Source organism: Eschscholzia californica, unplaced genomic scaffold (genome assembly GCF_041429995.1).
Source record: "Eschscholzia californica isolate CP2 unplaced genomic scaffold, dmEscCali1.0.p SCAF_5, whole genome shotgun sequence".
NCBI lineage: Eukaryota > Viridiplantae > Streptophyta > Magnoliopsida > Ranunculales > Papaveraceae > Eschscholzia > Eschscholzia californica.
In genome coordinates this window covers 1,849,570-1,971,465 of record NW_028238472.1, presented here as the reverse complement: position 1 = coordinate 1,971,465, position 121,896 = coordinate 1,849,570, and the positions used below count along the sequence as shown (strand labels likewise).

Here is a 121,896-nt window from a genome sequence, read left to right as displayed (position 1 = left end):
TTTTTTTTTTTGAAAAAAAGTATTGAAAGTGGATCTTGTTAGAAAGCTAATGAAAAATTATTTCTAAATATATAATTTTTATAGAAATCCGACATCTCAAACAAAAGTTATATCGATTTAAAGTTTAAAGAAAAATAAAAGAATTTAATTATACAAAATGACAAAAAAGATATTTTAGTATTTGCACACTTTTTGACCTCAAAAAAGAAAATTAGTATAAATACTTCATCACTGCCATTGTAACTAGTCACTTTCCATAAAGAAAATTAGTTTCAGAGGGAGAGGACAGATTCATTAACATGGCGGCACCACCACCACCACCACCACCAATTGCTCGGCTTATTTTTCCTAGTCGGATAGGTTTTTGTCAAACCTCCCCCACTACTAGCCATCGGAGAAGAAAGTGCATAACACCAGAAAATTATGATCGACAATTACCTAATTATAATCCACAAGATGGATGGTTACTTATGATCGGCGGCAACGATGATGACGACGATGATGATGATAGTTGGTCGGACTTAGGGAACTGTTATCTGTGGAATCCGGTTACTTTGGAGAAGATTCAGTTACCTAGTCTTAAATCCTCTTCAGATTTGAGTCAGAAAAAGTTTGGTCTGACTAAGTGTGTTTTGTCTTGTTCATCAGGTAATAATGATAATTCTGTTTCAATGGTTTTCTTACTCTTTAATACTACCATAAATTTTGCTGATGACGACGAAGATGTTGATGATGATCATGAAATAGTCTTTTCTGGTTCTACTCCCTTGCTTTTATTTTGCCGACCTAGAGATAAACATTGGGGAAGAAAGAAACTAGATGGTTATTCTATTGAAACCCTAATTAGTTGTTCCCCACCAAATAAAACAACTAGTATTGAATTATATCTATTGTGTTATGGTTGGAGAATTATAAAGATTGAATTTTTTGATGATGATGATGAGACCTTAGAAGAACATATTATAACCTATTGTGGTAAAAATGTTTTTATTGATCTTTCGTTACATAGTTCGATTACTAATAATCAAAAATTACAATGTGTAAAGTCTGGTGATGAGATATTTAAGGTTATTATATATTACGATCATAGATTCGTCCACGAAAGTGTAGTGGAGATACTGATTTATAAGGTGGATAAATCTTTACTTGTTTGGAGAAGTGTTACAAGTTTGGATGATCATGTGCTCTTTATTAGTGAAAAATCCTTTTTTAGTAAAAATTCCATGACTGCATCTTTCTCGGCTTCTCATCTTGGTCTTAAAAAGGGTTGTGTCTATTATAAAATGACCAATGATAAGAATTTGTATAAATTCGATGTAGAAAATAACAATGTTCTCGTTTCTTTGCCCACCGATGGTTGTATTACGAATGAAAAAGAAGAAAAAGAAGAAGAAGAAGAAGAAGAAGAAGAAGAAGATAGGAATGTTTCGTTAGGAGTGGGAAACATGAGTGGTGTACCAGAGATTGAGAATGTTGATGATGAGGGGCAAACCAATAATGGAGGTGAACAAGAAGGTGTACTTACTTTCGACATTCTTAATGAGGATATCTTGAAATTGATTTTTAGTTATTTAAATCCAATTGATTACTTACATTTTCGTGATGTCTCTAAATCAAATCGATTGGCAATTCCTAAAGTGAATTGGAAAATTTCTTCTCCCGAGACCACATCTTCATATCCGTGGTTGGTTTTGTGTAAGAGGGAATCCCTCATCTACACATTCGTAAACCCATTGCACAATAATGACAAGTATCTCATGAACCTAAGTGAATTTAAATTATCAGGTGCTTCCATCCGCTATTCAAAGGGTGGTTGGCTATTGATGTCTAAAGGAGAGAAAAAAGTGTTCTTCTTTAATCCCTTCACGAAAAGGAAGATCAAGCTTCCGAATGACAGGGGTTCTAAATCCAGTAGGATGTCTTTCTCGTCATCACCGACTTCCTCAGACTGTGTAGTTTTTGCTATCTTTATACATTCTTACCGCAGAATTGAAATTCGCTTCATCCGATGGGGACAAGATTCTTGGTGTTGTCGCACTTTCAATAGTTCCATGTTTACCTCCGAATTGGGGAAGGAATTTGTTACGAATCCTGTTTTTCTCAATGACGCTTTCTACTGCATAGATTTGAACGGAAGTTTAGTCATTTTTCGTTCTAAGAATGCCTCTGGACGATGGGGAACTGTTGAAGGACTTAAAAAATCATCTGCTTCATTTTGTCGTTTTTTTCTGGTGGAGTGTGATGGAAATCTCTTATCAGTATTCACAGGGAATCTAGGAGAGGGGATTAAGATTTTTAGATTGGATTCCGTCAAGAAGCAATGGGTTAAAGTTGAAAGTTTGGGAAAGCATATGTTGTTCATAAGCGATAACTCATGTATCTCTGCTATTGCTTCAAATATTAGCACGGAGGATACTGTCTACTTTTCTAGATTTCATGGTGAAAGGATTTTATTCTATTCTCTTAAAACAGGTATGTATCATTCTGTTGGGGGTCAATATTCTGCTGAGAATTTTTACAACACAAGGAACCAACTACAATGCAGTTGGATTGAACCTAATTGGTCACAGAGTACGGATAAAGAGCTTGACTACTGGTTTTAAGTTTAGTTTTTAATTTATAAGTTCATGTTGGTTTGGATTGACAACATCGCTTTCCTTTATTACTGTAACGAACTTGACCTTGATGTTACTTTTGTTATCCTTCATCATATTCTTGCTTAGTGCCTCACCTAAAACTTTTTCATGCTCTCTCCACCCAAAATTGCCAAAACTTGTGTGCAACACACCAAAATCATCATAATACAAAACTCGCTGAAGTTCTTCATGTATTTCTTTAGTATGTTTTTCATTTTCTTAACAGTAAAGGATGGAAGAGCGAATATTCGGAGTAACGGAGTTAATGATCCATCACATGCGTGTAAGTCGGTAGGTGTTGTGGGTTGAGGAATTGTTCCATCGACGAAACCTAACTTATCCTTGACTTGAAGTGCCATTTTCATCACATATGTTTATGGTGTTTATGGTGGGAGAGAGAGAGAGAGAGAGAGAGAGAGATCTAGTAGTATAAGATAACGAAAAGATAAACATGAAAGTGAACAAAAAGAAGATGTGAAAGACACAAGGATGAGGGACTTACTGTACATAAATCCCTAATTCATAACCTTAGATTCTTTATTGTACGATACAACTTATTTCTTCTTAATTTTATTTGTTGTTACTCATTAGAAATCCGGGTATGCGCATTAAGCTGAATTTGTGTCTGTATTTGCAACCTATAATGCAAGTGATTGTCTATTATATGTTTCTTTGTTTTCCCATGAATGGATATGGGAACCGGTGTTATGTTCCAATAATCTAAACATTTATGTGGATCTCGGTGACAACCTCACCGATGTGCTTTTACTTCCGGTTTCATTTGTTCGAGCGTTATTGGTCTCAAGTTTGTTTTTTACATGGCAACTAACGGATGAAGCCAAAAGTATACTAGCAACGTGTTTTAAGTCCTCTTTTGCGTATGTGTGAGTTGTGTCGTCTATGATTAAATCAAATAACATATATTACATACACTTTAAGATCTGCTGAAATTACGTATTATCATCTTGAACTTGTACATTTCATGTTCATAAGGGTGTCCGGGGGGCTAAATAGTCGGAACTTAGGCGTACAGAGGAATGATATCAGTGACAAAATAGACAACTCAGATTTGCATTAAAGATTTCCGTTTAACTTTCTCCGTATTCTATGTGTTAGTTATCTGCGCAGGCGAGTCATGAGTGTCAGGTTTAATAACATCACTAGTTCGGAACAGGACACGCGGACTTGATTAGATTATAAGTACTTACATTTGTAGGAACATGAGTCTTATGCTTGCCTTTTATTTGTTGGTATCTTATCTCTAGACATAGTGTTACTAGCAGTGAACATGCAGTGTTATAGCATGCATCATAGCTTGGACACTATCTAATGCTTGGCGTATTTTGCTCTTCCCAAAAATGTATGGCTTGGAAGAGAAGCTACAACTTTATGCAGGTGTTTTCACCGTCTGCACCTTGAGATTTAGGTTGCGTTTTTTCCTTTCCATCGAATCAGACAATTCAAATGAGTCCACAAAACAAATAAATCAGTTTATTACCTGCATATTTACTTTAAAATCGAACTCAGAAGATATCTTCCTCAATCTGCAAAACCAGAAGAACCCAAATCTTATTATTAAACATAGAAACAAAAGGAAAATGGGGTAATAGAATCACTCCTCAAAGATCTAACACAATTCATAGTTCTGGGTAATAAAGGTCAAGTTCTTAAAATTAGCTTGAAAAATGGAAAACCCACTTCCCAAAAAGCTTAAACAACTATGGTTGTCACAAAATTGGGGTTGATTAATTGAATGATCTTATGGGAAAATTAGGTATACAGAACAGGAAAAAGAAATTAAAAGATTCGATCCTTTTCTTTTCAGAATTCCCATGAACTTAATCAATATATTATGAAACAAAGTAGAAATCTATGATTCTGTTCATGAAGCTTTGAAGGAGAGACAAACTGAAACTAGGAAAGAGGCAAAAACAAAAGGATTTGAAGAAGAAGAAGAAGAATGAGAAGGAGCATGAACCTTCTTGGAGCAGGTGAAAGGAGAATATCGAACTCCTTCCAGCGCTCAAATTTGAAACGTTTTATACTATTATAGATGGAGTACCTATCAGGACTAGTGATATTGTTTGTTTTGACACATGACTGCTCTTCCAAGCTAGTAGCTCCTATTGATGTGGTGTATTTTTGACACTTCAAGATCTTATAGTTTTAAAAGATCATTGGAAAAGGTGTTTAAACTCTTCCACATGGAAGTAATCCTATTTCCCTGAAACTATGGTTCGGGATGATTGCTTTGGTTTTTCTCATTGTTTGAGTTAAACTAGTCTAAATTTGAACAGTTCAACTAAAATGAACTCAAGTAAGTTATTCAGATAAACCAAACATCACGGCTAGAAAACTCAAATAAATTGTTCAAACGAACAAAATATCACAACTCGAATAAGACATCTTGAGCAGCAAGGGCAGACTATTATATTTACTTAAGTTACCCTTCATTTTGATATTTTACTTTCCTTTCTGTTTTTTTTTTTGTTGAAGATATGGTTAATTCAAAATGATCCAAATAAAAAGAGTTGTGCAAGAAAATAGAGAAAATTTTATCCCAAAATAACTTTTCATTTGATTGACCAACAAATCCCCAAATACATACATAATGAAAAAAACAGAACGTTTCATTAACTCTCTCTTTATTGATCTATTATGACTTATAGATCAGTACAACATATATTTTCGCCAACATAGCTAACTTGCCGAAAATGAGGTTCATCGATAGAACGCCATGTGTCTACTTGATCGGAAAGGAGAGTTATCGAACGGATTAGCCTTCTTAAATTGCGAAACGGGATTAGTGATTTTCTTCTTCTCACCTTTGATTTCAGACCTGAGCCAAGCTTCCACAACAGAAAGTAGATTGGTAGCGGTTTTTAATTCAATGAGATCTGTGAGTTTCTCGGTTCTTTTCAAGTCACCTTCTTGGATATATGCTAAATCCGTTGCCCATGTCTCTAATCCGTCGAATATATGGGTTGCGTAAATAATTGTTGCTCCTCTCTGTCGAACGATGGAAACCGAGAAGTAATTATAGGTTCTTGTTTAAATGAAGGACCGACGGAAATGAAGGTAATATTGTTTATGGAGTTAGAAATAGAAAAAAGGGGCTCACCTCTTCACACTCTTCCTTGAAGAAGTCAAGTAGATCCAACCTCGCGACGACATCTAGGTCAACTGTCACCTCGTCCAGCAACAGTACCTGAATAAGTCATAATAGTCAGGTTGTCAGTATCGAGCGAGATATGATTCGTTCGAGTTGCAAAAGAATTAATATGGTAGCAGAACTAGGTTCAAACGTGATGAGCCCAACAATCGCTCATGTTTCATATCATCAACAAAAAGATTACGTGCTTAAAGAAGGTCACGACTGAAGGGGCACGTGAGTTAGTACCACGTGGACAATGTAACAGACAAGGGAAGATATTACCTGGAAAGGATGAAGAAGACCCATACATATTTGAACTCGACGACGTTGACCATCTGATACTTTATGCATTCGCCAGTTAAGATCGATTTCAAGCAGATCTATGAGCTTCTCTCTCCTAACAGGGTCAACACCTTCAACTACAAAATTCATCCACCACGAAAAAGAAATGAGAAAAGGATGAATATGAAGACAAATTCAAATTGTGGTTTTCGATCAAGCAAATCTGAGGAGTGTCAAATGAAGAAAAGTGAAATGAAAAATCCCAGAAATGTAACCATTTCGAAGAAATTTGATGCTTCTGTAGCACAACCTTCATGGCTCCATCTTATAACAAATTCGATAAGTCTACCAGTATCCTGGTCTTTCTATAACAGTAATGTTGTACCATATTTCAATCTGGTATTAGTGGACCTAAAGTAAACAAATACTAGTTCTAAATTGACAATACGACACTCGATAAATTAGATAAAACAACCCCAAAAAGCAGGATCAGTTAACTTATTCTCTCTATTTGCGAAAAATACTTCACTTCGTAACTACGAGTTTGATTTCAATATGGAAAAATGGGTCAAGACAGATCTTCAACAGGCACCAAACAGTTGAAGCTCTGTAAGTACGAACTCCTTGAAGATGAATAATGCTATCACAGATCATTGGGGAAAATTGTGGCGTTTGCACCTAAAATAGTTTCTGATTTATCAAACATACCTCCAAATATCATGTGTTCAGCAGAAAAATCTCCTTGGAGTGGAATCTCCCCCTGAAATTAAGCAAAAAAAAACAGGTTATTTTAATTAGGTATGATGAGTGTTATTTGGTTATGAACTGTTGAGATGTTTGATGATAACGTTCAGTGCTTTGAAAATATAATAGTCTATGAAGACAATGGAAAGTGCACTGTTTCATTCGAAAAGTTGAAGTCCTTCGGCTCTTTCGAGGAAATGAACAAGAAATTCCACGCAGTGGCAGAGTGACCGATTTCCTTTTGATAGCTTTTGAAAATCTTTTCCGCTTTCAAAATTAATCTATGATACCATGCTAATGTAATGAATACCAGCATCAAATCAATGTAAATGACATTTGATTATTATGTGAACCTATAAAATTCAATTGGTGTACTACTTATTGGGCATCCCTGTCAAAATAGATGGATGAATCAACATAAACAATTCTAAACCAGGTTGAGTATAGGGCGTTTATAGTTCCAATCTTAGGTTAAGCATAGAACTTAATAGGGAATGCTTCTAGAGTTACCAGCTCCCGTGCACATCAGTTTGGATATTTACATCCCAAATGCAGTTTACACGAGAAAAGTTAACAAAAAGTTTAACATGAAAATAACAAATTAGTGACGTCTCAAAATTTAAACACATCCAGAATTAATCAACCATTGCCAAGCAGTTGATATTGCAAATGTAAATGGAAACCAAACTACAGTTTCGTTTCCTAGCGCGGAAACGTCCTTTCTAAGGTATACAGTATTAATGTATATGTATATAAGTAAAAAAATAACTCGTAATATAAGTTTCAACACTTTGAGTGCTCTCTCGGCACAATAATCAATGTATTGCCTCTTTCTATAAAAACTCATAATATAATGGTACGAGATAAAGGAAGCACGAATGAACTCACAGCAGAGCCGACGGTTTTACTCCAAGAGCCTCCCAGGTAGGATAAATTTCCACTACAGACTAGTCGAGTGTCATGAAAAGCAGAAGAATTTAGCACTCGTACCACATCTTTTCCTCCAACCATATGCTTACCCGCTAGAATCTTCAACAAAGTTGTCTTCCCTGTATCAAAGTAAAACATTATTAACATTTCATTCTAAACAGTTGCTAACTTCAAAAACCTCTTCGTATTATCTGCTATGAATATCAAAAATAATTTGAGAAACTAGATCAAAATTTATGGATGACACCAAGATAATGCTCAAATTTAATGCAACTACATAAATGGCGGAAAAAACACAAATTCAGCACCTAGAATTGCTCAAAAGTTCGATTTAACTACTGGAAAAAGCAAATTCGGCCTTGTTTTCAGATCAAGCAACAAAAATTGATGTCTCATAAGGATATGGCGGGAAATACACATGCAATTCATAAAACTGCTCAAAAGTTCAATTAACTACTAGCAAAAGATCAAATTACTCATAATTTTCAGATAACGCAACAAAAACCTAAGTTTCTTATCAAATTAATGGATAATACTATGATCATCAAAGAGATGAGTGTTTTACTATGAAGAAATTTGATAATTATTCAGATCCATTAGCGCCAACAAGAAGACACCAGCAACCAGGAGAGATATTAAGATTGAAACTACTAGAAAAAAAAAAGTGTTTTAGTGAATGACTTAAAAAACACAAATTCAATACCTAAAATTGCTCAAAAGTTACTCGGTTGGACCTAATTTTCAGATCAAGCAACAAAGACCGATGTTTCATGAAGAAATGGCAGTAAGAACACAAATTAATTCCAAAAATTGCTATTACCTACTAGCAAAAGATCAAATTACCCATAACTTTCAAATCAAGTGACAAAAACCTAAGTTTCTAATCAAATCAATCTCTAAGAACTACAATTATCAAGAAATCAGTGTTTTACTACGAAAAAAACTCAAGGAATCAGGTATTACCAGATCCATTAGCGCAACAAAAAGACACGGAAGAACCAAGAGAGACATTAAGATTGAAATTACTAGGAAAAAAACAGTGTTTGAATAACACAGCCAAGAAATGAAATTTCAAACCCCTAGAATTGCTCAAAAGTTCGATTTAACTACTCGAAAAGAGCAGATTTGACCTAATTTTCAGATCAACCAACAAAAATTGATGTCTCATTAAGAAATGGCGGGAAAAAACACAAATCCATTCCATAAATTGCTTATAAGTTAGATTAGACATGAATTTTCAGATCAAGCAACTATGATTATCAAGAAAATCAGTGTTTTACTACTAAAAAGAAAAAAAAAGTGAAGGAATTAGGTATTACCAGATCCGTTAGCGCCAATAAGAAGACATCGAGAACCAGGAGAGATATTGAGACTGAAATTAGTGAAAATTGGAGGTTGACCTTCGTAAGAAAAATTCATAGCAGTAACTTCAATGCTTCTTGTTTCATCTTCTTCTCTTACTTTCCCCATTTTTCGTCTTTCTTCTTCTTCTTCTTCTTTTGTGTGAAAATTGAAAAGTGAAAACTCTCTGGTTTTTCAAGTCTCCTTTTTATATGTTTTTCTGGTCACCTAATTTGATGAAATTTGTTTACTTGGATCATTCTAATCCATACAAATGTCAACTTCTTACACGTCCTACGTATGTTTATATGTCGGGTCGTCCACCATGAGGAGCTAGGGCACAATCATAAAAGAAAAATGGTGCAGCTAAAGGCCTAAAGAGCTGTCATGTGTAATCCGGAGGCCTAAAATATTTTGTTGGGAGTCTTTAGCCACTCCTAATGGAAAATGGTAAAGTCAGAAAAATGGGTGTGACTACAGATCGAATACGGACGTAGCCGACACCTGTTGGAGGCCCCTCGTGAGAGAAAAATGGTATGTTTGTCGTGAGCCGACAATGTCGACGTTCGAGCTCTGACGTGTCTCATTTTTCGTGTGGTTTAGCATTCTTGTTCATGAATTAGAGTTGGTGTATTTCAACTCATAATTTCTTTCTAATTTAGCGAAGATAGAGCTTACCATTTTAATGTTTTCAACAATAGTTGAGATACTCTTGTTTTGACTATGTAAGTTGGTTGAATCATCTCATCAAAAAAAAAAGTTGGTTGAATCGGGACAACTTAGTTGGACGATATATACGTTATCTATGTGGAGACGAACTTCTTCACTCTGGATCTTGTTTATTCAACTCAAATTTTGGTATTTCACTAACTTGAGTTGTCGTTCATAAGTTACATTTTTATTTCAAGGAATCAAAGGTAATCATCAGAGTTTTATAAAGATGTGATAAACACCCCGTTCACGAACCCAATCACCACTTCTTGTTCCTTTCCTCTCCTCCCACCACCGTGATTATCGTCATCATTGCCTCTTACTATCATTTATTATTTTGTTTCTCTTTGAATTTATTCCTCTCTATAAATCGCTTTCTCTCTTCTTTTTTTTTGTAGGATCTACTGAACCTTAGTTTTTGTCGATTGTAAAGAAAAGCAAATGTGAGAGAGAAGAAATCAGTGGTAATGAAGGTAGTTGAATTTTAATGAATTTGTTTAAAAAGTTGATTTTCCACCGATAGTTTGCTGCACAATATTTTTACGGGCCGCTGCGTGCGACCCTTTTCGGACATCGAATCTGAGTGTCAAGAGATTGCTCGGTCAAACTAACCACCCACCGAGTTAGAGATATATGGCTGGGTGCGGATCGCTAGCAGAGAGGGGGGAAGGGGGGGGGTCAAGAGTAACTAAAAGAAAGATGAAGGACTTAAAACGAAATTAAAATTTCTTCTTCCTATTCTCCTGAGTCCTAACATTTCTTCTTCTTCATCTGCTCGTACTCACTTCACCTCTCCAGCTGCTTCACTAAACCAGGTTTCTCTCTCTCTCTAGGTGCTTTGTTTTTGCCCTAATCACTCGATTTTTTCCTGTTACCTCATCCGCATAGATGTTCTTTTTATGTTTCTAATATTTCTTTCATTTCATTTTAATGTCACTTATGTATTGTTGAATCTATATACACTGACTGAATTAGGGTTAACTTTCAATTTTCACCTCCGTCTTTAATCGTTTTGAATTACTGTTATATCTGAATGAATCTAATAGTATAAATTAAACGAAATTAGGGTTAACCTGAAGCAAACTAAATGAATCGAACAGCTGTTGGTGATTCAAGAACCTAGATTAACTCTAGCCCTCGAACTGTTCGATTAAATTCCCAAACGAAATTTGTTTGCGTATACCAGCCTATTCGAAAGTTCTTCACTAGAGATCACATTAGTATCGATCAAATTATGCTACTGATTCAATTATTACAAGCTCTTAGAGCATATACAAATACAAGAACCTCTTATTCGAATTGCGTACGTATAGCCTTGGAGATGGATCATTCAATGCTTCATGTTTTACAGATGCATACCACATAATACCGTTTGGATTATAACAGCAACAATGTTTCTATCTTGGATAAAAGAATTTATTCGTACTTTATCGGGGTTTTTTGTTATTACTTGCTAAGAATAGAGATGATTCTGCTTGCTCAAATTTTGTAGTGACTTGAAGTAACTCATTTGTGGTGCTGCTATGTAAACATAGATTGCAAGTTGTGGTTTTGCCTGCACAAGTGGGTAGCACGCTCAGCATAACTATTTGTGCCCTATGGGTACGGTTACACCTAGTGTGTGTGTGTGTATATATATATGTATATATGATCTTAATCATGTATTCTTGTTGTTTCAGTTAACTTTTGTGAAGAAACTGTGAAGGAATGATGAGAGAGACAAATACTGAAGCAAATTCCTCCCTTATTTTGAAGCAATTAGAGCATATATTAGAACATGATCCTCTCATGTAAGTTCTCTCTTCTACCTCAGTTCCCATAAATTTAGGTAAAGTCATGGAAGTTTCTGAGAATGAGTTAATTGTTCATTGTTAATCTTTCGTTCTTTAAGTTTCGTTTTTGATAAGATAATCAGCATTTAATCAAGGTAAAGAACCACCCACAACTCCTCGAATTTTGTATCGAAACATATATCTATATCCATCTGTAACGTTCCAAGCCTTAACAAATATTGATTAATATTGTCCCCTCTTGACACCTTGGCCAAGCCCAAAGGGTACGGGATTTTGTTCATGGGAAGAAGGTTCCATGAGCCACCTAAAGGCATCTACATTACTAAGCTTGCCCAGGCATTTGACACTCAGGCCCAACTCCAATAGGCACGGGGTTTTGTTCCCAAGGCCTTGACACTTGCTAAGCTTGAGTACAAACCTATAGTAGGCGTGAAACGCTCTCAAAAGTGACGTGGGCCTTTTACTCCATCCATGTGCAGAAGATCAGCCCATTTTTTCTTATAATATATGAGTTTCATTGTTCTGATTTATGTTTTCAAATTTTCTTGTCCATTAATCTTGTTATTTTTTTTGTTTTTGTCAGTGATGAAGTAGGCTTTATACACCCAACCCAATTTGCAACACTGAATGGTGACGTCTCAGATGAATCGAGTCCAGTAGATGAGATCGTCGATCGAAACATGTCAAATGTTAATATTTTGGAAAACACCAATACCATATTTTGGAATAGAGATCATAAGTTGGCTATTTCAACGCAAGTACTTTACCCCTTGTATACTGCTTGTAAAAATGCTTTTATGAGTGCAGATAGGCAATATAAGATGGTAATTAATTCAACAAGAAAGACATATATATTTGGTGATGAAACTGCAAGTAACAGCTCTTCGGATTCCGAGAACTTCCTTGAAAGTGAAGTAATGAAGCATAGCAAGGCTCTTTTGTTGTTAAGCTGCGACTTTGGCACCTCTTGGAATTCGAGGTTCTTATCATCGAACTTGTATTTATTATTCTCTCTGTATCGATTATTGCAAGAGTCATCTTCTAATGTTTGATTGGTTGGAAGTAGTAACTACTTGATAGTTAGATGACGTTTGTGCAGATTATCTATGTCTCATATATTGTTGTTAACTGTTGCTTATTATCTGTTAATGTTTCTTGAACGAATCCATGGTTTAGTTATCGTTGTTAAAAAGTAGTAGCAAACTTGGGAATGTCGTCATTTGGCTTTAAGAAGTCACTAAGCATTTTTGTTTAATATCTTTCACCAGTATGTCATAAATCAACTATTTCCAAGCTTCCAAGAACATGTTTGTGCAAGTAATTTGAAAATTAATTGATTAACAATTGTTGAGTAATCTAAATATTATTAATCATCGTATTTTACATCTTTGTTCATCACGAATTGGTATATGTTGTGACAGGAAGCTTGTCTTATCAAAGAAGCAACAGTTTTCGTTGTTTATGGATGAACTTCTGTTTTCTACCCTGATTCTATCTTATTCGCCAAAAAGTGAACATGCTTGGAGTCATAGGTAATTTATAATTTTAACAAATGCGTAGTTGTTTCAGTTCCACTGGTAAAATGTAGTAATATTTATTGTTTTAAGTTAATCGGCGGCACCTCTAATTATATTATTCCTTTGTGACTATCAAGCTAAGGGTTTGAAACATTCCTTACAAAATGTTAGTTTGTCGCAGGCGGTGGGTTATTAGGACCATTTCCGGGAAGTATCAAAATTTACGAGAGCTAGTGGAAAGAGAATCCAAACACGTGGAGAAATTAGCTGAGGTTTATTTTTCATGAAGGTTTATTAACTCCTCATCTCACGACGCTTAAGTAATCTCCACAGCTTTTAGGTTTTTTATGCTGCTTTTAGGGAAGTGATATTGAGTCATTAACTTCTTCGTCTTTCTCCTGTCACAAAAAAATAAAAGTATAAGTTAGTATAGGAGTGGAATTGACTAAACAATGGTCTTACGACTTCACTTGTTCGAAACTGTTTTCATAGTTGAACACTTAAATATCTCTTTGAGATTCTTCTTCCTTTCATTTTCCGTTCACGTTGGCAATAACCTCGAATGTCCTCTAAAAACAGAAACAAGAGAAAAATGTAGTGGATGATGAAACCTCTTATAATAATTAGGCATTTGTTATTGCACTCTTTGCAGAAATCAAGAATGAATTACCGCGCATGGAATCACCGTTGCTGGCTCATTTCCTACTTGACAAGTAGACAGGTCACTCTACTAGAATGTTGCAGTTATATATATATGTTCTTTCATTCGATATATTCCATTGTCCGTCTTTCGATGGATTACTTGTAGGAAGTTCGTATCTTCTTTTTATATGAAATAAACAAATGAAAATGCATTTATTTAGGTACAAGATGAGTTGAACAAGTCAAGAAAATGGGCCGAGTTGCATGTTGCTGATAATTCCTGTTTCCATTACCGTCAAGTGAGTTTTTATTTCTTGAAGTTTTGGCATAGTTGTGACTGTGATTTTCAACACCACTATATGCGTTTTCCTTTTTCACTTTCTTTTAGCTCATTACCTGAACTCGGATGACATCTTCACGTGCTGTACTATATTTGATAAAATGGATGAGGAATGTTAGTTATAGTTAGTATGTCAAGTACATTTCTTACATCTATGCTGTGCCTAGGACAGAATTACAGAGACATCTATTTGGTCTCTTTCTTTCTCAACCAACTCAGAAAAATAGAGGAAAAATAGAGAAGTAGTTACTAGCTGAGTCCAGCTGATCCCTGACTCATGATCAACTATTTTAGTGACTCACTCAGGAAATCCGTGACCTTGGGGACTGGTTTGGGTACTGCTGAGTCAATCCCAGTCTGATCATGAGTAAAAATTAAAAATCTGCACTTTTATCCGAACTTGGTGAAGGAGTCTGTTTTGCTAATTATATGAGTAAAATTTCCCTTTGAACAAATGAGATGTTTTAAGAACTTACCTTGCACTTGCTGCAGCAACTGTTGCTTCGGATGCTAGATGGTCCAAATATGAGCATATATACTTCGCCCGACCTTTATCGTGTCTGGAAGGTATGTCTCTCTTCATTGATGCATACGAGATGCTTGCTAATTATTTTCTTACACATGATCGTATAATCGAAATCATGTTTTTTTTTTTAATTTATTTATTTTAATAATTATTGTTATAATTCATATTCATTGATATTTTACTAGGAGGAGCTCGATTGGGATCAGACATTGATAACACGATATGTAGGGCGAGAGGTACAATTTTTAAGTTTCCATACTATCAGAATAAAAGCAAAATCACCTTCCAGAGACACTCTAGGAACCCTAGTTTATGATCTCATTAATAACCATGTGCTTTCTTTTTTCTGATGATCTTTTTTAGGCTCTGTGGATTCATCGTCGGTTCCTCTCACAATTTCTGATAAAGCATTTTGCTGTTGTTCAAGTCGATCCCCTCCATTATGAAGGAAATGATCATGTAAAAGATGTGATTGGTTTTTTTATCGATAATGAAATACAATTTGTTAGCTCATGCTTGATTATTCAAGATAATCACTTTGAGGACTGGCAGACACAGGCAGTACTCGCCACTGCTTACATTTTCTGGATATCGAAGGTTAGTTATACGTATTGTTTCTTCTTCTTGGTGCTTACTCTTGTTTAAACTTAAGTAGATGCTTGATGAACAGTCGTAATCAACAAATTTTTGGTAAGCAGCTCCCGTTGCTACAATTTTCCAAACAGCACCAAGCTTTAGCTTCTTGTCCCGGCTTTAGACACTCAAACCAATGCCCTGCGGATACATACATTTGTTCCTGGCGAACGAGTGCGCGGCCCACCCAAATGGCATTGCCACTTACTAAGCTTGAGGAAGCAGCCAAACACCTATAGCCCAGGCTCTGGGATGCTCCCCCAATCATGCTGGACTATTATAATGATCCTTTTGTATCTGCTCCCTCCTTCACCGCATTTTGACTAGTTTTTAAGAATACCCATCTTGAAGCGAAAAATGTTAAAAAAAAAATTCAGTTGTAACTGTAACGACTATGAACTGTTACAGTTTTATTTTACTATTATTTGACCATTTACATTAAGTATGATTCTTTTGCTTGGTTAGAGTTTGATTTACGGTTTTATATTATGTACCAGCAAATCCCTCGTTCGGAAAGGGTAGAGTTGCAGAAGTTGCAGGAGAAGATAAAAGAATTGGGAGATCTTAAGACATTACTCAACAAGTTATGCCCAGAGAAGACATTGCTTTGGGATGGTTTAATTTGATGAAGTTCATTATAGAAGTTATGTTATTTAGTAATTTATAATTATTTCTGATACTCCAAACACGCATAAAAATCTGGTTTTGATTCTATTTCATTATTAGTAATTTATTATCATATTTGGATTTTTATAGTTCGGGTTCTTATATAGACAAGTTTCAGAAAGAAACCATATAAAATACCCAAATTGTTATTGTGACGGTTTTGATTCTATTTCACTAACAATGGTCACAGACAAATTGTTATTGTCGTCGATTTTTTAAAGAAAATTCATGTCTCATGTCTCTCTTTTTCCTTTTTATCCCCACTCTCTCTGCTTCAACTTGGCTAGATCTCTTTCTATATATATATATTTCTCTCCTCTCTTTCTTTTGTTTGTGGGGTGATGAGTTTCTCTCCCCCTTCTTCAAATAGAAAGGAAGAAGAGAGAAGGAAAAAGTAAGAATATGTGGTGGTCGGGCCGGAGGTAGTAGGAAAAGAAGAAGTGGTGTCTTATTTTTCCTCCCAAATAATTTCTTTTTCTTACTCCAAAAGAAAGAGTAAAATTTCGAGACATTTTGATCGAAATATTTCAATTTTCATGTCTACCCAAATTTCCATTGTACTTAACCAAATTTTTATAAACGATATCTTGTCAAATAAATAAATTTCAAATATTTCAGTCGAATTTACCGAAATATTTTCATTTCAATTATGTATGAGAATCTTGACCGAAACTAAAATTTCATTGGTCCAACACAACTAACGGAGGGAACACGGTAAAAATTTGCAACAAAAAAAGGCGGGTGAAGAGATGGCCAAATACAAAAGCGGGTCTATCCAGACGTATGACCCGTATCCATGTTCGAGGTTTAAGAGTTACTACTAGGGTTTTACGCATTTTGAGGATTATTTTTGAGAAAGGGGAAACTCATTCGTTCTTCTTTATTCTGGTAATCCTTTTCATCTTTATGAGTTGGTTTCATTTAATCTCCATTACAGATAGATCAAAACCCTAATTTTCGAAAGTTTTCTTTCTTCTTTTGCAGAGTTTGTTGATTGAGTATCATCATTAAAGATGTATCTTCAGTTCTACATAAACGAAAATGGCGACAAAGTCTACACCACTAAGGTATTATAATAACCTTCTTCATAGACACAATAACATTTGCTGATTGTTTTTATTTCTATTTCTGGTTGTTTTTTGTAATATACGAAGAAATTATTTTAGGGTTCTAATTTTCATTGAAGATATATCTAATCATTTTAGGGTTTTTTGTACTGAAATTTCCATCGAAACCAAAATTTATTTACATTCTCTTAACAATAGCTGATCAAGGAATTAGACTTCAAAAAAAGTTGCGCCGAAATGACCAAAATATTTCCATTGTCACGAAATTTTATTCCTTGCATCTAACTACTTGGGATATTCAAGAGAGCTAACTAATGGCCCCGAGGGAAGAACCAGTGACACTCTTGGTGTTTCTCGACCAACTGAGCTATTTGTGAATGTGTGGGGGATAAGTTTTTTTCACTGCAGCGAGATAATGCAGGGTTTATGTCATGATTTCATCTGCCGATTAGAGTTTGTCCATTATCAGTTGACTGGGTTTTGAGTTTGAAGCTTAACCTCCACAAGCTCTTTTCCTCACACCTGCCTGTCGAGAGACGGGAGGGTACCCTATATTGTTAGGGGCGAAAGGCGTAGCTGGACGTACAAGTCTAAAATTAGGGAGTAGGACATGGAGAGACGAGGAGGGGATTCGCATATTATATACATAAGTAATCATTTTACACATCATTGATAGAGCATTGCTATTTGATATATCAGGATATATATAGAATTAGCTTATTTGACTGACCAATAACCGAAGTTTTGTATCACCACCCAAAAAGGTGCTAAATCCGAAAAGGCGGGTGTGCCAAATATAAGTTAGAGCCTATTTTACCTGTGTTTTTTCGTTCACACTTTACATTCATCTATCTCTTATTAAGTTCGTAACATTTGTACTTGCAGAAAGAATCACCCCTTGGGCGAGCAACCGAATCTGCTCATCCAGGTAATTTTCCTCGATTTATATTTGATCAATCTCAATTTTCCTATACTGTCAAATCTCTGATTTCGTTTTAATTTTCGTAATTTTTAACAAATATACAGCCTTAGGCCTTAACTACATATCTTTGTTTTCTCGTTTTGTATTTGTACCCTCTTGTTTGTTTTATTGTAAAGAGTAAGGTATTTGGTAGTCTATTTCTCTCATTATAATAACTCTTCATTGCTTTTGAACTGCAGCTCGTTTCTCCCCCGATGATAAGTACTCAAGGCAGAGAGTTCTTCTGAAAAAGCGTTTCGGACTGCTACCCACGCAAAAGCCAGCACCAAAATATTGAGAGAATAATACACCATCTTTTGTTTTTCATGTGTTTTTTTATCCGATATATGGGTGGAGTGGAAACCAAGTCTTAATTCTATCAAGTTGGAGCTGTAAAATGATACTGAAACTAGATTATAAACGATCGAATAGCATGGATTGACAAGTAAAGACGATTGGTAGTTACAAATCTTCAGCTTCTGAGTTTACATATAAGATTTGTTTTGTTATTTGTTCAATAATGTTGCAACTTTGGGTATACATTCACACGAGACGAGTTTTTTTAGATTTGGGCTTCATGTTCAATATTTTTGAAGTTTTTGATTTATGTTCAAGGTATATCTAAGGCTTGGCAATCTACGCAAACGGCAAACTTATGTAAAGTACCTTAGCAACCCATGCAAACCTAGTGCAGAATATGAGGGATTTTATGCACAAACCTGTGCAGTATTTTCATGTGAAAAAAACTCTTGAGCAAAAAAAGCTAAGCTAAATGTCACTGTCTTCCAAAACCTAAAGAAAACCAATAGTCTTCATTGTCGGGTTCATTTTTGTCTGAATATGACGTCTGACTCGATTAAATTGTCTGATTATGACGTCTGACTCCATTAAATAGTTGGTTTAAGTTGATTTTGTATCCATCTAATCAAAGAAATTCAGACAATGCAAAAAACTAACCAGCTCAAGAAAACGAACGTGCTTATAAAAACTTCTTTTTTTTTTCTTTCTTTTTACATTGCGGGAATTTTTGGAGGAAGTAGCTCTTCTTTTCACTTTCAGCAGTTGAAGGTTTCTAGTACTCCCTCTTCAATCTCTCCCAAAAAACCCTAGAAAGTTTTTTTTAATCTCATTCACATTTTCAGTCCAATTCTCTCACTATTATACTCTTTCTCTCTATATATATATTTATGCAGGAATGACGAGAATTCATGGATTTCTCTTGTTAATTTTCTCATTTTCCATTTGTCAAGCTTCAATATTCCATCCGATTTCAGATAATCATCGATCTGCTGCTTTACAACTTTTCTCATCTACTGATGGATCTTACGAAAGGTAAGAAAAACTAGTTTGTTAACGAACTAACTTTTGTGGTTGTGATTAGAAAATCTCTTTTATGAATGTTAGATCTTATTGTTATTGAAAAACATGATCTTTGTGTGTTTTATTATTCGAATTGATCAGTTTCTATTTCGCTAGTTGTGAATGTCGAAAACTGCATTGAATTCTATTTGTTGGGTTTGGATGTTTAGAAGATTGAATATTTAGAGTTGGAATAGATTGGACAGAATTCATTTTCTAGTGACAATACTACTTTACACTGTTTAGGGTACTTTGGGCCATGTTTGGCCCGCGGGAAAGGAATGCAATTACGAGGAATAGCGCAGTTCAATTCCGTAATATGACTCATGGTACTTCTGGTCATGTTTTGCATGTAGGAAATGAATCCAATTACGAGGAATAGTGGCCGTAATATGATTCATCGTATTCACGACATCTAACTGTATTATTTGGTTTGACCAGGTATAGGATTGATAGAGATTATTTTTGTCCATAGATTATTTAATTGACGATTCCAATGAAAAGGAGATCGCAAACCCACCCACGCCCTTGGGATCTCCCCTTGAGTGGGAATGTGATTTCTGATGCATTATCGTGCACCAAACACCATTATAGAATGGGACGATTCCTAGTAATCACGAATTCACGATCTGTTCGTGTGCGCGAAACATGACATTAAGGTGCACTGCCAGTAAATGCAAGTTCTCTTAACCTAAATTTGACCAAAATAATGAACGTAATTGGTCTCTTTGTAGTGACTAGTGATCATGTTTTCAGAAAGTGCTTTCTTAACTAATTTCAATTAGTTAGTATCTAGTTATGTTGCAAACTTACTCTCTGATTTTATACTCATCTTTGTGTTTTCTGGGGAAGGTTTTGAATTTAGTTATATTTTCATGAGCCACTGCCAGCTACATGCAACATGTTACTGTTGGTTTCTTCATTTTTATCTCTTTTATTTCTCCAATTGTGTTCGTCATAGTTATGCTTAAACCCTAACTTGTAGCTTTACTTTCTCTCAGATTAGTTATTCTTTGTACATCTACTCGTTTATATAACTATTTGGAATCAACTGATTTTCGGTTTATGTGTCAGCCTAGAACAAACATACGAGGCGTTAAGAACGTTCCAGATTCTTGGTGTAGAAAAAAATGCTGGTTTAAGTTCACGAACATGCCAGCTTATTGTGAAGAACCTTCAATCTTCGTCTTCTAGTCTAAAGGATTTGTTCGATGCCCTTAGAGTTAATAGCATCTTGAAATGTGAAATTGATGGGGGTACTTTCGAGGTATTCTCTTAAGCTATTGTCTCTGGTGAATTTGATAATATTATGGCTTTTCAGTCATATTTTACATATCTATGTATGCATGACCGTCAATTAATATGAGTTCCTTTGCAAGATCTTAATTTCTCCCTTTTTCTTCAAGGGCATTATTTCAAAACTTCAAGCGTCAGTGAATGATGCAAGCTCATTATTCGACTACTACCGCTCAATTGGAAGTTTGGTACTTCTCAAGGTATTATCTTATTGAAGTTACTTCCTCTATTGGATTTTGTCCTTTTTTTTGGAGTTCCCTTTCTTATCATATTGCCCTTGGAATCAAACTGTCTGGTTCACTTTCTTCAGTCGATTCTGATGCAGGACAAGCTTTCTGAGAGTAATGTACTTCTTGCTGAAGCAGATGGCATTTTTCGTTCCATTAAGGTAAAATAATTATCGGACATTAAGTGCTTTGTTAAATAGTTTAATTCCCCTTATCTCTTTCAAATTAACACTTGGAACCTTTTATTGACAAATCTGTAATTGCTGATCTGTTATTTTCAGGCTCTTTGTCAAAGTGATGGGAGATGGCGCCATAGTTCAAATGGTGCGGAATCTAGCATTTATGCTGCTGGTATTGATTCTTATTCCAAGAGACTAGGATACCAGATGTCATTATTTTAATAGGAATTAGTCTTGTGATCTTGTCTATTTATGCACTGTTGGACTGGTTTCTTCGTTTATACGCAGTTGAGGTTGATTTTGGGACCGAGTTTGTATACTTCTAATTTTGCCCCCTTTCCTTGTTCTTGCCCTGTTCTTTTTGAAGTTGGGTTGTGGTCATCTCAAAAATATAATGCTTCTTGCAGGTCTGGCACTTGAAGCTCTTGCTGGAGTTGTTTCATTATCTTCTTCCGGAATTGATCAATCATTAGTAAGCCAATTTATTGACCATTACACAGATCATAGTTCCTTTAGATCTTAAATCCAGAAACTACTGTTTCATATCTCTAATTCAGACAGAGAAGAAAATATTAGCATCTCGGATAGAGTGACAAGACTTGTTATTTAATTTTCTATGGACAAGCCCTGAATGCTTATCATTTTACAGTAGTTCCACTTAACTTTTGTTATTTAATTTTCTATTAGTTCAACAAAAAAAAAACTTAAAAGGGTTGCTTAATTTTGTAGATTGGAACCGTTAAAAATGATATAGTGAAGCTTTTTGACAGTCTTAAACAGTACGGTATGTATAAGTCTCTCTAACTGGAAAGCTATTGTTTGTTGTAATATTTTGCATACTATGCTTTATGTGCAAACTGAAGTATGGGATGATGCTATTTTTATAATTGTAAATTTGTAATTTGTGGTGCCACATATGCGCCTATGCGGTACTTATGCTGATCTAGCAGCTTTAGCACTAACCTGTTGAACATGCTTTCTGAGACCTCCATAACATTTGTGCTATGAATATTGTTGTAACTCGCTTTTGATTGAGTGGACATCAAGGGTCTACCCAAGTGCCCTTATGCTTCCTTCGCTTGATCTCTGGTCCTCATCCTTGCATCCCACTTTCTCAAAGACCTCAAGGTGCTACACAGTTTTCCGACCTTGGTCTTTCTTTTGGTCGAATTGGAGCAATTAGCTTCTCCTATTTAGTCCTATCTGCTATTTGGTCAGCTTAATTGGTGGGTTGAAATTGTCATGTAGATGACAAGAATTAGGTAACTTGCTAGATGCTAGATTCCATAGACTGGGTCAATGGGTGATCTATTGCTTTGGATGCTCTCTAGATCACCTGAACACTTGGTAGAACCGTGACGTCTCCATGCATGGCATTTGTAGTAGGACATCTGAAAATCAAATCGAGATCTCTCATGCATCACCACCTAGTATCTGACAACATCCAATGGATGTACCTGACACCTGAACAATGCTTGCATGTGGAAAGAGTTTCTATTGTAGCAAACACTCTTCATCACATATCTTAGGTTGTGTATGGCTATCTGTGAATAAATTTAGACATTTATAATGCCTCTACATGTTCGTGATTCGTGCTATGTAACAAAAACTAGGTTAAGGAGTATTTAGAACCACCATTCCAGCCCGTATTCTTATTATAAAATGGACTATAATATTCTTCTTTCAGCTATAATAAATTGAACTCATGGTGCATCTTTAATTTACGTTTCCCATTGATACTTGTATGCTCATCTAACATAGCTACTGTTCCATCTCCCTTTGATCTTTTGGTTTTAGATGATGGAGCCTTATATTTTGATGAGAAGCTTGTCGATGCACGTGAAGATCTGGGTCCTCTTTCAAGTTCATCATCAGTAGTTCGTGGGGTGGTGGCTTTCTCAGAAGTTACATCAGGAAAACTTAATGTAAGTGCCACAGCATAGGAATCGACATGGATCATGTCATGTGGCCTTCGAGTGATTGGCTTTCTCATGTTGCATCTGTTTTGGTTTCAAAATTTTCAGCTTCCAGGAGATAAGCTATTGGGTTTGGTTAAATTTTTTCTTGGAATTGGGGTTCCTGTCAGTTCCAAAGACTTGTTCAATCAGATAGACTCACTATATTACTTGGAGAACAATAGGTAAGTACTTTCTTGCATTCTTTTATTCAGTCTTTGCTTAGAGAGTACTTTTGTTTGAACATGGTCTCTTTTTTTTAGCGTAGTCTGAAACGATTCAGCAATAGAAGTAAGCATGGTAGTTTACACAAAAGTATTGTGCTGGCACAGGATTTCCGTTCCACTGATCTTGTCACTTTCAGCAACCGTGCTTTCATTGACCAACAAGGATCAGCTCAAGGTCGGTTATCTGGTTTATATCTTGCAATGTCTTTCTAGGAAGCTGGTTTTTGGATTTCTTTGTTTGATCATGATATAAGACAATGTTTTGAATCAAGTTTATCGATGTCATGTTAAGTGCCATGAAATGCTAACAAGTTAGTAACCTTATTAATGGCGAGGTTATATTTCTATTCGAAAATCTAAATCATTTGAATAACTCGAAGACATGCATAGGATCAACTCTGCACACATCACATTTTCTTTTCTGATTCCGGTAATATGGAACTCCTATTATGATGAAGTCCTTCCGATGGTTCCCAAGATTGTTTTGCCCTCAATTCTTTTACCAATATTCCCATTTTTGTGGAATGTTGCTTACATTACAGTACAAAGTTATTTAGGTTTTATTTTTCTTTTTAAATACTTTCCAGGTTAAGGTGACTACTGCGCTTGGATCAGATGCGCCTCCTGTAACTGTAAAACTTGTACAAGCTTCCTTCTCCAGTTCAAAAGCAACTCCATTAGTTGAAAGTCAGGTACAACATTGTGAAGATATTTCGGCCTTTCTCTTGTTTGTTTTAGAATTCCATGCATTATCAGTTCACACTTAGACCTTTCATATACTCGGTATGGTTGGTTATATTTTTTCGTCAATTTATATTCGTCTTATCTTTGCATTTGTTGTAATTCAGGAACTCAAGTTTATCCCAGAAAGCAGGGACTATTCTTTGGATGTCCTCTCAATGGGTTTTGATGTTGGGAAGTACAATTTCGCTTTTAGGGTAATATTGTTAGTTCTTTATGTCTCTAAAAGGCAGGGTTTCATCTTACCCACTTGTTTGATGTACAACTTTGACTTCTGTAGGTTTTGCCTCATGATCCTGAGCATAAGAAAATCTATGCTACTGGAGGTCAAATCCAAGTTCCAATACTTGTTTCGGGATTCGTCAAAATTGACAATGCTGGAGTTGCTGTTCTGGATAGTGATCTTCAGAGCACAGAAACAAAGCAAACGTAAAGTCTTTATTTCAATATTTAATAGCATGTTTACATTTCAGCAGTTATTCGCTATGATCAAAGTAAAAGATTTTTACATAAAGTTTGAAATAGGGTTCCGTTTAGCTAGCTGAAAGCTATTCTGATTTTTGTTCAGGTTAGATTTATCTGAAGAAACTTCTTTATCACTGTCAGCAACCCATCTTCAGAAGTTGCAACTATCGTTTCAGCTCACCACTGCCCGTGGCGATTCTTTTAAGCCACATCAGGTCGGTGGTTGCCTCTCCTCGATGACACTTATATGATGCTTCTCTGCATGTTCATTCATTGACTCCGAATTTTATTTGCAGGTCTTTCTTAAGTTGACACATGAAACCAAAGTTGAGCATATATTTATCGTGGGAAACTCTGGAAGCCAGTTCGAAATAACCCTGGTAACTATTTTTCTCAATCTTATTATATGTCAAAATGCTTTTGCTGTGAAGCGTGAATCTGATGAACCAAATCATTCTTCTGACCTTGCCAAAAAGTTTGAAGTAATTTCGTACTTCATCTAGATTGACCAGTCGTCTGTGTTGTAGGACTTCCTTCGTTTGGTTGATCAACTTTACTACCTCTCAGGAAGATACGATATTGAACTTACAGTCGGTGATGCTGCTATGGTAACATCATGTCATTACTCACTTTTACGTTTTAAGTCCCCTTTTTATCTACTTATTTAAAATAGGGTTTGAAATTATTTTTCAGGAGAACTCATTCTTGCGGGCTTTAGGTCATATTGAGTTGGATCTACCCGAAGCACCAGAAAAAGCAACAAAACCTCCTCCACAACTTGTTGATCCTAACTCAAGATATGGACCTAAACCCGAGATTTCTCACATCTTTAGATCCCCTGAGAAGCGTCCAGCTCAAGACCTTTCTTTCGGGTTCTTGGTTATTACCATTTTACCATTGTTTGGGTTCTTAATAGGGGTAAGTTATTTGGTTTCTATCATATGCATTGACGAAACAACGGTCTTTACAATGAATATAATATGTTATTAAGTAGTTCAATTAATTGTATATGAAATCTTAACAGCTAATACATCTGGGGGTAAACCTAAAGAACTTCCCTTCCGCATCAGCTCCTGCTACATTCGCCACGCTCTTCCATGCCGGTATTGCAGCTGTTTTATCGCTGTACTTGCTTTTCTGGCTCAAGGTACAGTTTCTGCTCCCATTACTCGATGAATTATTCCCATGTCATGAACCCAAATGCCTCTAAACTTCTCATCATTTAGTGCTTGTTTTCAAATTGTCGAAATCTGACTCCCCCAAGTTCGACTTATCTGGATCTGAGTCGTCCAAGTGCTTGAGTCTGACAAGCTGACTTGTTTTGGGCCTAGAGCACAATAGTCATTTTAGGTTATATCAAACAATCGACTCTAATCGAAACTTAGTTTAGTCTGATTCAAGTCAATTAAAATATCTTACGACTGTCTTTTCTGGTCTGCATTTTGAACAGCTGGATCTATTTACTACATTGAAGATGGTGGGATTCTTGGGAGTCTTCCTGTTGTTTGTGGGGCACAAAACTCTTGCTCATCTGGCCTCAGCTTCAGGCAAGCTTAAATCTGCCTGAGCAAAGGAAAGCTGATCTTTTAACTTACAGTTTATTCTTTTTCGAGTTTTTTTGCCCGATTTTTCTACCCTCAAATAACTTAATTTCTTGATGAATTTTTGTAGAAGCAACAAACAGATATTAGTGAGAGAAAATATAGTATGTCCGGTGATAATGGCATTGGTTGTACGAAAAATTATTAGTAGTTCACACAAGAGGTAAATAGAAAGTTTTAAAAAATGAGGCTATTTGAAGTTACTTCTCAAATTTTGTTTGCTTATTTACTTGTTGGTCTTAATTCATGAAGAGCAAGGACATTACTTTCATGTATTTGAGCTTTAATAAGGGTAGGAATTGTTTGTTTTGTTCTAAGTTCCACTCCGACTTGTTTGAAAGGCCGATCTTAGTTTCAGAATGTTTCTTGTTTGTTCGATTCATGGAATGATCCATTTAAACAGATTTTAGTCTATTTGACTTGTGGAGTCGTAACTTCCGTTGTGTGTAAGTTACATAGTGACATGTTGTTCTTGACCACACATCAATGCTCATTTTTCACTTTATGCTCAGAGGAATCAGTTAGACTCGTACTAGTTAGAGTATGACAAAAAGATCTAGGAAGGTGATTACAAGGTCGCGACCTTGGGGCATCTGAAAAAGTGTAAAGGGAGACTTGGTCAATAAGATATATTTGAGGGGTATTTGGAGTCACTGAACATTGACTTAGGGGGCATATTCTTTTGTTAGCCCTAAATTGACTTGATCAAACATTGTCTCCTAATCAAGGGAGAGAGATGCCGAGTGAGAGAGAAAAAATGCGACCTAGAGAGAGAAATAGTGAGAGATAGAGGGAGATGGAGCAAGAAAATGATAGATGAAGAGAGAAAGAGGGAGGTGAGAGAGAAAAACAGTGTGAGAAGGAGACCGAAAGAAAGGGCAACAATGGGTGAGAGAGGAGAAGAAAGGAGAGAGAAGAGGTGGCAATGGTTGTCGGAATGGTGGTGGTGGTGAGAAATTGTGGTGGTGAAGGTGATGGAGAAGATGAAGATTAGGGGAAATGTTGGACAAACAAAATATGTCCTCCAAAATGTACAAAAAGATCGGCCTATTTTTACCTTTGGTCCAAAAACTTATGAAGTTGTATTTTGCTTCATCTTTATATTCATCTCTCTTTTACCACTATAATTTATTACTACCACCAACACTTCAAACTACTGACCACCACTGCCACTTCTTCTCTCTCCCTGTTAGTTCCCTTTCTCTTTTTCCAACCATTCTTGCTCTCTCTTGCCATTATCTTTCTCTCTGTTAGGCGAAGATTAAGGGGCCTCGAGGAGGGTGTTCAACAAAACCTTCCTAAAGAGTTTAAGACTTTTGTGGACGTTGAGCACGAAATGTTTTGTAGCTAGTCAATCAGGAAAATGTATTGTGGCCAACAAGCCACAAAACCCTCGAGGATGATTTTCAGTCAAAGCCTCCTCGAGGTTTGGTTCCACCACAGAGACCACTTTCTTTCTCCGAAACAGACAGAGAGATATAGCAGGAAAGCATGAGATGTGGAGAGAGAAAGAAAACGAACAAGAGAAAGAGATAACGAGCAGGAGAGAAAGAGGGAACGAGCAGGAGAGAGAAAGTCAGCACGACAGAGAGGGAGATGAAGATTAGGAGGGCAAAAAGTTAAAATAAAAAGATTTGAGACTCAAAACGAACTCGTCCCCTGAATCAAATCTAATTAAACAAACCTTTATTCGTGTGGGACTCTTCAGGATGCCCTAAAGCCCCCGTCTAAGAGGGGTAGTCAATCAAAACATTGATTGACATTCTAAAGTTTGCGAATGACAGTGGCATTCAATCGCTGACATTTCAAAGTCCAAAAATGTCTGGAGCATTCAGTCAAAGACATTTTAAAATCGAATGTCTGAGGCATTCAATCAAGAACATTTCAAAGTACGTGAATGTCAATGGCATTCGCAAATCTATGGACTTTGGTAGATTTGAACTTGGCCGCGGCTTTGGGGAATAAAGAAAAGTCTCTGGGGCGTAGAGACTTAGTGAGTCAAGATTGACTTATGGGACATATTTAGTTTTTAGTCCAAAAATTGACTTAAATGATTTTAGTTCCTAATCTTCACATCCTCTCTCTTTGTTTCTTCGTCTCTCCCACCTGTTGTTCTCTCTCTCTAAGTCGCACTTCCTCTCTCTTGCTCACTCTTTCACGACAATCTAGATAAAATACCTAACATGAATGGAATCTAGGGTAATTTTGCTATCATTCTAAAAAGAAATTTGGAGTTCTATGGAGAACCAATACCATCGATTCGAGATCTTTTAAGTGAAGATTTCGTTTCGCTCTACAATTGTTTTGAATCACTTTTATCCTCACTTTACATCCTACTCTCTTGGATACATACATTGTTTTCATGGAAACCCTATTTTAGGGTTACCCAAATTGATATAGTTAATCAGTTATGAAGTGTCATCTCTCTATACTAGATTCCTGATTATTCTTGACGCAATAAGTTAATAAGTCGATCTTACATGATTTGTAAGGGATTTTTATTGGTTTATATGAGATTATATTTTTCCAAAAACAAGGTAGGTAACTAAGCATGTATCTAAGAATATAATCAGACTATTATTTCATGTGTGAATTATGTTCCCTTTCATGCTATGTCAATTCTCTGAAGTTGGTTTGACTTCAATCTCACCCCGAGAGAGAATACTTTGATGGGGTTCAACTTCTAGCTCAATCTCACACTAATATTTTTTTTCTTATACATACAAACATTTCATTTCTGAGTCAGGAGGATTCCATTGCATTATATTAAAACATATTTGAGCCTTCGAGTCATCCAGGGTTTTACTATTATCCAATGGGTTTGCTAATATCAGGAATGAAAATCACAGAGAATGAAACAATAAGCAACAGAGAGAGAGAGAGAAAATAGGAGAGAGAGAGAGAGAGAGAGAGAAACATAAGAGAGAGGGATAGAGAAGATGAAGATTAGAGAGCAATGTTAGATCAAATCGATTTTTGGGCCAAATAGAGAATATGCCCCCTAAGTCAATGTTTATTGACTAAGTCTTTATGCCCCTGAGATTTTTCTTTATTTCCCCAAAGCCGCGGCATTGAACTTTCATTGACATCTTATGGGCTCTAGTGTAAAAAGAGAGTCAAATTTGTCAACTAAAAAATGAGTGACTTTCATGGACATTTTCATTGAAATTTCAAAAGTACCATGATGTTTTAAATATACATTATCTGCATGCTAACCCGCTTTGTTTACGCCGAAGAAATCCACCATTTATTGACTTGTGTTAGATGGTATAAATAAAACAAAAATAACAATAGACTTTCATGCTCGTAAGATGATTTTAAGGGTCATTATATGACCTTTAAAGCCCAAAATATCTTTAATAATGGTAGTCATGTATTTATTCATAGCCATACTATGTTGAATGTAAAGACTCCTTGAGTCTATGTCAAAAGATAAATAAGAAAAGGAATAATAACATCATTGTTATAGGATGGTGCTTAACCTTTTAAGAGGAGCACCACACTCTTGTCTCCCACCAATGTGGGATTGCTTTACAACACACCTTCCCAAGACCACATCATAGTAGAGCGAATCGTGCTGATAACGTGTTATAGGATGGTGCGGACCAGCCTTCCGGGCTGCTACTGTCTCCCACCAATGTGGGATTGCTTTACAACACACTCTCCCAAGACCACATCATAGTAGAGCGAATCGTGCTGATAACGTGTTATAGGATGGTGCCGACCAGCCTTCTGGGCTGCTACTGTCCCACCAATGTGGGATTGCTTTACAACACACTCTCCCAAGACCACATCATAGTAGAGCGAATCTTGCTGATAACGTGTTATAGGATGGTGCCGACCAGCCTTCCGGGCTGCTAGTGATACTATCCGTTTTGGCACATCTGGGCCTCACGGTTTTAAAAGGCCTCACTAGGGAAGGGTGCTTAACCTCTTAAGAAGAGCACCACACTCCTGTCTCCCACCAATGTGGGATTGCTTTACAACAATCATGTTAATTATTAATCTATTTATCACTATATATTACATTTTCATTTACATCTATACAATGTCAATGAAAATTGTAAATGAGAATCCATAAGGATTAATACAGCGACATTAAAAACGTCATTGAAATGATAATGAGAATGGAGAAAGTTAATGGACTCTCCATTGTCAATGAAAGTGTATATATACATGAAGTCTATGAAGATCAACCAAAGTGATTACATGTCTCCGCCCTCCCTGATTCAATTTTCCAAAGAAGAAAGAGAATCGTGCAATCTAAGGGGATTTTGTTCACCCATTTTTAAGGTAGGTTAAAGTCATCAAACAAAATCAACCTCTTATCCCCTAACATTTTAAATATTATCCCTATCATATTGGAGATTTCATCTTGCAAAATTCCTCCAATTTCTAAGTTCTAAATTCACACACACTTTCTCTCACTCTCTTTCTCACACACACACACACACTATACAGAAAATTATGGCTTACAGTAAGTAGCTAATAAGCACCCAAACCCAACCACCAATGGCAGTTCTTTCAACTGAATTCTTCCCACATTCAATCCCCTTCAATACCCACAAACCATCTTCACCTTATCATCATCAAACCTCCACCATCACTTGTAGAAACCCTAGCTCCTCTGATGACCTAACCTCCAAAAACTCACCCAAGATAAGATTTTTAGCTGAAACAAAACTAACCCATTACCAATCACTTGATTTCAAAGAAACCCATCTCATTAAACTTCTTAACAGATCTTGCAAATCAGGAAAATATAGTGAATCACTTTATTTTCTTGAATGTATGGTGAATAAGGGTTATAGACCAGATGTTATTCTCTGTACAAAACTCATCAAAGGGTTTTTCAATTCAAGAAATGTTGATAAAGCAACTAGGGTTATGGATATTTTAGAATTATATGGTGAGCCTGATGTTTTTGCTTATAATGCTTTGATTAGTGGGTTTTGTAAAGTTAATCAAATTGATTCTGCTACTAGGGTTTTGAATCGAATGCGAAATCGAGATTGTTTACCTGATGTTGTCACTTATAACATACTTATAGGAAGTCTTTGTAGTAGAGGGAAATTAGGGTTAGCTATGAAGGTTTTAGATCAATTGTTAGAAGATAATTGTCATCCTACTGTTATTACTTATACAATTCTTATTGAAGCTACTATAATTGAAGGTGGAATCAATCAAGCAATGAAGCTTTTAGATGAAATGTTATCGAAAGGACTTAAACCGGATATGTATACTTATAATGCTGTTATTAGAGGAATGTGCAGAGAAGGAATGGTCGATCGAGCATTCGAATTTGTTGAAGATCTTCCATTAAAAGGTTGTGAACCAGATGTTATCTCATATAATACATTGTTAAGACCATTGTTGAACCGAGGGAGATGGAATGATGTTGAGAATTTAGTACAAAAAATGATTTCGAGGGGTTGTAATCCGAATCTTGTTACTTATAGTATCTTGATTAGTTCACTCTGTCACGAAGGAAAAGTTGAAGATGCGATCGATGTTTTGAAGGTTATGATGTCTAAAGGAATATCACCAGATACCCATTGCTATGATCCATTGATTTCTGCATTTTGCAAAGATGGAAGATTAGATTTGGCATTTGGGTTCTTAGAATATATGATATCTAATGGATGTTCACCTGATATTGTCAACTATAATACAATCTTAGCAACTCTCTGTAAAAGTGGAAAAGCAAATGAAGCCCTAGAAATTTTCGATAAGCTTGGTAAAACGGGTTGTCCGCCGAACGTCAGTTCATATAACACGATGATAAGTGGATTATGGAATAGTGGCGAGAGAATGAAAGCTTTGGAGATGGTTTCGGAAATGGTAAAGAAAGGAATCGATGCTGACGAAATAACGTATAATTCTTTGATCTCGTGTTTGTGTAGGGAAGCAATGGTTAAAGAAGCGATCGGATTGCTAGTAGATATGGAGAAGAGTGGACTGAAGCCGACGGTTATCAGTTATAATATTGTGTTATTAGGGTTGTGTAAAGTTCATGATATTGATTCTGCCATTGATGTTCTTGCTGTAATGGTTGAGAAAGGTTGTCTGCCAAATGAAACAACTTATGTTTTATTGATTGAAGGAATGGCTTATGCTGGATGGAGAAATGAAGCTATCGGTATAGCGAATTCACTTGTTTCTATTGGCGTTGTTTCGAAAGGATTCTTCAAAAGATTGGTCAAGGCTTTTCCTATGATCAATTTGCACAAAGATCTCACCATTTTAAACACCAAGAGATAAAGTGTATTTCCTTCGATATATATAGTTTCGTCCGCAGAACTACAAGTACATTTGGGTGTTCTTCGTGGTGTTCTATGGAGGACCCGCGTTTAGGGTTTTGGATTTATGGGATAGACGATCGGAGCAACATTGTACTTGGGGAAGATTGAAAGTTAACAAATGGTGTTAAGATTTCCATAAACTTGAATTCTTGTAATTAAACATTATTGAACAGAGTAAATTCTTAAGTTTTGCATTACAGAAACTATCAATAGTAAATTGTGATACAAAAAACAAATTCTCTTGCCCTAAAGCAACAATAATAAAAGACACCGAAAGGATGATCCATCTCCAAGTTTATCGAGAGTTTCCTGATTACAAGAAAAGAATATATATGTCAACTTTAGTGTACAAAAAACTATTGTTATTCTTAAGAACAAAATGAACCAAAAAGTGTAGAAGTATCGGTCGAGGTGGCTTCAAGGAAGTTTTCTAAAGCGGTAGCTAAATCCGGCTTCAAGGAAATTTTCTAAAGACCTAGCTAAATCTGAATTGTCTGTGACTCAAATCGACCCAAAATCAGCCACTCAAACGAGTCAAACAAAAACAAGCATTCTGAATTTGACTCGAGTCAACTCAGTCCTCGAGTCAGATTCATTTTGACTTGCAAAAAAAGAACACTATCGAAACTGGTGTAGCGTGTTCTCATGCTATGATGATTCTTACATGTCAATAAGAAAGGGCCTTACTATTAGCTATCTACGCCAACTTACTAGCCATGTGAAGGCTAATTCGCTTAATTTGATAGCTAGTGGTCTGCAGATTAGATTTCCTAGTAAAAAGATGAAGCGAAAACAAAAAAAGTTAACACGAAAAACCATTAAATCCTCCGGGTTGTTTTGTTTCTGCTAAAATAATATTTTTGATGATTTGGTAACAAGGTTTTAGTGAAGTTAGTACCTTAGTTATGGGGCAAAGTTTGAGTTTATTTGTTGTTGGAGTCTCACTTGTGCAACACACTTTTCTTTGACGGCTTTTGCTTCTTATGAGTGTGGTTCTGCAAATGGTTATGGAACAAAAATCAATTCTAAACAAAAAAAGAACAGCAATGGATTTAGAGAGCAGTTCAGTTCAAAGTTCAGAATCTACCTTTTGCTTTTGCAAAGCCTCCATATCTGTCCTCTCCTTCCAGCTACTCTTCCGCAGTTTTATTGGACGGTTTCCAACATATTTACCTGTAAATTCAGGTCAAATTATTTTTTAATTTGTGCAATCAAATGGTGGCATACTTCAAATTTACGCATATAAAGGCGGTATGATTATTTTCTTTTGTAAGAATTAGTATACGCCTGTCACTCATCGAGGCATGCGCCTCAAGGCGGCACTTCGTTTTCTCGGAGCAAACTGGCGAACCGCCTTGAGGCAGAAAAACGTTTCTTTAAACATAGAGTGGCATAGTGCAGTACAAATTCATACTGACTCACACATTCTGGTCGACCAATGAGCTTATACATGTTGACGAAAATGATAAAACAAAGTAAACAGAAAGAGTCGAATGCATTGAAATCCCAAAATGATAATAAAAAAAAGAAATGCACAAGTGAAGTAATTTTATTCACCGTTCATTTCTTTAAGGGCAGCAGCAAGGTCTAAAAGGTTGGCGAAACTGACAAATCCAAAGCCCCGGGTTTTTCCAGTCCTCTTATCTCTCACAACCTGAGACATGAGACAATAAAATGTTAGAAAAAGATCTACTCAGTGTTCTGAAAAAATGATAGAAAAGCTGTTCTACCTTAGACAGACAAGGATGTCGACTCAACAAACTATTTAACATACTGAATTTGATATTTGGTACCAGTATTTGTATCTATTGTCGGTAAGATGCATCAGGTACACCGATACAATTAGTGGAAACATGCAGTACGGGATAGGACTGCATGTTTATACTATCTTGTCTTTGTCATTAGGTAATTTGATTTTATTTACACTATTCTCACTCAGGAATCAACTGATAATACATTGCACATAACAGGAGTTAATCTGGAGAGGTATTATGGTCCTAATACTGTTATCTGCAAATTCACATATTATCCTTGGAAGTGACCAGTGGCGAAGCCAGAAACTTTTATAAGTGGGGGCACCTCTTTGTTATAGGTAATGAAAGAATTCCACAGTACGCGATCAAGCTAGGATCGAAAAGCAAATTCTTAACAAAATTTTATTTATAGTTTAGATATTCCGTGGTAATTTTGATGTATAACAATCAATCTCTAATTTTCTCAATATGGATCAAAAATCTTTCCTCCAACTGGATTCCCAAAATATACTGAAATACAAAACAAAGGAAGGGATGAAGAGATAATGGTGAAGATTAAGAAGAACGATGCTAGATGATGAAGAGGAAGTGATCGTAATTGAAGAAAAGATGAAGATTAAGTTTTCTTTCTAATAACATGTTTACCATAGCAAAAGTCTAAAAAAAACAATTTTAAAATTCAAAATACAAGTCACCGAAAAATCAGACAAAATCAAAATTAAGGGGGACGTTTAGAAAACTCATCATCTCTACGAGGCCATTTTATTTAGTTGGTTACTTTGAGGAGGTCAAAATTGAGTTATTCAATTAATAAGAACCAATTTTAAGCCAAGCATGACCTTTATAATGTATTTTTAATAAGTAGTCATCTTAAACCAAACAATAATTTCAAATAGTAGACATTTTAGAAAAAAAAGTGTAAGTAGTAGAAACTTTCTAGAAAAAAAGAATGTTGTGTGTGGGGCTCGATCCTTTGACCTCAAGGTTGAAACATAATCACTTCACCAACTAAGCTAGAGAAGAACTATGTTTATAATAGAGATATGTATATATATCTAATATAGCGGCAAATGTCGCATAACATTAACGAGCCACGTTAGGGTCGTGGGGGCCTGCGCCCCCACGGGCCCCTATGTGGACTCGCCCCTGGAAGTGACTTACGACATAAGTACCCCAGTGTCGGGTATGAACATCGAATGATACTTTAAAAACTAACATGCATCACCGGGCTAATATGCAATACGTAAGATTTAAAAGAAACTTACTAGTTTTAAAAGATAACTTACTAGTTTAAAAAGAAACTTACTAGTTTTACAAGAAACTTACTAGTTTTACAAGAAACTTACCAGTTTAAAAAGAAACTTACAACTTACTAGACTAAATCTCAATCTGAATGAAATTGATGACTTTAATCAGGGTCATCTGAACACTTTTTCTCTCCAAGGAAAGGGGAAACGTAACTCGAACTCTCAAATTACTAGATTTAAAAGAAACTTACTCTTGCCATGTTGAACGAAGGAAACCTTGCAAATGCTTTTGATAGAACATCATCATTCACCTCGTTTCCAAGATCCCCACAAAATAAGCGATGATCATCTGCAAGGCACTTTCACTATCCGTTAACCCCATAAACTAGAGAAAATAACATTATCAGAAAACAATGATCTAAGTTTCCCAAGGTGTATTATATGAACTTGATATTCCATGGAATAGTGGCAAAACAAGTGTGATAAATAGAACTATAGTATTTGAAAAGTTTCAGGAAGTACGGAGAACGAATCATACGAAATCCGTCTCCAGCCCATCTTCTCCCCAATTTTATTAGTTACTATAATATTGATACTGTAAGAAATAACATAAATCGAGAAGTCAAGCGTATGTGGGTCATACTTTCTGGCCACTCTGCAAGTGTTGGATCTTCCCACGTCTGGCCGGCAGCTTTACGAGGAATAGCTCTCTTTTTCTTTTCTGCCTTTTGCTCACTCTCACTACTCGCAAGTGCAGCTTTCACACTTTCAAGAGCTTCAGGCGTAATTGTCTGCTGATCCCTTTGAAACAACTGATGCGCCTATTTTTTTTAACAAAAGAAAGAAACATGGAAGCAATGAAAAAACCGACATAATATGCATCTAACCAACATCATTAAGCTGTTTACGGGTGTGTCTGCTGAGTTAAGAGATGATCAAATAGTTTTAGTGCTATGCAGTACGACTCGGCCGAGTCAGCCGAGTGACTCGGGACTCGGCTCGGACTCGGACATACACCGAGCCGAGTCCTGACTCGGATCTGACTCGGGTCGTTACTAGTATATGCCAATTTTTTTTCCTTTATTTGTCACATATTAATTCTGTTTTTGAAAATATTCTAGAAATACCAAAATTTTCCGTTTCTTTCAAAAGATTATTAGTAGTAAGTTGCAATTACAAAGTCTATTAGTAGTAAGTATTTAAACCTTTGGAATAGCAAAAGATTTTCTAGAATTATACCAAAACATTGTTATAGAAAGTTGCAATTTAGTAGTAAGTATTTAAAATCTTTAGAATACCAAAAGATTTTTTAGACATAAAAAGAAAAATTTATTAGTAGTAAGTATTCAAAATATACCAAAGGATTTTCTGAATAAAATATTTAAACTACCAAAACATAGTTTTAGAAAGTTGCAGATTAGTTGTTAATTTTCAGTTTTGAAGTTTGAACATGATTACATTTTGAATTGACGTATTAATCATATTATATGGAGTAGATACATTAGTAACTACTTATGGGAAGCAATGAGATCGACTCTGGCTGACTCGGCCGAGTGACTCGGCTGACTCGCCCCCTGACTCGGACTCGGATCTTGGCCGAGCCGAGTCCGAGTCCGAGTCGTACTACTTAGTTTTAGTGTCAATGTATCAACAAGAAAGAGTGTGATATGGGATTATAATTGTACCATCATTAGGTTTCAGTTTTTTTCAAACTCTACATCTTGAGACTGATTATTATCATTATCCTATATCTTCTGGGCGTCAGAGTTTGTAAAGTAGATAAGCCTTGGGCAATCATTTCATCGCAAGCCAGTATTCAAAGAGAGTTAGGCCCACATATGGTATCAGAGATAGTGTCTCAGGGATAGTCAGGACTTAGTATCCTTATCCATGTGTGGAGAGGGAGTGCTTAGTGAATCCACCCCTGTCGTTGAGGGGAGGTATTAGCATTATCCCACACGGCCTGGACATTAGAGCTTGTTAAGCTGATGGGCCCCGGGCAATCCTTTCCTCGCAAGAAGGTTTCAAGAAAAGTTAGGCCCACACATGGTATCAAAGCTAGCGTCTCGGGGACGAGTCGGGACCAGTAACAATAACCTTGCAGGGAGTGTCAGAGTTGCTCCATCCCAGGCATTGATTGGAGATATTAGCATTATACCTACACGAAATCAACGCTCCATTTTTTAATCAACTCTCTTGGTCTCTCTCTAGACGGACTTTTTCACTTTCGATTGACGGTTGATTCCTATTTAGGTCTAGGGTTGGTCTAATTTTGTCACCTTCTCTATCATTTGTCCAGTAATCATGGTTATCTATAAACCATTAGTTAGTTTTGCCATTGTTAGTTAAATTTGATCAAGTTTAATTCCCTCTTTATGTAGCAAAAGGCAACAAAAGTTTGAACCTTTTTCATTGAAATCCCTTCAATTAGGCAAAACCAAGAAAAACCCTAATCTAGCGTACATACATACATGATAAAATATGCAAAAAAATCGAAAATGAGCAAAAGAAACTTGAATTAAATTTGAATTGTGCCCTAACCTGTTGATATTGAGGCAAAGCATAAGACCCAGCAGGTACAGGGGGTGGAGCTGCGTAGGGTGAAGGATGAGAGAGAAGATTGGGTGGTGGGGGACGAGGAGGGAATTGAAGAGGAAAAGAAGGGGGTTGAGAATTAGGGTTTTGATAGAGAGGGGCAGGAGGATTATTAGGTTGTTGTTGTTGTTGAAGATGAAAAGGAAGAGGGAAGTAAGAATTATTCGAATATGTGAATTGTGAAGAAGATGGATTTGAAGTTGAAGCAGATTCAGATGACATTTTTTTGCTGGTTATTGAGTAGTAGTTTCTAGGGCGATTTGAGAATTAGGGCTTTTACTTATAGGTGGTGGAGGAAGAGAGAATTGAATCTTTAGGTGCTCTAGAGTTCTACTTTTGGCGCCCCTTGAGAATGGGTCCCATCATTTGGGCTCAACCAAAGCCGATCTTAATATGACTTGGGCCGATTGAGTTTAGTCTACTTTGGTTCTGGACCTTCTGGTTGAGTTTTGTTGATCGGTCGAACCGATTAAAAATGTTTAGAGTTGTGTTTGACACTTATCCCCCACCCGTATCCCACACGTATCCCGATTGCATCATCCGACACTTATTCCGATCGCCGATCGAACCATATCATCGACGTGTCCAATCGGCGAACCATATCATCGACGTGTCCAATCTTCACTCTCTAAATTTTGTTCGAACGCATACCGACACGGCTCAGATAAGTGAGCATTGAGACATGTTCCTAACTAGAACCACATAAACCAGAGATGAACAAATGTAAACTTCAACTCTTTGAATGTAAATGAGAATTAACATTGATTTTGAATATCAAGCATCCTTACAAACACGTTTCTTTCACAAATTCCTTATAAGCATTGAAGTGATTAAAGAACAAGGTCCCCTTTTAATCAGAGAACAATAAAATAATACAAAAAAATACAATAGAATACTAATCAATCAGAATTGGAATAACTTTTTACAGACCAGCTGAGACCAATCCATGCAATGTGATGATACCGATGACAACGTTTTGATGGTTTACGACTGGTAAGAACTGCACCGGCGAGGGTGGTGCCTCCATCTTCTTCATGGCTTCAACTGCCATTGCTTCAGGAGTAATAGTTCTTGGGCTCCTGAGGATAAAACATTTTCAAAAAGACGTCATTTCAGAATTCATGAGAACAAATTTCGGCGGCCACATTGGCCTGAGTTACTCAAGGATTAGGACAAACGGCTAAACCGCCCAAGTCAAGGGTTGGCAGTTAACTTAGTGCACTCGTCCAGTCAGGGCTTCATTAGTTTATAACAACGGTGCTTGTTTCTTTGGGTTCCCTGGATCTAACTCGACGAGTCTAACTTTCCGGAATACGAGTCGTCTGAGTTTCCCTTGTCTGGTCACTGTCACGACTATGATTTCTAGTGATTTCAGACAATGGACTCTTAATTCAGACTTGGTTTATGTCTAGTCAAAGGGGCTCAAAAATCAGCTCGAGTTAGCCATACAAGAGTTGGATAACCACAGACATTCTAAAATCGAACTTGATTCAACTCATATCTCGAGCCTGTATTTTGAAGAAAAACAAACACCACAGAAGATAAATTTGATAAATCGATTTGTTTTCTTTACCTGTTGCACATTTCACCGACTGTAAGTTTGAAGATTGCTTCTCCACTAGCTTTGAGCGTTCTTCGTAGATCTCCGTCCGTGAAAGTTCCAATAAGATGGTAATCATCGTCGATGACAAGCAAGCAACCACATCCTTTACTCGTAAGTTCTACGAGTTGATCCATTATCATATCTCCTTCTTTACACAAAGGAAGTTCTTCTTGTTTCTTCATAACATCCTTCACCTACACCACAAATAATTCAACTCCATCTTCAATACTCATTCTTCGTCAATGTCATTCAATCCTCTTCTAAATCAGATCTTAAGAAGAAGAAACAACAACTACTCCAATTGAAATGAAATAAAACAACAATCAACCTCGACTTCACTAAACCAACACGATTTCAAGATCAATTGTCATATCCAAGAACATGAATTTAGCAGCATAAAAGTTATAGAAATCAAAATTGAGCTATACCCGTTGTGATCAATGATCATAGGAACAAACTTTCAGATACAGCAGGGAAAAATGATGATTAACCAACCCTAATTTGTACTTAAATGAGATACAAGAAATACCCATAACTAAAATGTACCAATGACTAGAAATCAAAATTGAGCTAGACCCTTTGTAATCATAAGAACAAACATTCAAATTCAGCAGGAAAAATGATGAAATACAAACCCTAATTTGTATTTAAAATGTACCTGTAACTAGAAAACAGAGCCAAAAAAGAGAAACATGAAAACCCTAACTTGCATTATCCATATATAATAACTCCATTATTACCTACCTATCAGATCTAAATCACCAGAAATTAATAATACCCAATTCAATTAACTTCTTCTACAGTTAGTATATACTAACAAATTAGGGTTTACTTTCAAAGAGAAAAGGGGATCAAAATTGAACCTTAAAAATGAGACTTTTCCCAATTCTCCCAGCAGGATGATTAGCTGCATATTCATCTTTTGTCAAATTCTTAGCAGACATTAAAGCAATAGCAACTGTATCTCCAAATACCATCTGAATAGCTGTTGATGTAACTGGTGCTAAATCAAATGGACATAATTCTCTCTCTAAAGGTAAGACAACATTCAAATCACAAACCCTAGATAACAAGTTCTCTATAGAAGAAGTAACAGAAATCAAGAAAACCTCTTTTGCTTTTGCACAAGGAACCAATTTCAAAAGTTCTTCAGTATTCCCAGATTTACTAAACAAAACAAGAAGATCAGATCTTGATAAAATCCCAATATCTCCATGTAAAGCATCAGTAGGAGAAAGAAAACTTGATTTAATCCCTAAAGAAACTAGGGTTTGTGAAATTTTTTGAGATACAAATCCTGATTTACCAACACCAGTGAAAAAGATTGTTCCTTTAGCATTTAAAAGGGTTTGAGTGAAAGTTAGGGTTTGTGATAGATCTAGGTTTTGGAAGAAGAAATTTAGGTATTTTTGTTGAGATTCGAAGAGTTTACGAAGGTCATTAGGGTTTACTTGGGTTTCTTCTTGCTTAATTGGGAAATGAAGATCGAAGTTTTGTGGAAGAGAACCCATGATTGATTTTTGTGTTTTTGATTTTCTCTCTCTACTGGTTCTTTGAGAGAGAGAGAGAGAGAGAGAGAGAGAGAGGTGATGGTAGAGAGAGAGAGAAAGGGGAAGAAACAAGTACATCTGTTAGATCACTTGTATAGGGATACCTATATTAGTGTAATGGGACCTCCAAAATGTGGTCTCTACAAGTAATTGGTAGAGGGACATCACTCCAACAATGCCCTCTCATTTTCATGTCTCCAACAGATCGTCAGCTAATCTATTGGTCTCACTCAACACATGAATAAGCAAATTGATCTCACTTCATCTTCTCTGTGAGCATATTACAGCTGGCACTTATGATGTTGGGAAGTGGTTTTGGGAAATTTGGCCAAAACTCCCTAAAAACTTTGGCCTTTGGTTAAAAAGGATTGGACAATTTTTTATGGGCTTCAGCTCCCTGTGGCATTTTTGTAAATTATTATCTAATATAGGGAAAAGACAAAACTGACCTTATTGCAAACTAGTTTGCAAACCAGTTTGCAAACCAATTTGCAAAGCAGTGCAAACTAGTTTGCAAGGCAAAGCAGATTGCAAACTAGTGCAAACCAGTTTGCAAATCAGTTTGCAAAGCTCTGCAAGGCAAACCAGATTGCAAACCAATTTGCAAAGTAGTGCAAACCAGTTTGCAAATCAGTTTGCAAACTAGTTTCCAAAGCTTCGCAAAATCAAACCCTAACAAAATAAGTAACTAAGAAGTAAGATTATATAAAATGTGAGGGTTTTTGGAAAATCTGAGGGTGTTTCTAAAATTTTCCTTTATACAAAGGTCAATTCAGGTATACAAAATTAAGGGATTTTTAGAATTGTCCTTCAAGCCTATTTCCAAACTTTTCATGGTGCCTAGAAGGAAAAAAAGATAACTTGTCTTTTTGACAAAAAAAACAAAAAATTGGGTCTCCAGCCCAATTTCCTGTTTCTGAAAATCACTAAAAGACTGATCTTGTGATCCTTGATCGAATGGTTTTCCTCCGACGAGATGATGATTTGAGATAGGGGAGGAGATACCTGCAAAGACACTCAACGCTCAAGTCAATTTAGTATTGCGGGTTAAGAAAGTAATTTATTGAGGAAAAATTTAAGTTCCTTTGTTAGGGCAAAATCTAATATAGCATATGGGTTTCGATGGCGATGGTAAACCACTGGCTGAAATGATGTGGTGGTACTACACCAACTTGATGATCGTTGATCGCGCGTGTATCTTCTCACATTATCGTATCTTTTGACAATAACAATTATTGTATGAAAAAGGATCGTTCGCATTATCTATTTGGTCTTCAACAAAGTTGTTGTTCTTTTCGGACGAGTAGAGCTCAAGGTGCCGATTCGACTTCTACAGACCTCCCTACTTTGCCACGATGCAATGCCAGAGCACAAGATGTCGAGCTGACTTCTGCAAACTTCCCTACTCTGCTTCAAGGTCAAAGTATGACTCAGGCGCAAAGCTGACTTGGATCCACTTCTTCGCTTGTCTCTAGGCCAACGCAAGAGTCACTGGTTAGAGTTAGACTCAGGTGTTAGAACTCTTTCAGGTTCACCTTCTTGATAGCTCTATTGAGGGTTCATTCGCGTGCATATAGGCGTTGATAAGTGTGTCCCAAGTCAATCTCTTGACTTCTTTTCTGATCAAAATTGATCAGTATTTGACTTCGAACCACCATCGTTGTTGTCTTCTTCATCTTTTTTCTTCCTCTTCTTCATTCTCATCTTATTGTCGTCTTCCTTAGTGTATATTTTTTTTCTCTATCTTTCGCCTGTGATGAAGAGGTGCTTCGTCTTAGACGACAAGGCTTGGTCTAGGACGAAGCAATTGCCTTTGTCGGAGTTGAAGGATTGTCAATGACCAAAAGTTCTTCTCTCAAATCAAAGAAGGGGGAGAAAGAGGGATTTTTGAAGTAGAAGGAGGGGGTTATATGCACTTTTACTAGCAAAAGGACTGACATGTCATAATGGACGGATATTATCTCCATAAAGTTGATGTCCAAATACACTCACCCTAGGTGTCCCTATATCAGAGACTACTTATTGGGTGTATAATAACGGGATCACTAGAATACGCGGGATGCGTAGATTATTACGTGGACAAATTTACGCGGCAAAATTTAGAAAGACAGTTGGGTTTTGACGGTGAGATCTCAAATTTATTATGGGAATTATTTAAGTAGAGTGCTTTGGACTTAATGGTGCATTATTATCGTATTAAATATTCATCTAATTATTTTCTTTCAAACCCGACTCACACTTTTACGATAAGAGATGTGATATATTTGTCTTTCAACTCACATCGTCGGTGCAGAAAAAAAAAATCAAACACTACTTATGAGACGATATACAAGAGAGTGACTAAAGCATGTCATATTTTCTAATTCTTCTATTGTTTTATTCCTTTTGTATTCTCTTTGGATCTTTTATTATGTGTTATCCCACTTCATATTTTTGTAGATCATTAACTTTTGGAAAGGGGGAGCACTTTAGAGACCAAGTTAATACAAAATTTGTGTAAGGGTATTAAAGATGGTATCAGACCAAGAATGTGTCATCTATACTCAAACATAATAATTCAACTTCATTTTCTTATTGCCTCAACTTCTCTTTAGAAAGGTGACGAAGTATCTGTGTTCTAAAATTGAGATTTAGAAGGTGGAAATCAATTTAATGATTTAGTAACCATTCTGACTAAGGATTGTTGACAAGCTATTCAAACTATAACACCAATACACCATGCCCTTATTATCTAGTTTTTTTACTTCATGCCCAAACCTGCAAATATGCTTGTAACCGTAAGGCTTATTATTCCACCTAAAACGCATCAACATCACAACATACCGTTATCTGAGCGATTTATTTAGACCCCGCCGGAAAAACGTCTTCTTTGCAGGGTATCTAACTTTGGGTGGAAATTATTGGGAGTTTTTGAAAGAGGGAGTTTGAGCAGAGTGAGGACGAAGAGAAAGAGAGAAAAAAATGGGTTGAACTCCGATGTAGTGGTGGTGCTAGTCAGCCAGTGGTGTTGAGAGGAAAGGCAAAAAAAGAAGAATTTTTGTTCCCAATAGTCATCAACAATGGGGCAAACTATCGATGATTCTTTGTCGGTTTGAAAATAATAAGCAGTGGTGAGTATTGGAGCCACGAATCAAACACGTACTTTTTAAAGAGATAAAATAGTTAAATCAAGTGAACAAAAAAGAAATGGGTTGTTGAGAAAGCAATCCAGCGCCTTACATAGACAGGAAACAAGATTAATACAGATTATATTACAAGAGGCTCAAACCTTATCATGGCATCCTAATTTTATGACGATCACTAAAAGTTGTGTTTTGATCCATTCTTGATTTGTTACCTAGTAATGTATGCAAGCTCTTAACTTGTACAATCATGTTCTCTCTTGAATTATCTTCATTGTGATCTTCATCCAACAATCTTTTGTTTCTTTTTGACCAAATCGAACAAGTAATAATAGAAGAGATGCTCGTAACGTTTTTCGGTCTTTGTTCTTCTTTATCTACTATATATTCTTGTAGAACATGAAGTATAGATGAAGAATTAAGAAGGGAACACCAAACTTTCCTAGTAAATGATGTGATAGATTAATTTCCGAAGACTCGCTCTGTGCATTTTCTTTTGGTCGAGAGGAAACTAGAACTCTGAATTTTCATTGTATTTTTCATCAATTACTCTGCACGGAAGACTATTGGTCTCTTGGCCATATCTCCACACGACCACGCCCACTTATTAATCATAGCTTGTTCGTTAGTTCTACACTTTTTTAGGTTTTTTGACATTACTCTTTAATTGGTAATTGAGTTTACCTCTTTCGATAATTGGTAATTGAGCTTATCTAGCTCCTTCGATTTATTATTTTTGTTAAAACTGCTAAGGACATGTTTGACATGTTATAATAAAATCATAGATTAAATATTATGTCGACAATATCAATCCTTACTAGTAATAATCCCGACGACACCAAATAATAAAGTAAGAAATCACAACTACAAGGAATCGCGTCGAAGTATTGTTGTTCTTTGTAAACACATTTCTTTCACGGACGTCAAACACGACCTTTCTGTTTTTGTCAAAAATAGGAAATCTAAGAGGGTAAACTTAATTACTAATTATTGATGGGTTAAACTCAATTACCAAATATTGTTGAGGGAGTAAAATAAAAAACTCAGTTTTTTTTATGGTGTGATTTGGGGTAATAAAGAAATTTTCGGGAGTACAAAGTTTTGGGTGAAAATATATATATATTTTTTTTTTTTACAAACACCACCGAGTTCTAATGTTTTTTTCATTTTCCTCTTCCAACATCCTCCCTTGTCCCTTCCTACTACCATCGACTCTGGCGACCATTAACTCCGGTGAAAAAGACCAGGCGACTATCTCTCTCTTCATCCTTATCTCTTTTATCTTCTCTACCCTTCCCTCTACTCTACTATCTTCTTATGTTCCAGCGAAGGGTATCCCCTTCCCTGGAATTTTCGTATGGTGTTGCTAGACGAAGCGGGTAGAACCAAACTGCTTCACCTGCATATCTGGAGTCCAGATCCAGACGAAGAATTTTGGTGAAAGGACCGTTCGGTTCGTCAAAATTTAGAGAGAGAACGATGGAGAAAGAGAAAGGAGAGAGGAGAGAGAGATCGCTGACCGTGATGGGTGGCGACTTTCTGCCGGCGATTTGAATGGTGTGTATGGTGAATATAGGTTTTTCACCTTTTTCTCTCTAAATTTTTTTTTGCTTCTCTAAATGACCCACCTTTTTTGTTCCCATCCCTCTTGTTTTCTGATTGTGTTAAATATTCCACCAATTGTACAACCCAATGTTACATCATTTCAGCATCATTGACCGCCTCAAATATTTTTGAATCGTCTTATCCACCGATTTTATAATTAATACCAGCAAAAAAAGAAGAAGAAATAGACAGTACAAAGGCGAATACATGTTTCTCCAAAACATCAACTATATGTATAATAACTTGCATGGAGAATGTATATGTGAGACAGTGAGAGTGGATATAATGTTGTGACATATAGGAGCTAGCTAGGGTTTTCACTTTGATAGGAGGAGGAGGAGGGGAAGGGGGGACATAAATTCTGTAGAGAGCAGGTATCCACGTGGGCCGCACGTTTAGTGTTGGGGGGGTTCAGGCTCTGGACATAAACTACCGTACACGTCAATCTCCCTTTCCCAGCCCTCACTTGACTCTCTACTTGATTGGACTTCACTAACTCCTGTGGGTCCCACCCATCCTTGACTGGCCCCGGCCCTTCTTCTTCTTCTTCTTCAAAATAAATACTCTCTTTTCTCTAAATTTGTAAATAGCCCCCCAATGGTCAAACCATTCTTTTGACTACATACTTATCTATTATATATATTTGTCCAATAGTTACGAGATTAACTTTACATATTAGAGGAAGGAACCCCGAAAGCTATGCAAGATCGAAGATGAAAATTATACTATATTTCTACTTATCATTGCACCAAACGAAGGTCTGATTAGTCTGACTACAAAAATTATATATCAGCCGATCTTGTGCTATAAAAATTGTAAATACTCCGCGACTTAACCCATATATCTTGGAAGACAAGCAGAATTGAATTATTTGAATATGTCATGTAACTATCAAAAAGTTATTATGAACTCAGACCACTTTAATAGGATATTATTTGAACTTCGTCCATTTTTTCGTCATAGGGTTGCTTTTAATTGATTATCCATGTCTGATTTACTAAGAATTATTTCTTCGACTCAATCAGTTGTTTGTCGTGTATTTCATAGTGGGAGATGCTACTAGCAAGAGGATTAGGCTTGCATAAAAAAAAGGGGGGCATTATAGGCCCACCCAAAGGGGACACCACTTAACTTCATTGATGTCATTTGTGTGAGAATAGTCCCACATGGGAGAATGGGTAACTAGCAATCAAGAATATAAAGTATAGGTCCTCTCCACTCATAGCCAATTGGTTTTGAGTTGGATGGCCACAAACTTAACATGGAATCAGAGCTAGGCCCACACGTGATAGGCTTAAAAGCCACACGTGTTCCACGTCATCCGTAAAGAAAAAAAAACACACGTGTTAGGCTCAAAGAACGCCACACGTGAGGGGGCGTGTGAGAATAGTCCCACATGGGAGAATGGGTAACTAGCAATCAATAATATAAAGTATAGGTCCTCTCCACTCATATCCAATTGGTTTTGAGTTGGATGGCCACAAACTTAACAATTTGAACCAGATGAAACAGCCCTAAAGTAAAACCTACCTACTATCATGTTTGAAACAGTAAGGATTATATTCCAAGCTCTGAAAGATGTAAGAGAAGGAAAAACTTTGATCACTCTCTCTTTTAGAATAGTAACCCTAGCTAGGCTATGAAACAACTAAACCTTTCAAGAGTACTACTAGAGAAATGCACATCAAAATATCAAATATTAAGGTAATTTTGTGATCATCATTATATGCAGTTTCTGTTTATGAGATAAAATGTTCACTCACACTTAGTTGGAGATCATAGCCTTTCAAACAAAGGGTAGCTAGGTTTAACAAAGGGTATATGAGTTTTGTCATTTACCCTAATAGTATGACTACTTAACTATTTTCTAATCCTTATTCTTCTATAATTACCTCATTATTGTCATACTCTTAGAAGTTGAATCTTTTAACATTATGAAATAGGTTTAGGAATGATCATTGATGGGTGCTATTGCCATGAATGAACTTAAGAAATAAAAACTATATATATCTTCTCCTAAATGGGATGATTATTGATGGGTTAATTTGTACTAATTAATTGATTTTCAAGCTGAAATCTTCTTGTATAATACTACCCAAAACATATAATACAAAAAAACAATGTGTACTAGAGGGTCATCATATGTATTGTCTAAGTTCTTGATTATATGTACTTCATTAGGAAGTGAAAGGTCTTCTCCCTAGATCATAAAATATATGTATAAAAGGAAACTGGGAAGATCAAGACATGGTTGTACACAATGTGTATTAGAGGGTCATCATATGATCTCTATTACTATTGATGACATGAATGAACTTCCAATCTGGTACATATATATACATATACACAGAGAAGAGCTGATATAGCCACTATACATACATATTTCATTACTATATTTGTAGATGGATCATAGTTAAAAAGCAAGAGGACTAATATATAGTATTGTAACGCCCCGTGTTCAAAATGTGCACAAGAGACGTCCCTACGATTCACAGACGAGACTAAACACCGACAAAGTCTCCTTTGTAGTGAGTTGCCGGGTTGACTCTTGTATACATTTCGGGCACCAGTCGACCGTTACAAGTAACGCCCCGTGTTCAAAATGTGCACAAGAGACGCCCCAACGATTCACAAACGAGACTAAACACCGACAAAGTCTCCTTCGTAGTGAGTTACCGGGTTGACTCTTGTATACATTTTGGGGGATCGTTACAAGTAATGACATGTTTTGCTCATAACATTAATTGATATCATGGTACTACTGCATCACATTAAAAAAAGAACAAGAGGTTAACTTAGACAGCTAACTTGCAGATACATCCACTAATTGAACTTAATTAGGGTTTGTGTATCAAAAACCCAAACATGAAAACTGCATAAACAAACTAATAACTACTACAACAACAAGCTTAACTAAATAATTAAAAACTTACATGCTTCATTTATTTTTGAAAATGGAAAACAGAGACATACCCAAGTAGTAACAAGTTTGAGTAATTAACCCAGAATAGAGATCTCCATTACCCATATCTTCATTAGATGATCATACACATTAAGTAGTTGCACCATTAGTACTTGATGAAGGTGGCAATTGAGTTGATGAAGTACTAATTAATTGATTAGGAGGACGCTTTCGTTTCTTCTTCTCGTAGCTAATCCCTCTTGCTTTCGATTGTAAATCACGAACTTCGCGTAAGTAAAGCCTAATTGCTCGAGCACCAAATGGGTTAGCTTCGGGCTTTCCACCGTTCTCTTCAAAAGCAGCACGGAGACGTCCAATCAGGGCATCGAGGCTTCCCCAAGCTTGACGAAGAGGGCATGGGCATGGAGCTGGTGGGTTCGGGTGACCGAAGAAAGGGCAGATTTGTGCGTGGACTTTGGTTTTTCCAAACTGATCAAGGTAGCGAAGGAACTCGAGGACATGGGCACTGCTGCACCTGGAGAGAGACAGTGGAGGTCTGTGGTTTTTTAGGTATTGTCCGAAAGTGTTCCAGTCTCGACGTTTCTGGCTTTCGTATCGACTCAGGGTTGGAGGAGAGGACGATGAAGTTGCTACAGCAGATGAATTAGCTGAGTTGTTAGTAGTACTCATGTTGGTATTCTCTGAGCTTGAGCTTTCAGCTCCAAATGCAACAATTGTTCTTTCCATGGAATTGTGGTGCTGATGAAGATGAAATGATGATGATGATCTTTCTTGTCTCTATAGTTTAACCCTAGCTAGTTCCTCTAGTTTGTGAGTGATCTGTATCTTTTTACCTTCTTGGAATCTGTAACAGTGCAATCTCCTCTTTTATAGTGTGATGAAGTTGAAGAGTCTTGACATATCAATCTTCTTGGGTTTCTTCCATTTCATTAGCTTCAAGAAAGAAGATATAGATGCTAGATTTCTTCTACTTGCAGGTGCTTCTTAAATGATCTCCATAAGAGACAATACCATATAGATATATATATAGAGAGAGAGAGAGAGAGAGAGAGAGAGAGAGACCAGGTGATTCTTAGATGCACTGTTTACTTGAAGAGATCAAACTTCTTTCTTGTTTGGAAGACTTCTTAAATCTCACAAAAAGCTTTGATCTTATGTGTTCACATGGTATCTAACTTCTATAGATGAGAGAGAGAGAGATTTTAGGGTTGAAGTTTGGTGAGGATTAAGATGTGATGAGGGTAGTCTTATTCTTCTTAGGGTTTCTTGGATGATAAGAGAAACATACTAGACAACAAGCTAGCTTGAAAGCTTTGATATAAGACCTCTCTTCTTATTCTTTTCTTTATATTTTTTTCTTGTCAAAAATGCTAGTTGTTCCGATTTTTGGAGCGGATCACAGCCAGAATGGTGACGTAGTCGGTTCCAATTGGTCAGACTATGTAGAGAACGAAATTGTCTGACTAATTAGAAACGACCACGTCATCATTCGGACCGTAGTCGGCTAAAAAAGTTGGACATAATATCACCTCTCTTTTTCTTGTACAAACATATAATCTACTTTCTTCCTTGTTCTTACTTCCTAGGGTTTCATTGAATGATACTATACAAACCTTTATTTAATTTTCTTTTTATGGAGTAGGGTAGTACAAGCCCTAAAAGCTTGTTTGATTTTTCTCAATTTTTAGTGTTATCTTCTTTTTATATTTTTCCCTTGATCATGGGGTTCTTGAGGGGAAAACTAGATACAAATTGACTACTCTTGTGACCCCTCTCCCTCCTATTTTGTATATTTTAATGTCTACTGACATTAAGTGCATCATTTGCTTTATTTTCTGATAGGCCAAAGAGAAAACTCATATTGGGTCAGTAGATTTTATTTTTGCTGGAACAATGGGGAGAATCTCAAATTCCTGTTGTTGGTGATGCATCTATAGTGCCCTAGAGAGTGAAAGCTATAGTCACCTAGAGAGAGAGAGAAGTGAATATTTGACATAGCTTTTATTGAAAAAACTTCCTTTCCTTGTCCTGTCTCACCAATAAGCTAATGCCCCATGCATGTCTATATTAATTATTCACTTTTATTTATTTATCATATATTTATTTTGATAATATTTTAGAATCCCATCATGTCCAATATGGAAATCATAGTATTTCTATAAGCATCAAATTTACTATAATGGAAAACAACTGGATTGGGAACCCCACTCCTACCTAGGTCAAAGAACTCTTAATCCATTTAAACCTCCACTTAGTGTGTGTGTATATATACATATAGATAGGGGTGGAATCGGGGCGGGATCCAACATTTCTTAACGGACGCGGGCAGATCGGACTCGAGAGTACTCTGTTCGATCGGCCTATCGGGTTTTTCAGACCGGACAAATAATGGCATTTGTGTGTCCGCGGCTAGGTTCTGCTCGGGCTCTAGCAGGCTTAGGCGAACAGGTCGCGAGCTTTTTGAATACAAAAATAAAAAAAAATTAATTAAAAAAACCAAAATTTAACTGAAACTCATCCATTATATTAATATAGTCTTTAGACAAACATTACATTAAAAGTTGAGATTTCAATACATGATTCAGTCTTTGATTTACATTATTTAACATAAAAAAAACGAAATACAAATCAGATCCTGAGGTTCAATACCTGATTCAATTCTTGATTTACATCATTTAACATAAAAAAAACGAAATACAAATTAGATTCTAAAGTGAAGTTCTAAAGCTTCAAAACACCTTATTTGATCCATAAATCATCGGCGCATCGGTCGAACATTCATTTTTTGGGATTATTAACCATTTCGATTATCAGAGAAGGTGCGGTGGTCAAACAATCTTCGACGAGATTTGTCGTGTAGGGACAGTGGAGTGGTGGTGTCGTGGTGACTGGTGAGTGGTCTGGTACTCTGGTGAACGAAGTCTAAGGTGGATTATGAAAGAGGTGGAGGCTTGGAGGATAGAGGTGGAGTGGTGTGGTGGAGGTGGAGTGGTGGAGGCAACTGGCTACTGGGGTTTGTAAAGAAAGAATGAAGGGTTTGGGTGTAATACTTATAGAGGAAGACATTTTGATCCAACAGCTGAGGATGTCTGCTGAAGAGACAAGATATCTCAGTCGTTGGATCATAATCTGACGATGGGTTTAGGGTTAATAAGATGGGCAGTCGGGTAACGGGTCCTATACGGCAGTCGGCCGGTCGAGTATCTTACTGCGCGGGCCGGTCGCGGCCATCTAACGGGCGGGTGTAATGGGTCGAGACTTGGGTAAGAGGCCTTACCCGAGTCCCGACTGCTTCCACCCGTTATAACGGGTTGGGTATGCCCGAGTTGGGTTCTTCTCGGTCGCCGGATCTTCATGGTCCGGACGGTTAGGACCGGCGTTCGGATTTCCCAACCCTGTATGTAGATAGGAAGTTCATTAGAAAATATAAATACCTTAAATCTATCTTAGTTGGGGGTAATATATATCTATCTTTTTACTAGGGAGATCAAAGTTTGAAGTTTTTCGTGTGCGTGAGTATATATATATATATATATATATATATATAAATAGTTCGAAATAAGAAACTAAATAAAACTACATGTAAATTTTAGGGTGACTAAAAGGTTATATGTTGTGGCCTTGCCGGTAGTTTGACGAGTATTTTGCATATATATATATATATATATATATATATATATATATATATATATATAGGGAAATGATAGAGTGACTTAGAAATTGGTACTTAGGGGGTGACATATTTCCTCATTTAGAAACAAAAGCGGTCCCCACCGTAGGCAAACTTTGAAAAACCCTTGTCTTTTAGTGATTCCACATCAGCTGGGCATTAAAATGCCCAAAAATTTGGGCACTCTAGCATCTCCCATATATATATATATATATATATATATATATATATATATATATGAAAGAGTGAAACTTCTTTATGTCTCTGCCTTTTTAATTCACTAAGGCAATGCAAAGCTCATGATGTATTATATGAGATTGATATGTAATCAGTTAACATTATGGAGTGGTATGACTGTATGAGAGGAAGAGATGAAGACGGTAATTAGAGTGACGGATGTTTCGACGACGACGATCATCTCTTTCTTCATGACAACTTGGCAAGAGAAACCGACATATCAAGTGTGGCTGACTACGACGATCCTTGATCAAGAAAGACGAAGGTGATCCTTCTGTGTGAGTTTCTCTCTCATTTCCTCTCGTTTTTCACGTCTATCTCTCAGTATTGAACCATCATGATCTCTCTCGGTATTTTTGACATCGGAAACCCTATATGGTTTATTCGCCTCGATATTAAGGGAACTCGGATTCCCCTTTGTTTTGGATCCGATTGGCTGATTTATATACATTCGTGAGGGGAAATCGTCTCACTTTTGAACTTTGATAGTCAGACGGATTATTTGTCGATGGATTTTGCCGAAAAGATTAAAGTTCGTTGTAGGTGATATTCAAAACAATACTTGATGTTGTCTGTACCAGGAGTGTAAGTTCTCCGAGACAATTGATGATGTTCTTGATGATACCGTAATTCATCTCTCCTGTTATATATAATTAAGTTAAATAGATTCACGAGCTTTAGGATCATCTCATGTGTGATCTTTAAGATCCTTAATCTGTGACCTTTAGGGTCTTTTATTTAATTTTAATTTTTTTTTTTCAATCTTGTACTCATTTTTCTTCATGTTGTCTTTACTTTTGTGAAATTCATGCTGTTATTTTCTTTAGTAAATCGATTACTCAAAGGAGTCAAAAACATCAAAACCATGTAATTTGTTGGATTGTAATCCTTCTATAAATGAAATTTTATCAAAACGGATTAAATAAAAGGTTAATTTTATTTTGGCCCCCTAAATATAACCAACTCATCAATATGACCCCCTAAAGATGACCAGTTATTAATATGGCCCCTTTTGAACTTTTGTGTTGGTTAACTTTAATAGTCAATATAAATTTTACTTTTACTCTTCATTACAAATAAATTCGCCCATCCTTTTATTAATTTTTCATCGGAGATGAGGTCGTCAGCTTCTAAGATGACCATTAGTTGGGTGACCATAAATCATAAATTATAAATCTATGAGTGGAACTTGTTAAATTTATGATCATTCAACTCAAAATCAATTGTCAGTGAGTTGAGATAACCTAGAAATTATATTCTTAGTTGCTAGATTACTCTTATCCCATGTGAGACTATTTTTGCAAAACTAATCAGGTTGAGTGGTTACATGTATACCTCCACGGCAAAGATCAGAGTTCTAGTTTTAACATCGTTAGAAGAAAAACAAAATATGACAAAAAAAAGAAAGAAGGAATTCTATTCATCAATATGTGATGATGTATTTGAATTGGTTTTTGTTGTTTTATTATTTTCTTTTTGATTCAATCCCATGAATAGTGTGATGATTCCTTCCTTATAACTACGTAGAGTCCATACCCTAGTTTTTGCAATTAATGAACAGTTCTAGCACATTGGATACCTTTGATTATTTTTCTTTGACCACTTTTTTACCTAGACTACACCAATGGGTACAAGACATTAATACATGATGAAGCGACAATAAAAAACGCATCAAAATTTATGAATTGACTAATCAAAGTAGCGACATGATTATAAGACATATGGAGTCGTTACATGCTAGATATCAACTCTTAAGGGCCATCTTAAGCGGCCTAAAACCAATAATCTACTTTTACATTTACTTTATTTATACCCGATAATAAATCTTGAATTTCCACTTTTATGAGATGAAACCTAAGACCTGAGAATTGCGAAGCGGGACCAAGGACCGGTGTACATTTTAAGTCGTTATAAACCATACTATTTTTAACCTATAGCATTCATATATATATATATGTATGTATATATATATATATATATATATATATATATGATATATCCACCACCCTAGCCATTGGATGATTGTGTAACAACCAAGGGTTAGTGATTGTGAGTTTATATCACCCATAAGTAAACAAAAAATAAGAGGGTGAAGGAGTCACTCTAAGGTACTATCAGCACGTGCCACGAGACAATTTTGTCGGAGATTCATAATGACGTACCATTTTTCTTCTCTTTTCTGACCCCACCCCCTACCGTTAAAACGTTAGTTTAGAAAACCCCAATTTAGCCAATAATTATCATATAGAAGTGCTTTTAAATGATTTAGACATACTAACCACTCCTATTATGTTTTTCTCGAAACTGCCAAATTTGGGTCGATTTCAACTATTCTCTGAATTTGTTACCAACTCCGTAAGTTAAATAATAAGTATATCTCGATTAAAAGTACATTTGTGTTATTCTGTGTGTTTAATTTAACTCATATTGTTTTCTCGTAGTATATCTCATCTTTCCAAACAAACTCACTTTATGTATAGAGAAGAATCTGTAGTGAGTCTGTATATTCCCCTAAGAGTAGTTAAAACGAAAGAGGAAAAAAAAAGTTTGAAAAGAAAAGGTAAAAGTCGATATTCCCTAAGAGTAGTTAAAAAGAAAGAGGAAAAAAAAGTTCGAAAAGAAAAGGTAAAAGTCGAAAAAATGACAAGTTAATTTAACTGATATAATGATTGGTTAGACGGAAAAATTTGCTTTTTGTCAAAATGTATTACCTAATTTGGAAAGTTAGTAAAAAATTGGGGGCTAAACGAAACATTTGGTCAAATTGGAGGGTAATTTGAGAATTTCTGTATCTATTAGTATAAGAGAATCTCAGTGAGGAAGAGTACGGACGTTGAGGGGGCTGGCAATAGCCAAATGAAATGGCCCCTCATCAAATGGCAATTCATTTGAAATGACATTTTTATGCAAAAATTCAAAACCTAATTTCACACTCAACCTTCCATCTTTTTTACCCTCTTTGTATTTGCTCCAATTCAGTGAGATTTGACATCACAATCATTGATCACAAATAGGAAATGATCCTATGTATCTCAAAGCTTATGATCATGGTAATCCGGCGGAGCCACGGAGTTGGTTCGTGGTTGGAGGAGGTGCTCCGCCGGTGCTTCTGGTTGAGCCACCTTGGTCACATATAAGTGATAATGACCGTTCAAATAGAGAAACATAACATGCGCCAAAAGTACGTAAAATGACTAAATTTTTCATAAAAGTAGTGGACGTATTTGTAAAGTAAGAACTACGTATGGTACACTAACCTGTTAGTTTCCGTCCCACCCTTTCTATCTAGTCTATTCTTTCGATAAGATTGACAAAACGAGGAAAAATCAATTGAAATAACAAGGCGATGCTATACTATGTTTCTGTAATTTTAAGAAACTTTGTTTTTGTTTTGTGCATTATTGATGTAGGGGCCCTTTCAGATCACTATTACACGTTGGAGTTTTTCAGTCCACTATAAAATAGGCGACAAACTTATTATCACACTTACCTAACTCGTTGCACATTCCTTTGTCACCCTAGCGGTAACTTGTCATAGTACTCCCTAAACGGTCCTAAAACCATTTTGTTGTAGATTAACGCTTTTTTTTTTTCATAATGATGTTAAAAAGATTAACTCTAAGGTTGAGGCTTGAACCGCTGATAAGAAATTGTGCCATCAGTACATTGAGTGAAACTTCAGATATGACTTTTGTGCCATCAGTACTCCAAGTGAAACTTTTCTTAAGAAAGCACCCCCCAAAATTTAGGGTTAGGAAGTTAGAGTCCAATTCAAATTATTATGCACTCAAACTAAATTTCCAGCCCACAACACAAATCAATTCACTTTGAATTTTAAGATCGAATACTTTGAACATAGAATTAGAAAGTCTCCACGAACATCCCACGGTATGCATTCTATAGCTACGGGACGAGAGTCAAGGCGCCATTGTACTATCAAAGCAAAAAATTATATACGTAAGTAGGAAAAGTTGGTTGTACAAACAGACCTCTCACATAAGAGATTTGTGTGGAGGGTCGGGAAATTGGCTAACTCAGTCATCAAATTATGTAGGTACAGATAGCAACCCATGGATATATACTAGAAACCATAAGGGTATACTAGAAACACGTTCTTAATAGAGACATCCTATGGTATTCAACAAACTTCGAACAAATATATTACTATCAAACTCTATCGAATTCATATTTTGGTTGAATGAGTCACTCTGAATTTCAATGTTATAGCAATGAGCTTCAATCATATTACAAGTACAAGATAGCCAAACTAAAAATGATGCAGAAATTTAATCAAAAAGAAACTAATTGCAACGAAAGAATGAAATCCAAGACTTCATATAAATATCGAAGATCAATTACAGAATAACAGTATATACACATAAATTTTCAAACCTCCATTGAAGTACACCATATCAGAACTCAAGAAACCTAGTCGATTATTTGTTTATTTGACTACATGTGTTTGCAACACGCAAAACTAATATAGAGAAATGGCTAAAACAGATATGTTCATCCGTGATTCAAGATTAGTTATACGTTTCACAACTTACTGCAAATTGACATTATCGTAAGACCACTTTAATGAAGGTTCAAATAGAAGAACTGACATGGAGATGAAGAAAAAATGAATCTCGAAAAGAATGGCACTAGCATGAGAACACCACTGAGTTCGAAGATCTTCATCGTGACTTTGTTTTCCCAATAGATCCTTCTCGCCTGTCCCGGAAATGACTAAGAATTTGTTGTGCCTGCACAAGTAAAGGTCTATTATTCTACCGTTTTAAGGCGAAAAGAAGAAAACAGTCTATTCTCTCTAACCCGTCTCTCTTGATTAATTACTCCTCTCTGTATAACCTATCAGCTCTCTCACTGGGCCACATCCCATATATACTAGTTCTTTTTCGACTATTTAAAGCAATCATGAACTTTATATTAGAAAATGGAGAACTCAATAACGCAGAGACTACTCTTAGTTTAATGCATACCTTCTCCTTGGCTCGTGGCGTGCCAGACTGAGATAACGCAACAAGAGGTGGCACGGCTCCTTCTTGAAGAACCAAACTACAGAACTTATGGCTACTAATACATAATTGCAATATGATCGAGGCAGCATTCTCTTTTCCTCTCTGAGAACCGGTTTCGATAATCTCCACTAACAATGGAATCCCACCTTCACGAGTAATTTCTGAACGACCCTCTGAAATCATTGACAAATTTGCAAGAAGAGCAAGTGCTTTATCGGCCATTCCTGAATCAGGGTCCATCAGTTTGACCAGGTATTTCACTGCTCCAGCCTGAACTATTTGTGCCTTGTTATCGTGAAAGATTGATAAGTTGAATAAGGCAGTAGCTGCATCTTTCTTCCCTCTGAGAGTTCCGGAACCCAAAAGATCAACTAAGGCCCGGACAGCACCAGAACGGCCGATCTTCACTTTGTATTGCTCCAAAACAGAGAGACTGAAAATAGTTGCAGCAGAATTCTCTTTTGCTTCCTCACTTCCTGACTTCAGAAGATGGATTAGGGGTTCTAATGCTCCTGCTTCTTCAATCTTGATCTTGTTTTCATCATTGATAGATAAATTTAGTAGAGCTGTTACTGCATGTTCTTGAGTTATTTGCGCCTTTGAATGGAGCAAGGAAACCAGAGGAGAAATGGCCCCATACTTGGCAATAAGGACACGGTTCCCCTTGTTGTGCTTCGAAAGTAGCCGTAGCTCTGCTGCAGCTGCTGTTTGTGCGTCATTTGATTGACTGGATAAATCTTCAACTAATTTCTCAACGATGGATGAAGTTGTCAAATCATCAGACCCATAGTCTGTTAATGGTAGAGAAAGGCTTCTATGATTGTTATTGTTTTCATTCTCACTCTTTGTTACTCTAGATCCAGACATGTAAATTTTTTCCTCTGACGGAGACGGGGACTGAGATGGAGAAAATGCCGAAGCTCTACTTAAAGGAGAAGATGATGGACGATATTCGGATGCAACTTCTACTGACGGCTCAGTTATGTCACTGTGTCTGCTTGACAATCGTGGTGAGACCTCCAATTTTTGCATCTCATACTCATTTTGAACTCCACGGAAAGACCTGGAAGAGGAACTACTACTGTGTAAAGAACCTGATACACTATTTACATGGTTAAAATTGCGAGAATCAGATGATGGAGAAGATGGGACGTTGTTGCTCGAAAGTTTTATATTGTCATCCTCAAACCAACTTGCAATTAGAGCCTTCACTGTGTAATTAGGAATGAGGTTTGTATGTGTAAGGGTTTGTCGGGTTTTAGGGCATACACTCAGCCCATGATCGAGCCACTTCTGTATGAAGACTTTCTCATAGGTCTGTCCAGAGGAAACAATTACAGGTTCCGACATAAGTTCCAACGATAGTGCACAACGAAAATGTCGAGGAACTGGTTGACCCTTTATTACCTCAAATGAGTTGAGATCCACTTTACAATCACGGATCCGCCAGACGAGACTTATGATCTGATTGATGAGGTCCAAGTCATCTTTCTTTTTCAGAGCTTCTGCTTTAGTTCTCGCTTTTTCCAAGGATACACTCTCAAGGAACAAGTCCTCACCTGAGGCCAAGCTAAGTAACTCCATAATTTGTATTAGATGCTCGGTGGAAGGAACAAGATGCTCCTTTTGATCTCTCAGAGCCTCCTCTATGAAATCTGATATTCTATCCTGCTCTCTATACTGAAATCCCTGCATATTTTTCTGGAAACAATTCACCAATATTAACACACGTCTCGACTGTCCGAAAAATATAAATTTATATCCTTAAAGATACCGATAAAAAAACACAAACTTCTGACACTCTAATACTGCAAGTTAGAGTGAAAGGAGCTCACAGTAGAGAAACCCTTTCCAACAAGGAAAAAAGATGTATGATCTCCTATAAAGTACCTTAGTAGCTGATAAACGTGAAGTGAGTGGAGTCAGCCGAAAAACTTTACACAATATGTCAATAATCTCCAATGTGGAACTCTGAACTTTCATTGCCAGAGGTTCACTGTGTAAAACCTAGAAATAGAAAAGGAGAAATCAAGAAAGGAATTTCATACAGTATACTTTGGGATATAAATATATGAACTTTTTGGAGTGTACAAGGGAAAAGTATAACTCTATATGATACTAAATAAATGACTGCCACATCAGAAATAGCTGCAGACGGATTGACGAGAAGAACCCATTTGCCAATCGTATGAGCTTCCTTTTTCAGTTCTATTTTTGTCAGGGAATAATATGGATGTCCTCCCATGTTCTATCAACACGCTAAAGAATTAGATGTCCTTTTTCAGTTCTATTTTTTCGCGTATACGATATATACAGCGTGGAAGTAGGTCAAGATTTCTATTGGCAAATAGGTGGTTTCCAAGTGCATGCCCAAGTACTTACCACTTAATGGGTTGTAATTGCTCGTACAGTGATGATCTTTTCTAATTTGGAAACGTAAAGTAAAATCAGAAAACTAATAAATGGGACAACTATGAGAGTTAATGTTTGAATAAATTTCTTTTGGTTTCCATACAACTTTCAAGTTATCACGTTTGCTCGACTTACCAAATCTTAACAGGACTGTCATGTAATGCGATTTGAGCTTATTCTTAACAGTCTTGGCCTTCATAAATCCAAATTCAGTATGGGTCTTCCTAAAATGTCCCCCAAGAGATAGCACATGTTAAGTCATAAATTCTTTCTACTTTTAACGAGTGACCAATCACGTTCGTTGATTGCCCTTATCACAATGTCCCATAGTTAAAATTGGAAAGAATTTACGTCTTAACATGCACCATTAGGACACAAGTTAAGAAACTTTATTGGATATTAAGTTTGTTCACTAAATAAAGCTCAAAGACATTCAAAGAATTAATCTAAAACCAACCCAAAGTGCTAGAATGATAAAACTCACACTGTAAATCTTGCTCATTTTTGGACACCACTTCTCTAAGAACTCTCTAGCTTCATTGACAACCATATCCAATTCCTCGAGTTCTTTAACAAGCGTTTCGTTCATAGTTATACTAACATCAACAACTTCATCAAGAATTGGTTTCAAAAGCTTCAATAAACCCATGATATTGAAGTAATCTCTCTCAATCACTGTTGATTCCATAGTTTGACATGCCACTAAAAGAATGAGCCGAGATATACTGTTGATTAAACATCTTAAAGATTTCTTATCCATCAAAACCTGTTTCTACAAAGTAACAAAAAAAAAAAAGAAAGTATCATTCAATGAAAATAGCTTGATCTTGATTGACTATGAGTTCAAGATGAAAACTTTAAGATCTAATGACATACCCAAGACTTGAACTTGCACAAATTTCTAAGTTTTTGGGATGAATTTGCACAAATCTCTAAGCTTCTTGGGCGAATTTGCACAAACATAAACCCTAACCCACCTAAAGTCTACAAAACTTGAAGTTTTAAAAAATGGGTTTTTGGTAAAATGAATTAGAAGCATCAAAGAGTTTCATATGGCAGCTTAATTTAAGCAACTACAGTCTCAAAATAAAAGCAAAATCAAAGCTAACACAAGCCTTTATAGCTTGAATTTGACATGAAATTCAAGAAATCAACTAATTTCATCTCCTACCCATTTTAAGATTCCATGAAAAGAATCAAAACCCTAAAGAAGAACAAAAAAATTTCTACCGAGAAGAGAAAAAAATGAAGCTTACTTCAATACTTGTTACTGCTTTTAGTGTAATGAAAGCAATAAAACCCCCACGGATGAATGAGTTAAACCTAAAAATGGAAGGTCCAATAACTCTGGGTTGCCCTTTCCATCTGGAGTGCCACAGTTTAGAGAGAGAGAGAGAGAGAGAGAGAGAGAGTTGAGAAACTGTAGACTTGCAGTTGGAAGTGAGAAATGAGAGAGAGAGAGAGAGGGAGTTGAAGGGGAAAAAGGGAAGAAGTGGGTCCCTAATATTAATACCAAATTGGGGAGGGTTTGGGAAATAATTATTTAATTTGAAGGATATGAGACGAAATCTAAATCACTATCAGTTGATAATATAAATTAAATTCACCTTCTTCATTTTGTTTTTGTTGAAAGATCACCTCCTTCATTTGACCCATATTAAAAAAAAATGTCATGGAATCTTTTCTTATGGATAATGTCTAGTTGGCCTCGTTGATACAAATTATGTTCACCCTTTTGAATCTTTTCTCATTGATTCAAAAGGTTTTCGTGGGTTGTGTTTTTCGTATTTTGATGGTCTGTTCCGTAATTTTTATTGTTTAATTTTTCTTCAGCTGGACGACGGGTTATTAATTCAGTGGTTTTCAACAAAAAAAAAAATTTAATGGTAGAGTGTCCCCCTTGATAATTGTGTCTGGATTGTGAGAGATCTCAACAACATAGACAATTCAATGTGGAGAGATCTCAACAACATAGACAATTCAATGTGCTCGTCAACGCCTGACACAGAGATGTGAATCATCCATGACACATTAGTTAACGTGCTCAATCCTTTTCGAACTGGAATTTGAAACCAAACTTCTCTTAAAAATGATAGAAGAGCGATTCATGTGAGATCCTTATGTGGATCCAACTTCTACTCAGTTCTAGGTTTCGGGCAGTACGAGGGTTTCGATTATATGGTAATATCTTAGTAAACTCACAAAATCTTTGTGAGGAAGAATATTCCTCGGCGAGAAACCTTTTTTTCTAGTTGAAAGTTGTGAGAAATCATTTTCAAGCAAAAAAACAAAACATGAGATGGAAATTGGACCTACTCTGGTTGCCCTTTGTCTTCCCGAACCCTAAACAAGTCCACCATTTTAAGCAGTGACCCAATTTTACAAAACCCTAATTTTTGTTCACTCCAACATATAACTTGAAGATTGAATCTCAAGTCTTCCAATCATGAAATCACTATCAGTCTAGAATGGTTGAAGAATCATTTTGGTTGTTAGGGTTTTTGATGTTATAGGTAGGGTTTATTATGTCACTAATACTTAATACAAAATATATAAGAATTGAAATTTTAGGTAGGGCAACTAGTCAACTAGATATCCTAACAAGACATTATTAGTGATCTGCTTCCTAAAATATCAGACAAACAGACAATAGTAGCAAAATTAGTTGAGCTGCATGGATCAACTTGGGTGGTGTCCTATATTTAGGAGAAAATTTTGTACTTGAATATTTAAAATTGTCTAACAAAGCGTTTTATGCTATTGACACTGTCCACTTCGATACACCCGTAACTAGATATTCAATCACTTAACACTTCTCAAGTAAGTTAATGATTACCCCATCGACACACGACACATTCTTCATTCAAGCCCCATCATAGTCTATCATATAACGTCCTTGCTCCGACCCAATGCATCGACATAATTTATAGATGGGTCGTTCGAGGGAGGTATTAAGGTCCCATCTGTCCACCACCCTACGATTCTCACTCACATGTTTGGTTCCGGATGCCATTTTAATTTTGACTTACTCCCCGATATCATTCATGATACTTGTCTGCGGTAAAGAAAGAACATAAGCTACGAGTTTGTTGCGCTCCTTCCACACGTGGTAAATGTAGGCATTAAAGATTAGGCTCCAACAGAGGCGCCCCTAAAGTGATATAGGCACCACTGGACTTCTTCATCCCACCTGCTTGCACTTGTCTGTTGAATCTAATTGAATTATGCCTGGAGAATCAGACTGGGTTAACTATGAATGGGAACTCGGTGAGTTCTTCAATATCGAAAAAGAAATATTTGTTATGATGTTGATTTTACCCCTCAATGTTGTCTTAGATCCTACTCATTAACCTCACGTAAATGCTGTTGTTGGTGCAGCATAGCTGCCATATTGTGTTTCTTTAAGACTGAGATATTCATTTGGCGAAGGCCCTCGTGTTTATTTCCTTGGGATGGAGGACAGCCATGGTGGCCTAGCTTTTGGGTTTCGATTGGAATACTGGGGGGAAAAAAGTAAACAGAGGGTTGCCCGGACTGGTGAGATGAAACAATAATACCATTAAAATAACTAACACTTTTTATTAAGTTAATAAGAAACCCTAAAATGGTAATAGTGCTATCTGCTAGCTCTACTATGTACACTTGACCCTTTTTCCGATGGTTCAAACAGCATATAGCTTTAGAACATTATCTATCTTGGTTCGACAAACGGGGCAATCCCATTTCTTAACTTTAATCTCATTCAAACAAGACATACATCCTGCCATATGACCACAAGGAATGCAAGCACCTTCGATAGGGGCATCGAAGCACACCACACATGAAGAATCACCACCTTTCTTTTCTTTTACTGCACGGGTTCTTACTGGGTTTTTCTCCGCGATGACTAGGGTTGATAAATCAATTGACTTGATATCGACTGTGGGAACGGGCTTTTCTTGGGTCATTGGGAGAACAGGAGGATGGATATTGCTCTTCGAAGTTCTATTTGAACTTGATCCAACTTCGAACGTACCCCAACTTTTGTGAGAATCCTTGGGTAGTTTATCTATCTGTTCTGAGCAACTTGCTTCCCGAGGAGGAATACGAATGGGCACTTCGATTGGACATGGACCCTTCGGGTTTGGATTGTCCGTCAAACTCGACAAACTATTATCTGTTTTGCTTGCACCTGAGATTCGTTGGGAGTCAGGAAGAAGTGGTGGTTTCACTTCCATAGCAGATTCGATATATGCAGTTATTAACTTGGCTAATTCTCGATCTTCTTCAGCACCCATTTGTGTAGTTACCCCCAGTGTCTTCTTCTGCAACATTCAATAAGTTAATACTTCTTTTGCCAATTTTTCAAACAAGTATATTAATTAGTTTTAAGCAAATGATCCATGTTCATGGTCGACGAAGTGGAATTATTAATTTGGCATTTAGGAAATGCAAATTTCAACATCGATGATGAAACCACAAAGAAGAAAAATGGCAATTTATTGATGACTAGATTTTATGCAGATTTCACAGTTAAGCCAAATTGATCTGAACTGCTTCATTCTATTTTGTACCTCGGGGATTTTTCTGCATGCATCGAAGAACAATTGAAGTTGTTCATGGTCACCTTCATTTGCGGATGCAAATTTATGCCGTGTTTCTGTCAAGTAAGAACCGACTCAAGTTGATTAGTACAAAATATATAATAAAATGAGGGATTGAGGGGAACCAAATAATGGAAATTATACTCATATCTACAAGAAAATTTTCGAAGATATGCATTCTTTCAAATAACTCAACTGCCTATGCCTCAAGGGAAGATTCAATTACCATAATAGGTATCAGCAACACTAACCCCCTGAGACGTCTTTATAGTCCATTTAGGGGACTACTTTGTTCCATATAAGTACTTTTCGAAGGACTAAAGCATTCATATTTCAGAATAACACTAAATCATATGATCTAACTAAACTAGGGATTATTTCTGTTTTTCGATGTATTAGATGTGAAGCTTTTTAGGTCTATATGTGTCCATTCTTGTACTTACCCCTTAACAAGAAGAATTGCTGTAAAAGAAGTTAAGTTCCGTTCGCTTTTATCTTTATTCGTCTTTCCATTTCCCTTTCTTTTGATACAAAGTTGATAATCTTTACGTTTTTCGACATGATTCATACAAGTATATATATTTCAAGAACAGAGGAAATAAATTTCTAGTTTTTGATAGATTATTTTCAGGACTAAGAAACGTACTTGTGGCCTTGTTGAAGATGATTACTGTGGGATCTGATTGGTTAAACTTTGGCTCCTCGACTTTGGCTTTTTGAAGTTCAATAACGTCACGAGGGTGTGCATCCTGTGGATTCGTTAAGAAGATCTCAATCAGACAACTTCTTAGAGAACATCATTTTAGCATTTTAGCTCATACTTCCTGAGGTAGTGTTTGTTTCCTTCCAAGTTAGATCTGAAATCTGACTCAAAATTTTGAATTGAGGAGGATTTCAGATTGTTTGTTTGACTCATCTGAATGGTTATTTGGGTTGATTTTGGATCCATTTGGTAGACAATAAGAGAAAAACAAACACCACCTAACTAGAGATATTTGAAGGCATCCATTGAATTGCGAAAATGGAAGACTTGGCTTCAAAATACGTTTTGCAAGTATGCACGTAAAAGAGTATCATTTCCTAAGGTTGGTTTCTTCAAATCAAATTCAGATCTAAAATCTGGTTCGATGTCTCAATTGATTCCAGTCAGATTTCAAAATCCTTTTTTTATCTGACTCGTGTGTGTGACTTTTATTAATAGCTAAATCAGGATGGTTTTGGATCTATCTCGGTCAGACATATTAAGTCTGAGTAAGAGCTTATTGCCTGAATTGACCTGAAACAACTATCATGGCCCTCAGAAAACAAGTCAGACTAAAAAGATTCAGATTCACACAGAAAAAAACACCACCTAGGGTAACCGATTGTGCTCTAATCTTACCTGCCCACTAGAATATACAGCAATCACCAAATTGAGAGTCTCCGTATGATCATGGGAAACACAAGGTTTAACAACAACCCAGCTGCAAATAGAGCAACATCATCGAAGAAAGACTTAATCCATGGATAAAGTAACCCAAATAACCACACTAAGCAAGAAGAAATGAAGAAGGATAAACATAAACGCATCCGTGCACGTCGAACGAGAGAACCATAAAGAACAAGTTCAGAAAAACAAAAATAACTGAAGGAGAAAGATGTGTGAACATTATACCACATCTTTTTAGATACCCATTGAGGCACAAGTGCTTCAACAAAGCCCGATGCACATGATACACGAAGCCAGCCAGAGAAAAGGCATATACGACTCTAGAAAAAAAAACGATCACAAGCAAACATTTAAAGAAAGATTTCAGCATGCATGTGAAAAAAACTTTCTCAGAAGAAACGATACTATTAACTAATAAACATTGCAAACATTTTAAATAACATTTTGGGTACCTCAATTTCACGAACAACATTTGTATATCCATTCACTCTCGCAATCAGAAATGGAGTATGGCCGTCTTTGTTCGACAAAAAAACGTTCGCTGAGACAACTCAACAGTTGACTAATTAGTAATTAAAAATATGAGGCGGTATATTCAAGCAAGAAACTTAACCTCCAAGCACCAATGTAGTTGATAATACGAACCTCCGTGGCAAAGGAGTAACTTAACGGTTTGGTCAAGGCCTCTCTTTGCCGCATGATGTAAAGGAGTACCGTCATGTTTTCCTAAAGTACAACAACAGAAAGATATGAAACCGTGCATAGGAATACAGATTCTTCATGCCAATTTGATTATTTCGTGAAGTAATTAAACAGAATAAAGTAGATATAAAAAAAACTCGAAGGAGTGAACCAGTAGGCAGAAGAAAAATAGAAACGGATTTTAATCTATAAGTACAAATTCCATTATCTTACCACGTCCATAAGCGTTAACATTGGCACCAAGTTCAAGCAGAGTTTCAGCAACATAAATCAGATCAGGATTCATACATGCCACAATCAAGGGATTCTTTCCGTCTCCATCAAACCACTACAAAATAATCAAGTATTAAACATCACTTTCTTCACACACCACAACGAACATGATTAGCACTAAGGTCGTGTCTCGCGCGCGGAAAATCAATCTTGTAATATGATTCCGTAATCACAATACTTTACTCTATATTTTGGTTTGATCATGAACATGAACGGTAGTAGAAATTGATTTTGTACATGGATTATTGGACATACGATTCCAAGCAAAATAAAATTGTAAACACCCCTAGGTTTTGGACTCCCCTCCAAGGCTCCAAGGCCGTATTTGGTGCACGGGAAAGGAATGTGAATACCAGAAATAGCAATTCTATAGTGTAAATCCTCGTAATCGCAATACCTTACAATATAATTTGGTTAAGTCAGGAATATGACCGGTAGAGATTAAGTTTGTCCGTAGATTATTTCATTGATGATTCCAAGGGAAGGGAATCCCATCCGCCAACCCCTTCGAATTGCACCCGCACGCCAAACATGGCCTAACGGGACCCCCGGTACATTCTCATATACCAAACACAAATTTAAAAGCGATTCCGCTCTTGGCTCGAAACATAGCCTAATATGCATTCTAGTTCCACCACAACTAAATCAATCACATAAAAATCTAACCTAATTGAGAAAATAAACTAGGTTAATCCTATAACCAACAATAGAAAACCTAAAAAAAAAAAAAAGTTGGTATACCTCAAGACCTGCTCCTTCATGCCTAAGAGCTTTGATCCCTTTGATGTTTCCAGAACTGACTAACTGAAATAGTTGCTCATCTTTGGAGTCTAATTGTCCCATTCTTCTTCTCTCCATGAAGTACTTAAACCCTAAACCTATGGGTATCTAATAACTTTTCAAATAGACCAAACACGAAAAAAGAAAATCTAAAACCCTAATATCACAAATTTGTTGAGAAACATGAAGTTTATCTCGAATTAGTTTTCCTGGTTTTACTGGAGTCTGAAATTGGTTAGCAAACTTATTAGCCAAGTAGGATAGTTTTTTATATTATTTACGTCCAAATCCAGTTATTTATATTAATTATTGTTTAGTCCAATGAATTTATACTTTTATTTAACAACCCTTTTGTTTAATCTTATATGGTTATTTGTGTTTTACTATGTACCCCGAAGATAGGTAAAAGAGAAGGGGAAAAAAAAAGCAAAAAGAATAGAGGGTTAATGAGACGCTTCTCTCAGTCATTAATTACGTTTGATGAACTTATGTACTATTACGATATAATAAGGACGTATTAAAGACATAATACGACTAGATAACACATGATAAGACAACAAACAATCTGCACAGAAACCGATCCCAATTCAGAGGAAGCAACTCTACTAATGGAAAGTATAGCAAAATACTAATAAATGGATAAGGAAGCTTTTATCTTATGATCATAGAAGTCAAATAAGATTAGGTTACATAAAGATATAAACAAGACACAATTATAATATAATTCTGACCATGTAATTTCACGATATAACTAAAATATACTTGTTTGAAGAAAGGCCGTACTAATTTTTCTCAGTTGCTTTTGCCGATACGGCACACGCTATCTGGAACCCGAAAAATAACATAAGTTGTGCTATGAGAAACATCTTACAACCTTGAGAAATCATGAGCATAAGCTACTGGTAAAAAGATCAATGCCCATAAGAATGGAGAAAAAACTAATAGATGATTTCCATTTCTAAAGAAGCTGAATTACAATGAGAGAAAGTATTTATCCTGAAAAAAAATATACAAATTACAACAAAATAAATAGTACTAAAAGAACAAAAGAATTAAGGACGATTAGACTAGATTATCATTCGAAAATCAGGGTGATCTTTCCCAAGATCTCTTTTTTCGATTTTCAGTTCATTCAAAAAAAAATATCGGGTTTCTATCATCGTTCTATAGTAAAAAAAGAAGAATCTTCAGACTATCTATGTTCGTCATGAATTTGAGTAATCTAAATGCTTGAAGCTAGATTTTGCTTCTTCTTCATCAGGATTTGTTCCATTAACGGAAGATCCGGTTGAAGCGTTGTCTGTTCCACTATTATTGTACTTCTGGAATACCTTACTTCCGTTCTCGTTCCACCAGTCTGATGCTTGTTGTTCATCAAACTTTCTTTTGCTGTAGAATCACATATAAGTGGCCAAGTTAGATGGAAATATTCAATATAAACATGTTAGAAATTATTATTTCTAGATTCTCCTAGAGTTTTACTCGAAATCTTACTTAGAAGCTGATGTGGCATTATCTTGTTCAAATAATTTCATCAACAATTTTTAAAAATCTCAGTGATTTAAAATCAACGAGATAGGGTGTGCCATCAATTCTTTGGGTAAGACTATAGGTGAAATTCTTAGGTAATGGTTGTTTGTTTTCTAAGTTAGATTTGAAATCTGAATCGAGTTTCGAATTGACTCGAGTCAGATTCTAGAATGTCTGTTTATGCCCGACTCTTGATGTCTAGCTCTTCTGGATGAATGGTTTGGGTTGATTTTTGGTCCATTTGAGTCACACGAGTCAGACTCAAACAATGGAAATATATGAAATATATATATATATGTAATGCTTTTATGGGTGCTAGTTCAAAGCAACTAAAAGGCCTGGTACATACCTGAATCTAACTCGTTTGAAGAGTTTGGCGCCATTCCGTAGTTGAATGAGAGATATATAAACCCCCGGTTCGAATTGCTCAACCAGTTCATCTCCATTTTTCAGTGATGAATTTCTAGGTGTTCTCGAACCATTTTCTAAGCTCCGGTTGGAAGCAGAATCCCTGGTATCAAATGCAGATGGTTGATTCCCTTCGCTGTTCTGTGATTGGTTAAGAACTCCTCGATGATCACGATTATCAACCGTTCTTAGATCTTGTTCGTTAGTCGTATCCATTTTCAATTTCTCAGGCTCTGTCATGGAAGAAGTAACTTCCGATGGGTGCAGTAAGGCCTCTATGTTAGTATGCATGGTTCTTAAAGCTTCACTGTCATAAACCTCGGGAGGTAATGTTTCTGTCATTCCCTTCAACTGAATTGCATATAAAACCAACAAAAATTGGATTAGCATGTGAGAGGCGGTATATATGTTGACTAATGTCCTTGTTTTAGTTGTCTGCAGAATTCAATTTCTCTAAGCTTACAGGTTAAGACTTAAGAGTTATATATACCCTAACTGCACTTAAAATTATTTACGGCTATAAAGAAATCATCCATTGGAGATTCTCATTTGACTCAGCCTAGCACAATGCGAAGCCGAGTTAGAATGGGTCATGGCCAAGTCGTCGATCTTCAATGGTAAAATCTATTATTGACGTACGTTTTTAATTTTGCCAGTTGATACTTCAAAAGGGTGCGTTCACTTCTAGCTTTCCGTGATGCCTCCAATATTATATCGGATAGAATAGACATACCTGAGCAGCAGTAGACTTGACTACTCTCATTGCTAGTATACACTTGGAGGATTCCTCGTCAGCCAAAGAAGCAGCTTCTAATGCTCTTCTCTCTGATTTCTGCAGCTCCAAATTTTGGTAATCGCACTTTTCTTTCAAATTCTTAACCTAGATATGAGAAAAACCGAAGCTAATTTATAACGAGCAAGAACTGCAGATTCAGCTCTATATAGTATCCAAGAATCAGTGGGAAGAGACTCGGCAAGTGAATTAAGATGTGAAATGAGAAATCCTGTTACTTACCTGACCTTGTAGCTTCAAGACTTCTTGGTTCAAAAGTTCATTAGTTTTCTTAAGGCTATCAATAAGACTCTTGGAAAATACAGGAGTTGCAGATCGTGGAGGGCTTGGCTTTCTTGCATACGGTGAAGTAGGTCTAGAATTTCCTGATGCCTTAGGTGAAGATGTAACAACTGGTTTTAAAGAATTTTGAGGTATAGTCCATGAACTCAACGAAGACGTATCTTTGAATTGCGAGAAAGACGAAAATTGGGAACCTCCGGTCATAGAAACAGAATCAGATCTACCCTTTTGCCGAACGGGCTTCAATGGGTCCATGATGGGAGATATTAGAGGTCTTGAAGATCTTAAGTCCACTCTGTCAAACCTCTCCCCACCGTCAATTGATCGTCGAGGCCCAACGTTTTTTCTGACAGTAGAGACAATACCATTTTCAGATGATTTAAGTTTCATAAAACAAGAATCACAAACTCGATGTGGTTTTCCGGGTGTTGGAGCTAATGCTGCTTTTAATGCTTTTCTAGAACTGCAAGCATGGCAGTGAACTAAACCACAATGGTAACAGTTATGTCTCTTCCGTGTAAAACCGAATGCTTGCCTACATCCCGAACAGAGAGATTGATCTGCACCTGATACCCACTTATGAATGCATATACTTGTTGTGAAGTTTGACCCACATGATATACTTTTTACGTGTCTATCTTTTAGTGCTTCGACAAAAGTTGGCGCTTTTCGATCTTCAATATCCCCATGACCCAATCGTCCATTTAAACCACAACCCCAGGTGAATACTTCACTTCTTGATGTTAATACAGCAACATGACATGAGCCACAAGAAACTTCTTCGACAAATTGACCGACTAATTTATCTTGTATCAAACAGGGCAGTTTACCATTAGACAGTGGATTGCCCAGCTGACCAAAATCGGTGCTTCCCATTGTAAAGACGTGGCCTGACGTTGTGAGAGCGACCGTGATATTCTCTCCACAAGCCATGTTTTGGAAACTGTAATCCGAAAGTGATGGAATACAAGTAGGAATGAGACGAGCTTCCTTGTCCCCATGACCCAAGCGGTATTTATCACCGTCTCCCCAAGTGAATAAGTTTCTAGATATAATATGTGAACCAGATTGACCTTGAACCTCTGCAATAGCTGCAGTATGCCACACTCCACAAGCAACCCTAACCGTCTTTACACCACTTAAAGCTTCAACCTCTCTTGGGTATGCAACACTTTCTCGATCTCCATGCCCTAAAACACCAAATGTTCCATCACCAAATGTAAACAATTTTCCGTTGGTAGTAGTCAATGCCGAATGCCATGTGCCACATGCTACAGATAGAACTTGAAGTCCCTCTAGAGGACCAGAGAGTCTTGTCGGAATCGAGTGGCTAATGCCAGTGCAATTACCAAGAACTCCAGCATGATAAGACCCATCTCCCCAGGTAAACAAATCACCAGACATAGATATAGCACATGTATGATACTCACCACAAGAGACACTATCCACATTACTCACCGCCAAAAATTCAACAAGGTGAGGACGGCTGGGATCTCCGTCAACTCCATGACCAAGTCGTCCCCCAGATTGTTCACCCCATGTGAAAACCTCACCTTGCCTGGTAACAAGAGCAGCATATCTAGCACCAGAAGAAATTTGATGAACATCTAAAACGAAGTTTGTCTCTAAGGGCTTAGGAAGCAGCACATCGGTTTTTGACGGAATATGACTTGAAGACCCATCACTTAAATTCCTATCACAACAAACCTCTCCCCAGATGTAAACATCACCTAAAGATTCAATATCATCTTGTCCAGAACCTTGACTTGAATAGCTAGGAGCGGCACTTGAAACACTAAGTCGAAAACCATCTGCACCACTTGTTCTTGGTTGCATGTTTGTACGATCTGACCCTACATCTGAACTTATCAAATAAAAAGACGAATCACCGGAATTAAGTTCCACTGATGCTCTTCCGTTATGATTACGAGAAAGATTTGAAAAGGCGTCTAGTGTTGCATCAGAAGAACGGGCATTTTGAAGGAAGTCCCCGTAGTCAGAGAACTGGAAAAAGTGGTGAACAGGAAGAAATTAATCAATCAAATGAAGATTGTAAGAATAACGGAATCGAAATATTGTGATAAGCACTTACATCAGAAAGATTACTTCGAGTACGCCTAGTTCTTTGGCCTGGAGATATTAATGCCTTAAGGCCTGAAAACCACAAGTCCGATTCTGCTTTGTCTTTGCATATCTGAGAATAGGAATCTTCACACTTAACATAATATACTGACTATAAAATCGACAGTACCTAAAAATGAAGTTCATTTTTCAATTGTGATGAATTTTCAAGAAAACGTAATCTTTTCTACTCCACTAACCAGGTCAAGAGATCTTTCCCCATTTTTATATAGAAGAGAAAAAGATAAATAATCCTTTTCAGGGCGAAGATACCTCCTAAACACAGCCTGCAGGTAAAAGTATTGGTGAACATCATTACACATATTGCCGTATCAGTAGCTTAAAAATTGAAATTAACAAGAATATCATATAGATTTAGAGCAAAGTGCCTCACAGTCCTCTGTCCGGCGATAATCCGTGTGACTGAAGATAACTTTAGATTTCTTTCCTCTCCCCGCGAATACCAAATTAGTGTTGTTTCATCCTGTAAATAATGTCACTTTACTATTTTAATGTCCTCTTGTAGCATCTCGTACAAACTATTGTATCACGAACAACTAAAAAAATCAAATAAATGAGTCAAAAAGGACAGCATACTCACAGGAGATATTCGGAACGGGCAAAACTTTGGTTTCCCTTTTCGGCTATACTTGATTAGCTGAGTACCCTTCTTTAAAGCAATGAGTGCCTTCAAAGTAAGAAGAAATGACTCAAATTAGAGAAGTATACCCGATAAACATAATACTCAACTTCTACTGGATCAATAACCATCATTTTGACAAGTCGTGGTATGCCGTACTGCAATCAGGTGAAATGGTGTCAAGAGAACTCTTGCATAGAAACGTAGCCAGCTTCATTAGCCAGAGAAAGTACCCAACTTCCATTTACAATCACTCTCATAATTGACTAGGGGTAAAACTGTCGACCTAAGCTTTGTGGCTCGTTGGTCATATAGTCTAAATGACTAGATATGTGATCAACATCTGTAGACTAATTAGACTGGCGATGAAAAGCGAACGGTTGTCAATCAGTATTTCGGTGTTCCAACGAAATACATAAAGCATACAAATAAGGCACTTGAGGTGTACATATCATCATTTCAACCTTATCTTGGATCCTGACTCAAACAAAGTTAGGTTAATATTTTTCACCCGCGCTTGGATTCATTCTCTTTAGTATTTCTCGACAACAGATATTAAATAACTCTCACTTAAACCAATATCTTAACCCCGCTTACCATTGCAAAAAAAAAAAAACCAATATCTTAACTGTTTGTTGACAAGAGACAAAGAATATGCTTGTGTGGAGTTAAATCCACTATAATACTTTCAAGACCCATCGTTTGGGAACACTACATTACTTACCGTACTCCTCATTTGACTAGACCATTCTTAGTCGGGAAGAGTAAGATACTACTAATACCTCCCCTCAATGACAAGGTTGGAGCCACTCGCTACTCCCCCTCCACTGGGGGCCAAGGTCACTAGAAGTCTCTACCCATCGCTAAGACACTAGCTCTGATACCATGTTATAACCAATTGCGGCCAACTCTCCTTCGAGCCCGGCTTACAAGCAATGCGGGATAATGCTGATAATTATATCATTATATCTTACAAGGAATGCCGAATAATGCGATGAAAACAATAGTTGGAGGGGAAAAAGACTGACTTGCTCAATGTCACGTTCATAATTCGCAAAAGTGACAGGATCTGCCATTCCATCTGAAATAATTGTTTAAAAACAGACGGAGAAGCTTTTCGAACCAAATCTGCATCAAGTAGGAAGGCGACTTTGATGATGATGATGATACCTCAGTCGTCATTGATGACAATGTTTTCTTTCGTGGCCTAACATCAATTTCTTCAATCAATCGATATCTAATACCAAAAACAAAAAAGATCTTTTTATGAATTTTGTGAAAATAGTCCCACATGGGGAAAATGACTATCCAGCAATCAAGAATATGATGTCTAGATCTTCTCTAGTCATTACAAATTCATTTTGAGTTAGATGACCACAGACTTGACAAATTCACATAATATAAGATCAATCAAATCAAAATCAAAATAAAAAAAGACCCCTAAACAGTGATCAACCAATCAATCAGAGAAGATTCATAATCATAAACATGAACAAGTTGTTGGTTATGAATCCAAAGAAGATGAAAATTTTGGTGAAGAAATTGTTACCTGGTGGTGGTGGGTGGATTTGGTCCGGAAAGTAAGGAAAGATGAGAAATTGGGAATGGTGGTGGGATTGAGAGGTGAGAAATTTGGTGGGTATCTTTTCGCATGTTTAGGAATGTTTGTAGGTTGAAATTTCTGGCTGGCTGGTCGAAATAACAGAGTATAAATACATGAAGTTGTCAAACTCATTAGTTTTTGGTGTTCTAGCAAGTGGCAAGAAATATGATGGTCAATTTCTCTATTCCACAGTTACATAGTGAGAAAAAATATGCACCAAATGGCAAACTAACTTTCTTTCCCAAGCTGGTCGCTCGGTAGTTATCTCCACTATCGCAGTGGCTGTTCCCCGATACCAAGTTTTGCAATTCCTAAAGGCATTTGCACTTGTATTGAGTCCAACCAAAGGACGTTTTGGTGGGGAAAATCCAAAACTATCCACACTCTGAACTGGACCTCCATATGCAAACCCAAAAAACTTGGAGGGTTGGGGTTTCGTCTCCCACTCCTTGACAATCAAGCCTTCCTCAACAAGATCAATTGACGTCTCTTGAATAACCCTCAAGCTATTTGGGTTCAAGTGCTCAAAGGGAAATACTTTCCCAAATCTAGGAATCCTTCTCTTCCCAAAGCTACTCACTCTTGGCCCTGGAAATCTATCAGCAAGCAGTATATCCAGATGGAGAAGTTGGTGTTCTGGGATATCAATAAAGGTAATAATATTAGTATCTGGCACGACTACTGGATTCCCAATCATCCTCCTCCCATTGCTAATCAGAGAGGGTCTAATCTGGAATGGGTAGCGCAACTCATTACTAACAACCAATGGGATATGAATGTTATTAATAATTGTTTTGACAATGAGATTTGCAGATCAATAGCAAGCATAAACTTACAGGCAGACCAAGATGATGAACCAATCTGGACTTTAACAAAATCAGGTAACTTCACGATTAAATCTATGTATACCTTTCTTAGGACAGGTAGTACTGAACCACTTCAAGATCAAAACGATTGGTTATTCATTTGGAATATAAATACTATTCCACGAATAAGATTATTTTTATGGAAATGTTGTACCAATAGTCTACCAGTTAAAGACAAAATTGGGAAATTTATAGGAAACTCATTCACCTGCATTAATTGTAATGAATCTGAAACTATTGACCATGTGATGTTACATTGTACTTTTGCGAAAGCAATCTGATTTCATTTTCAGGTCAGAACGGGTCAATTGACTACGGTCACGCAGTGGATAAAACAATGGAAAACACTGGATGAGGATACAATCAATTTATATGCTAAAATACTATAGTTTATTTGGAAAGCCAGGTGCGAGAATTGCTTCTCAACGAATAAACAAAATCCCCTACAAATGATCTCACGGATCAATAATGCTTTTACTAAACAATAAGTCTATAAAGACCGTCCAAATCAAACCGCATTGCAACCGTCTTTCCACCTTGTACAAAAAGACAAAAATTTAAAAAGGGTCCCACACTTTTCAAATGCTTATGAAATTAATAAGTTGTTGTTTCAATTTAACGGAACAATGAGCATGCCGTTATTGAAAATCAATCTCAACCATTGGTTTTCAATGGTTAAGATTTAAATTCCAAAAATAACTTTTCTTTCTCTACAGCCTAAACACATCACTTTAACTTTACTCATTCACCAGGAAAGTAAAACCCTAATGGAGAGGTTCATTCTTGTCGTTGGCTTCCTCAAGAATATATTCATTAACAAATCGATTTTTCTTCAACAATCCCCACCCAAATTATTGGAAAAACACACTTCTCTCCATATTTGAAGGTTAGTGAATCATTTTTTATTGTTTTGTTTGAGGAATATATGGAAGGAATTCCTATACACTATAGTTTAGATTCTATGGAATTTATTGATTCTGAAAATGATTGTGAAGAAGATGATTGTGAAATAGAAGAAGAATGTGTAGAAAGTGAAATGGATGTCAATTTTTTGAAATATAACAAATTGGAATTATTAGAACTACTAAAGGTAGGAACAATACACAATAATCTTGCTATTGTGTTTGAACTCTTTAAGAGATATGCTTTTTTATTAGGATTTCCGGCAAAGAAAAGAACTAGTAAAAAGGATTGTAATGGTGTTCAACGATGGGTTACATTTTCATGTGGTAGAGAAGGAACACCTAAAAGTACTTCTTCCAATTGCTTAAAACCAAGACCCTCATCCAAGACAGGTTGTAAAGTCAAGATTAGAATAACGCTTGAAAGAGATGATAAATGGAAAGTAACGTCGTCTTTTCTTGACCACAACCACCCTCTCAGTCCTAGTAAATCTATATTTTATAAATGCAATAGAAACATCAAACCATCCGTAAAAAGAGCTTTAGAATTAGGAGATAGAGCGGGAATTCGACCATGTAAGAATTTTGGCACGATTGTTGAAGATGCTCATGGATATGAAAACCTAACTGCAACAAGGAAAGATTGCCAAAATTATCTAGCTCAAGTTAGACGACTACGCCTTGGTAAAGGTGATGTAGTTGCAGTTCAACGGTATTTCTTGAAAATGCAATCGCAAAGTGCAGATTTTTTCTATTGTATGGACCATGATGAAGAGGGTAGGTTGAAAAATGTGTTTTGGGCAGATGGGAAGAGTAGAAAGGCTTATAAAGAATTTGGGGATGTGGTAGCATTTGACACGACTTACCTGACTAACAAGTATGAAATGCCCTTCGCTCCATTTGTCGGTGTAAATCATCATGGTCATACGATCTTATTCGGATGTGGTCTCATTTCAAATGAGGACACAAACACATTTGTTTGGTTGTTTCAGACCTGGCTCGCTTGCATGGATGGTTGTCACCCTCAAGGAATAATCACAGATCAATGTAAGGCAATGCAAAATGCCATTGTGGAAGTCTTTCCTAACACTAGACATAGATGGTTTTTGTGGCATATTCTGAAGAAGTTGCCTATAAAATTTGGTAGCAATAAACAAAAAGATCAAATTAGTTCTACATTGCAGTGTTTGGTGTATGATTCACAAGACCTCAGAGAGTTTGAAGAAGGGTGGATAAAAATGCTTGACAAGTATGGTTTACATGAACATAAATGGTTGAATAAATTATACGGGGAAAGACACCTTTGGGTTCCAATTTATCTTAAAACTAATTTCTGGGCAGGCATGTCAACTACACAACGAAGTGAAAGTGTGAATGCCCTTTTTGATGGTTATGTTCATGCTAAAACAACTCTATCACAATTTGTTGAACAATATGGTCGTGCACTGAGAGATAAAGCTCAAAAAGAAGCAGAGGCAGACTTTAGGTCATACGCACACAAGATACCATATGTGACTAGATTTAACATTGAGAAACAAGCCCAACAAGTGTACACCACTGAAAAATTCAAAGTATTTCAGCAAGAGTTGATTGAATTATTATACTGCAAAGACATACATAGTTATCAAGATGGTGCGTTTACCGTACATGACATACGGTCTGATATTGTCATTGGAGATGGTAAAAAGAAAAGAATGGTGTATAAGGTTTACTACAATCAGACAAATGGTAGTATACACTGTAGTTGTTTTATGTTCGAGTGTTCTGGTATGTTGTGTAGGCATTCTATATTGGTGTTGCAGGATCTTGGTGTTGACTTCATTCCAGAGCAATATATTCTTCGTAGATGGAGAAATGATGTTACAAGAGCACATACGAAGATCCCAATTGGATATGATGATTGGGATTTAAGTGAAAATTTTCGTACTTATGATCGACTATGTCGTGCATTTACTGAACTCGCCGACTTATCATGTGATGATGATCATGTCCGGGATCTCTACAACTATAGCATAAACCATGATTGAATCCACTCATGTTCCACTTTTTTGTGCAACCTGCAAATATTTAGATACATTAGTTATATATGAGTCTTAATCTCCATGCCTATAAACTTGAAGAAAACTATAATTCTTGGTAATTTAAGGGGCTATGGTCATAACAAAATAAAAGGTTTAGAATTCTATACTCATCTTCCACTCTATATTAATCAGTTGTATCTTCCACTTTATAATTTGTTAAGCAGAAATGAAATTAGTCTAAATTTTTTATAACATAAATTACCTTTGGTGCAAACTTCAATTAGTATTTTCATAAACCCAAAATTATTTCAAAACTAAATCTAGAAAGATACATAATTCTTAGTAATTTCATAAACCCAAAATTATTTCAAACCTAGATCTGGAAAGATACATCATTATTAGTAATTTCATAACCCAAAATTATTTCAGACCTAAAGCTAAAAGATACATAATTCTTAGTAATTTCATAAACTCAAAATGATTTCAAACCCTGAATCTAGAAAGATATATGATTTTGTAATTTAAGGAACCCTAAATTATTTCAGACATTAAATCTAAAAATATACTTCAATAATTTCAAGTACTGTTACTAACTTTGAGAAATTGATGCAAGTAAGTGTTACTCCCAGAATAGTTGGTTAATCTCTCCACTAGGGTTTGTTACTAACTTTGGAGAAGAAAAATTTCTTACTGAATGAGAGTGAATGAGTAAAGTTAAAAGGAAGGGGTGTGTTTAGGCTGTAGAGAGATAAAAGTGCTTTTTGAAATTTAAATCTTAACCATTGAAAACCAATGGTCGAGATTGATTTTCAATAACGGCATGCTCCTACTTCCGTTAAATTAAAACAACCACTCATTAGTTTAATAAGCATTTGAAAAGTGTGGGACCCTTTATAAATTTTTGTCCTTTTGTACAAGGTGGAAGACGGTTTCTATACGGTTTGATTTGGACGGTCTTTATAGACTTATTGTTTACTAAACCACTCAAAATTGAGACCATTATAACTAACAAATGCAGGGAACAACCAAAGATTACACAATGGAGACCTCCATCGACACCATTCTCAAAGTTAAATGTTGACACATCTTTTACCGCTATCTCTGAACCAGCAGGTGTAGGTTGTATCATTCACGATGCAGATGCAAACTTTATATTAGCTGCAACGGGCGTGGTTCGATGTCAAAACGCAGAAGAATGTGAAAGCTTGGCCATTCATACTAGCATGTTATTGGCAATACATTTAGGATTAAACCATGTTCATATAGAAAGTGATAATCTAGCAGTAATTCAGTTCATTAATGGCCAAAGCAATGGACTTCATTGGCAATCTCAGAAGATATTGAAACAAGTGGTCGCTCTTAGGGACAAGTTTGAAGAAATTATATTCACTTTTACTCCGAGGGAAAGCAACATCCAGGCAGATGCGCTAGCAAAATGGGGCAGAAGATTGAAGAAAAAAGAAATATGGAATGTTGTACCTTCTTTTGTTCCTAAACTTCTATAAACACTTTGTATATTTGGAGTTTTAATGCTATTTTCTTTCATCAAAAAAAAAAAAAAATCTAAGAGCCCTCCAACAACTAATAAACGACTACGGGTTTTTTAGGTCAGACGATGAATTACAATAGATTATCTCTGTTTTTCAGTTCAAGGATAACTCAGACTACCAGAAACTGATTAACGACTTAGTTGTAGGCTCCGATTAAGGTAAACTCTGAGAAATACCTAAGCACTCTTCTCATTTTAAAGCCAAAAAACCGTATTCACTCTCACGAGGTCTTAATCCAAAAATTCAAGTCGAAACTAGCAGGAAGGAAGAAAAAAGTGACATCACAAGCAAACAAAACCACGTTAATAGAAGGAACATTGAACTTGATCAACACTTACTTTATCGGGTTCTCCATCATTACTCGAGGGACTTTAAATAAATTGGAGAGATCAAAACGTAACTTCTAGTGGAATCAAGATTATGAAGGACGGAAGAGCATTCCATCCCTTGAGATATCGTTCAGAAAACCTAAGGAGTTAGGAGGACTATGGATCAAGCAAATAAATTGGAGAGTCCAATTATGGGTTACGAGTTTACCGAATCAAAAACTAATATTTGATAGCGCGACTAATGTTAACTTAGTGAGCACAACAACCATCAACGAAATGGTGATTTATGGTCGGTAGTGGTGGTTTGAATCTCCAATAATGATAGACAAAATGAATAGAGTAGGACTAAATGAATCGAAATCACCATCAGTACCGCACAAAAAGTGAGATGTTGACCTCATGATCTGGACCGAAAAATCATCATCAGAAACAACAATCTGTACCGAACATAAAGTGAGATCTTGACCTAATGTTCTAAACCAAAAAATCATCATCTGAAACAACAATCTGTACCGCACAAAAAGTTAGACCTTGACCTTTCGATCTGGACCGTCGGATCTGATTTTGTGTTCCAATTAGATAGACCTTATGATATAACAAAAATAAATCCTAAACTAAATCAAACAAGGAGTAAAAAAAAGAAAAACACTCCCCAAACATAATCGGCTTTGTTGCGAAGATCTAAACTTCAACTCTCTCTCTCTCTACATCTTTTCTTCTTCTTCTCGTTGGCCGGCGGTCGTACAGTACCGGCCATCTCTCCCTTCCGATCGGAGACTTCATCATCCGGCCATCGAATCCCTCCTCTTGATTCAAGGCAAGTGATTCATTCGTCATAACATTATCTAAAATTCCAGTTTTTGGTTCTTACTTTTTCAATTTCTGTACATTAAGATCGATCGATTATGAAATTTGGATCTGAAATTTTGAAGTTTTGGTGTTTGGATTTGCAATTTTTCTTATTCATCTGGTTTTTGATTTAACATAAGTGATTCAATTAGAAGTTTGAATTAAGCTGATTCTAGAAAAAAATCGATTCTTGATTGATAATTTAGTATGATTTTCATGAGATCAGGAAGTTTTAGTGTCGTTTTTTTTGGTTTTTTTTATTAAGATGGGAGATCTGTAGTTATTTCTGTCTGTTTCAGTTATTTGAATTCTAGGGTTTGAGTTAATTATGGTTATTACTGATTGAAAATTTTGTCACTTGTGTTTGGTGTCGACCTTTGTCACGCATGACTTGGGTTCCTTCACGAACTGGACTATAATGAGAGCATTAGTAGAGACATTGGTTATTTTAACCTAGCTATGCATTTATTAGGTTGGAATGGGTTTAGCTTGAATTTCGTTGTTTCTCTGTTATAATATCTATTTTGGTAAGAGTTGGAGGTTCGTCTTGAGTCGACTCCCGATATGGAAACGACATAGTCCAACACGGGATGGATGCGTTTTTCGTATTGTGCTTGATACTAGATCGTTTTTGCATGTCGTTACATGGCATAGAATGGCACAATGTGTTTAATCCTTATAATTGGTATGTGTTATGTTTTATTTTCTTGTTATTGTTCAAGTATGTTATCTCATAGAAAGTTTTTTGTTTTATTTTAAATATATGTGAATGAAGCACAACTAGTTTTAGTACTTCAAAACGAACACTTCGAATAAGTGAAAGGACATGTGTGTAAGATATGAACTGGCCTCATTGTGGCCATGAGAGGAACCTTATATCATTGGAGCAGAGTGCAAAAATGGGCAAGATTAGAGGCTTTCTCAGTTTCTGTACACAATAGGAGTGCGTTAATTCATAACATGTAATTGTAGCTTTGCAAGATTCCATAGCTATCCTTATCTATAGAGCCACAATTTCTTTAGAACCAAACATTGTACAGTTCTCTATTGTTAATACAATTCGTACAAAGTTTCAAATAAAAGTATATGGAATGATGTGAAGAAATTCACAAGTTTGCGCTAATTGACGTCTTGGACCTACTTGTATGTTTCACATGGCACATTGCAACACGACACGACACTTCAGCCTCTAGTCCAACACCGACACAGAATGATTGAACCTCTATTAAGAGCAATATTCTTACATTCTTATTTATTTTTCAGGTTCGGTAAATGGCACTTTGATTGCTATAGAAGATTAGACGAGTAAACATGCAGCCCATGGGAAATGAAAAGCCTGGACCTCCAAATTTTCCTGGAAGAACTATATCATCACCTTTTGCTCCACCGCCTGTTCCTACAACACCCTATTTATCCTCTGTTCCTGGAGCTGGACCCGAGTCATCTGGTAATAGAGCTGCCACACCAGCTATGTTTAATGGTCCAAATGTGCCTCCCTCACAACCACCTTATGTACCTCCCGGTGTAAGTCCTTACCAACGTTTTTCGGCACCACAGATTCCACCACCCGCTCGACCCTTGCCCCCCTTTGGTGGTCCACCTTCTGGGCAGCCAATGATACCACCATCCACTATGCCTTTTGCTGGTCAACAAACTTTGAGGACTCCACCTGTTCCTTTTCATCAACAACCCCAATTTTCATCAGCCCCAATGGCGCCTCCACCTCAATCTCAGACACAACAACCCCAACTTTCATCAGCCCCAATGGCACCTCCATCATTTCCTGCAGCAAGGCCAACTTCGTATGGATATCCGTATAGGCCTGCTCCAGTTACCCAAGCTCCTCCACCGGCACAAGGTCCAGCTTTCCCAGGAAGCTATGCACCACCACCTCCCTTGGGAGCTCAGATGAATTTCAATTCAAGGGAGCATTATCAAAATCCTGGTGGACCACCTGTAGGAGGTCTCCCGGACTTAGTTGAGGAATTCAGCTCACTATCAGTTGGGTCTGCTCCAGGATCACTGGACCCTGGATTTGATCCCAAGTCACTGCCAAGGCCATTAGATGAGGACGTTGAGCCAAAGTTTCTTGCCGATACATACCCCCAGAATTGTGCATCTAAGTATTTACGGCTCACAACTAGTGCCATACCAAATTCGCAGTCTCTGCTTTCAAGGTGGCATTTGCCTCTGGGGGCAGTGATACATCCTCTTGCCGAAGCTTCTGGTTCGGTCAGTAACTCAGATTTTAGTATTCTTTTCTTCTAATGTCGGAATTCCTGTGCATTAACCACTTCAATTTCTTATGTTTATCTGACTTTAGCTTTGAAATCTCTGATTCAGGAGGAAGTTCCTATTGTCAATTTTGGATCTAGTGGGATTATCCGTTGCAGAAGATGCCGTACATATGTAAATCCATATGTGACTTTTACGGATGCAGGACGGAAATGGCGTTGCAACATGTGTACTTTTCTTAATGACGGTAGACTCTCAACTAATAGTTATCTGTTTCCGTTTAGTAGATATTTCATTTGTTCTGTTTCACATCAGGACAGTAAAGTTGATATTTTCATTAATTATGACTTTTTTGCTTTGGTGGTTAGTAAAGCTAAATATTTGCTTTTAGTAGCACACTCAAGCCGTATATACCTGGCTTGGTGCCGCTTAAAGCTAGTCTTAAACAAAATTTTTGTTCCAGAAATAATTCCTCGTAGTTAAAGAAGATATCATCATTTAGGCTTCGTCTATGAGACTATGACCTGTGCCCTTAGCTTAAAGAGCTTCGTAACAATAACAGTAGCACAATGGTGACTGATTTTATAGTTCAACTCAAGAGAAAGGTGGCATTTTAGGGATAAAACAATTGCAGGGATAAAATTGGTTAAAAATGTCCCTAACTTAATACGGATAAAAGATATCATAGTAAGCAAGTACTACTAAAGTTCATTTGTGCCAACTTTTAATAGTGATGAATTTCTCTATTTTGGAGTCCAATTTTGAAGTATCCAAAGTAAAAATAAATAAATATATAAGGAGCGGTCGTTTAGTAGGGAGAGGGATGGATGAATGAGGGGGTTACAATTTGGTTGAAGATGGTGTTAAAGCAACTTCCTCTGAGAGGTTTGATCCCTTTAAAGAAAAAGTCTAATCCCTTCAAAAGTGCGTTTGAAATTAGTAAAACCGACGGCATGTCACCGACAGCTCAATATGATTTTCCTGGGAGGGAGATCTCAATGATGAATTGCTTGGGGGGTGTTTCTCTGTTCTGATTAAAAGATGGAAGTGAGTGGCGAAAAAGTAAAATACAAAAAAAGTTGATGCTAGTTTCTCTTTTTCTTTTTCATTGGGATTATATTGTTAAAATAGATATTAACTTGGGCGGAGGTCATAGTTTAAATGGTGAACTTGCTAATCCGTCTTTACTCTTTCAGTTCCTGGTGAATATTTCAACCATTTGGATGCGAGTGGTAGAAGAATTGATGCCGATCAACGGCCTGAACTTACAAAGGGTAGTGTAGACTTTGTTGCACCGACAGAATATATGGTCAGGCCTCCAATGCCACCATTGTACTTTTTCCTCATCGATGTATCAATATCTGCAGTTAAAAGTGGTATGCTTGAGGTAAGTTTGCTGCTGAACAGATTACCTGGATTTGTCAATAAACAGAGGCTATGAAAGTAACATGATGCATCAACCATCCTCTGTAACTTTTAGATATTTGCATTGCTATTCATGCATTATATTATTATATCGTGAAATGTTGTATTTTTAGTATCTTTTTCCCTGTAGTGTCGGGTACTTGACAGGACATTTTGTATGTACAATCACATATTGTGAGGAGCTAGAACCATGTAAGTTTAACATTTTTGTATAGTGAAACAATTGTTGATCCCAAGATAACAATTACGTACGTCATAACTAAAACAGATGTGTGTTACCTTGTCCCTCTTTGGCAGTTTCCACTCGCTGTGCCTATCAATTCATACCAGGATCATATGAACACTTGTACCAATACCAGTAGAATAATGAGATGATGCTTATAAAAATAAGAAGAGAACACGACTGTTTGAAGAATATTATATTAGTTTTTCAGTAAGTTCAATGTGGTGAATGTGATGCTCTTGTTATTTTTTCCAGGTTGTTGCGAAGACCATAAAGTCTTGTTTAGACGAGCTCCCAGGCCACCCACGAACACAGATTGGTTTCATTACTTTTGACAGCACGTTACATTTCTATAATATGAAGGCAAGTTGCTCTTTATCTCTTGATCGTATTATAGATTTGATGTAACATTATGGTTCTTCGTGCGCCTAACTATATAGAACTAGTGTATCTTTTCCAGATTCCAATGTTTACATCCTCTAAATTAGATGTCTTATGCAGTTATTCTAACATATTGAACTTTTCTCTTGCCAGTCGTCTCTAACACAGCCCCAAATGATGGTAGTGTCAGATCTGGAGGATATATTTGTCCCGTTGCCAGATGATCTCCTTGTAAACTTGTCCGAATCAAGAAGCGTGGTCGAAGCTTTCCTTGATAGCTTGCCTACCATGTTCCAGGACAACGTAAATATGGAGTCAGCTTTTGGTCCAGCTCTTAAAGCAGCATTTATGGTTATGGTGTGTTACCTTTTACATGCTCATTGATTTATTATATTCATTATGGTTTTCGGTTGGGTTTTGTTGCTTAAGACTACAAGAGCCAAATGAGCAAATCTATGTTAACATCTGCAATTCTGTTTACAACAGAATCGACTTGGAGGGAAGCTCTTAATCTTTCAGACAACACTACCAACTCTCGGTGTCGGTCGATTAAGGTTACGTGCAGATGATCTTCGAGTATATGGAACAGATAAGGAACATGCACTAAGAATTCCAGAAGATCCATTTTACAAGCAAATGGCTGCTGATTTTACGAAGTTCCAGATTGGTGTGAATGTGTATGCCTTCAGTGACAAATACACAGATTTGGCTTCTCTAGGTATGTATTTTATTGCAGAGCCAAAAATAACTTTATTCGTGTAGTTATACTTCTTACTTCAATTTCCATATCTTTTATAGGAACCCTAGCAAAATATACTGGTGGTCAGGTATACTATTATCCAAGTTTCCAAGCCGACATTCACAAAGAGAAGTTGAGTTACGAGTTATCCAGGGATCTTACTAGGGAGACTGCTTGGGAAGCTGTCCTGCGTATAAGATGTGGAAAAGGTAAATTCATGAAGCTCATCTTTTTTGCTTGGTTGTAAAAAATTTCATTTTTGTCTACAAGAAAGTTGAGTAGTTCTCAACTAGGTGCTAAAAGACCTGATTCTTTTCAGGAATACGATTTACCACATATCATGGTCACTTTATGTTAAGGTCAACGGATTTAATGGCGCTTCCCGCTGTAGACTGTGATAAAGCCTTTGCAATGCAGTTATCTTTGGAAGAGACACTACTGACAACTCAGACAGTATATTTCCAAGTGGCCTTGCTGTATCCTTCAATTTAAGTAAAAAAGTTGGAAGTAGAAAGTACTTGCTCTCAATTAATAATCTATTTTGAATTGGTTTTTCTTTAAACGGCAAATGAATATATTAACAAAGGGTGGATATTTATAAAGAAAGCTAAAAACAAACCAATCTATTTATGCTTAAGGATGTCATGCTCTTACTATCGCTAGAAGTAGCAGAGAAATTGGAAACTTGTTTTTGTTGCATTTTTATCGCTAAAAGCAGTTTCCTTAGCAAAAAAAAGATATACCTCATCTTCGGGAGAAAGGCGCATCAGGGTCCATACAGCCGCAGCTCCTGTGGTAGCAGATCTTGGAGAGATGTACCGAAAGGCCGATGCTGGTGCAATTGTTTCCCTATTTAGTAGGCTTGGTAAGATTTCAAAGGTTTAGGTATTTACTCCGTATGGCTCTCGAATAGGTTTGGTACTTACATTTCTGTCATCTGATGCAGCAATTGAGAAAACTTTGTCGTATAAACTGGAAGATGCACGCCAATCCGTGCAAATGAGGATTGTGAAAGCCCTTAGGGAATATCGGAATCTCTATGCTATGCAGCACCGTGTGGGAGGCAAGATGATATATCCTGAATCACTCAAACTCTTACCTCTATATGGATTAGCACTATGTAAATCCACGCCTCTTCGTGGAGGGTTTGGTGACGCTCAGCTTGATGAACGCTCCACAGCTGGTTATACCATGATGACTATGCCTATTTCAAGGTTGCTAAAACTTCTATACCCTAGCTTGATTCGGGTTGATGGGTATCTTGAGAAGGTTAGAAAGTTTCCATGCAAATGTCATTTTTTTAGTATGTCTTTATTTTTTAATGCACAAGTGGTTTAAGTCTCAGACTATACTAACTTGATCTTGTCTGTAGGCGTCAGTTAATGCTGATGATTTGGAAAATTCGTTAAAGAAGTTACCATTGGCTTCAGAGAGCTTAGATTCTAGAGGCCTTTATCTATATGATGATGGACTTCGCTTCATTATTTGGTTCGGCAGAATGCTATCCCCTGACATAGCTAACAAGTTAGTTGGGGTAGATTTATCTGGTTTCACTGATATCTCCAAGGTATGTTCTTCTTCCCCTGCTGTAAAACGTAGATCCTTAATGTAACAGTGAGATGTTCATATTCTTAATCACGGAGTAGGGTCGATTTCGAACTCACTATGCGGGAGAAAAAAATGCATTTTTATTTTAAGGGCACAATTAACATTCTAGGCCCTCATATCCACCTGGCCATTGTTCCTATGACGAGATTTTGCTAGTATTTGCTTTAATCTCAATAAGGTCAGGACATTTTATTTTTCGGCAATTCATCTTGGTTTGCCGAGCTGGATTATAGCATAGCACTCACAACTTATTTTCCCATTTATAAATATCGATATTAGCCTGTAAAAGCCAAATAACTTAAGATCTCTAAACGGTTTATATACCTAATAGGTCCATATAATAATCATAAACCAAACCCGTATGGAAACATCATACTAATATTCTATGTTTCAGTTGGTTACCTTTAACTGAATATAATGTTTTTTTTCTCCTTTTATGGATTCTTATTGTTCTTCTTCAGGTTACCCTAAGTGAGAACGACAATGATGTATCAAGAAAACTCATCAAATTACTCAATAGATTTAGGGAGAAGGAACCTTCCTCTTATCAGCAGTGCCATCTTGTTAAACAAGGTGAACACCCAAGAGAAGGTTTATTGCTACTTGTGAATCTAGTTGAGGACCAGATTGCAGGAAGCAGCGGCTATGTTGATTGGATACTACAAATTCACAGACAAGTCCAGCACAGTGCATAAAATGTATAAAGGTACTAACAGCTTATGGTAAAACGTTGCTATTTGTTTCTCTTGTTGTTATGTGATATAAGCCCCGAAGCCCAACACCCAACACGTTCCCCAGAGCCTAGTTTAGCCACGGGGCCATGCATGCCTGAAGCTAGAATATATGGGTAGTGCCCACTGGTCTGCTAGATTTAGTCGGTCAGGCTAGGGATTGAAGCATACCCGACGGCCCACCCGGGCCTTAGACTTAGTTGTAGCCTTATAAGCAGCTCGAGGTATAGCGTCTAAACTCTGGGTCCACACCAAGTAATTATGTGATCGAATCTGCAGAATAACGAGTTTGTATTTAGGTGGATGCTTTCCTGTTTCTGACTGTCACGGTATTGTCTCCTCTTCGTGCAGCGGACTTTTCTTATAGGATCACTGAATTTACAATTTCTCTCATCACTTACAATATCAAATTCTCCAATTCAATGGAAAAACTTTTAGTAATTCTAGTTATTTCCATAATCAGTTCCTAATGGGTTTTCCATATCTGTTTTTAGGTTATTTCTTCCTAATCTCGGAAAGAGTTTAGCTGGTCTGGAAAATCCTCCATGGTTTCACTTTCCAAGATTTTAAGATGGTGAAAGAATATGAGATCAATGTGTTCATCCAACATGAAGCAATTTGAGGTTAGATCTTGAGCTACAGTTTGAAATGGAAATTGACCATGAACACTCCAATTTTTAAGAACAGTTTAGTAGATTTTGTCGAATAACATTAATAATAATTTAATGGGTGTATCTTAGTTTCTTAGTTTGTTCTAGTTTTCGACTTCAAGAATAAGTTTTTTTGTGATCTTGGATTATTTCATTTTTCAATTTTTTTCCATCATACAATATATTATGTTAGTTTTGGAGTTTGTTGTTAACTTGTTAGTGAAGAGTGAATTTTCATTCATATCTCTAGGGCTTTTTTAATTCCCTTGGCAGTTTTTTTTTTGTTTGAGAACCCTTGGCAGTTTATGTTATGTTGATATTTGCCCTAAAAAGGGCAAGTCCATGTTTTTTTTTTCCTTAGGCTCGGAAGTTTCGTAATACATTATGATTTAAGAGACGTGCGAGATGAAAGTCTCGTGCACAGTTATGAATGAAAAAGAAATGAGGAATCATCTTTTCCACTCGGCCTCTCCCATTACATTCTGAATAAAACATCATGATGAAGTCATAACGCTATGTATCTATGTATCAGGTCGGATATTTAAGTATCTTCATGACTTGTGGACCTCTGACTAATTTAATATTTTTCGTGGATCTTTGGCCCATTTTGGAATTAAAATGGATATTTGTTCCATATGAAAATGAAGAGGTCGTACTGGGCTTGATTGATGGGCCAGGGCCTCCATGACTTGCCAAGTGTTCTATCAAGAAACTAGAGAACTTGGGGGGCCCTATGGAAATCCAAGAAGAGGAGCTTAGGCTTGGCAATATTTAAGCCTCTATAGAACCTGTGAAAGGAGTCAGGGACCAAACCAAGCAACCACTTTAATGCCCCACTACGTTTTATCTTCGTACTTGGTAGTGTTTCACAGTGAGTTGTGATTGGACTATACAAGCACGACCTACTTAACTAGCGTGCCCTAAATAAGGCCAACTTGGGCTTGTTATAGGCCTCGGACAACCATCCTTACGCGGGGGTGGCTCGGGTAGCCTAGTGCACTTGACACCACTACGTTCAAGAGAAGCCGTGTTATCGAGTGTGCTATTGCTAGACGTTTTCAGTTTGGCAAGGGCACGAAACTCGTTAACAGCCCTGTCTAGCATGTTTATATAACCACAATGCAACCAAGTTGTGAACTATGTAGGAGTAACGGTTGATTGCTAGAGTGTGTATACTAATGTCTTTGCGAAAATGTTATGTGTCGAAGTTTATTAAATCCTGAAAATCCATATGGGGCATTAAAAATTGTTGTCAAAATCATTATTGTAGTAACTTTTATGAAGAAATTACTAGTGTTTTTCCATTTTTCATCCTCAACCAAAATCTTTCTTTGTGTTTAGATGTGAACAAAAGACTTGTTGAAAATTTGTTGAGCTCCAAATCTTCAAACTTTGACTGCAATGAAAGGGTTGGTGCTACTACTAGTCTACTAAAGTACTACCCAACCCAAACAAGGCAGCTAGAGAGAGAGAGAGAAAGTGAGGAGAGAGAAAGTGAAGAGTGAGTCAGTGGTGAATGTGAAAAGTTAGGGAGTAGGTCTCTGTCTGTCTGTGTAGAGAGGTCTTTGAGGTTTGTTTGTTTTCCTAATTTTAGTTCTTATCATTCACACGGTTTTGACTTTATGGCAGAAACTCCTTTCTGGACCCCCACGTGTTTACTTTAATGCTGACATCACCTTCTCAATTTTGATATTAAACTTTAAAAAAACTCTTTTTTTTATTAGGGTTTCAATAGTTTGATCTTTTAATGCTCACAATGTATTTGGTATAAGTAATTGTAGCACTCCCATCACTTACACAAGATTGAAGACTACTTTCATTGTACAACATAAGTTTGTAATAAAATTGAATACCATAGTTGAAATGATTAGAATGTGAATGTGGGCGATCGGATTGCGGCTCTTAATTGTTGATCTAACAACGTTGGACGAAATACAGTAGTCTATGCTAGATTTTTGCCAGACTAAAATTATGTTTCGGGAGCAGACATTGCATAACCTTTGTTTGTAAATCACGTAAGAACCATCTGGTCAATATATGTTCCTGACCTATTGCGAATACCCTAAACTTGATTCAATATAGACACTCTCCTTCTGAGTTTTTTTTTATCCAAATTATAGCCTCTCTCTCCATTTCTCTCTTCAATTTTTAAAGAAATAAAAAAAGGAGGAGCTTTATCTTCCTTTCACATTCAACTCCACCCATTGCAAACTAAAAAAAAAAAAAATCCACCCATTGCAATTTAAGTCCTGGCTGTCACAGTAAGACTTTTACATGTCCATCTCACCTCTCTCTCTCTCTTGAAAGAGATTTCATTTCAGCCTTTGATGTGTTCCCTCTTCATTAACTCTTCCATCATTTGTGTGTGACTTTTCTTTCCTTTTTAAGATCTTAACATACCCATTTCATTGTCTTCTCTCTCTCTCTCTCTCTCTCTCTCTCTCTCTTCAACACTCATCACTTGTATGCTAACCTACCCAATCAGTGTCCAACTCCAAAAGGATTTGACTACTCCTGACTCTTTCTTCATCATCTCAATGTTGGTATTAATTCATTTTTGACATCTCAACTCTCTCTCTCTCTAATCCACCATTCTCTCTCATTCCACACTAAATCCATCAATACTCTGTTACTCCATTAAAGCCTCAAACTTTGTTCTTTTTTCTTCAACAAACTAATCCAAGAACAAACCCAAACTTGGGTTTTTTCATGGATTCATTACCAAAAAGCTTCCACCTTTATGGATTTCATCATCAAATCTTTAATACCATTAAAACCCAAAACCAACAAATCTATCAAACCCCTCCTCCTCTTCCTCCACATTCCCATGAAACTAGTTCTCCCATCTTAATCATAGCTATATTAGGAATCATAACCACAGCTTTCTTACTCTTAAGTTACTACATTTTTGTTATCAAATGTTGGTTAAATTGGCATAGAATTGGTGTTATTAGTAGACTTTCTTTTAGAAGATATGAAGACCCATTAATGGTTTATGATCCTTCTTCCGAACATCGAGGTGTCGATGAATCTGTTATTAGATCAATACCCATTTTTCAATTTAAGAAAATGGTTCAAGATAAAGAAGAAGAAGATGATAACTTCCATGAATGCTCTGTTTGTTTAAATGAATTTCAAGAAGAAGAAAATTTGAGAGTTCTTCCTAGTTGTAGTCATGCTTTTCATATTGATTGTATTGATATTTGGCTTCAAAAAAATGATAATTGCCCACTTTGTAGATCAAGTATTTCAATCACTACAAGATACCCATTTGATCAAATTTTAGCTCCAAGTTCATCTCCTCTTAATCAAATTCATCCATTTACAGAGACTGTAATTACCACTAATGAAGATTTTGTTGTAATTGAGATTATGGGTGATAATGGGGAAGATCAAGTTAGACCGTATCGACGACAAGAATCAAGTAAATCAGGAGAATTGGAGCAAACACTAAGTCAAATCAAGGAAATTAAGAACAAGAAATCAAGGAAATTTCCTAATCATGTTTTAAGTATGGGTGATGAATGTATTAATAGTAGAGTTAAAGATGATCAATTTTCAATTAAACCTATTAGAAGATCAATCTCCATGGATTCTTCAATTGATAGACAACTTTATTTATCTGTTCAAGAGATGATTCAACAGAATATGCAGCAAAGGAATCTAATCAATGATGTTAGTACAAGTGAAGAATCAAGTGGCAGAGTTCGTCGATCGATCTTTTCGTTTAGCCATGGCAGAGGATCAAAAAATGCAGTTCTTCCTATTCAATTTGAATCATAAACAAGTGTAATCTATCTATCTCTGGCTTATAATTTTTAATTAGATGTTACTTAGAGAGGCACTAGACCTAGGGGTGGGAATGGAGCCAGACTGATGCAGAAGAATTGACCGAAAAATACACCGAAGGATTCATTGCGGCAAGAAGTAAAGGCAAGCAACCGAAACAACCAAAATCAAAACTAGGGCTACCCATGGGCATGTAAAAGGAGGAGCACCCCTAATTAGAATTAGTTTTATGAAAATAGTATAGAATTTGAGTGTATAGCAAATTTGGAATCTTGGGGCTATCTCCGTTAAATTTGTTTTTGTTTTTGTCTTCCCCTTTTTTTCCTTTTTACTATTTGTGATAAAAAGTAAATCTCAATGAATCATTAAGGTGATTATGGGTATCACTGCTTAAAGCCAAATTGCATGGGTAAGTTGTTTAATACCACTTTTTTGCTTTTCTTCTTTTCAATTTTTGCCTTTACTTTCATAAAGTGATTTTATGTTTATCCTCCATCTTTTGTTTTTTCTATAGAGAGAAAGAGACCTATCATAACAAAAAATTGAAAGAAACCCATAAGAGATTAAGGGTCCCCATATTTTTGAAAAGTACTCAACTACTTCCTCTTACTTTTCCTCCAATAATTTGATGTTATGTCAAGAAAAAATAAAAAGAATCAATTGTTGGAATGTAAATTGTTTTGGTTCAAAAGTCATATGGTATCATACCAAGTTTGGGAGTAACGGACCTCAACAAAAAAAAAAAAAAGTTGAGTAACGGATTTTATTCGGTGATATCATGTGTTGTTTTATACCGAGAAAGACAAAGATCAATTTTCATGTGTTACTTTCTAATGATCTTTACTCTTTTTTAACTTTGTTGACATCTGCAAAAAAAAAAAAACGACACAAGAAGAAGAAGTTCTTAATATAGCTAGGACACACTTCCGATATGATACAACCACATAATTTCTTAAACTCTTTATAATGCACTCGACGATATTGCATTTATATGTGTCGCGGTTATGCCTAGTATGTACTACCCTTTGGTCAAACTTGCTACAATAGAAGACTACTCTTTGTGGAAGAGTCCAAGGACTAGTTTGAGAAACTCTCCAACAATTTCTTTTTGTCTTTTTAAGTAAGAAAAGTATTGAGTCAAGAGTGACATGAAAACTAGTTGTGCTTTCTAAACATTTATTTATCATTATGTCAATGAATGTTAATATGAAGTTATTATAAAATAGAAATTATAAAGTAAAATTTATATGACTATATTGCAAGCTTGCAAGACAATATTGCAAGCTTGCAACCCACATGCTAATTCAGATAAAATGGAGGGTTTTCAGTTTTTCCCTCAACTTTGGGGTTTGAACTTAATTCAGGGTGATTGTTTTTAGTGATTTCTTCCTTAAAAAAAGATTAGATCTAAGTTGGTTTCTAGAGAGAGAGAGAGAAAATAAAATATTAGGGTAAGTGTGTGAAATACTTATAATGTGGAAACAACAAGCAAAAACATCAGAGTTGCAGACATAGCATATGGTGGGTAAGTTGGGGAGGCACACTATTCCAAATTGTAAATCATAATTTAATCTAATCCATCAACTAAAATAGTTAAAATTATAAACCAATTCCTCTCTCTCTAACCTTGTTTAAGATTTTACTAACACCTCATTGATTCTCTACCCAACATCTAGACCAGTGGAGTGGAGTGGAGTCTTAATTGGCTTAGGTGGACGACTGGACGGTCAAAATTTAGAGAGAGTACATTCTTTGTAATTCATGTCTGACCACCTAAACTAGTCTAGCAGCTTAGGTGTCGATCTTTAATTAGTTTAGGTGGACCGTCATATTTTAGAGAGACAAGTGAGATTCATTTCTCTCTCTAAACACGCCTGTCCACGTAAACTAGGCGAGATTCAGTCAGGTTAGGTGTCAATCTCACTTATTTGGTTACTCAAAACATGAATCTAACTCTGATGTAATCCATGACTCAATATAGTAAAAAACTCTGATGTAATCGATGACTCAATGTAGTAAAAAAGAATATGTATAAACAAATCTTCTCTCTCTAAGTTCAAACCTTCTCTTGTATTAGATATCCAACTTCTTCCCTCTCATTGTGTGTTTCTCGCATTTTTAATAATTTTAAAACATTTTTACCTTTTTTTTTAAATAGAGAAGTTGGGTTTCATGTGGTGATTTCATCCTCCAGTTTTTTTTTTTGTTGAACTTCCACCAGTTGTTATTTGTTTAGTTCTTCATTGTCTTATGTGTGTCTCTGTATTGTCGAGTGTATGTACGTGCGCACACACCGGCATTTTTCTAGCGCATTTGCATGTGTGCATGTTGTCATGTGTAAGGATAAAAAAAGATTGTCCCGCTCCAAACCTACCACAAGATTCTAATGGAACTTACTGATTTTTAATTACTATTTTCATAGAGGGTTATCAATAATACACATTGGAAGAAGTCATTCAAATTGAAAACATTTAGAAGTGGATTCTTTTTTGAAATTTCGTTTTGGCTCTCAATTTGTGATCAACTAGTTAATTTAGCTCCTGCAAGTATCAAATAGTCATATTTTTACCTGTAAGAGCAACTCCAACCTGTGTCCGGCGGAGGCCAAAATTTAAATTTTTGGCCTCAGTCGGGCACTCCAAACACAATCGACACTTCAGTCGACCCTAAGAGTAGGATCGACTAAAGTCCCCCAACATGACTGTTGGGGAACCCCAACGGTTATGTTGGAGTTGATCCTAGCCGCTGGATCAAATCCAACGGGTAGATCTTCTCCTTTGTTTTTTTTTTTTTTTTTCTATTTTTTTAAAATTTTACTTAGTTTTAACATTTTTTTAAATTCTAACGAAAACTCACACATTAACAATTAAAATACATCCACCAACGAGTCGGCCTCCGACTTTGAAAAAAAAATTTATTTCGAAAATAGTTCAAATACATGTTTCACACATACACATGATCCCACACGTTTTTTAGACTGAACTGAAGCTGAAAATTTTGAGCGGAGAAATAGTTTCTCGGTCTAAGACAGACTAGAATTGGAGTTGCTCTAAAACCATTCAGAGTAGAAAAAAGACTTGTGGGAACCAAAACAATAAGTTGATCACAAATTAAGAACTAAATCAAAATTAACCATTTTGATAAAGATGGAAACTTTTTTGAAAGAGTTGAAATTTGGGGCTTGCAAATTGCAAAATCAACCTAAAATTGACAATTTTTCTTTTTGACAGGTGGGGTGTCTTTGAAAAGTTCTAATAATCATGAGAAAGAAAGAAGAAAATAGAGAACAAAAAAAAAAAGGGTATGGACAGAAGAAAAGCTTACCTCAAGTCATAATAGGTAAGAAAAATGGTTATTTTACTTCCTCTGTGAAGTCTGAACTGTTTTAGGGTCAAAGAATAGGTTTCTTGTGTTCATTTAATAAGGCAGATTTCTAGGTCAAAAAATGTTTAGGAGGGACCCATCAATGTCACATGATTTCACAGGTAGTTAAGTTAGTTGAACATAATACAGGAAAAATACTTAGTAGTACCAACTACCTATTTGCAATTAATAGATACACTCAAGTAGTTGACCTAAATTATATATATATATATATATATAAGTCAGACCCATACTCCCATTATTGTTTGTGTGAGGGGGTGGTGGTCACTGTAAGGGCAAAGGGAGTCTCTTGAACCAATTTTGTGGATACTGAAAGAAGCCCATGACAATTTGAAGCTAAATACAGTCCAAGACTATACCCACAAATGGTATCAGAGCCAAAGTTGTGGAAGTTTTTCAAGTCCTATTGTCGAGGAAGAAGATATTCTTCCAGGTCCCAACATGTGGTGATTATGTTATACGTGTGAGAAAAAATTTGACATCTTGAGCTAGCTTTTGGGGTGATCAGGAAACTGGAGACCATACCCACACCCTATAGTAACTTCAGTGGGTATAATGTGAGATTTTGCATCTATATTACCTCTGCGGACCATAAAATACTACTATTAAGGATTGACATAATTTGCGCATGCCAACAACCCTTGGTTGGAGTGGTAAGATGTATATTTCCACCTTCGAAGTCAAGGGTTCGGGGCACGCTAAACATTTAAGAAAAAAAAAACTTAGTTTGTGTATAATGGGTCCAAAAGTAAAATCCCAAGTTAAAAAATAAGTGACCTAATAACTGAGACGAGGGAATATATGTGTTAGTAATACATGTTCTTGTACTGGCATTTTCACTAACCCGTGTGTAACACCTGTGACGGTTGTCGTATACTAATATAACTCGCGCATGTTACAAAGTTCAATGAGAATGAAAGAAAGTGTAGATAAAGTTTTTGAGCAACTTCATTATACTACATTGAATGATAGAAGGTCTAAGATCTACCTAAACTTTGTCAAGGCAAACAAGAGTTTACTACATTATAGCGATCAAATTGGAAAGAACAAAGAGAACAAGTCATGGAAAAAAGTTTGTAATATGGTCTTGAAGCTGACCTGAAAATCAGCTTCCATACTTGTGTTCGATACAAACCCAGCACCACAAGGTAATGAATGGCATAATGGTAAAGCTTTCATTGGGCCCTCGTCGAGCGCTAAACACGGGCCTTTTTCTTTAATTGCTTAAGAAGCCGATGAGGTTATCTGGCTTCACTCTATGAACTAGGCCCATGACTTTCCTGTGCATCAAATTCTCTCAGTGGGAACTCCAAATGTGTCATAGTTTCAACCCAATAAAATACTAGTAAAAAACTACTCCTAAAGCGAAGATAAAAAGAAAAAAAAAACTAAAGAAACATATATTCGCATTAAGCATCTGCAAATTCTAATGTGAATTGAGCTTCTTCTTTTGTCAAGAATACAAGAAGATATCTTCAAATACTTCCTTCAATCCAAAAACTACATAAACAGTTTGCCATTGTTATAAAAAGCATGTATTCGCCCAATTTGTACTTACCCGATGCCTGTTTGGACATTGACAACATCGACTTTTGATTGAAAAAGTTAGGAATCAAGCTTTCAATTCTTCACTAATATTCACTGGAGCTGATTTTGCTCCAATGCCTTATTGGTGTTCTTATTCCTACCGAAGTATAAAGAACACCGAAATAGGAAGTCCAAGTTATCTTTTAAATGATGTAGTAAACTTATTCAATAATCTGATATCTTCAAATGGTAGTTGCTCACTTGAAAGTGTATTTGTTTTTGGTGAATAGGTCTATACAGTTTGTGTCTAAGGCAAATGAGCTTATGTAGGAAGATGAGATTAGCACAGGGGAAATTCATACCGTAATGGAGTCTCCATTTAACAATTTGGTTCAAGTGAAAGTCTTAGGAAAGTGGGTACTCAATTTGGTGTTTCGATTTTATTTCGAGGTTCGGTGACGAAACAAATTCCATCCGTGGGAAGCGGTGAGTTCGATGGAGGGTCAGGAGGCCTATCTGGCTATGTGGTACTAACAGATAAACGATGGCGAATATTATCAAGGGCCACATCTAAATTTGTTAGGCCGAGTTTATGCTACTATTGAGATCAGGTAATAGTTCACTACATCTATCTTTTCTCTCATTCACATCTTAACTTGTTATAAGCTCATTAATCATTAACGGCTTTTAATCTTTTGTGCAGATAACATGAATATTCGAATAACCAATATATATCTCAACAATAAGGTGAAAACAATTATACTTTTGTTTTTCGGGTCTAAATAGAACTTGGGGTACAAAGAGTACTGAAATCTCATTCTTATATGAAGAGATGTTCTTGTTACTCTGATTTTTTGAGAATATGGCAAACTAGAATGATATTTAGGAATCTCCAATTATAAAGGAATAATTCAAAACTTAAAGTTTTATTAGGAGTGCAATCATCATTCACAAAGTCTTAGATGAATTCCATCTATAGGCATCTCTCCATTAACTAACTTAAGGACCGTTAAGTGTTATTAAGCTGAGTATAACTAATTACACCTAGCTTACACCTCTGTCCGCAACAGCTTTAGCAGGCACCACCTATGTTTCCTCGTCGATTGAAGATTGCAGCTCCACCTTCTTATACAGATTACCCAATAGGATGCCTACTTTTTCCTGTAATGCCCTTTTGTGGCTAGATATAGTCTATATATACGCACTTTCTTGTTGCAAGAAAGATGAACTCGAAACGTTCCAAAGTATAATATCCATTGCATTCTATCATAATATTAAAGAGCATGAAACCGTTGTTCTTCAAAATAGGAACAAACAACTTTTCTTCCTTCAACTAAAGAATCGTGCATTTCAATTTTTTTTTATCGCATCTTTCTTCAACTTCAACTTTTAATTGTCTAATTAAGTAGCTCCTTGTCTAAATCAGTAGCTCCTCCTTAGTTTAGAAGTCTTAATTTTTAATTCACGAGACAGTGCTCTCATCAATAGTCTAGTGTCTCCTCAAAGCTTCTACTAAACCATATATATTACCAACAAATTAAGTTTAGGAAACCTTTAGCATTCTCCAACATCTCATTTTCACTCTCAAGATTACCATAAAGGACGGTACCATGGTTACTTTTAAAAGTCATTGAGTTAAAGACTTCTGCAAAATAGAAAATTTGATGAATGGTAACGAGATGAGACAAGAATATGAACACTTTCCATGAACGGGAATAATTGTGATAAATGACAATAAAATGAATAATTTGTTATTAAGTTCTTGAATAATAATGTTATGAAGTCTTGTGGCTGTCCCAACAAATTTCCACTTTCTCTAACATTACTTTATATTAGTAGAAAATTAACATCTTCTTGTTCTTCTATTTCTCCAATCTCCAGTATCATTCTCTCCTCTAAGATCCATTCCGTTCTACATAATTCACAAATACCAGCTCATCTTCTTAACTAAACGAGTAGCAATTTTTTTTTCGTACATTTTGAACAATCTTGCGTTTCTTTCTTACTTCTACATATTTATGGGATCGATAATAAATAATTACAACCCAAGTGAAGTTGTTGTTTTAGCATAATGATGATTTTTCGCTTTTTCGAGCGCATTGTTGTTTTCGGTTCTTTTTTGTTAGTGTACTCAATCAAATCTTTAGTAGCTTTCTGGAGGTCTCCTTTGTCAAGGATTAGTTGTTTAGGTTCTTCAACTCTTTAGCGTCATGAATGGTTTTACCGTCTATCCTTCCTCAACTTCAGCTTTTAATTGTGTAGTTCAGTATAATATTATCAACCATATTAATTTCAGAAAACCTTTAGCATTCTCCAACATCTCATTTACACTCACAAGATTTCCATGAAGGGTTGCACCATAGTTAGTTTTACAATCCATTGAGTTAAAGACTTCTCTAAAATAGAAAATTTGATGAATGGTAACAAAATGAGGCAAGAATATAAAGACTTTCCTTGAAGGGAACAAGCGTGATAAATGACAAAAGAATGAATAATTTGTTAATAAGTTCTTCAATAATAATTTTATGATGTCCTGTGGCTGTAACAGATTATCTCTTTCGCTAATATTATTAGTAGAAAACTAGTATCACCCTTTTTCATGGAAGTTTGAACCGATTTTCTTAAAAGTAGTAGAACCTCTTTGAGGGGCCAAAAGGGGATGCTATTTTGGGTACTTCCTTTTAGGGCCTGGAAAACTATCCACGAGCTCGTGGCCTGAAGGTGTCTGCCTGGACCGACTCAATAGAGAGGTTGCCCGAGCCAGAACGGGCCTGCCCGTTTCCCACCCCTACTCCCTTTAGTTGTAAAAGGAGATTCTGCCAAGGCCAATTTCCTCCTTGTCTAAAGTTTGTGTTTTACCTTTTAACATTTTTATTGAGCTAACTGAAGACCCACTTTCAAGCAAATTTTAAGCTTATAATCATTCTTATCAAATATAGATTTCATAGCTTCAAATACTTTCTTTTTCTTCAATCTTGACGATAAATTTCGAGATGGGCTGCCTGAAATTTGTTTATTTTAGTACTGCGGGTAAGTAATTCACACATTTTCTTCTCTGGTTTGTAATGAGTGTGTCTGTGACTTGCGAGAGAAAATTTCTTGAACAAAATCTCTAGGCCTTCGTGATTCTAAAATGAAACAGATCCAGACAACGGAAAAAACAAGCACCATGTAATGCTAAATGGGCCAAAATTTTGGTCTGAGCATAATTGAGTGATTATGTGACGTGCCTATTTTCTACTCCTGGACATGCCACATTATCACTCGGCCACACTGAGACTAAAATTTCGGGCCAAATCTGACTTTCCAACGGGATTATCTATTCTCATATTGATTCCTTATTTACTGCTTTAATGAAATCTAAATAATCAACAATTATACTTCTTTAAGTGGGAGCACAATTTACTGCTTTAGTGAAGGTCTAAGATCTAACTAAACTTTGTCAAGGCAACAAGAGTTTACTACATTATAGCCATCAAATTGGAAAGAACAAAGAGAACAAGTCATGGAATAAAGTTTGTAATATGGTCTTGAAGCTGACCTGAAAATCAGCTTCCATACTTCTGTTTGATACAAACCCAGCACCACAAGGTAATGAATGGCATAATGGTAAAGCTTTCATTGGGCCCTCGTCGAGCGCTAACCACGGGCCTTTTTCTGTAATTGCTTAAGAAGCCGATGAGCTTATCTGGTTTCACCCTATGAACTAGACCCATGACTTTCCTGTGCATCAAATTCTCTCAGTGGGAACTCCATTGAAAGCATGTACCTACACAGAGCAGCAAAAAAAAGGAAAATTAAATTCTAGAGACCATTTTCATGAGAGATTAGGAATCAAGCTTTCGATTCTTCACTAATATTATAGGAGCTCATTTTTCTCCAATGCCTTATTGGTGTTCTTCCTACCAAAGTAGAAATAACACCGAAATAGGAATTCGAGTTACATTTGAAATGATAGTAAACTTATACAATAGTGTGATATCTTCAAATGGTAGTTTGCTCACTTGAAAGTGTATTTGTTTTTGGTGAATAGGCCTTTAGAATTTGAGTCTAAGGCGAATGAGCCTATGTACGAAGACGAGATTAGCACGGGGAGATTCATACGGTAATGGAGTCTCCATTTAACAAATTTGAAGCTTTGGAAGAGATAGTGAAGATGAAGGTAGCTAAAGATGAAAACAAGGGTGCCGCAACTGATATAAGAATCGTGATTGGTTCAAGTGAAAGTATTGTTGGGGTCCCTCCTTATAATAAAAGGACTCCTAGTTGGAATAGGATTTCCCTTATTCCTTGTTTGGGGGAAAAATAGAAGTTTCTATTTTTTCAAGCCTAAAAAGGAATTCCTATTTCTTTTGGTAAACCTCCCTATTTATCATTATGAAAGGGAATGAAAGGGAAGAGATTATACACAACAACTTCCAGAACAAAGAGAAGTCAGAGAAGGAGAGATTTCTGAAGTGGTTCTTTCAAGAGAGATTGAAAGAGCAGAATATTGGTTTGAAGAAAAGAAGATTATTAATCTTGTAAAGCAATTTAGTTTGTGGTTATCTTCTTCAACCTTTAGGAATCTAGGATTTGTTCAAATCCTAAGGAGTAAGAGATTTTATTTCTTTGTTTCTTTGTTCAGTTTATCCACCATAGGTTTGGTGAAGAGTTGTCCAAGAGTGTTTCTACACATCTTGAAGAGTTGTGTAACCCATTATTTAATTATAGTGGAAGATTTCTGGACTAGGTCCCGTGGTTTTTTACCTTCTAGTTTGGAGGGGTTTTTTGCCACGTTAAATAATCTTGGTGTCTCTACTTTTACTTTCACATCGTTTATCTTCATATTCCTGAACAAGTTAATTAGGTTATTTTTCCTAACAAGTGGTATCAGAGCTAAGGTTAGATTTATTGTTCAGAAATATGGAAGTGAATACTAATCGCATGATTAGTTTAGATGGAGAAAACTATTTGATGTGGAAAGCAAAAATGGAAGATTTGTTATACTGCAAAGACCTAGCTGCACCCATTGAAAATCACGGTACAAAACCGATGAAGATAGATGAAGAAGACTGGAAGGTATTAGATCGTAAAGTTGTTGGATTTATTCGACAATGGGTAGAACCCAGTGTTTTTCATCATGTATCGACGGAGACTTCCGCTTATAGTCTATGGAGGAAATTAGAAGAATTATATGATCAAAAGACAGCTGCCAAAAAGGCTTACTTGTTCAGAAAGCTAGGAAAATTACAATATAAAGAAGGAACCTCAATCGCTCAACACTTGAATGAGATGAAAAGTCTAGTAAACCAGCTTTCTGCAATGAAGTTAGTTTTGGATGATGAGTTGCAGGCCTTACTTCTTCTAAATTCTTTACCAGATAGTTGGGAGACATTGGTGGTGTCTCTTAGCAATTCTGCTCCTGATGGCATAATGCGTATGAATCACGTAACAGGTAGTTTGTTGAATGAAGAAACAAGAAGGAAATCATCGTCGGACGAGTCTCATTCAGAGGCACTTGTTACAGAAAGACGGGGGAGAGGTAAAAGTAGAAAACCTCATAACCGTGATAAGTCAAGGGGAAGATCAAAGCCAAAGAAAGAAGTTAGATGTTTTGGTTATGGAAAAATGGGTCATTACAAGAGTGATTGCAGGAAACCAAAGAAGGAAAACAAAAAGGATGATGAAAAACAAGATAATGTTGCGGCAGTTGCCTCAGGTGATGACATTATCTTACTCTCAGGTTGTGGAGACACTTGCTTAAGTATGGCTGAGTCAGAACCAGAAACAACATGGTTGGTTGACTCAGGTGCTTTGTATCATGCTATTCCATGTAAGGATTTCTTTAACTCTTACAGAACTGGTGACCTTGGCAAAGTCAGGATGGGAAACTTAGGTTTCTCAAAAATCGTAGGAATTGGAGAAGTGAAAATTGAGACGAGCACAGGAAGTACATTGATCTCAAGAATGTGAGGCATATACCAGATCTTCGATATAACCTAATCTCTACCGGAGTATTAGATGATGAAGGGTACCACAGTCACTTTGGTGATGGAAAGTGGAAGCTCACAAAAGGGTCAATGGTGATAGCAAGGGGAAAGAAGTGTTGTACTTTATACAGGACTCAAGTAAAACTGTGTAAAGGAGAATTGAATGCAGTTGAAAAAGATTCTTCCACTGATCTTTGGCATAGAAGACTCGGGCACATGAGCAAGAAGGGACTTCAAATCCTTGCTAAACGACAAGACTTACCGAATGTAAAAGGTATAAATTTAAACACTTGTTCTCATTGTTTAGTAGGAAAACAACATAGAGTTTCCTTTCAAAGGAATGCATCTGAAAGAAAATCCAGTGTTTTGGAGCTCGTTTATTCTGACGTTTGTGGACCTTTAAAGGTCAAAACACTTGGTGGTGCTTTGTATTTCGTTACTTTTATAGATGATGCTTCCAGGAAAGTTTGGGCATATGCCATAAAGACCAAAGATCAGGTACTTGCAGTTTTCAAGAATTTCCACAACATGGTAGAACGGGAGACAGGAAAATCATTGAAGTGCATTCGCACTGACAATGGAGGAGAATACATCGGGTCGTTTGAAGAGTATTGCAAAACCCATGGTATTCGACATGAACAGACAGTTCCCAAAACTCCACAACAAAATGGTGTAGCAGAACGCATGAATCGCACTATTGTGGAGAGGATCAGATGTATGCTCTCAGAAGCTGAGTTGCCTAAAAGTTTCTGGGGTGAAGCAATGCGTACTGCATGTTATCTGATCAATTTATCACCTTCAGCACCATTAGATGGAGATGTAGCTGAGAGAGTGTGGGCTGGGAAAGAAGTCAGTTATGAACACTTAAGGGTGTTTGGTTGCAGGGCTTTTGTGCATATACCTAAAGATCAAAGAGCAAAGCTTGATGATAAAGCCAAGCAATGCATCTTTTTAGGGTTTGCAGATGAGAAATTCGGATACAGGTTATGGGATCCAGTCGATAAGAAGATTATTAGAAGTAGAGATGTGGTCTTTCTTGAAAATCAAACTATTGAGGACTTCGGGAAAGTTGAGAAGCATGAGAATCATAGTAATGATCTCATTGATCTAGATCCACATATCTCTTCTAAGGTTATGCATGATAATGCAGGTGAAGAACAAAATCATGAAGATGTTCCTATGGGTGATGATGTTGAGCAAGGAATGGAAGTTCAACATGAACCACCAGCTGAATTGAGAAGATCGACTAGAGATAGAGCACCATCTACCAAGTATCCTCCACACGAGTATGTGATGGTTACAGATAGTGGAGAACCACAGTGTTATGAAGAAGCCCTAGATGATGAACACAAGGAGTGGTTGAAAGCTATGGAAGATGAGATTGAATCGTTGCATAAAAACAACACTTTTAAGTTGGTTGAAAAACCTAAGAATAAGAAAATTCTTAAAAATAAGTGGGTGTTCAAAATCAAGACCGAAGAAAGAAATTCACAACCACGGTATAAGGCACGCCTAGTGGTGAAAGGATTTGGGCAAAAGAAGGGTATTGATTTTGATGAGATTTTCTCTCCGGTGGTGAAGATGTCCTCTATACGGTTAGTATTGGGATTGGTTGCAAGTATGAACCTAGAAATTGAACAACTAGATGTCAAGACCGCTTTCCTTCATGGTGACTTGGAGGAAGATGTGTATATGGAACAACCAACAGGGTTTGAAGTTAAAGGTAAGGAACACTTGGTTTGTAAGTTAGAGAAGAGTTTATATGGGCTGAAACAAGCACCAAGACAGTGGTACAAAAAGTTTGAATCATTCATGAAGGATCAAGGGTATCACAGGACGGCTTCAGATCATTGTGTTTTCGTTCATAAATTTCCTGATGGAGATTTGATTATACTTCTACTTTATGTTGATGATATGTTGATTGTTGGTCAGGATGCTAATAAAATTAGCAGGTTAAAGAAGGAACTAAACAAGTATTTCGATATGAAAGACTTGGGTCCAGCAAAACAAATTCTTGGCATGCATATCTCTCGTGATAGAAAAGCTGGAAAACTTTGGCTATCACAAGAAAGATACATTGAGAAGGTTCTAGAAAGGTTTAATATGGACAAGAGAAAACCAGTGAGTTGTCCATTAGCCAGTCACTTCAAGTTGACTCGTGATCAGTGTCCATCAACTAGAAGTGAGAAAGAAGAAATGGAGAAAATTCCTTATGCTTCAGCTGTAGGAAGCTTGATGTATGCAATGGTGTGTACAAGACCGGACATTGCATTTGCAGTTGGAGTAGTAAGCAGATTTCTTGCTAATCCAGGCAAAGAGCATTGGTTAGCAGTGAAGTGGATTCTGAAGTATCTTAGAGATACGTCTAAAGCTCGTATATGTTTTGGTAATGATAAACCAGTATTAGTCGGTTACACAGATGCAGACATGGCAGGAGATGTAGACTCTAAAAGGTCCACATCAGGCTACCTATTTACATTTTCAGGGGGAGCAGTGTCGTGGCAATCTAAATTACAAAAGTGTGTAGCTTTATCTACTACAGAGGCAGAATATATTGCCATTACAGAATGTTGCAAGGAGATGTTATGGATGAAGAGACTGTTAGAAGAACTTGGTATGAAACAGGATAATTATGTTATTCATTGCGACTGTCAGAGTGCCATCCACCTCAGTAAGAATTCTAGTTTCCATTCAAAGTCCAAACATATAAATGTGAGATACCAATGGATCCAAGATGTTCTTGAAGAAAAGGTGTTGAAGATCGAGAAAATCCATACTGACGACAATGGTTCAGATATGATGACAAAACCATTACCCAAAGGCAAACATGAGCTATGTAGCAGTGTTGCAGGTTTGGGGATGGTAGGTCCCTCTTCATAAGTCGGGAGGGGGAGTTTGTTGGGGTCCCTCCTTATAATAAAAGGACTCCTAGTTGGAATAGGATTTCCCTTATTCCTTGTTTGGGGGAAAAATAGAAGTTTCTATTTTTTCAAGCCTAAAAAGGAATTCCTATTTCTTTTGGTAAACCTCCCTATTTATCATTATAAAAGGGAATGAAAGGGAAGAGATTATACACAACATCTTGGTGTCTCTACTTTTACTTTCACATCGTTTATCTTCATATTCCTGAACAAGTTAATTAGGTTATTTTTCCTAACAAGTATTAGGAAAGTGGCTACTCAATTTGGTGTTACGATTGATCCTTTGTTTCGAGGTCTCGTGACGAAACAAATTCCGTTCATGGAAAGCGGTGAGTTCGATGGATTGTCAGGCCTATCTGGCTATCTGGTACTAACAGATAAAACGGTGGCAAATATTTATCAAGAGCCACAGCTAAATTTGTCAGGCCGAGTTTATGCTACTATTGAGATTAGGTAATAATTCACTACATCTACATCTATCTTTTCTCTCATTCACATCTTAACTTGTCATAAGCTCATTAATGATTAACGTGCTCGGATTTTAATCTTTTGTGCAGATAACATGAACATTCGGACAACCAATATCTCAGCAATAAGGTGGAAGCATATATACTTTTGTTTTTCGGATCTAAATAGAACTTGGGGGTACAAATAGTACTGAACTCTCATTTTTATATGAAGAGATATTCTTGTTACTCTGGCTTTTTGAGAATATGGCAAACTAGAATTATTTTGAGGAATCTCTATTTTTAAAGGAAATAATTAGAAACTTAAAGTTTTATTAGGAGTGTACTTATCATGCAATAAGATACCTTCTATACTTTTTTCTACTATGCCTCTTTGTTGCTATACATACTCAATGTCTTGTAACCTAAAAGGAGTTGTGGTTTAAAAATATTATCGGAGTTGTTTTCTATACTTAAAATCAATGACAATTCAGACCTAATCAATTGTTGCAAGAAAAATGAACTCGAAACATTCCAAAGTATAATATTCATTGGATTATATCATAATATTAACGAGAAAGAAACAGTTGTTCTCCAAAATATGAACAAACCACATTTTTCTTCCTTCAACTAAAGAATCGTGTATTTCAATTTTCTTTATCATATCTTTCTTAAACTTGAACTTTTAATTTTCTAACTCAGTAGCTCCTTCTTGGTTTAGAAGTCTTAATATTTAATTCACAATATGGCAATCTCTTTTATAGTCTAGTGTCTCCTCAAAGCTTCTACAAAACCATATAAATTATCACATATTAAGTTTAGAAAACCTTTAGCATTCTCCAACATCCCATTTTAACTATCAAGATTACCATAAAGGTATGTACCATAGTTACTTTTACCAGCCATTGAGTTAAAGACTACTGCAAAATAGAAAATTTGATGAATGGTAACAAGATGAGACATGAATATGAAGACTTCCCATGTAGGGAATAAGTGTGATAAATGACAATAGAATGAATAATTTGTTGTTAAGTTCTTCAATAATAATGTTATGAAGTCTTCTGGGTGTAACACATTATATCCTTTAAGATCCATTCGGTTCTACATAATTCACAAATATCAGCTTATCCTCTTAACTAAACCAGTAGCAATTTTTTCCCGTACATTTTGAACAATCTCGTGTTTCTTTCTTACTTCTACATTTGAAGCAAATGGTAACTATGAACAAGAGTCTTCGAACATTGGATCGACCCAAAGGGTCCATCAAAAGAATACTTTCTAACACTTTTTTATACAATTTTTATTGCCTTTGCCTATATATCTTGCCTTGAGATAAACTAAACTAGAAACAATGGGTCTTTGCCGGGTGGGGTAGTAAAAACAGAGATCGATAATAAATCACATATTTATGAGTTCGATAATAAATCACTTATTTATGAGATCGATAGTAAAAACATAGATTGAGAGATGAGACTAAACTAAAGATCGATAATAAATCACTTATTTATGAGCTTTTCAGAAGTAAAAACAGGGTCAGCATCCTCTCTATTTTATTAGTACTTTTTTTTTCGGTTTTAGCGGAATGATGATTTTTCGCTTTTTCGAGCATTGTTCTTTTCGGTTCTTCTTGGAGCTTCTTTGTTCTTTTCGTTCTTGCTACAACTTCATCTTTGGATAATTCTATGATGTCAGGGCAGTGTCTATAGTCGAAGTAATAGGAACCAATCTGCGAGGTTGTGTTTTTTAGTTACTGTACTCAATCAAATCCTTCCCAGCTTTCAACAGGTCTTCTTTGTCAAGGATTATTTGAACGGGTTCTCTTACTCGTTAGCGTTCTGAATGGTGTTATATGTTCGAAAAAATGGGCACTTAGGCGTAGCGGAAATATAAGAGTTTTTCCCCTTTGTGTTAGTTGCGAGGATAATATAGAAGAATAGTGGGAGCAATAAGCAAAGAATTTAAAGTAAATAAGACAAAGATTTTTAACGTGGAAAACCTCCTCAATGTGAGAAGTAAAAACCACGGGACTCGTAGTCCAACCAAATCAACTATAATAAACAAAGTAGTTACAGACTACGTCCACCCGAGACTCAGACCCTTCCCAAAAGAATCAATCTCAAAGAAGAAACACGGAGAAACCCTCACAAGAAAGAGCAAAACAACCCAGAAATCTGCAGTCCAACACGACCCTAAATTCACTAGGATTCCGGCGACCAATCAATGATCCCTCCGTACAAATACTAGATGAATATGTCAAGAACAGTTCTGCCAAATTTCAGCTTAATCGGAGAAGAACTCACCGTCGGATTTTTCGTCGGATTTTCCGAACAACGAAGACTGCGCGTGCTGAAAAAGTTCTGCCCCGCTCTTCTCGGCAACCTCCTTCTCTCCCTTCTTCTCTTGTGCTTTGTAATTGTGTTTTCCCCCTTTGGTTCTCCTCACACACATCTAAATTAGGTTAAGGTAGTATTTATAGACTCCCCCTTAATCCTAATTTCACCGTCATAAGTAACCGACCCAAAGAAACTCGACTCGGGCTTTCCTAATCCAAACCCAACTAGGTTTCCCCACTAGGAGGAAAACCCAAAATTATAGTCTATCTTTCCTTAACTTCAACTTTTAATTGTGTAGTGCAGTATCATATTATCAACCATATTAATTTTAGAAAAACCTTTAGCATTCTTCAACATCCCATTTACCCTCGCAAGATTTCTGTGAAGGATTGCACCATAGTTAGTTTTAGAAGCCATTGAGTTAAAGACTTCTCCAAAATAGAAAATTTGATGAATGGTAAGAAGATGAGACAAGAATATAAAGACTTTCTTTGAATGGAATAAAATCGCGATAAATGACAAAAGAATGAATAATTTGTTAATAAGTTCTTCAATTATAATTTTATGAAGTCTTGCGGCTGTAACAGATTTTTCTCTTTCTGTAATGTTAATAGAAAACTAATATCACCTTTTTTCATGGTTGTTTGAACGGATTTTCTCAAAAGTAGTAGAACCTCTTTGAGGGGCCAAAGGGGATGTTGTTTTGGGTACTTCCTTTGAGGGTCTGGAAAACGATCCACGAGCCCGTGACCTGAAGGTGTCCACTTGGACCGACTCAATATAGAGGTTGCCCCAGCCCGAACAGACCTGCCCGTTTCCCACCCCTACTCCCTTTAGTTGTAAAAGGAGATTCGGTCTCCTTGTCTAAAGTTATTGTGTTTTACCTTTAACATCTTTGTTGAGCCAACTGAAGACCCACTTTCAAGCAAATTTTAAGCTTCATATCATTCTTTCCACCTCAACAGATTTCATAGCTTCAAGCAGGGGTGAGCAACGGTCGGTTTTTTTCGATTTTGGCTCAAGCCAAAGCCGAACCAATAAGTGGCGGTTTGATTAAATCGTCGGCCGAAGTCGAGCCGATCATTCGGCCGGCTGACATGGTTCGACTCGGTTTGGTTCGGCTCGGTTGAGTTCGATTGATCGGTTTAACCGATCACAATTTAGAGAAAATTGTAAATTAATGTTTACCGAAAATAAAAATTAAACTCTCGTCATACTTTTCCGCCATTACATATGCCGAAATAAAAATTAAAAATTCATCGTACTTTTCCACCATTACAAAAAAAATAAATAGAAGTACGAATACAAAATCTATAATTTTAAGTTACTAACTAAGAATAGGTTGTGTAAATAGAAAATCAGTGAAGACTTACCTTTAAAACCTATAATTTTAGCAAAATGATAATTTTGGTAACAAGAAAATGAAACTTCTTTAATTTGGTTCAAGACTATTCCCCCCTTTGAAGACTTGCGCTTTCTTGAGTCTTGTTGCAGCTTCCTCTTTGGACAATTCTATGACATTAGGGTTGTCTCTGTTGTCCTACTTTTGATCAAATCCTTAGCAGCTTTCTTTAGGTCTTCTTTGTCAAGGATTAGCTATGAACGTTGTCCCTCGTCAATAATATAGTATCTCCTCTAAAGGTTTAGCATTCTCCAACATCTCATTTACACTCGCAAGATAGAAAATATGATGAATGAAAGTTCGAACCAATTTTCTAAAAGTCGTTGAAAACTAATAGCACCCTTCTCATGGAAGTTCAAACCAATTTTCTCAAAAGTTGTAGAACCTCTTTGAGGGGCCAAAGGGGATGTTTTTTTTTTTGATGAAAAGTTATTGTGTTTACTTTTAATATCTTTATTGATCAAACTGAAGACCCACTTTCAAGCAAATTCAAAGCTTAACATCCTTATCAAATTAGAGATTTCAATGCTTCAAATACCTTCTTTTTCTTCAATCTTGATGATAAATTTCGAGATGGGTTGCCTGAAGTTATGAGTTTCCAAAAAAAAAGAACCACACATTTCTTGCCTGATTTGTAACGAGTATGTGTGTGATTTGTGAGAGAAAATTTCTAGAACAAACTCTCTAGGCTTTCGTGATTCTAAAACGAGTCAGATTCAGACAACGAAAAAACGAACACCATGTAATTCTGAATGACCCAAAATTTTGGTGATAGCATAATTGAGTGATGATGTGACATGCCTATTTTGTACCCCTGGACATGCCACACCGAAACTAAAATTTCGGGTGAAATATGATTTTCCAACGAGATTATCTATTCTCATATTGATTCCTTATTTATTGCTCTAATGAAATCTATATACTTCTGAGCACAATTTTCGAGGCAAAACACTACAAGGACGGTTTTGACAAACGAAACAAATTCTTCAATCGCATGAATGAAGTCGTCGATTTCTCTTTGTGTATCGAGTTTTCATCATCTTATAGTACTCAGTCACAAAATTGGAGCCTTTATACTAGGGGCTCCGCAAACAAACAAACAATATAGAAACAAGCAAACACGAATTATCTGCTACCACACCATTCATACGAATACACGAATATATCAATCATATGAAAACATGAATAGTTGAGTAATAGGTCTCCATTTTAAATTTGTGTTTTTCCCTTACTTGCTTGAAGACCATTGACATCATAAGAAAAATACTTCACACCATTTGAGTTAAAATTATTTATTTTTCTCGAAAGTTGCTTATTCATAATTGTTTTTCTTAGAAATCTAAATCCCATTTTTTTTCGAAAAAAAAATACTAAGTGTACAAAGAATCTTTGACAAAATTTTCATTCATGACTGAAGTCTGAAGATGAAGAAGGTTTTGGTTTTGATGCTCTTTTATTGCTTTCTATTAAGGACTTTAGTGTTGTTGTGGGCATCTTTTGCTTTTAAATCTCTCCCTTCATTGTTAATGCTGACCCAATAATATGGGCATATACTACAGCACTTCATTTCATCATCTAGGTATTAAATTGGTTAATAGTAGAACTTTAGTAGAGTTCATGCAAGTTCGTATCTGCCAATGGTAAAAAAATAAGTAATAATAAAGAGCTACCAAGAACTTAATAGAGGACAATAATGGTATGGAATCACATATTCCCAATAAAAAAATCTCGCTCATATGATCTTCCAGGCTCCAGCTCTAATAATATCTTCTAGCTTCCTCTGATTTCTTTTCTACGTCCATCTTGCCGAATCAACAACAAATCCACTGGCTATGGTGGAACTTTTGGACTTAAGAATCCTTAAGATTCAAGAGTGTTAGAATTTTTGGTGGCCAAACATACCAAAGTATCATGATTCCTACCAAATCCTATATTTGATAGGAATCCTACTTAGAAATTCTGCAACCAAGCATACCAGTATCTATCTTTTCTCTCATTCACATCTTAACTTGTTATAAGCTCATTAATCATTAACATTTCCGGCTTTTAATCTTTTGTGCGGATAACATGAACATTCGGATAGCCAATACATATCTCAACAATAAGGAGAAAATACCATGAAAACTTATATACTTTTGTTTTACGGGTCTAAATAGAACTTCTGTAAGATTTCTCACTTTGAAACTTCAATTTTATTCAATCACTTATGTTCTTTCTTAGTTACATTCTTATTTATACTAAGTATATGTAGAGAGAGGAAGAAACAGAATTAGTAACAATACAACTAACTAATTCTGTTATTTACACAGGGGGAGTGCTTATAGACATGGTGCAGTCTGGCTTGACCTGTGACTTCTGTTGACTACTCAGTCTTCCTTGACCTATGACTTCTGTTGACTACTTTGACCCTTAATAAGCCGAAACCCTAAGTGTATCTCTTATTCTTCTTTCCTCTTTTCTCTTCTTCTCTGCCGAGAAACCCTAGCCACCGAATGTATCTCTTATTCTTCTTTCCTCTTTGCTCTTCTTCTCTGTCGGGAACCTCAGCCACCGAGTGTGTTCCAACATCCCCCCTCAAACCGATGGTGTTGAAGTGTGGAGAAACTCCATCAGTTTGTTGCGAAGATGATGGAACAGATCCAGGGATAAACCCTTGGTGAAGATGTCGGCTAACTGCTCTTTGGTTGCGATGTGATGAACCACCACAACCCCACTGGTTACCAAATCACGAACATAATGAAAGTCGACCTCTATGTGTTTGGTTCGAGCATGGAATACCGGGTTCGAGGCTAGAGACTTCGCACTTATATTATCACAGTAGAGCACAAAAGGGCGAGTCATCGAACAGTGCAGTTCATCAAGAAGGTAAGATAACCAAATCATCTCAGTTGCTGTTGTTGAAAGTGCTTTATATTCGGCTTCTGTAGACGATTTTGCTACTGTCGCCTGCTTTTTTGAACTCCATGAAATGAGACTCGAACCAAGGAAGACACAATACCCTCCTGTGGATTTCCTCGAGTCTGGACAACCAGCCCAGTCTAAATCTGAGTAGGCTGTTAGAGTAGTAATATCACCTGCTAACAGTCGAATACCTGAGCCAATAGATCCCTTTAAGTATCTTAAGATTTTCTTCACAATACTCATGTGGATTTCTGTTGGTTTATGCATGAACTGTGCTGCATAATTGACTGCAAAGGAGATGTCTGGACGAGTCAGAGTGAGATACTAGAGACTTCCCACTAAGCTTCTATATTCTGTTGGTGATGGTAGTTCAATACCATCAAGGATAGACACTCTCTGTCCACTGGAAACTGGTAGCTTTGAAGGTTTGCAATCCAGCAACTTTGCTCTATTAAGAAGCTCCAAAGTATATTTATTTTGTGTAAGGAGCATACTGTTTGGAGACTTGTCATGAGAGACCTCTATACCTAAGAAAAAGGCCAGAGACCCCAAGTCTTTCATCTTAAAGACTGTGCTTAAATCAGCAATGAGCTTTGATAGAATAGATTGAGAGCTCCCAGTGAGGATTATGTCATCTACATATAAGAGAAGTACCACTGTGTCTGAATTTACATGATAGAAAAACATTGAGTGATCAGTGGTACTCTTATGAAATCCATATTCAACCAAGAAGGTAGCAAATTTGTGAAACCAAGCTCTAGGAGCCTGTTTGAGGCCATAAAGAGCTTTGTGCAGATGACACACATAATTTTCCTTTTGGGGTTGAACAAACCCTGGTGGCTGCACCATATACACTGCCTCTTCTAATTGTCCATGAAGGAAAGCATTTGATACATCCAACTGTCTGATATACCAACATTTTGTGACTGCTAATGTAAGAACCAATCTGATGGTGTTCACTTTGACCACTGGACTGAATGTCTCAGAGTAGTCAATGCCCTCCTGTTGATGGAACCCCTTGGCAACAAGCCTTGCCTTGTATCTCTCAATTGAGCCATCACTCTTTTGTTTTAACTTGTAGACCCATTTGCATCCCAAGATATTCATGTTGTTGCTGAAAGGTACTAAAGACCATGTCTTATTGAGTTGTAGTGCTTGAAATTCATCTTCCATTGCTTTGCACCACTCAATACTCTTTGCTGCCTCTTTATAAGTAGTGGGTTCAGTGGGAAGATGAAGTATAGATAGGTAAGCAACATCCAAAGTGTGAGGTGATGTGAAATGGGCCACAAAGTCAGCTGGAAGCTGCTTAGGTTTGACAATGCCATTTCTGCCTCTAGTGATCACCTGTTCTGATTGGAGAGGTTGTATTGCTACTTGTGTGATAGCTGGTGGGCTAGTAGTATGACTAGATGTCCCTATCTCATGAGAAGTCATGCATCCTGTCCCTGAACTAGCTGGTGTACTAGTAAGATTACTAGGTGTCCCTAGTTCAGGCCTAAAAGAATGAGGTTGGTCTATAGGTGGTAGAGACAATGAAATAGGTGGTTCCACTATTTGATCACACCTAGACTGTTTGTTAGTGATGTTAGCATAAGGAAAGTTGCTCTCATCAAAACTTACATGTCTAGACACATATAGTCTTCTTGTTATAGGGTCATAGCATCTATATCCCTTATGCTCATGACTATAACCTAAGAAGACACATTGTACAGTTTTGGGGCTAAGTTTGTCTTTTCTGAGTTCACCTAGATGTGGGTAACATGCACAACCAAAAATTCTAAGGTTTGTATAATCAGGAGGTATATGAAATAGTATCTCAAATGGTGTAAGACCCTGAAGTGTGGGAGTAGGAAGTCTGTTTATAATAAAGACTGCAGTGCTAAAAGCATCAAACCATAGATTTTTTGGTAAAGAGCAATGAAAAGATAATGTATTACCCAATTCTGTGATATGTCTATGTTTCCTCTCTGCTTTTCCATTTTGCTGTGGAGTGTAAGGACAAGAGCTCCTGAAAGTGATACCATGCTTGTCTAGAAAGACTCTAAAGTCTCCTTTCTGTAATTCTGGTGCCCCATCTGATTGGAAGTATACTATTTTTTCTTTGAGTAGATTCTCTGTTGTTGCTTTAAAATGGGTAACGCACTTTATGCTATCTGATCTCACTTTCATTGCATATATCCATGCATACTTGCTGTAATCATCTAGAAATAAGATATAGTATCTTGCTCCATGAGGTGTTTGAATAGGAGCTGGTCCCCATATATCACAGTGTATCATGTGTAGTGGATGATTAGTTGTGCTAGAGGATGATGTGAAGGGTAAGCATCTGCTCTTTCCCAATTCACAAGATTTGCAGAAAGGTTTATCATTTATATTGGATACTATGATCTTATGCTCTTGATGAAGTTGTCTGATGGTTCCATTGTGTGAATGTCCAAGTCTAGCATGCCATATGTCATAATTTGTAGTTATCTTGGTGACATGTGCAGCTGTAATATCTTGTGATGTTCTTACACATTGTGCCTCTATAGGGTATAGATTGTTTCTCATTGGCCCCTCTGCTAAGGTCTGTTTGGACCAAATGTCTTTTATTTTGTAACCCCAAGGCATAAACTCTACTGAACATGAGTTATCTTTGGTGAACTTGGATATAGACAGTAGGTTCCTTTTCAAATTTGGGACACATAGAACATTTCCCAAGTCAAAAGCATGTGTAGATGTTAGAAGAGTGGATGTACCTGTGCTAGCAATAGGTAGGAAGTTTCCACTTCCAACCATTACTGCTTCTGTGCCACTATAAGGTTGAGAACCCTTTAAATTATCTGCAGAATGTGTCATGTGACTGCTGGCTCCTGTATCTGCCAGTCATGATGAGTCTTTCCCTTGTATAGGACTGATTATAGCATGACATTCTTCATTGTTTACTTCTTGTTCTTTTTCTGTCATGATAGCAGTGTAACATTCATGAAACTTATCTTCATTGCATTCATTTCCCTCATATATTTCAGCATTGTTGCATTCTAATAATGGTTCTTCATCATAAAGATACATTTCATCACTTGTATCCTCAGCTGTTTGATCTTGATGTTCCTTTGGACTTTGGGACTCAGTGTGATATCCAGCAGGGTTCATAGGTCTGTTTGGTTTGTACCTAAAGAAGCAAACTCCTGCTGAGTGTCCCCATCTTTTGCATATACCACAAGGTACTGTTGTAAAGTCAAAGTCTTCTGCCTTCTGGTTCTTGGTTTGTGAATTGGTTGCTGGCATATTAGAGTATGACCCTTCTCTTCTTTGAGAAGGTTGAGTTCTATAATAAGTGGGTGATGGTCTACCATTTCCTCTCTGATATGACTTTTGAATTGTTCTTTTGGTATAGTATGCTTCTGCATCTTGTTCTTTAGTATGTAGCCACTGCTCATGATGAATTAGCCTAGACTTGAGTTGTGCTAATGTTAGTTGTTCATTGTTGGCTCGAATTGCTACTATGAACTGATCATAATCTGAATCAAGACCTTGTAAGGCCATCCTGACCAGTTCTGGGTCACTGACTCTATCATCTACTGACATCAAAGAGTCTGATGTCTGTTTTAATTCTCTTAGGTAATCTGCAACAGAACTGTTTCCTTTCTTGATATTTTGCAGTTTCTTTCTTAATTGGTCTTTCCTTGATTCAAGGCCCTCATTGTTTGTAATCTCAAGGTAATCCCAAATTTCTTTTGCAGTCTTTAATCCATAAGTGTCATAGTAAATGGATTTAGATAGTGTACTTTTGAGAAAAGACCTCACAAAGCTCTCTTTTGATCTCCAAGCTTGAAATTCTGGATTTACTTGTTCTACTCCTTGTATGAATTTCAATTGTGATGGTTCCTCAATAGAACCAGTAACAAAACCTAGTAAATCATAGGTACTTAACATATTCTCTATTTGGTCTCTCCACATGAGATAATTGGTGTCATCCAATTTCTCAGTGATGAAATTTGTGACTGAAGAAATGGGTGGAAGAGTACCTGTGTTTGTATTTGCGGAAGCCATGAAATGATGATGGTGATGATAATTGCTGGTGTTGGGTCTGAAAAAAACAGTAAGTGATACTGTTCCTTCTCTTTCTTTAAATCTTTCCTTTTAATCTTGATGATTCTTTTCCTTTTCTTGAACCTTTTCCTTTTAATCTTGATGATTCTTTCTTTGAATTTTGATATAATCCTTCTTTTATGTTAATCTTGATCTTCTTTGTTTGTTGATTTTGATTTTATGAGATGTTGATGTTGATTTTGGGAGATTGCTTTTCAAGTTCCAAGAGGAGAAACCCTAATGATCTAACACAGGCTCTGATACCATGTAAGATTTCTCACTTTGAAACTTCAATTTTATTCAATCACTTATGTTCTTTCTTAGTTACATTCTTATTTATACTAAGTATATGTAGAGAGAGGAAGAAACAGAATTAGTAACAATACAACTAACTAATTCTGTTATTTACACAGGGGGAGTGCTTATAGACATGGTGCAGTCTGGCTTGACCTGTGACTTCTGTTGACTACTCAGTCTTCCTTGACCTATGACTTCTGTTGACTACTTTGACCCTTAATAAGCCGAAACCCTAAGTGTATCTCTTATTCTTCTTTCCTCTTTTCTCTTCTTCTCTGCCGAGAAACCCTAGCCACCGAATGTATCTCTTATTCTTCTTTCCTCTTTGCTCTTCTTCTCTGTCGGGAACCTCAGCCACCGAGTGTGTTCCAACAACTTCGGGTACAAATAGTTCTGAATTCTCATTCTTATAGGAATCTTTAACTTTTTTTTGTTGAAATAGGAATCTTTTACTTTAAAAATAATAATTCAAAACTTAAAACTTAGATAAATATGGATGGATTGACTCTATTGTGGTTTCAAGATATCATTAAGTTGTTTTTAACTTAAAATGACTCACAATTCAGACATGATCAATTGTTGGATGAAAAATTAACTCGAAACGTTCCAAAGGAGCTCCTTCTTGGTCTAGAATTCTTTATTTTTAATTCGTGAAACAATGATCTCATCATCAATAGTCTAGCGTCAAATTCAGCCATGTCAAGAGAACACTCAATAACAAGGCATACAAATTAGCTAAATGGGCTCGTATATACTCAATGCACCTTACCTGAAAATTAATGTTGACGTCTCTTTTACAAATATTAACTCTAACATTGGTACCAGTCTTATTGTTCACAATGATCAGTCAAAATTCATGATAGCAAAAGCAACGTCGATTCGAGCTAGAAATAGTGAAGAAAGTGAGGCAATAGCTATTCTCCAAGTTCTCACTTGGGCGGAGGAAAACCAGCATAATACTATAATTGTCGAAAGTGATAGCATCAACCTGATCAAGCACCTGAAGAACCCAATGCACAAAATTCAATGGCAATCAATGCTCCACATTAGAAGTATCAAGGAAATCAGGAATCGTCTTGAAAGCGTCAAATTCAGCCATGTCAAGAGATCACTCAATAACAAGGCATACAAATTAGCTAAATGGGCTCGTGAGAAGAATCTAAGACTTGGAATAATGTCCCGTACTTTTTAGTTACTATGTATTATAATGGTACTCTAGTTTCGCTTTAATGATATTGCATAGTTCAACAAAAAAAAAATTCGATGCACCTAAAATAGAGACGGAAAAGATTGATTTCTTTGACGTTATCTGAAAATTGACACATATGGTTATAATTTGTATGAGATTAGGAGATCATTCACACTAGACAAACTAAACGAAGATATTAGATAGTTTTTGTTGTTGGAACTCCAATCCAAACATATTTATAGTAAGATAACTTTGTAAATTTGGTAGAAAGTATAATTAAAAAAAGCACATTTTCCGAAAACCTTATTTTAGCATAAATAAAACCGGATCAAAATTGTGTTTGGTAGGTTTGAAAAAGAAGACTTAGTTAACAGAGTTGTGTCAGTTATATATAAAGTATAGATACACCCTCAAATCCAATAAAACCCGTCACCACTTCGAGTAGTTAACACTCGACCAAATCCAACGCTTGATGTAGGTTATCTTATAACTATTAGTGGGTTCACCGGGCTGCAGCCCACTAATAGCTCCTCTTGAAAATTCACGGTGCTTACCAGCAGTGCTAGTATACATTATATGCTTAGGTAGCTATATTTGTCGTCACTTTTTAGCAAATGGACCCTTGATGGTGGGGGCTCAGTGTGGGCGCCCTATCCGCACTCGCATCACATGGTGGTGATGCACATACTAAGTTTAGAAAACTTTTAGCATTCTCCAACATCCCATTTTCCCTCACAAGATTACCAATAAAGGATTATACTATGGTTAGTTTTCAAAGCCATTAAGTTAAAGATGTCTCCAAAATAGAAATTTGATGAATGGTAAGAAGATGCCACAAGTATATAAAAACTTTCCTTGAAAGAAATTAGCGTGAAATTAGCGTGATAAATGGCAAAAGAGTGAATAATTTGTTAATAAGTTCTTCAATAACAATTTTATGAAGTCTTGTGGCCGTAACAGATTTTCTCTTTCTCTAATATTAGTAGAAAAATAATATCACCCTTTTTCATGGAAGTTTGAATGAGTTTTTTCAAAAATGTAAAACCTCTTTGAAGGGCCAAAGGGGATGCTGTTTTGGGCACCCCCTTTTAGGGTCGGGAAAACAGTCCACTAGGTGTCCGCAAGGACCAATCAATAGAGAGGATGTCCGAGCCCAGACGGGCCTGCATGTTTCCCACCCCTACTCCCTTTAGTCAGAAAAGGAGATTCCCTGAAGGCCAATTTCCTCCTTGTCTGAAGTAATTGTGCTTTGCCTTCAACATCTTTATTGATCTAACTGAAGACCCACTTTCAAACCAACTTTCAAGCAAATTTTAAGCTTATAATCATCAAATATAGATTTCATAGCTTTAAATACCTTCTTTTTCTTCGACCTCGACGATAAATTTCGAGATGACCTGCCTGAATTTGGTTTATTTTAGTACTGCGGGTAAGTAATTCACACATTTTCTTGCCTGATTTGTAATGAGTATGTCTGTGACTTGTGAGAGAAATTTTCTGGAACAAAATCTCTATGCTTTCGTGATTCTAAAACAAATTAGATCCAGACAACGAAATCTGTATAATTAACAATTATACTTCTTTAAGTGGGAGCACAATTTTCCAGGCAAAACACTACAAGGACGGTTTTGACAAACGAAACAAATTCTTCGAACGCATGAATAGAGTCGTCGATTACTCTTTGTGTATCAAGTCTTCATCATCTTATAGTACTCAACCACAAAATTCGAGCCTTTATACTAGGGTCTCCGCAGACAAAGAAACAGCATAGAAACAAGCAAACACGAAATATTTGCTATCACACCATTCATACGAATACACAAATATATCAATCATATGAAAACATGAATATTTGAGTGTTAGGTCTCCATTCTAAATTTGTGTTTTTCCCTTACTTGCTTGAAGACCATTGACATTATAAGAGAAATACTTCACAACTTAAAGTAGTTTAGGGTATGAACACCATCAAGC

General features: G+C 36.5%; 15 protein-coding genes and 1 pseudogene across 22 annotated transcripts in view; 8 read left to right on the top strand and 8 right to left on the bottom strand.

Moving 5' to 3' along the window:
- The first annotated feature begins 270 nt into the window (after positions 1-270).
- Positions 271-2,737, top strand: LOC147536101 (F-box/kelch-repeat protein At1g57790-like). Its single transcript, XM_086644883.1, has 2 exons — positions 271-648; positions 1,786-2,737. The coding sequence occupies exons 1-2, from the start codon at positions 300-302 to the stop codon at positions 2,601-2,603; spliced, it is 1,167 nt and encodes a 388-aa protein (XP_086501009.1). The 5' UTR covers positions 271-299; the 3' UTR covers positions 2,604-2,737.
- A 2,461-nt stretch (positions 2,738-5,198) lies between these two features.
- On the bottom strand, positions 5,199-11,049 carry ABCI19 (P-loop containing nucleoside triphosphate hydrolases superfamily protein). The gene is made up of 6 exons (XM_086644885.1): positions 9,066-11,049; positions 7,705-7,865; positions 6,781-6,832; positions 6,073-6,209; positions 5,758-5,844; positions 5,199-5,645 (listed from the first exon to the last, which is right to left on the bottom strand). Exons 1-6 carry the CDS (start codon positions 9,214-9,216, stop codon positions 5,358-5,360), a joined length of 876 nt encoding a protein of 291 aa, XP_086501011.1. The 5' UTR covers positions 9,217-11,049; the 3' UTR covers positions 5,199-5,357.
- Positions 10,460-16,004, top strand: LOC147536099 (Protein prenylyltransferase superfamily protein). Of its 3 annotated transcripts, none has more exons than XM_086644881.1 (12): positions 10,589-10,613; positions 11,291-11,361; positions 11,478-11,588; positions 12,175-12,570; positions 13,013-13,123; positions 13,290-13,380; positions 13,761-13,829; positions 13,972-14,049; positions 14,583-14,657; positions 14,802-14,852; positions 14,980-15,213; positions 15,747-16,004. In XM_086644881.1, the coding sequence occupies exons 3-12, from the start codon at positions 11,506-11,508 to the stop codon at positions 15,873-15,875; spliced, it is 1,317 nt and encodes a 438-aa protein (XP_086501007.1). In that variant the 5' UTR covers positions 10,589-10,613; positions 11,291-11,361; positions 11,478-11,505; the 3' UTR covers positions 15,876-16,004. The 3 variants fall into 3 exon arrangements, with proteins under 3 accessions (XP_086501005.1, XP_086501007.1, XP_086501006.1); XM_086644880.1 differs by having other exon boundaries at positions 10,593-10,613; positions 11,291-11,400; XM_086644879.1 differs by lacking the exon at positions 11,291-11,361 and having other exon boundaries at positions 10,460-10,613.
- Positions 16,005-16,705: 701 nt separating this feature from the next.
- NOP10 (nucleolar RNA-binding Nop10p family protein) lies at positions 16,706-18,452 on the top strand. Its single transcript, XM_086644888.1, has 4 exons — positions 16,706-16,803; positions 16,900-16,982; positions 17,868-17,910; positions 18,144-18,452. The coding sequence occupies exons 2-4, from the start codon at positions 16,929-16,931 to the stop codon at positions 18,239-18,241; spliced, it is 195 nt and encodes a 64-aa protein (XP_086501014.1). The 5' UTR covers positions 16,706-16,803; positions 16,900-16,928; the 3' UTR covers positions 18,242-18,452.
- A 225-nt stretch (positions 18,453-18,677) lies between these two features.
- On the top strand, positions 18,678-26,205 carry LOC147536097 (dolichyl-diphosphooligosaccharide--protein glycosyltransferase subunit 2-like). Of its 2 annotated transcripts, XM_086644875.1 has the most exons (20): positions 18,678-19,011; positions 19,137-19,275; positions 20,377-20,569; positions 20,709-20,798; positions 20,924-20,986; positions 21,107-21,176; positions 21,412-21,476; positions 21,734-21,788; positions 22,802-22,929; positions 23,029-23,144; positions 23,292-23,361; positions 23,774-23,878; positions 24,035-24,124; positions 24,208-24,356; positions 24,496-24,607; positions 24,689-24,772; positions 24,920-25,000; positions 25,086-25,310; positions 25,417-25,539; positions 25,843-26,205. In XM_086644875.1, exons 2-20 carry the CDS (start codon positions 19,139-19,141, stop codon positions 25,957-25,959), a joined length of 2,073 nt encoding a protein of 690 aa, XP_086501001.1. In that variant the 5' UTR covers positions 18,678-19,011; positions 19,137-19,138; the 3' UTR covers positions 25,960-26,205. The 2 variants fall into 2 exon arrangements, with proteins under 2 accessions (XP_086501001.1, XP_086501002.1); XM_086644876.1 differs by lacking the exon at positions 18,678-19,011 and having other exon boundaries at positions 19,024-19,275.
- A 4,137-nt stretch (positions 26,206-30,342) lies between these two features.
- On the top strand, positions 30,343-32,498 carry LOC147536096 (Pentatricopeptide repeat (PPR-like) superfamily protein). 2 transcript variants are annotated; one of them, XM_086644878.1, is made up of 2 exons: positions 30,343-32,318; positions 32,369-32,498. In XM_086644878.1, exon 1 carries the CDS (start codon positions 30,506-30,508, stop codon positions 32,252-32,254), a length of 1,749 nt encoding a protein of 582 aa, XP_086501004.1. In that variant the 5' UTR covers positions 30,343-30,505; the 3' UTR covers positions 32,255-32,318; positions 32,369-32,498. The 2 variants fall into 2 exon arrangements, with proteins under 2 accessions (XP_086501004.1, XP_086501003.1); XM_086644877.1 differs by having other exon boundaries at positions 30,375-32,314; positions 32,371-32,498.
- On the bottom strand, positions 32,407-38,358 carry LOC147536095 (RNA-binding (RRM/RBD/RNP motifs) family protein). Its single transcript, XM_086644886.1, has 7 exons — positions 37,838-38,358; positions 35,940-36,117; positions 35,548-35,645; positions 33,853-33,949; positions 33,383-33,468; positions 33,194-33,290; positions 32,407-32,604 (listed from the first exon to the last, which is right to left on the bottom strand). The coding sequence occupies exons 1-6, from the start codon at positions 38,111-38,113 to the stop codon at positions 33,237-33,239; spliced, it is 789 nt and encodes a 262-aa protein (XP_086501012.1). The 5' UTR covers positions 38,114-38,358; the 3' UTR covers positions 32,407-32,604; positions 33,194-33,236.
- A 270-nt stretch (positions 38,359-38,628) lies between these two features.
- On the bottom strand, positions 38,629-41,263 carry SETH3 (Sugar isomerase (SIS) family protein). Its single transcript, XM_086644884.1, has 3 exons — positions 40,358-41,263; positions 39,465-39,688; positions 38,629-38,970 (listed from the first exon to the last, which is right to left on the bottom strand). Exons 1-3 carry the CDS (start codon positions 41,120-41,122, stop codon positions 38,814-38,816), a joined length of 1,146 nt encoding a protein of 381 aa, XP_086501010.1. The 5' UTR covers positions 41,123-41,263; the 3' UTR covers positions 38,629-38,813.
- Positions 41,264-48,660: 7,397 nt separating this feature from the next.
- LOC147536093 (protein LIGHT-DEPENDENT SHORT HYPOCOTYLS 3-like) lies at positions 48,661-49,551 on the bottom strand. Its single transcript, XM_086644887.1, has one exon. The coding sequence runs from the start codon at positions 49,418-49,420 to the stop codon at positions 48,824-48,826; it is 597 nt and encodes a 198-aa protein (XP_086501013.1). The 5' UTR covers positions 49,421-49,551; the 3' UTR covers positions 48,661-48,823.
- A 7,366-nt stretch (positions 49,552-56,917) lies between these two features.
- Positions 56,918-62,191, bottom strand: LOC147536092 (ARM repeat superfamily protein). 3 transcript variants are annotated; one of them, XM_086644872.1, is made up of 5 exons: positions 61,294-62,191; positions 60,522-60,809; positions 59,516-59,632; positions 57,587-59,326; positions 56,918-57,349 (listed from the first exon to the last, which is right to left on the bottom strand). In XM_086644872.1, the coding sequence occupies exons 2-5, from the start codon at positions 60,795-60,797 to the stop codon at positions 57,281-57,283; spliced, it is 2,202 nt and encodes a 733-aa protein (XP_086500998.1). In that variant the 5' UTR covers positions 60,798-60,809; positions 61,294-62,191; the 3' UTR covers positions 56,918-57,280. The 3 variants fall into 3 exon arrangements, with proteins under 3 accessions (XP_086500998.1, XP_086500999.1, XP_086500997.1); XM_086644873.1 differs by having other exon boundaries at positions 60,522-60,803; positions 61,294-61,665; XM_086644871.1 differs by having other exon boundaries at positions 60,522-60,803; positions 60,914-61,306.
- A 1,405-nt stretch (positions 62,192-63,596) lies between these two features.
- LOC147536091 (putative E3 ubiquitin-protein ligase XBOS34) lies at positions 63,597-68,044 on the bottom strand. Its single transcript, XM_086644245.1, has 9 exons — positions 67,766-68,044; positions 66,965-67,079; positions 66,695-66,775; positions 66,502-66,590; positions 66,275-66,369; positions 66,002-66,083; positions 65,267-65,369; positions 64,591-64,676; positions 63,597-64,341 (listed from the first exon to the last, which is right to left on the bottom strand). The coding sequence occupies exons 1-9, from the start codon at positions 67,880-67,882 to the stop codon at positions 63,700-63,702; spliced, it is 1,410 nt and encodes a 469-aa protein (XP_086500371.1). The 5' UTR covers positions 67,883-68,044; the 3' UTR covers positions 63,597-63,699.
- Positions 68,045-68,731: 687 nt separating this feature from the next.
- LOC147536090 (PH, RCC1 and FYVE domains-containing protein 1-like) lies at positions 68,732-75,348 on the bottom strand. The gene is made up of 10 exons (XM_086644868.1): positions 75,128-75,348; positions 74,607-74,815; positions 73,540-73,626; positions 73,333-73,422; positions 73,139-73,225; positions 72,910-73,011; positions 70,758-72,821; positions 70,476-70,622; positions 69,684-70,093; positions 68,732-69,193 (listed from the first exon to the last, which is right to left on the bottom strand). Exons 2-10 carry the CDS (start codon positions 74,652-74,654, stop codon positions 69,010-69,012), a joined length of 3,219 nt encoding a protein of 1,072 aa, XP_086500994.1. The 5' UTR covers positions 74,655-74,815; positions 75,128-75,348; the 3' UTR covers positions 68,732-69,009.
- Positions 75,349-76,972: 1,624 nt separating this feature from the next.
- LOC147536089 (protein FAR1-RELATED SEQUENCE 5-like) lies at positions 76,973-80,475 on the top strand. Its single transcript, XM_086640183.1, has 3 exons — positions 76,973-78,655; positions 78,752-78,872; positions 79,934-80,475. The coding sequence occupies exons 1-3, from the start codon at positions 76,973-76,975 to the stop codon at positions 80,473-80,475; spliced, it is 2,346 nt and encodes a 781-aa protein (XP_086496309.1).
- A 1,038-nt stretch (positions 80,476-81,513) lies between these two features.
- ERMO2 (Sec23/Sec24 protein transport family protein) lies at positions 81,514-89,931 on the top strand. Its single transcript, XM_086644870.1, has 14 exons — positions 81,514-81,666; positions 82,962-83,930; positions 84,042-84,180; positions 85,130-85,320; positions 85,837-85,944; positions 86,116-86,319; positions 86,449-86,680; positions 86,761-86,910; positions 87,021-87,177; positions 87,439-87,566; positions 87,648-87,970; positions 88,074-88,268; positions 88,771-89,015; positions 89,535-89,931. The coding sequence occupies exons 2-13, from the start codon at positions 83,010-83,012 to the stop codon at positions 89,002-89,004; spliced, it is 2,982 nt and encodes a 993-aa protein (XP_086500996.1). The 5' UTR covers positions 81,514-81,666; positions 82,962-83,009; the 3' UTR covers positions 89,005-89,015; positions 89,535-89,931.
- Positions 89,932-91,785: 1,854 nt separating this feature from the next.
- On the top strand, positions 91,786-93,880 carry LOC147536087 (RING-H2 finger protein ATL16 pseudogene; annotated as a pseudogene). The gene has a single exon (XR_015226380.1). The product of XR_015226380.1 is annotated as an RING-H2 finger protein ATL16 pseudogene (transcript).
- A 27,817-nt stretch (positions 93,881-121,697) lies between these two features.
- Positions 121,698-121,896, bottom strand: part of LOC147536086 (1-aminocyclopropane-1-carboxylate oxidase homolog 7-like) — a 1,965-nt gene continuing 1,766 nt past the window's right edge. Inside the window, exon 3 of the mRNA XM_086641979.1 lies at positions 121,698-121,896. This exon is cut by the window's right edge and continues 212 nt beyond it. Coding sequence (XP_086498105.1) covers positions 121,857-121,896 — 40 coding nt within the window. The 3' untranslated portion in view covers positions 121,698-121,856.

Bases quoted from the DNA above. Each gene is read 5' to 3' on its own strand.
- LOC147536091 (XM_086644245.1), bottom strand. From the start codon at position 67,882: ATGGAGAGAAGAAGAATGGGACAATTAGACTCCAAAGATGAGCAACTA. The intron at 66,084-66,274 runs GTATAATGTTCA...CTCTATTTGCAG, and splicing joins TGGGTATCTAAAAAGATGTG to CTGGGTTGTTGTTAAACCTT. The intron at 65,370-66,001 runs GTAAGATTAGAG...ACGAATCCACAG, and splicing joins CTGTATATTCTAGTGGGCAG to GATGCACACCCTCGTGACGT.
- SETH3 (XM_086644884.1), bottom strand. From the start codon at position 41,122: ATGTACTTGTTTCTTCCCCTTTCTCTCTCTCTCTACCATCACCTCTCT. The intron at 39,689-40,357 runs GTTCAATTTTGA...TTTGTGGTGTAG, and splicing joins GGAAAAGTCTCATTTTTAAG to GTGAAGGATGTTATGAAGAA. The intron at 38,971-39,464 runs GTAAAGAAAACA...TTTTATCCTCAG, and splicing joins GTCGGTGAAATGTGCAACAG to GAGCCCAAGAACTATTACTC.
- LOC147536092 (XM_086644871.1), bottom strand. From the start codon at position 61,000: ATGTTTGTGCAAATTCGCCCAAGAAGCTTAGAGATTTGTGCAAATTCA. The intron at 60,804-60,913 runs GTATGTCATTAG...TTGTAGAAACAG, and splicing joins TGTGCAAGTTCAAGTCTTGG to GTTTTGATGGATAAGAAATC. The intron at 57,350-57,586 runs GTATGCATTAAA...TTACTTGTGCAG, and splicing joins CGCCACGAGCCAAGGAGAAG to GCACAACAAATTCTTAGTCA.
- LOC147536099 (XM_086644879.1), top strand. From the start codon at position 11,506: ATGATGAGAGAGACAAATACTGAAGCAAATTCCTCCCTTATTTTGAAG. The intron at 12,571-13,012 runs GTTCTTATCATC...ATGTTGTGACAG, and splicing joins GGCACCTCTTGGAATTCGAG to GAAGCTTGTCTTATCAAAGA. The intron at 13,830-13,971 runs GTCACTCTACTA...GCATTTATTTAG, and splicing joins CCTACTTGACAAGTAGACAG to GTACAAGATGAGTTGAACAA.
- LOC147536096 (XM_086644878.1), top strand. From the start codon at position 30,506: ATGGCAGTTCTTTCAACTGAATTCTTCCCACATTCAATCCCCTTCAAT.
- LOC147536090 (XM_086644868.1), bottom strand. From the start codon at position 74,654: ATGGCAGATCCTGTCACTTTTGCGAATTATGAACGTGACATTGAGCAA. The intron at 73,423-73,539 runs GTGAGTATGCTG...CATTATTTACAG, and splicing joins GCCCGTTCCGAATATCTCCT to GATGAAACAACACTAATTTG. The intron at 72,822-72,909 runs GTAAGTGCTTAT...CACTTTTTCCAG, and splicing joins CTCGAAGTAATCTTTCTGAT to TTCTCTGACTACGGGGACTT.
- LOC147536097 (XM_086644875.1), top strand. From the start codon at position 19,139: ATGACGAGAATTCATGGATTTCTCTTGTTAATTTTCTCATTTTCCATT. The intron at 19,276-20,376 runs GTAAGAAAAACT...TTTATGTGTCAG, and splicing joins ACTGATGGATCTTACGAAAG to CCTAGAACAAACATACGAGG. The intron at 20,987-21,106 runs GTAAAATAATTA...TGTTATTTTCAG, and splicing joins GCATTTTTCGTTCCATTAAG to GCTCTTTGTCAAAGTGATGG.
- LOC147536093 (XM_086644887.1), bottom strand. From the start codon at position 49,420: ATGGAAAGAACAATTGTTGCATTTGGAGCTGAAAGCTCAAGCTCAGAG.
- LOC147536089 (XM_086640183.1), top strand. From the start codon at position 76,973: ATGGAAGGAATTCCTATACACTATAGTTTAGATTCTATGGAATTTATT. The intron at 78,656-78,751 runs GTTTACTACAAT...TTGGTGTTGCAG, and splicing joins AGAAAAGAATGGTGTATAAG to GATCTTGGTGTTGACTTCAT. The intron at 78,873-79,933 runs GTACTTATGATC...CGGTCTTTATAG, and splicing joins GGATTTAAGTGAAAATTTTC to ACTTATTGTTTACTAAACCA.
- NOP10 (XM_086644888.1), top strand. From the start codon at position 16,929: ATGTATCTTCAGTTCTACATAAACGAAAATGGCGACAAAGTCTACACC. The intron at 16,983-17,867 runs GTATTATAATAA...TTGTACTTGCAG, and splicing joins ACAAAGTCTACACCACTAAG to AAAGAATCACCCCTTGGGCG. The intron at 17,911-18,143 runs GTAATTTTCCTC...TTTGAACTGCAG, and splicing joins AACCGAATCTGCTCATCCAG to CTCGTTTCTCCCCCGATGAT.
- ERMO2 (XM_086644870.1), top strand. From the start codon at position 83,010: ATGCAGCCCATGGGAAATGAAAAGCCTGGACCTCCAAATTTTCCTGGA. The intron at 86,320-86,448 runs GTGTGTTACCTT...TGTTTACAACAG, and splicing joins AAGCAGCATTTATGGTTATG to AATCGACTTGGAGGGAAGCT. The intron at 86,911-87,020 runs GTAAATTCATGA...GATTCTTTTCAG, and splicing joins GCGTATAAGATGTGGAAAAG to GAATACGATTTACCACATAT.
- ABCI19 (XM_086644885.1), bottom strand. From the start codon at position 9,216: ATGGGGAAAGTAAGAGAAGAAGATGAAACAAGAAGCATTGAAGTTACT. The intron at 7,866-9,065 runs GTAATACCTAAT...ACTTTGATACAG, and splicing joins TATTGGCGCTAACGGATCTG to GGAAGACAACTTTGTTGAAG. The intron at 6,210-6,780 runs GTATGTTTGATA...TGAATTTTGTAG, and splicing joins TGAACACATGATATTTGGAG to TTGAAGGTGTTGACCCTGTT.
- LOC147536095 (XM_086644886.1), bottom strand. From the start codon at position 38,113: ATGTCATCTGAATCTGCTTCAACTTCAAATCCATCTTCTTCACAATTC. The intron at 36,118-37,837 runs GTTAGGGCACAA...TAAAAAAAATAG, and splicing joins CTTTGCCTCAATATCAACAG to GCGCATCAGTTGTTTCAAAG. The intron at 33,950-35,547 runs GTAAGTTTCTTT...CTCATGTCTCAG, and splicing joins CTTCGTTCAACATGGCAAGA to GTTGTGAGAGATAAGAGGAC.
- LOC147536101 (XM_086644883.1), top strand. From the start codon at position 300: ATGGCGGCACCACCACCACCACCACCACCAATTGCTCGGCTTATTTTT. The intron at 649-1,785 runs GTAATAATGATA...TTAAATTATCAG, and splicing joins TGTTTTGTCTTGTTCATCAG to GTGCTTCCATCCGCTATTCA.